The 144,179-nt window shown below is 41.2% G+C and overlaps 1 protein-coding gene across 5 annotated transcripts; it reads right to left on the reverse strand.

The window, feature by feature from the left end:
• Positions 1–28,164: 28,164 nt before the first annotated feature.
• On the reverse strand, positions 28,165–93,475 carry DCUN1D4 (defective in cullin neddylation 1 domain containing 4). 5 transcript variants are annotated; one of them, XM_017678871.3, is made up of 11 exons: positions 93,318–93,475; positions 72,724–72,794; positions 72,508–72,547; positions 65,378–65,492; positions 62,427–62,518; positions 55,222–55,292; positions 51,231–51,322; positions 44,337–44,445; positions 33,765–33,869; positions 31,602–31,704; positions 28,165–31,483 (listed from the first exon to the last, which is right to left on the reverse strand). In XM_017678871.3, the coding sequence occupies exons 1-11, from the start codon at positions 93,340–93,342 to the stop codon at positions 31,428–31,430; spliced, it is 879 nt and encodes a 292-aa protein (XP_017534360.1). In that variant the 5' UTR covers positions 93,343–93,475; the 3' UTR covers positions 28,165–31,427. The 5 variants fall into 5 exon arrangements, with proteins under 5 accessions (XP_017534360.1, XP_017534362.1, XP_017534363.1 ...); XM_017678873.3 differs by lacking the exon at positions 93,318–93,475 and adding an exon at positions 92,916–93,041; XM_017678874.3 differs by lacking the exon at positions 93,318–93,475 and adding an exon at positions 92,942–93,030.
• Between the last annotated feature and the right edge of the window lie 50,704 nt (positions 93,476–144,179).

The raw sequence follows: 144,179 nt of genomic DNA on the forward strand, positions 1-144,179 counted from the left end.
CAGTGTTACCATAACCCTATCCTGCCTGGACACCTTACCTAACACCTAACTCTAACACTAGCCCTGGCCACGAGACCTGACCCTCATCGTCACCATCGACAACACCCACTCTTCACTGTAATGCTAAAGTTCTTACCCACACTCACCCTCACATCAGAACTGGTCCCTTAAACTAACTGTAACTCTGTCCTCCCCAAACACCTTCTGGATAACCTAACCCTAACCCTAGCCCTGGGCCTTGTACGTGACCCCTCACTGTCAACATCAACGTCATCTACAACTCACCATAAACCTGTAGCTGAATCTCGCCCTGACCCTCACATCAGAGCCAGATCCTCACTTTAATCATAAACCGTACCTGCCCATGCACATTACTGAACACTTAACCTTAACGTTAGCCCTGGCCCATGGAATGACCCCACACCATCACTTTCAATGTTATCCCCACCAAATTGTAAACCTGACACAGAAACTCATACTCAGCCTCACATCACAGCCATACCCTAACTATAACCGGAATCTTATCCACCCTCAACACCTTACCGAATGCTTAACCCTAACCCTAGACTTGCTCTTGCACCTTACACCTAATTGTCAGCATTGATGTCCACCATGCCTGCCATAATCCTGACCCTCAATCTTGAGCTCACCCTCACATTACAGCCGGATCCAAATTGTAACCATAAAACTATCCACACAGTACACCTTATCGAACTCCTAATCCTAACCCTAGCCCTGGACCTTGGACCTCATCCCTCATAGTCCCCATGGACATCACCAATTCCTCACAGTAACACTGAACCTCTATCTCGCCCAGGCCCTCAATTCAGAGCCGGAATCAAACTCTAACTGCAAACATGTCCTCCCATACACATTCCTGAAAACCTAACCCTTACACTTGCTCTGGCTGGTGGTCAAGACCCCTACTATCACCATCAACGTGACCCCTGCTTCACTGTAAGCATGAAGTTCAATCTCTCCCTCACCCTCACATCAGAGCCTGACCCTAAATGTAACTGAAACCCTTTCCTCCCAGTACACCTCAATGAAAATCTAACCCTAACCACAGCCCAGCCTTTCACCTGAACCCTCATGGTCATCTTAAATCTTCCATCATGCCTCCCCATAAACCTGAACCTCAATCTCACCCTCGAAAACACATCAGAACTGAATCCTAACTCTAACCGCAAACCTATCCACCCTGTACATGTTACCGAACTCCTAACCCTAACCCTAGACATGACCTCTGGACCTGACCTCTCTCCATCAATTTCAATGTCACCCATACCAAATTGTAAACCTGAAACAGAATCTCACACTCACCCTCACATCACAGCTGGACGCTAACTCTAACTGAAATTGTGTCCCCTGCCGTACACCTTCCTGAACTCCTAACCATAACCCTAGCCCTGGCCCATGGATGAGACCCCTACCATCACCATAGGTGTCATCCACGACTCACTGTAACACTGTAACTCAATATCACTGTCATGCTCACATCAGAGCCAGATCCTAAATGTAACCATAACCCAATCCTGCCTATACATCTTACAGAACACCTAACTCTAAACCTAGCCCTGGCCACAAGACCTGACCCCTCACCATCACCATCGACAACACGCATGAAGTAAATCTGTAACCCTGTTATCCTGAAGTACATATCTGCACTTGCCCTCACATCAGAGCCAGTCCCTAACTCTAACCATAATGCTATCCTCCCGTACACCTTCCAGAACACCTAACCGTAACCCTAGCCCTGCCTGGGACCTGACCCCTCATGGTCAACATCAATATCACCCACACCTCACTGTGAACCTGCAGCTCAATCTCACCATCGCCCTCATATCAGAACCTGATCCTCAGTGTAACTGTAAACCTATCCTGCCTGTACACATTACCAAAAACTAAACATAACCTCAGCCTAGGGCTCTTGAACTTGACACCTGACTGACACCATCGACGTCTCCCACACCTCCGCATAAACCTGAACCTCAGTGTCACCCTCGTCCTCACACCAGAGCCGGATCCTGACTCTAACCAAAAGCCTATCCAATCTGTACACCTGACTGAACACTTAACCACAACCTGAGCACAGCCCTTTCACGTTATCCCTAATGGTCAACATTGATGTCCACCATGCATCCCCATAATCCTGAACCTCAATCCTAGCTCTCACCCTCACATGAGAGCCGGTTCCTAACTGTAAACATGACACTATCCTGACCATACACCCTATCGAACCCCTAACCCTAACCCAAGCTCTGGACCTTGAACCTCATCACTCACGGTCACCATGGACATCACCAATGCCTGACAGCAACACTGAACCTCTATCTTGCCTTCGCCCTCACATCAGAGCTGAATCCCAACTGTAACCATAAACCTATCCTCCCTGTACACATTACGGAATGCTTAACCCTAACCCTAGCCCTGGCTCATGGTCCAGAATCCTACCATCACCATTGAAGTGGCCCATGCTTCACTGTAAGCCTGAAGTTCAATCTCTGACTTGTCCTCACATCAGAGCCTGACCCTAAATGTAATCAAAATGCTTTCCTCTCAGTACACCTTACCAAACACCTAACCCTTACCATGACCATCCTTTGTGCATGAACCCTCATGGTCACCTTCGACCTTCCATCATGCCTCCCATAAACCTGAACCTCAATCTTGCCGTTGACCTCACATCACAGCCGGAACCTAACTGTAACTATACACAGCCCTACCTGTACACCTTACCAAAATCCTAACCCTAAACTTAGTCCAGGACCCTTGACCTCAACCCTGAACATCAGTTTCAATGTCACCCATGTCAAAATGTAAACCTGAAATGTAAACTGGCACTCACCATCATATCACATCCAGACCCTAACTCTAATCAAAAACCTATTACACCTGTACACCTTCCAGAACACCTAACCCTAACCCTAGCCCTGGCTCTTGGACCAGACCCCTACCATCACCATCGACATCACCCATGCCTCACTGTAACACTGTAGCTCAGTCTTGCTGTCGCCCTCACATCAGAGCCATATCCTAAATGTAACCAGAACCCTATCCTGGCCATACAACTTAGCAAACACCTAACCCTAACCCTAGGTTTGGCCACTTGACGTGATGCCTCCCAGTCACCATCAACAACACACACGCTTCACTGTAACCCTGAAGTTCATACCTCATTCTCCCTCAAGTCAGAGCTTGGCCCTTATTCTAACCGCAACTCCCCAAACATCTTCTGGAACACCTAACCCAAAACCTAGACCTCCCCTTTCACAAGACCTCTCACGGTCAACATCGACATCACGCACAACTCACCATAAACCTGTACCTCAATCTCTCCCTCACCATCACATCACAGCCAGATCCTCACTGTAACTGTAACCTGATCCTGACCATACACATTACTGAACACTTAACCCTAACCCTAGCCCTGGCCCCTGGACCTGACCCCTCACTGTCAGTTTCAATGTCACCCCTGACAAATAGTAAACTTGAAACACAATCTTGCACTCACCCTCACATCACAGCTGGATCCTAATTCTAACTGAAACCCTATCCATCCCGTACACTTTCCGAACACCTTACCCTAACTCTAGCCCTGGCTCTTGGACCAGACACCTCCCATCAACATCGAAATCACCCATGCCTTACTGTAACACTGTAGTTCAGTCTCTCTGTTGCCCTCACACCACAGCCAGATCCTAAATGTAACCATAACCCTATCCTGCCCAGACACCTTACTTAACAGCTAACCCTAACCCTAGCCCAGGCCACTCGACCTGACTTCTCACTGTCACCATTGACAACACCCATGCTTCTCTGTAACCATTAATTTCATACCCCCACTCACCCTCACATCAGAGCCGTACCCTAACTCTAACCATAATGCTATCATCCCCATACACCTTCTGGAACACCTAACCCTAACCCTAGCCCTGCCCTTGGACATGACCACTCATGGTTAACATCAATAACACCCACACCTCACCATAAACCTGCAGCTCAATCTCACCATCGCCCTCATATCACAGCCATAACCTCAGAGTAACCATAACCCTATGCTGCCTGTACACATTAATGAACACTAAACCTAATCCTAGCCCAGGGTCCCTGGACGTGACACCTGACCAACACCATCAACATCCCCCATGCCACACCATAAACTTTAACCTCACCATCACCACCCACAACACCCATGCTTCACTGTAACCCTGAAGTTCATACCCACATACATGCTCACATGAGAGCCATACCCTTACTCTATCCTCCCCAAATACCTTCTGGAACACCTAACCCTAACGCTAGCCCTGGTCCTTGGTCCTGAGCACTCACAGTGAATATTGACATCAACCACAACTCACCGTAAACCTTTAGCTCAGTCTCGCCCTCACCCTCACATCATAGCCAGATCCTGACTGTAACTGTAACCCTATCCTGCCCATACACATTACTGAACACTTAACCCTAACCCTAGCCCTAGCCACTGGACCTGACAACTTACTGTCAGCTTCAATGTCAGCCCCACCAAATCGTAAACCTGAAACACAGTCTCAGTCTCACCCTCACATCACAGCCAGACCCTAACTCTAACCAAAACCCCATCCACCCTGTACAGCTTCCGAACACCTAACTCTATCCCTAGCCCTGGCTCTTAGACCAGACCCCTACCATCACCATTGACATGACCCATGCTTCACTAAGGGCTAGGTTTTCAGAAAGGTGTATAGAGTGGATAGGGCTGTGGTTAGAGTTATGATACAGCTGTGATGTGAGGACAAAGGAGGGACTGAGGTTCAGGTTTATGGTGAGGGGTTGGGGACATTGATGGTGTCGGTCACATGTCAAGTCCAGGGACCCTGGCCTAGAGTTAGGTTTAGTGTTTGGTAATGTGTACGGGCAGGACAGGGTTATGGTTGCACTGAGGATCTGGCTCTGATGTGAGGGCGACATAGGGATTGAGCTGCAGTTTTACAGTAAGGTGTGGGTGATGGTGAATTTAACCATGTGGGTAGAGGTCAAAGGGCAAGGGCTAGATTTATGGTTATGTGCTCCAGAAGGTGTACGGGGGTGATAGCATTATGGTTAGAGTTAGGGTCCGGCTCTAATGTGAGGGCGAATGCGGGTATGAACTTCAGTGTTACAGTGAAGCTTGGGTATTGTCAATGGTGATGGGGAGTGTCAGGTCAAGTGGCCAAGGCTAGGGTTAGGATTAGGTGTTCAGTAAGGTGTATGGGCAGGAAAGGGTTATGGTTAAATTTAGGATCTAGCTCAGATGTGAGGGCAACAGCAAGACTTAGTTAACTTGTTACACTGAGGCATGGGTGATGTCAATGGTGATGGTAGTGGTCTTGTCCAAGATCCAGGCCTAGGGCTAGCATTAGGTGTTCAGGAAGGCGTACAGGTTGATAGGTTTTTGTTTAGAGTTAGAGTCCAACTGTGATGTGAGGGTAAGTGTGAGATTGTGTTTCAGGTTTAAGTTTTGATGGGGGTGACATTGAAACTGTCGGTGGGTGGTCAGGTCAAAGGGTTAGGATTAGGGTTAGGAGTTTCTTAAGGTGTACAGGCAGGATTGTGTATGATTTCAGTTAGGAACTGGCTTTGACGTGAGGTTGAGGGCAAGACTGATTGATGTTCAGGTTTATGGAGAGGCATGATGGAAGGTCGAAGGTGACCGTGAGGGTTCAGGTGCAGATGGTGGGCTATGGATAGGGTTGGGTATTCGGTAAGGTGTGCTGAGAGAAAAAGGGCTTTGGATACAGTTAGGAACTGGCTCTGATGTGAGGTCAAGGGTGAGATTGACGTTCAGGTTTATGGGGTGGCAAGGTGAAGGTCGAAGGTTCAGGTGGAAAGGTTCAGGTGGAAAGGCTGGGCTACAGCAAGGGTTAGGTGTTCGGTAAGGTGTACTGGGAGGAAAGGGTTTGGGTTACATTTAGGGTCAGGCTCTGATGTGAGGGCAAGGGAGACATTGAGCTTTACAATGAAGTGTGGGTCACGTAGATGGTGACGTTAGTGTTCTGGACCAAGAGCCAGGGCTAGGGTTACGGTTAAATTATCAGAAAGGTGTATGGGGAGGATAGGATTACAGTTGCAGTTAGGATCCAGCTCTCATGTGATGGCGAGGGTGAGATAGAGGTACAGTGTTACTGTGAGGCATTGCTGATGTCCATGATGACCATGAGGTTTGAGGTCCAAGGTCCAGGGCTAGGATTAGTGTTAGGTGTTCCAAAAGGTGTATGGGGCAGATAGCATTATGGTTAGAGTTAGGGTCCAGCTCTGATGTGTGGGCTAGTGCAGGAATGAACTTCAGGGTTACAGTGAACTGTCGGTGTTGTTGATGGTGACGGTGAAGGTTCAGGTAGGGTGGCCAGGGCTAGGGTTATGGTTAGGCATTCGGTTAGGTGTATGGGCAGGATAGGGTTCTGGTTACACTTAGGATATGGCTCTGATGTGAGGGTGACAGCAAGATTGAGCTACAGTGTTACAGTGAGGCATGGGTGATGTCGATCGTGATGGGAGGGGTCTGGTTCAAGAGCCAGGACTAGGGTTATGGTTAGGTGTTCAGGAAGGTGTATGGGGAGGATATGGTTATGGTTAGAGTTAGGGTTCGGCTGCGATGTGAGTGTGAGTGCGAGATTCTATTTCAGGTTTACGATTTGTTGGGGGTGACACTGAAACTGATGGTGAGGGTTCAGGTCCAGGGTCCATGGCTAGGTTTGGGGTAAGTGTTCGGTAATGTTTATGGTCAGGATAGGGTATGGTTAGAGTGAGGATCTGGCTCTGATGTGAGGGTGAGGGCGAGATTGAGCTACAGGTTTACGCTGAGTTGTGGGTGATGTCTGTGTTGACCGTGATGGGTCAGGTACAATGGTCAGGGCTAGTCTTAGGGTTAGGTGTTCAGTAAGATGTACGGGCAGGATAGGATTATGGTTACATTTAGGATCCAGCTCTGATGGAGAGCGACAGCAAGATTGAGCTACAGTGTTACAGTGAGGCATGGGTGACGTCGATGTTGATGGTAGTGGTCTGGTCCAAGAGCTAGTACTAGGGTTATGATTAAGTGTTCGAGAAGGTGTACAGGGTGGATAGGTTTTTGGTTAGAGTTAGGGTCTGGCTGTGATGTGAGGGTGAGTGTGAGGTTGTGTTTCAGGTTTATGTTTTGACAGGGGTGACATTGAAACTGATGTTGAGGAGTCATGTCAAGGGTCCAGGGCTAGGTTTAGTGTTAGGAGTTCAGTAAGGTGTACGGGTAGGGTTGTGTTCTGTTATAGTTAGGCACCTGCTGTGATGTGAGGTCAAGGGCGATATTGAGGTTCAGGTTTATGGAGAGGCATGGTGGACGGTCGAGGATGACTATGAGGGTTCATGTGCAAGGGGTGGGCTACTGTAAGGGTTACGTGTTTGGTAAGGTGTACTGGGAAGAAAGCATTTCGGTTACATTTAGGGTCAGGCTCTGGTGTGAGGGCATGGGAGAGACTGAAATTTAGGCTTACAGTGAAGCATGGGTCACATCGATGGTGATGGTAGGGTTCTGGACCATGACTCAGGGCTAGGGTTTGGCTTAAGTGTTCAGTAATGTGTATGGGGAGGATAGGTTTACAGTTACAGTTAAGATCTAGCTCATGAAATCCAACTCTCAAAACCTATTAGGCTGACTTGATAATAGGGGGAGTCTAGTGACCATAATGTTGTTCAAGTAATTGTACATTAACGATACCAAAATAAAAAAAGTTTTTTAAACCTATTAGGCAGGAAAAAGGAATAAATGCACTTGCTTGGGGTAAGAAGAGAATGTATTTTTAAAAAAAACAAAAAGAACATATATTAATTCTATTATAGATGTAACAGAGACAGAATAACAGATCACACAGCTCAGAGACAATCCCACTAGCTCTAATCTAGGAGGGATTAGATTAAGGAATTAGGTTGCTAAAAGAGTAAATTTTAACTATTCTCACTGTTTCCTCTCCCCCAACCCTTTCCTCAAAGATCTCCCATTCACTTGATTAGTGCTTGCCTTTAAAACAGGTAGATATTACCCCATGAAAGATTACACATTCTAGAGCAGAGTCCTCATCTGAAATTACGACTGGCCAGAGGCTCAGGCTTCCTCTGCCTAGGGGGCAGAGCTCTGGTCCTACCAGAAGCTACAGTTAACACCCTGCCTCACCCAACCCATTTCCAGTGGGGCCTAGCTGTGAGTGGATGCAACAGAAACCGAATGATCTATTCAACTGGCCATATTTTATATTCTTTTTTTAATTCCAGTTTTATTGAGAAATACTTGACATACATCACTATAAGGTTTAAGGTATAGAGTTTTATTTTCTTCAAAGTAGTTTTCTCTAGATGAAATAATCTTGTTCATTTATTTATTAAATTTCTATTCTATCTACAAGAATGCTGGCCCTTTGAGACCAGAGGCTTTAAGTATCTTTAATATAGCTCACCACTCAATACCTAGTGCTTAGAATGGTGTCAGGAACATGGTAGGTGCTTGGTATATATTCAGTAACCAATGAATAAAGCATTAAATCAGTGGTTCTCAAAGTGTGGTCTGTGAACCCCTGAGGTTCCCCAAAAAGAGAGTCTGTGAAGTCAAAATTTTTTGCATAATAATACTGAGATGTTACTTTGCTTTTTGATGGTGGAAAAGCAATGGAAGGTAAAACTGGCCTCTTAGCACAAAGCAGGAGACTCCAGGCTATACTGTGTATTTGTCACTGCTACGCATAGCAGTAAAAGAAGTAAATATACCAGTTTCACTTAAGAATGACTTGACAAAACAGTAAAAATTATTAACTTTATTAAGTCTCTACACTTGAGTATACTTCTTTTAAATATTTTGACACCATGGGAAGAATTCTGCTATATGTCTAAGTACCGTGGTTGTCTTAAGGAAAAGCACTTGTGCAATTGTTTGAGTTGCAAGCTGAACTAGCTCCTTTTCTTCATGAATACCATTTCTCCTTGAAGAAAGGTTGAAAGACATACTATGGTTATGCAAATGTGGGTTCATTGCAGACATTTTCTTGAAAATGAAGGAGGTGAGTCTGTCGATTCAAGGGAAAAAACTGAAAATATGTGCTGCCAATGATAAACTTGGAGCTTTTGAGTGAAAATTAGACTTTTGGAAAATTTGTATCCACCTCTGTGAGTTTAGTAGCTTCCCAATAGTTACACACTTTCTAATAAAATTAGTGGTGACATTAATGAACATGATTTTTCATATTGTACAATTAAATGTGTCAACATTTGGAAGATCTGTATAACTCAGTGAACCAATATTTTCCAAGTGTTACAAAATTATATGTGGATAAAGGATGCATTCAAAGTGCAAGATAGACCACTGCATTTTTTGGTATCATTAATCTACAATTACATGAAGAACATTATGTTTACTAGGCTCCCCCCTTCAGCAAGTCCCCCCCCCCCCCACATACCCCTTCACAGTCACTCTCCATCTGCATAGTAAAATGCTATAAAATCACTACTGGTCTTCTCTGTGTTGCACAGTCCTCCCCGTGCCCCCCACACACTATACATGCTAATCGTAATGCCCTCTTTCTTTTCCCCCGCCCTTATCCCTCCCTTTCCTCCCATCCTCCCCAGTCCCTTTCCCTTTGGTAACTGTTAGTCCATTCTTGGGTTCTGTGATTCTGCTGCTGTTTTGTTCCTTCAGTTTTCCTTTGTTCTTATACTCCACATATGAGTGAAATCATTTGGTACTTCTCTTTCTTCACCTGGCTTATTTCACTGAGCATAATACCCTCTAGCTCCATCCACGCTGTTGCAAATGGTAGGATCTGTTTTTTTCTTATGGCTGAGTAATATTCCATTGTGTATATGTACCACCTCTTCTTTATCCATTCATCTACTGACAGACATTTACGTTGCTTCCATATCTTGGCTATTGTAAATAGTGCAGCAATAAACATAGGGGTGCATCTGTCTTTTTCAAAATGGAGTGCTGCATTCTTAGGGTAAATTCCTAGAAGTGGAATTCCTGGGTCAAATGGTATTTCTATTTTGAGCATTCTGAGGAACCTCCATACTGCTTTCCACAATGGTTGAACTAATTTACATTCCCACCAGCAGTGTAGGAGGGTTCCCCTTTCTCCAAAACCTCGCCAACATTTGTTGTTGTTTGTCTTTTCGAGGATGGTGGTTGTTACTGGTGTGAGGTGATATCTCATTGTGGTTTTAATTTGCATTTCTCTGATGATTAGTGATGTGGAGCATCTTTTCATGTGACTGTTGGCCATCTGGACTTCTTTAGAGAACTGTTTATTCAGCTCCTCTGCCCATTTTTTAATTGGATTATTTGCTTTTTGTTTGTTGAGGTGTGTGAGCTCTTTATATATTTTGGATGTCAATCCTTTATCGGATCTGTCATTTATGAATATATTCTCTCATACTGTAGGATACCTTTTTGTTCTATTGATGGTGTCTTTTGCAGTACAGAAGCTTTTTAGCATGATATAGTCCCACTTGATCATTTTTGCCTTTGTTTCCCTTGCGTGGGGAGATATGTTCATGAAAAAGTCGCTCATGTTTATGTCCATGAGATTTTTGCCTATGTTTTTTTCTAAGAGTTTTATGGTTTCATGACTTACATTCAGGTCTTTGATCCATTTGGAGTTTACTTTTGTGTATGGGGTTAGGCAGTGATCCAGTTTCATTCTCTTACATGTAGCTGTCCAGTTTTCCCAGCACCATCTGTTAAAGGGACTGTCATTTCCCCATTGTATGTCCATGGTCCTTTATCATATATTAATTGACCATATATGTTTGTGTTAATTTCTGGGGTCTCTATGCTGTTCCACTGGTCTGTGGCTCTGCTCTTGTGCCAGTACCAAATTGTCTTGATTACTGTGGCTTTGTAGTAGAGCTTGAAGTTGGGGAGTGAGATCCCCCCCCCACACACTTTATTCTTCCTTCTCAGGATTGCTTTGGCTATTCGTGGTCTTTGGCAGTTCCATATGAATTTTTGAACTATTTATTGCAGTTCATTGAAGAATGCTGTTGGTAAGTTGATAGGGATTGCATTGAATCTGTATACTGCTTTGGGCAGGATGGCCATTTTGACGATAATAATTCTTCCTAGCCAGGAGCATGGGATGAGTTGCCATTTGTCAGTGACCTCTTTAATTTCTCTTGAAGTCTTGTAGTTTTCAGGGTATAGGTCTTTCACTTCCAGGTTTATCCCGAGGTATTTTATTCTTTTTGATGCTATTGTGAATGGAATTGTTTTCCTGATTTCTCTTTCTATTAGTTCATTGTTAGTGTATAGGAAAGCCATAGATTTCTGTGTGTTAATTTTGTATCCTGCAACTTTGCTGAATTCCAGTATCAGTTCTAGTAGTTTTGGAGTGGAGTCTTTAGGGTTTTTTATATACAACATCATATCACCAGCAAATAGCGACAGTTTGACTTCTTCTTTAACAATATGGATTCCTTGTACTTTGTTGTTTTGTCTGATTGCCATGGCTAGGACCTTCAGTACTATGTTGAATAACAGTGGGGAGAGTGGGCATCACTGTCTTGTTCCCGATCTCAGAGGAAAAGCTTTCAGCCTCTCTCTGTTCGGTATGATGTTAGCTGTGGGTTTATCATATATGGCCTTTATTATGTTGAGGTACTTGCCCTCTATGCCCATTTTGTTGAGAGTTTTTATCATGAATGGATGTTGAATTTTGTCGAATGCTTTTTCAGCATCTATGGAGATGATCATGTGGTTTTTGTCCTTTTTGTTGATGTGGTGGATGATGTTGATGAATTTTCGAATGTTGTACCATCCTTGCATCCCTGGGATGAATCCCACTTGGTTATGGTGTATGACCCTCTTAATGTATTTTTTAATTCGGTTTGCTAATATTTTGTTGAGTATTTTTGCATCTCTGTTCATCAGGGATATTGGTCTGTAGTTTTCTTTTTTGGTGGGGTCTTTGCCTGGTTTGGGTATTAGGGTGATGTTGGCTTCATAGAATGAGTTTGGGAGTATTCTCTCCTCTTCTATTTTTTTGGAAAACTTTAAGGAGAATGGGTATTATGTCTTCTCTGTATGTCTGATAAAATTCTGAGGTAAATCCATCTGGCCCAGGGGTTTTGTTCTTGGGTAGTTTTTTGATTACTGATTCAATTTTGTTGCTGGTAATTGGTCTGTTTAGATTTTCTGTTTCTTTCTGGGTCAGTCTTGGAAGGTTGTATTTTTCTAGGAAGTTGTCCATTTCTCCTAGGTTTTCCAGCTTGTTAGCATATAGATTTTCATAGTATTGTCCAATAATTCTTTGTATTTCTGTGGGGTTCGTCATGATTTTTCCTTCTTCGTTTCTGATTCTGTTGATGTGTGTTGACTCTCTTGATAAGTCTGGCTAGAGGCTTATGTATTTTGTTTATTTTCTCAAAGAACCAGCTCTTGGTTTCATCGATTTTTTTCTATTGTTTTATTCTTCTCAATTTTATTTATTTCTTCTCTGATATTTATTATGTCCCTCCTTCTGCTGACCTTAAGCCTCATTTGTTCTTCTTTTTCCAATTTCGATAATTGTGACATTAGACCATTTATTTGGGATTGTTCTTCCTTTTTAAAATATGCCTGGATTGCTATATACTTTCCTGTTAAGACTGCTTTTGCTGTGTCCCACAGTAGTTGAGGCTTAGTGTTGTTGTTGTCATTTGTTTCCATATATTGCTGGATCTCTATTTTGATTTGGTCATTGATCCATTGATTATTTAGGAGCGTGTTGTTAAGCCTCCATGTGTTTGTGAGCCTTTTTGCTTTCTTTGTACTATTTATTTCTAGTTTTATGCCTTTGTGGTCTGAAAAGTTGGTTGGTAGGATTTCCATCTTTTTTAATTTACTGAGGCTCTTTTTGTGGCCTAGTATGTGGTCTATTCTGGAGAATGTTCCATGTGCACTTGAGAAGAATGTGTATCCTGTTGCTTTTGGATGTAGAGTTCTATAGATGTCTATTAGGTCCATCTGTTCCAGTGTGTTGTTCAGTGCCTCTGTGTCCTTACTTATTTTCTGTCTGGTGGCTCTGTCCTTTGGAGTGAGTGGTGTGTTGAGTCCCCTAAAATGAATGCATTGCATTCTATTTCCTCCTTTAATTCTGTTAGTATTTGTTTCACATATATTTGTGCTCCTGTATTGGGTGCATATATGTTTATAATGGTTATATCCTCTTGTTGGACTAAGCCCTTTATCATTATGTAATGTCCTTCTTTATTTCTTGTTACTTTCTTTATTTTGAAGTCTATTTTGTCTGATACTAGTATTGCAACACCTGCTTTTTTTTCTCTCTGTTGTTTGCATGAAATATCTTTTTCCATCCCTTGACTTTTAATCTGTGCATGTCTTTGGGTTTGAGGTGAGTCTCTTGTAAGCAGCATATAGATGGGTCTTGCTTTTATATCCATTCTATTACTCTGTGTCTTTTGATTGGTGCATTCAGTCCATTTACACTTAGGGTGATTATTGAAAGCTATGTACTTATTGCCATTGCAGGCTTTAGATTCGTGGTTACCAAAGGTTCAAGGTTAGCTTGTTTACTACCTTACTGCCTGATCTCACTCACTTATTGAGCTGTTATAAACACAGTCTGATGATTATTTCTTTCCCTTCTTTTTCCTCCTCCTCCATTCTTCATATGTTGGGTGTTTTGTTCTGTGCTTTTAGGAGTGCTCCCATCTAGAGAAATCCCTCTAAGATACCCTGTAGAGGTGGTTTGTGGGAGGCAAATTTCATCAACTTTTGCTTGTCTGGGTATTGTTTAATCCCTCCTTCATGTTTGAATGATAATCATGCTGGATACAGTATCCTTGGTTCAAGGCCCTTCTGTTTCATTGCACTAAATATATCATGCCATTCTCTTCTGGCCTGTAAGGTTTCTGTTGAGAAGTCTGATGATAGCCTGATGGGTTTTCCTTTGTTGGTGACCTTTGTTCTCTCTCTGGCTGCCTTTAATACTGTCCTTGTCCTTGATCTTTGCCATTTTAATTATTATGTGTCTTGGTGTTGTCCTCTTTGGGTCCCATCTCTCGGGAGTTCTGTGTGCCTCTGTAATCTGAGCAACTATTTCTTCCCCCAGTTTGTGGAAGTTCTCAGCAATTATTTCTTCATAGACACTTTCTATCTCTTTTTCTCTCTCTTATTCTTCTGGTACCCCTATAATGTGGATACTGTTCCTTTTGGATTGGTCACACAGTTCTCTTAATATTGTTTCATTGCTGGAGATCCTTTGATCTCTCTCTGCATTAGCTTCTATGCATTCCTGTTCTCTGGTTTCTATTCCATCAATGGCCTCTTGCATCTTATCCACTCTGCTTTTAAATCCTTCCAGAGTTTGTTTCACTTCTGTAATCTCCCTCCGGACATCTGTAATCTCCCTCCGGACTTCATCCCTTAGCTCTTGCATATTTCTCTGCAGCTCTGTCAGCATGTTTATGATTTTTATTTTGAATTCTTTTTCAGGAAGACTGGTTAGGTCTGTCTCTGCAGATCCTCTCTCAGGTGTTGTCTGAACTATCTTGGACTGGACTAAATTTTTTTGCCTTTTCATGGTGATAGCAGTGGTTGTAGGCAGGTTGTGGGTGTGTCAGCTGGGAGAAGAAAGTCCTTTCCTGCTTGCTGGATGCCTTGCCCTTCTCCGCTGCCTGTGTCAGTTACTTGCACTCCTGGAGCAGCCACAGGGTTAGTCCCCAAGCTGCTGTGGGCGGGGTCTCCATCAGAGCAGCGTGGAGCCCTTTGGGGAGTGGCAGGCATGCCAGGTGTGCTCCTCCTAGATAGCGGCACCCCTGCTGGGCAGCTGTGTGCCAGCAGCAGCCTTTGGGTCTGGCCCAGGCGGCTGTGCATTGGGCTGGGATTCCGATCAGCTGCTGGGAGCATGCCTGCTTCCTCTGGCTCTGCTGCAGGTGCACGTGGGGCTCTCCCATGTGGGCCTCTAACAGGCTCCTCTGGCTCCACTGCCACCGGTGCAGATGAGCCACACCCGGGCTATTCGGTTGCCACTGCTGCAGGCTCATACAAGCCTCTTCTGGTCTCCTCTGGTGCTGTTGGTGCACGCAATCTGCTCCTGGTCCCTTCCGGCGCCACCACCCCTGGCACGTGCTGTCATTCTCCCACTACTGGGCTGGTGTGTCGGGGTCTGGGCCAGTTGAAGGAACAACTGGCAGGCTGCTTAGTGCCATGAGGGGCTTCAGAGCTGCGCTGCCTCCCAGGAGTTTAGGGCGCCTAAGGTTCCCTGGGATTCCCTGCTGCTGGCTAAGTGTGCCAGGACGACTTTGTGCAGCTATGGGGTCCCTGTCTCTTTAAGACTTGCAGAGAGCACTCGCTTTTCTTTTGCCTCAGGGGCACTGGTTGCAGGGATCTGCCCACAGGTTTTGCTTTTCCGTTTCTCTAATATCCAGCACCCTGTGCACCTTGTGTCTGCGTTCTGGGTGCAGATTTCTAGAGCTGGTTGTTTAGCAGTCCTGGGCTTTCACTCCCTCCCCATTCTGACTCCTTTCTTCCCACCGGGTTCTGGGGTGGGGGAGCGTTTGGGTCCTGCCTGGCTGCAGCTTGTATCTTACCCCCTTCGTGTGATATTGAGTTCTCACAGATGTAGATGTATCCTGCCTGTTGTACTGCATCCACTGGTGTCTCTTTTAGGAATAGTTGTATTTATTGTATTTTCATAAATATATGTTTTGCGGAGGAGATTTCCTCTGAACGACTCACGCCGCCATCTTCCTGTGATCCCTATATTCTTCATTTCATATTCCTCTTTAGTGTTTTTTCCCATTTAAATAACTTACAGAAAATACACATAAAGAAAACTTTACGCAGCTAATAACTACCCTGGAATTTGTTTCAGATCACAGGAACTAAGGGAAAATTTCCCAGAACAAGTGCACAGAGCCACCACATACATAACAAAAAGTCTAGAAAAAATAATCCAACGCAGTGTTCAGCCCTTCAAGGTTTCACATTTTATTCCATTGTAGACCTAAAACCAATCAAGTTTCTGTATCTTGTTCATAATTCTTAGTACAAAAGAGAGCTCAAGAGAGAGAAAGTTGATTTCATATGGCAGAATTTACAAGGGATGATGAGACAGAATCACTTGGGATAGCCAGTCCAGGTAACATAAATGAAACGAAGCCTTATATTAGTGGGTTTTTTAACCAATAAGACCATGAAGAGATGAATTGGTGTGTCCTTTCAAGTCATTACCTTGAAGGCTCTAAACCTATTTTAATGATTTTTGGAACACATTCTTTTGAATGATTCCCTGAGCAGTAAATCGCCATGCATTTAGAATAGCTGTGATTTCTGGAAGTAACTAAAAGTGATTCAGAGCCACATCTGGTGAAGATGATTGGAATCATGCAGGGAAGTGCTAGTTTCATCAAAAAAGGAGATATGCCTACAGAACAATACAGCTGATTTGTAAATTTTCTGAAGGCAATTCCAAAAGAGGAATTTCAGAAGAGTTTTGAACAATGGAAGTATTGTTGCTAAAAAGTGTGTAGGTGCCCAGGTTGACTACTCTGAAGGAAGACCTATGAGTTTAAATTCTGCTGTGAATATTTGGGGTGAAAAATGAAAACAAAACATTGCTTTCCAAGGATACCTCATATATTGCTCTCTTAGAAGGCCAAACACAAGCTGGCAATCCACAGGCCATATAGTGGGGAAGTGTAAGCAGCATATAGATGGGTTTTCTTTGGCTAGCAGAGTATTTTTTAAATACTTTAAATATTTAAATCAGGAAATTAAAAAAAATTTTTTTAACATACTTTCTGTGTAGTCATGAAAAATCAGCTGAATTGTGCTGTCATTACTGGCATTCTCTGAAGCCAGACTGCCTGAGTATGAATCCCAGCTCTGTCACTTTCTCCTTGTTTGACCTTCAATTCACTTACCCTCTCAGAACTCAAAGTAACTCAACTTATTTTCCTCATCTGAAAAATAGGAATAGTAGTAATATCTACTGTGTAAGGTATTATGAGCTTCAAATGGCATGATCTGTCAGCCTCAATACATGTAAGCTATGATCTGGGAACACTGCACCCTATTTTCTGCAAGAGTCGAGCAGTGGCTAGCCTGTTTATGTGGAGCAAACATACTCCAGTTGGACAGAGTTTCTACGGAGCCCACTTCACCTACTTACATTACCTGTCTGGCGCTTGTGTGCATTTGAAGTCATAGAATCATGGGTCTGGCCCAAAAGCCACATTTCAAGAAAAGGAAAGAATTACCTCCCAGTTACAAAGCTGGTCAACAGCATTGGCCCACCTGCTGTCTTCCCATCTGGGGCCACTTCCACTGCCCCTACTACTGGTAATCTTGGGCCAAAGCAAAGGCTCCCATCTAGTGTTCCAGTGAATTATGGAAAGGCCACAGAATTATTCACAGGCACGCAGGCTTGCAGATCAAATGGAATTTCTTTCTTTCATCTATAACCTGGTGTTCTTCCTGGGACAGCTTCAACTTGTCAGTGAAAAATGTGCTTATCTCTTCCAATCCAAATTGCCTTCCTTCTGCTTAAAGTTTAAGTCTGTTAAAAAGCAATTGAACTCTCTATCAGGACTGGTGTCAGTAGTCTTGTTGGAAGGCCTTCCTCTCTCTGATATGGTCTCCTCTTCATTCTTTCGCTCTGGTTGATGACTGGGTATAGGAGGGCCACACTCTGTCTTTGAGGCTTTGGGGAGGAACGGTTCTCAAATTAGGCTTTGCGGGAGGGTTCCAGGGACTGCTCCTCTTTTTGTCATTCTCTGGCTGTCACTGGTCGTGGCTTGTCAAGGCCCATCTCTCCCTGGCCGGCCCCCATGCAAGCTCTTACAACCCTGAGGTCTAACTAACTCGCCTGCTCTTCCATCTCTGAAGCCCCACACTGCAGGCCACTCTGATGTCTCTGTAGTCTTCTTTGGCAAGGTGCCCAGGCAAACCCTTAACTAACCTCATGCATGCTGCCTGAGCCTAGAAAAAGACTGCAGTAAAACCCAAAACCCAGTGGATTACTGGCTGGGAGGGATGGGGGTGGAGGGCAATCCCAGGGAAGCAGGGAGAGAGGAAACTGATAACTACAGCCAGGGATAAGGGAACACAAATACAGGATGACACACAAGGACACACAGCTGGTTGCAGGCATGTGGCCTTGTCTGGAGAGGTGCACAGAATCGCTGGGTCTGGGAATAGTGGAGAGGGGGCAGGGAGTGGAATAGAGGGGAGAGGAGTGAGGGCAAGGAGTATATGTGTTAGCTCCTTCCCGCTGACTTCAAACTTCCCTTCAAACTTCACTCCACAAGTCAAAACCCTTTGGTACTGCTGAGATGGACTGCTGGCCCCTCCATACAGCACCCACAGAAGCCAAACCCTGTCAAGTGATGCTGCATCTGAACTGGAGAATGGTGGGGCTCCTGCATGCTTCAGTTGCAATGGCTACCATAGGGCCAACATCCCAGACAGTTAGAGGGTGAGGTCAGTAGCATGGCCTGGGGCCAGCAGCATGCTCAGACCACGCTGCTACAGGCTGAGCTGGCCAAGCTGCCAGTTACTGGCCCAGCTGCCTACAATGAGAAAAGGGGCAGAGGGTGGTGAGGGACCAGCATGCTGGAAGCAGCCCCGTGACTGAGCCCAGAAATGCATGGCCAAAGGACTCTGGGAGGCCCATAAATTACCCTCCTGGTTACCTGCGGGATTGCCTGGGTCTAAGCCACACCCCAGTGGCAACAGAGTAGCTCTGCAAAGCTAACTTCCAGTCTCTCTGCCGCCTCCTGAGCCACATGGCTGACTCCACTTGGCTGTGGTGGCCATGGTCAGTGCCTGTGTGTGTGTGTGTGTGGTTGTCCACCTCCCACAGTCTTAAGTGATGGCCTCAGCGTTTTCCTCGGCTCATCTCACCCTCTATATTGCTCCCCTCCTCCTCGTTCTCCTTCAAGCTGCTACAGAAAAGCAAATGCTACAAGAAAGACCCACCACCTTCACCTCCAAATTCTTCACTGGGTCTCAGCAGGTGCACAAGAAACTCTGGGGTGTCTTCCTCCACCTTCTTCTGCTTTTATCACTTCATACAATCCCTCAAGACCAAGAGGGGTGGGTGCAACCTTTCACTTCCACTATTTCATAGCCTCCTGCCCCCACCAGCAAGCCGGTGGCCTAGGCATGATGGGGAGAAAAGGGATCTTCCTTAGGCAATGGGAGAACTCTCTGGCCAGGTCCCCTGACACTGGCTCTTGACCTTGTTGGGTCAGGTGATCTGTCACATGGCCCCTGCAAGTTCTCACTGGGTGTGCCAGGAATGCAGGGCGTCACCCCGTCCCTGGTCAATCGTAGGGAGCAGCCTGAGGGATGAGGTGGCGTCTTCCCCAAAGAGCAGGCTTGCTACAAGAGAGGTGACTCCCTAAACTCAGGGCTACTTGGCCGTGACACAGACTGTTCTCCCCTTACCCCAGCGTTTCTTGTGCACCTGCTGAGGCCCAGTAAAGAACCTCCAAATGGCTGCAAATTGTGTAGCTCCAAGAGGTTCTGTGTTCTTCTTCTAGTCACACCCAGCCTTTAGCATTTGGCACCTTACATGCGCCCAGCCGCATCTGCTCTGGCCAACCAAGTGCTTGCAGCCCATCCTCCCTTGGCTTGCAAGTCGACTGGCCTACAAGTTCAGCTCCCAGAAAGGGTCCACAGAAGTTGTGAATCTGCTAATTTTTGGTAGACCATGACTTGTTGATTGAGTCCTAAAACGCTGAAGAGAAAGACCACAACAAACCAATTGAATGACATGATTCAGCCGTAAAGAGATAAATTGGAGAACAAATTGTGAAACAAGGAAATTATTTTGGTCATTGAAAACATGATCAGGAATGTGCAGAGCTGGAAATGAGTGGTACAGGTGACTGTTGGTTTTCACTAGAATCCTTTCTGAATTACACAATTCATAACCACGTTCATATATTACTTTGACAAAAAGATTTTTTTAATTATGTAGGGACACAAAATATTATCTGTCCCTAAGTCAGAGCAGTAAGCAGAGCATCCCAGTCACATGTTGTAGGCTGCTGCAGTTTGGCGACACAACATCAAAACAACAGAACCCAAATCCATTCCACTGAGGAATTTGAATCATCTCCTCTCCAAGAAGAGAAATTAGTTGTCTTTGAAGTGCTGGCTCATTGAAAACTTGGCATTTCTATGCCTCTTCTTTACCTATTTGATGACTAAAGAAATATGAGTTGCTTGGGGCACCAAGTCAGTATCTAAGAGGATCATTAAAATTAGTATTCATGTAATTAAATTGCAAGAGAAGAGCCATACATAACAGGTCTTATATGTTGAGATTGCTGTCCAGACAAGCAGAAACACTGTAGAAGCTAGAACAGTTCATGCCAGCAAACAAAGCCTTTGCCATCTGCTGACACCCCACAGTTACCTGGGTTGCAATCATGGAGTTCCCAGACAGCCTGGCACCTCTAAGCAGCATAAGCCATGTCAGGGTTCTACTTGTCTTCTCTTAAAGCACCAAGCATTTCCAGAAGCACATTTACACAAAGAAATGAATCATAATGATATGATGTGTAATATTTCAGGTGTTAGTGAATTCCTTGGACACTTTCCATTTAGTTGCTTAGAACTTAATCTGAAGAAGTAACTAGCTTTCACTTACTCTAGGATGAAGTGAGATCGAGCAGAAATTTGAAACTTTGGAAATGTAGAGTGTTCTTAACAGCTTAATGGAGGGAAAGTGCAAAAATCTGGATTGGTTTTTCCCACATTGGCCCCATTTTTCATTAGAGAAACAAAATCAAATTCATGTGGTTTCATGTATCTTCAAATAAAGAAAAACTAAGAAACTCTGACCAAAAAAAAACTGAATGGGGTCCTAATGAGAAAAGTACGATCTTACAAAATATATGTAGTCAATAATCTCCCTTCTTCCTAAGGAATTAGGGTTTTAACCAAACAGGGCGTTGCAGAGAGAGGGCCCCTACTGTTTCCAGAAACAGAGTCACTGTCATGGCCAAGCTTTCAATAGGTCAGAAGCTTCTGGTTGCTCGGCAGCCTCCCTTAATTCCAAGTCTTCTCCTTGACAAAGCAGGAAAGAGTTTTCTATTGCAAAGTTGCCAAAGCAAGGGCTTTTCACAGATGAGTTTTTAACCACAGCCAGTAAAGAAAAAAATTATTTTCTTTGCACAGGACTAACATTCTTCCAATACATAAAAAGTTGTACTTCTGGACCATTACTGAGTATGTACACAAGAACACTTTGCAAAGTTGCCAATTAGCCAGAGGAGCTATGTGGATAGAAATTAAAAGAGGATGAGCTCTGTAGCCAGACTGTCTTGGGCTCAAATCTTACTTCTTAATTTCTTATCTGTGTGACCTTGGGGAAATTGCTACACCAGTCTGTGCCTCTGATATTGTCATCTGTGTAATGAGAATAATAAGGTTGTAGTGAGGACTCCGTAAGTTATTGCCTGCAAAAAGCTTAGTACACGGCCTGGGCCAGGGCACCTCACAGACGTTACTATGATTATTTTGTTACAAACGTTTCCTGTCTCAATCACTTGTAATCCATGAGGCATCCTCTACCGGTCAGCAGAGGAAGAACATCTGAGAATTCTTGTAGAACTGTGTCAATTGAGCCTTCTTCAAAGTCCCTGTCCCATAAAGGGTTTTCCTACATCACCTTCTGATCTTTGAGGTCCCTGGCAGCTCCGTGGTTCCACTGTGAAAGCCCAAGGATTTACTTGGATGCTTCACTTACCACATCTGTAGCTCTGCAGTCCAACTGGCCTGATTCTTGGGCCACGTTAGGGTCTGTACACTAATAGATGAATTGTTACTGCCTTTCAGAGTAAGAAAACCGGACAGTATTTGCATGGCAATTCAAAGGTTTTAGAACTCCAGTAAAATGGACAGTTTCCTATGCTACCATGTGAATATAAATTCTTTTACTGAAGTAGAATACATATATCAAAGAAAGACACAAACATTAAGTATACAGCTCCACAAGTTGTCACTAAATGAAGAAACCATCATCCTAAGTCCCTACCTTAAAACTTCACCTTCTACCGATTCCCTCAAATGATGACTCCCTCATCATCAGAAGTAATGGCTGTCCTGACTTTTAACCATAAATTAGTCTAAGATTTGTCTCTTTTTTTTTTCTTACTAAGGTATCATTGATATACACTTTTATGAAGGTTTCACAAGAAAAACAATGTAGTTATTACATTCACCATAATTATCGAGTGCCCCCCCATACCCCATTGCTGTCACTGTCCATCAGTGTACTAAGATGCAAGAGTTCCTGTTTCTCTTCTCTGAGCTACACTGTCTTCCCTGTGACCCCACACACACCATGTGCACCAATCATGATACTCCACAATCCCCTTCTCCCTCCCTCCCCACCCACTCTCCCCCACTCCTCCCCTTTGGTAACCACTAGTCCCTTCTTGGAGTCTGTGAGTCTGCTATTTTGTTCCTTCAGTTTTGCTTCATTGTTATATTCCACAAATGAGGGAAATCATTTGGTATTCGTCTTTCTCTGCCTGACTTATTTCACTGAGCATAACACCCTCTAGCTCCATCCATGCTGTTGCAAATGGCAGGATTTGTTTCTTTCTTATGGCTGAATAGTACTCCATCCATTGTGTACATGTACCACATCTTTATCCATTCATCTACTGATGGACACTTAGGTTGCTTTCATGTAAGATTTGTCTCTTGTAGGCAGAATACAGTTAGGGTACATTGTTGTTCTGAAGATCTTTGTCTTTTAAGTGGAGTTTTTCATCCCTCTGCCATGAATCTGATAGATGACGTATTTGGGTTTACATGTACCATTTTGCTATTTGTAGTGTACTTGTATTATGTATTCAATGTTCATTTTATCTTTATTATCCTCATTTTGATTTTTATTACTCCATTGCTTTTATTAGTTTGTCCTACATTTTTTAACACTTAAATCTGGTAAGATGTCAATTCATCCTCAACAATTTCATTTCTTGTACAGCAGAACTGCTGGGAACATATTCTCTTGATTCTCTGTTATCTGAAATTGTCTTTATTTTGCTTTTATTCTTGAAGATTATTTTCCCTGGATGGTAGAAATTCTGGGTTAAGCAGCTTATTTTTAATTTTTAGCACATCGGAGGTATTAATCCAATGTCTTCTCAACTTGTTTGATAAGAAGTGGTGGTTACTGAAATAACTGTTCCCTGTATATACTGTATTGTTTTATATGCTGGCTGCTTTTGTGGTGTTCTCTTTAAATTTGGTTTTCAGCAGTTTGGCTATGATGTGTTGTTTTCTTCATATTTACTGTTTTGGTTTCCCCAAACTTTTTTTTTTATTCTTTCACATAAAAAAATGAACTAAGGCCCATTCCTTTACTTTTTGTTGTTGTTGTTGTTTTGATTTTTTATTTTGATATCATTAATGTACAATGACTTAAACATTATGGCTACTAGACTCCCCCTATTATCAAGTACCCCGCCAAATACCTACTCCATTACAGTCACTGTCCATCAGTGTGGTAAGAGGCTATAGAATCATTACTTCTCTGTATATACTACCTTTCCAGTGTCCTTCCTCCCCCCGCTACTTCCCAAACTTCTTAACTCTATTAATATATGCGTTTCACCAAATTTGGGGAAATTCTAGCCTTTGCTCTAAATTGCCTCATTCTCCATTATTTCTCAAAAGGCATGTGCAGAGGTGGGTGGTCTTAGCAGTCTGCAAAGAGTTTTCCATTTCAGAGGAGCCCAAAGCCCAAATCTGCTTCTACCCACTGAGGCTGGGGACTGGAGCCTGTCTGCCATGTCACCTAGACCTAATGCTGAAGTCCTGGACCCATAACTTCCCAGTACACAGTCTTGTCTTTTTACTTGCTGTTTCTCTCAGGGCAGTGAGAACTATTCCATAAACATCTTTTCTCTTTCTCAAGGCTCTTTCACACCTTCATCTCTCACCTTTGAACTGCCTACCTCTTCTCCTTTCTTCCTCTCAGTAGAAATCTGTGAACCAGTCCCTGAGAAAATCGTGAGGCCACCAGGTGAGAACTCTTAACTACCTCCCACCCATTACAAACACCTGCCATGTTCCCTTTGGGGAAAACTGGTCCCTTCTTCTGAGCCTCCCCTGTGCTTCGGAGTCCCTTCCCCAGCTTCCTTCTGTCTTTCCTTCATTACCATCTCCTTTCTCCCTTCATCTTGAGAATGAAAAATTCCTCTACTCAAAATTCACGGAAGGAGGAGGACAAAGCAGACTGTTCATTGGCCATGTAACATGTAACTACTACAGCTGGTTAAGCTGGTCTCTGTTGATCAGTGAGTTTTGTATCAGTACCCATGGGTGATACTGTGATTTACAGTAAGCTGCAAAGATTTTGACAATCTAACTGCACAGAAAAACCCATGCTGTACGAAAACTGGACCAATTCTGAAGAAGAGAGAGCACAGGGTGTCCGCCAGTCTGCACACTTCCGTGTAACTGAATGCTGGCCGTTGATACCTCTATGGCAGATTTGGTCCAGTCCGAACACCACATGAGCTTTGGGTCTCTGAAAATTTGTCAGCAGAACTTCCTGCTCTCCCAGTGCCATCTGTACCTCACCCAGTTCACCCCACATCTCGCTAGTCTTGCTGGGCCAGACTCCCTGAGCTTTCTCACCTCCCAGACCCCGGGCTTCCCACTCCCCTTCCAGAACCTTTGAGGTCCTCCTCCCCGAGGTGTTCTCCCCTCTACAGAAAGGTGTGATTGCTGGGCCTGGACAGGGATGCTCCTGGAAAGTCAACCTGGTGACCGGGACCTGAGGAGACGCGCCTGTGGGAGTGCACCAGGTGTCCTGCACCGGTTACTGGCCTCTTGTGAGCCTGCTGGCTTGGGCACAGTCTCTAGAGGACAGCAGGGCATTAAACCCCCTCTGAGAGGGCAAAGACAGCATCCCCAGCCTGGTAGAAGCTTTGCACTGCGTGGGAGTTTCTCATAGACCTGGGCACTGCCACAGTGAACGCTGGGGATGAGCAGCAGCCCCTCCGCCAGGGAACAGGCCGTATCCTCTCCTGCTTTATGGGGCTGCTTCAGTACATTCCATATCCCTTATCATTAAAGGTATTTTTCTTCTGCTGACATCTTTTCTGCTGGCAAATCTCCATCAGTTATCCGTATCTCTTGGTGACAACCAAAATTCTATCCTGGAAAGCCTAACCTCTCTGCTGCCTCCACAGCTGTGTGTCCTCACGGGCCCTCCCTGAGGAGAGTCCTGTGCCGAGCCTCCATCTACCCCCTACTATCCAAAGGGGACTCTCAGCTCCAGAGACGGTATTCTTCTGGGCTAACATTTATAAGTGGCTAATATCACTTACACCCAATGGGGCACAAGACCTCCCACCCAGAGGTCCATCCTAATTCTTCGATCTGTTGACATTCTATTCACCTTAGTCCCCTCTCTGCACGCTTGTAAATTTTAATGCTTGTGTTCCTAATTTCGCCATAGGAATTCTGCCCAACAAACAATTAAAGTCTGTTCATAGAATGAGTTTACTGTGAATCTGAAAATCAACCTTGATGTAAGAAGTGTTAGGACTTGAATGATTTAGGAGTATTTTGATACATGCAGAATAGGTTGCTAAAAGGCATCTATCTTTACTCAATGATGTGGGGAGTATCTGAACAGACTTATAACCCTCAGTCAAGTCCTACTCTCAAGGTGGAATATGTAGGAGCCACCACAGGTGATGAAGCCAAAATAAACAATAAGCAAGCAGAGACAAAATGCAATAGCTTTCAATACACTACAGAAAATTAGCCTGAAACTTTTTGTTGAGTTAGTTCACTGCTAGTGAACCCAGCTGCAGCTCTTTTTACCATCACACACTTGTCCTAAGATCTGTGGAGAACACTAGTTTGAATTTCAGATAGTTTAAGCAATTCTGAGATGACTCCGCTGGGAAGTGTCAGAGGGAAAAACAAACTCTCTTTCACTGCCGGGTTCTTCAGAATCCACATTCTTCAGAGAGTGATTGCAAAGAAATGTCTTTCAGAGGACTGAATACATTTCTTTAGGAGAACAGATTTACATTTTAAATGATGTTTTTAAAAATTACCATTTAATTACTGTAGTCAGTTTTTGTTTTTCAGTTTCCAATTATTCTTCTCAGTATAGCCTGCTTCCTTAACTCACAATTTCTAAGCAAGTACTTCTACACATGGGATGACTTTTTGTTAAGGCAATTGAAGATAAATGTTAGGAACAAATTCAGGGGAATAAAACCCAACTATTTTCTGCAGAATGTGCCAAAAGCGGTGAACGTGCCCTATTTGAGATTATCTTCTGCCCTACAAACTTAGATAAATAGGACCAGAAAACTTGACGTATTAGTTCATCATGTAGTAGGGGTTTTTTCCCACTTCTAGTTATAACAAAGCTCCAAAGGCAATTCTTTTCTGAAGGAGTCATAAAAGCTTTTCTGTAATCTTCTGCCTGAAAGTTATTCTTCATACCATGATTTGGGAAAAACATTCAAATGAGTCACTTCAGTATGAGGTAACATTAAGGTGCCAGGGAAAACAAGTCCTGCCTTCCTGTAGGTTCAAACTAACCACAGAAGGGGCTGTCCAGAAGTTGCTAATTTTCTTGCTCACTTCTGTCAGTCCAGGAACTGACCCGATGATTTTCCATTTTCTTCTGTGGGTAATGGTTCTCATTTTTCAGTTCTTTTTCCCATTGTTTGAAAAAGCTATCTTTGAAAAGGTCCTTCCTTTGGGGCAACCTCCCTGTAACCTTTTTCCTTCATAAAGTATATCTGCAATGGACCTCAGCTGGGTGTTTGGTCTAGTGCAGGCTTTAGTGATTTATTCTCTCCCTAGTCTATCTCTTTTCAGTTATACTGCTAGAGAAGTTTATTTCAATAACTCTTAATTTTTATGTGGACTACCAGTATTGCCTGTAAAATACATCTCATGTTCCCATTTTCTATTACTGGATAACGTGCCTCATGATTTTCTACTGCTTGCTGTAGCTCACGTTAAGAGTTCCTGTCCTAACATTTGTCATCTCCCACTCCCTTCTGTCAGTTTGGGATTCAGCTTTTTCCTTTATCCACCAACCGTCCATTCCCTCTCTTGGCTAGAAGAGTATTTTTTTAGTTCAATCCTCAGCTTTGGGCCCCAATTATAGTTGAAGGGATCATCTACATCACCAATTTAAACAGAATTCTGAATTCTGCTTTTTGGAGTCTCATTTTCTACCTCCTCTCTTGTTTTTACGCTTTCAAATACCTTACAGTCTGTGCCAGTCCTCCCTGGATTTTACATGAGGTTTCTTAGGTTCTGACAATTCTTTACCAAGTGAGAACTCCTTTCTCGCTTCCTTCCACATATATTTCCTGGTGACCCACTCACTGCCAGAAGCCCTGCCACAGGGAGCTGACATTCCAGCACAGGCCAACTGAGAGTGGTAACCAGGGCTGACACATGAACAAACTGGGCGGTAGTAGTAAAATGGTCATTTCCACCTGGCTTCTGGCATATAGTAAGCACTCAATTATTAGCTCAATGTTTAGAAACACACAACATATGGTAGTACAGTTTTTTAAATTGCTATTTGGCCGAGGAGTGTTCTCACTGTATCTGGAACTGTTGTAGATTAAAAGAATAAAGAGGCATGATAGCTAAACTCAGTGCTTATCCCTGGATTAAAACTAAAATAGATGTCGGGGCCATTATTGGCACAAATGGGTAGATGTTAACCTAGACTGTACATTAAGTAATAGTATGATATCAATGTTAAATTTCTTGAGTGTGATCACTGTATTGTGGTTATAACAATGTCCTTGTTTCAAAATACTAGGTATGAAGTGTCATAATGTAATTTATGCTCAGATAGTTTAGAAAAAAGTGTATCTATCTACAAACACTAGTATAACCTCCCCCCCCCACCCTACCCCCCCACACACAGAGTGGCACATAAAATGTGACAAAACACTAACAACTGGAAAAGCTAGGTGACAGGTACATGAATGACATTTACTATACTTTCTTGCATTTTTTTCTGTAGCTTTGAAATTCTTCAATATAAAAAGTTGGGAGGGGAAAAAAAAGAATAAAAAATAAAATACTTCAAAACTATCTTAGGTAGTTTTTGAAGAAAAAGCCAGAGAAGAGAAGAATTCACAAATCAGTTCTGAAACCCAACACAAATACCTTTTATTTATGGGAGATCATGTTACATAGAGTCCATTAAAACCTAAAACCAGTTTGCTGTACTCAAGTTAGGTGGCATAACAGTATTTTAGTTAAGCTGGGAGTCACAGGACTTGCACACGTTTATGAATGTAATGCAAATACTGACGACACGAAGCATTCACAGTTACAGGTTAGCTACTGTTCACAGGTTAGCTACTGTTCATTTAACAGTAACCCCCAAGAGAAAGTATTTTATGAAAAATGCAACCCACGTTTTGGTCTCATTTACAGACACCCAACATTTTAGTTGGTTAATGAATTCTATACATTTATTGTACATTTTGAAAGAATAAAAGATAAGGCTTACAGAGGTATTTTAGCAGTTTTAAGAATAAAAGCCAAGGGCACAAACTAACTTTTAAAGCTTTCTGTATAAACTTCAAAAGCACTGTTAAAATGGAGACTGAGAGGCAACCGAAATCTGTTGTTAAATGAGAATCTAGAGCTTTGTTTAGTCAGATTTATGAAACCTTAATTCAGAGTTCATGCTTCAAAAAAGCTGCACATATATACTGGGTGTTTATGGAAAATCAAATAATGAAATTTCTGACCTACTGAAATTTCAGAAGTAAACATTTAAAAGTTGTAATCCACTACAACAGAGTATTTGCATTGTAGCATTCAGAACACAATGGAAAGAGAGAAAGGGTGCAGACTTAGGTAATAAAGAAAAATCAGATGAAGGCACCCTTATTTATTTAACATTAGCCAGTAAATAAGTGTTTGATGATTGCTCAATTTTATGCAACTTAGGGATATTTTTAAGAAAAAGTATCTTACTACACTATCTGGTCCCTGTTCCTCCCCTTAAAAGTAACTGCATAATATCAAGAAAACCAAGGGCAAGCATCTGCAGTCACAGATGTTTATTTTTCAATGGAGTTTAAAGATTATTTGGCATTTTCTAAATACATAAGATTACCCTTTTGGAATACTTACTTACATATTATGAAATAGTTTCTTCTTGGGTTTTTCCCCTATTATCGAGATGTTCACTGTGGATGAAATGTAACATCTCTCCTATAACAATCCTTTTATTTTAGCATTAACTGTGCTTAGTGTTTAAAAAGTTCTCCAGTTCTGGGTTCTAACAATAACTTTCAGAATAACTGTATCTATTATTTATATTTGCTTAAACAAAACTATAGTAGATGAAATTAAAGAAGTGTTGCCTTTAAAATGTGACTGTTTTAATTTATGGGATGCTTTTTAAAATGAATCAAGTTCTCCACACATCTGAACCTGCCTATGGTCAATTGCCACTGGAGTAACAGGTACCTGTTGGAATAGAACCCCTTTTAACACATCAGTCTCAAGAGCTGTGCTGGCCGTCAACATCTTCTATGCTTTTCAGATATTAATTTGTGCAAACTGGTATGGATTTGTAAGGAAGAAATCAGTCTACAGTTCCTTAACAAGAAATGATTAAGTATGCTTCCTTACTGCAGTTTTTTCAAACTTCTGGTTTATTTCACAGCAAACTTTCTATCTGGTAGAAAAAGGAAGTAATTTCATTCTACCATGTCCTGATTTTGTATATGCATACACACTGTGTATAACATACAAAACGTCTGTCTTTGGTGGTTCAGTTAGGGAAAAATTAATATGCAAATCTGAACATAGTGAGATAGAGGTCAAGAGCAGCATTTACTCTGTACTTTCCTCATCTAATGCCATTTAAAGGCTCATGTTAACTCCAAAAGATTTTTGGCCAGATTTGAAATTATCCAGCTCTCTTCCAATCATCACATGTTCAAACATGGATCTTGCTCACTATAACATTCACTTGTTCAAATGCACCATTAGCTTTTACTTGGTTTAAGTCATTAGACTTTAGCATCTTCACAAAACTTTAGGGACTAAATTATTCATTCAATAGCACCAGATAGTTGAAGAGAAAAGAGGTTATCTACACATTTCCTCAAGAAGGGTAAGGCAGGAAAAAAAAAAAAGAGAAAGAAAAGGGACATAAAATACAAACCTAAAAATACCATCCTGTTCACATCTTGTTTCCTTATCCACATAAATAATGGCTATCACCTTTCTGTACAAATTACTCAGGTAATGACAAGTGGCCCCTCCAGGAAAGGTCCTACCGTGCAATAGAGTTAGCTCAATGCTGGTGGTTTCGTGTCCACTGCCTGCAATGGACATTCTGTCAGGAAATGCCTAGCACAAAAGAAACAAAAAAGGAAAACAAAACAAAACACAACACCTCTCACTTATAGGATAGTTTTTTTCCAAAAACTAGAAAACTAGACACCATGAAAGCTTAACGAAAAAGTCAAGCCACAACTAAAAAGTGCTCTGCAGTTATAAATTGCCAGCAAACCATTAGGTTTTCATAGAGGAGGCAGAATACATTTAACTTAGAATGGCAGAGAAAGCATCAGCAGACTAAACACTGACTAGAAGAATGCAAAAGAAAAACAAACAAACAAAAAACACTAAGAGAAGTTTACAAGAATTTAAAACCCATTAAAAAAAAAGGTGCAATTTTAATTTGTTCATATGTACCTATATTCAAACTACTACAACTTTAGCATTAGAAAATAAAGCCCTATACCTTGTATGGTGGAAATGATTTGTGGCATGGTATATGTCAGTATGTTCAAATAATCACTTTTATTATTTAAAAATGCTACTATTTAAGTAAACCAAATTATATATGGCATAGATCTCTGAAAAGTTATGACTTCTCCCTCCTTCCAAAAGTCGTCCTCTTAAACAATAAGGTTAACTCTGGCAATATTTGCTGTGGTAATGGTTGTTATGTCATATTTTCTGAAATGCTACATGAGACCAAATTAAGTATAATTGGTTCATTTGAAAAAAGGGTCTAGAAATATGCCACAAAAATTATTTTTACAGAATTATTTGCAGAAATAATCTCTAAGTGAAGCTTTTTCTTTTTATACACATATACAAAATTTAAACAGCAATATACACATCATCACAGTGAGGACGTTGGCAGATTCACCAATCGGTAGTGTAAATACAAACTGCAAAGCAGCCTCCCAAGAGAACAATGCTACACAGCAAGCAGAGCTGGCCCATTCAACAGCAAACACCAAAACACCCCTGCGAAAGGGAGACAGTGCAAGAAAAGCAGCATGCACTTTGATACGAACAGCAATTTATGGCTAATGGTGGACATAACTGTGGTAACAGTGACTCTCTCGCTGCTATGCATAAAGTCCTAGGACATCTGTTTGTCTTTATACCACTCCACAAACTCGTCCAACAAAACTGGCCCTGGAGAGAGAGAGAGAGAGGAAACACGTGGGCTATGAGGCTTTCCCCAGGAGGCAGTCAGTCATGCCAAAGCACAGTGACAGGGGGACAGCGAGCACACAGCCACACCGGTACTTACATGCTCCGTCTTCATCATAGTTACTGAGGTCGAGATTAATTGTTCTGCTAAACTCTAGCACATTGCACCACTGGTCTTTGTTAATAACTTTGTATTTTGATTGCTGATGAAGAGAAAAGGAATATGGATTACTGATACAATTTACAATGGGACAATTTCAGTTGCTGTATTTGAATCAACTTAAAGGTCATGAAGGTTAACTCTTCCCATTTGAGGTATGTTAAGCACTGATCTAGAAGAGTGAGAGAGGGCAAGGGGAGAACTTAAGACAACAATTTTCATTATGAAAATAGTATGGGGGCTCAACACAAAATAACACACACATCAAAGAAACACAATTTTATATCCCTGGATGATATTTCCAGACTGCAAAAGCCCTTTTATATAGAATAGAGATAATCAACCTACTTCATAGAGATGTTGCAAGGATTAAAAGAGAGAATTTATGTAAAGTATTTCATTCAGTGCTTGGCACAAAGTAAGTGCTGAATAGAGTGACTCCCATGGCTGATTAGAATGTGCATTGTCCAGTCATCAGCTTGGGTCTCGCACACACACCAGTGGGTAACTGGATAAGACCTTTCTAAGTGTGGCAAGCAGCCCCAGAATTAGGTGCTCTAGCCAGTGAAAGAAATTATTGCTTTAATAATTCAAAATTTGAATCTGATCATAAGAGAAATTGGAATAGCCATGAAGTAGTTTTCTATTCCTCTTAGACAAGAAACATGCCATATTATAAAGTACAGTATTCCTGTATGAAGATTTAAAAACAAAATTCAAATCCAACAATTTTTAAATCCTAACCCTTCAAATCAGGCATGCTAAAAAACAATGCAAGTATATGAGAAGCAAAGAGAGTTGAGCCAATGGTTTTCAGGATGCAAACTCAAGAATAGTTCAAATAAAAGGATTACTGTGTCCTTTTAAAAGAATGCAAGCTACTATGAGAGACAACGAAGCACAGACCACAAGTTTTAACTTTCTAAGCAACTAAAAGGAAAAACCAGGTGTTGAAACAGTGTCGATGTTCCTGGAATTGTGCAAAGTCAAACTGGCTTGCATCAAGGTCCTTTAGCTGAAGAAACCGTCACACCCGGGTTCGCCCTCTGTGAACTCCCTGAGTACAAGAACTTACTCCCACTTATTTTCCAAATAAAGCTAACATTTTCCAGGGTTGTTACTTAAATGAAATCAGATCATTTGTAGATATGGATTGTCACGTAAACAAATACTTCTATTAAAACTAGTTTTATACCTTTCTTGGGAGTCCCAGTTAGTAATGTTAAAAGCAATTTTTAAAAACAATCCTCAAAAAATCATATCAGTTTGAAGTATTTCTGGATCATTATATAAAGTAAGTTGTAAGAAAATATTTTTTTCAAGAGTGAAGCTGGAGTCAGGGTAAGGCCCAGGATTTTCTCAACACCCAACACGCTCATCCCTTCAAGCAAAGGACATTTTTAAGGAAGTCGGGGGCTTGAGGGCAAGAAGGGTGCCATACATGACTGCCCAAGTGACCCAAGGCTTCCATCTCAGGCACTTACAGATCTTTGGCACTACACTGCATCAGAACCAGCTCCCAAAACCAGCAGCTCAAATTCTTCAATTATTAATACTTAAGGCAAACAAACAACAGTGATGGAGTGAAGTATTATTTCTAATACAAAGAGGAAGAATAGTTAAACTGAAGGAGACAGTGTCAGTTTGCCTGCCCCTGGGATCAACGCAGGTCCCCAAGTTACTTGGGGACAAAAGTAGGTAAGAAAATTTAATTTAGTAAGGCAGATGGATGTTTTTTGGCCTTTGCTTAATAAAAATGAAAATTCATCTAAGCCACAAAAGAAAGTCAGTCTGTTTTACTATTGTTTTAAAGATCAGGAAATCTAAACAAAAGTAAAGCTTTTAAAATGGGGACAAGAAAGGAAAAGAGTGGAGCTGCAGCTGCATCTGAGGCACGTGTACCAGGGAGTGAGGCACTGAAGCGTTAAATGCACACACAGACACACTCAGGGGAAACAGGCAACTGTTCAGTGACAGTGATCGTATCAACGTAACTCCTACGGGCAGAAAAGCACAACAAACAGAACATTAAATGGTTAAATAAAGTACACTTGGTAGTTCTAAGCAAGCAAACATACATTCCATAAAATAACAATTTGGTACCTCTAAGAATTGGTGAAAAACTGGAAAAAGGGGCCAGATTTTTCCTAGTAACAGTCCCAACATGCACTTGGCAGTGTTTATGTCTAGGCTGCGCTGGTCCTTTTCCTGTTTAATAAACAAAAACAAGGATAAGCCAGGTGCCCACAAATAATAAATTCCAATAACCCAAATGTCTATTTCACTTCAACAAGAAATTAGTAAACAGCTCATTTATCATGTATCATAGAAGCCCTGAATCCAGACTAAGGTGGGAAGAGGGAAGGTAGTCAAACACAATAGAAGGCTTGTTTGGGTACCAGACAAATTTCCTTTGAGAAAGGTTCATCTCAGTTGAATGATCACCCTGATACAAAATCAATTAGTTATACAGTAACAATACCTATGATTATTTCATGGGATAAATAAAAATCGGTAACTCAAATCACTCACTGTTTGGCATTTATACTCATTATCAAAATCGTAATTGTTGACCCATAACTTAACTAAATGGCATTGAAAAGTTTTTATTTCCATGCTTAGGGATTAGGTCTCCCTTAATAAATATAAATTTTATCCAACAATTTTATCTCATTAGTAAATGTTTTTCTGGCACCTAAAAATGTTGGAATTAAATTCAGCTCTTAAATAATGTCAGGGCTCTGGAGATCCTCTCCAAGTAGAGGATGTATTCATCCACCTGCTCTGGGAAAGCAGGCTGTCCACCTGACACAATCCTTCTTACCTTGAATGTGTTAGATGTGCAATCTCTTAGCAGAATACCCCTAACTACAGCCTGGAGAAGGGCAGCATTTCACAAGAAAAACAAAAAAGAAATATTACATAAACCTAAATATGGGCAGATTAAGCTCATTTTACTTTATCTGCAACTAAGGATCCTAATTTCGCATTCTCATCTTTCTCACAGGTTTCCATTCTGGAACTACAAGTAGGCAGTTTCTCTGTAAGGCGACAGAGGACCTGGGACCATAAGTGGTGACCTTACAGATTCAAAGCTAGCCTCCTGTGGTATCTTAACTACAGTAGAAATTTGCAAAGGACTTTTCTACAAAGGGAGAAAGTGCCTGGCTGTCCCACTCATGGTAGAATCTCAGTGTTCTCCAAATGCAGGGACGCTACTGCGTCCACCATGGTCAGCCCCCTAGGCAGCCACACTAGCATCCCAATGAAGCACAGTTAACTCAGGGACTCTAAACAACAAAGTGCTCTTTAGTACACAGAGACTTTCTGGCCACGACACTTAAATTTAAAAGTGAAGGACTTGGGCAATGCAGCAAATATAAGGGCCTCACTGAACAACAGCACACAAAGTAGGGGAAGATACAAGAAGATGTGCGGTAGGTCTATCTTCTGGTCCTAGGCATAAAGCACAACAACTGTTTGCAAACGGACCAGGTGAGATGGCCCCGAGTTACCCTTCTCTATTACAGGCCACACCACTGACCCTGACTATGCTGAGGCATCCCCCTTCCACAGTTCAATGCAAACAGATGGGGCCTCTTCCCACAGTGCCCTCCACCAGCCCCTTGGCATGTGTCCTGCTTGGCGCTGCTGTGCTCACTCCATGGGGAGGACAGGAGGAAAGGTGCTCTACAGATTGCCCACTTTTGCCAGCCAAGCCTCACTGGTGGCATCTTGTGGGCTCATACGTCTGCAGTGCAAGCGAATGGAAAACTTGCATTCTCTGTCACACAGTGTGGCACACGGCAGGACGCGCCACACTAGTAGGAAGCAATCCACAAGACATGTGGCACCACAGGACTGGACCAGAGCTCCTTTGTTCAACCACCGCACATGCAGCACTGGGCTAATGGCTCTGGTGCTCTGGAAAAGCTTTCCCTTTGAGCAGTTCACAATCATGCACTAAGCCTAAAATCGCTACTCTTGCCTTGATACGTATTGTGCCGTCTTCCAACACCATCAATGCTTTTGTCCCCATCACACTGGACATACACTAAGGTGACAAAAAAAGATACAAAGGACCTAGACAGACTCTTTGCAACATTATAATCATCTGACAAACTGATGATCATGAAGGATTTCAATGCATGTGTTTGGCAGTGATGCCAAAACATGGAGGAGAGGCATCAGAGACTCACAGAACTGGAGAGCTGAACAGCACTCACTCACTCCTGCTCTGCAAGGGTGCCAGCCAGCAGCTCGCAATCACTAACATCATCTTCTGCCTACCGAATAAGAGAAAGATATTATGGATGCACTTGCGATCTGCAGAGTGGCAACTCACTGATAACCAACATTGCCTGTGTGCGGACTTGAGGCTAAGTGTAAATGACTGTAACTGGAAACACTCAAAATTCCTGGGAACAGCATAGTTGAGAGATTCCAATAGCAAATATCTACTAAACAGCAAAATGAAGACACACCCAGGGGGTTCTCTGGCAATGATGCTAATGGCATTCTCTGCAAAGGCATTCCCAATTAAAAGTGAAATGAATCTCCCAGGATAATATAAAGCAGCCATCAACATTATGGGCATTAAAAAAAAATCACCTTAACAGATTCAAGGAGCACGGCAAAGGCACCCAGAAGCTCCTTGCAGGAAACTAAAATAGTACATTTTTAACACCAATGCTATAACCCCCTGCATATAGAACACCAAAGATCAAGGGGCAGATTCCTGCATCTCAAGGGCAGAATCTAAGCAGAAAACACCTTGAGACCAATGGCCAAGAGTCAGTCAGCATGCTCAGAAGCTCATCAAGGTGAGACAGGAGATGAAACTGTTCTCCATATACCTCTGGACCCAAGATGTGTAGGTCATATTTCATAAGCTTTCATTTTCTAAGATAACAAATTAAAAAGTAATTTTATTTTCTGAATAATAATAGGAACTAAACAGATTCTGTTCACCAAAGATGTGCTAACCCAACAATATGCAACTAGATTCTGCCTTGTTGTCTTCCTTCAACACAGATTTTCAGGAACCAGTTACAGATGAGAGCGGGCCTCTTAGTGGTATAGCTGCTTTCCAGAGGCTCTGATGAGTTGGTTTGTACACGGGATGCCTTACACTTCAACTCATTTGTACACTACCCTATTAGGGTAGGCATTATTATAACCCCCAATTTATAAGTAAGGAAACTGAGGCACAGGGAGTTAAATGAGAGTCATTAAATAGGAAAGTTGGGACTCAAACCATGAAGTCTGATTCCAAGCCTGAGCTCTTCACTGTGTACCTACCATATTGCTTCCCTAAGAAGTAATGAGGGAAGAGAGCTTTAAATATTGAGACATATATTACAATGAACACAAATAAATACTGAGCAAATCCCTGCAATTTTATAATAACTGAAGTGTAATCTTAAACATTTTCAGGGTCTGGGACCTGGGATTAGATGACTACATATTCTTCCCACTTTTATTCTCACCCAAGTCCACCTTCTGCCTTCTTCATAATTCACAATGAAAATACGACAATAAGTCGAGAGGGGGTTGTGTGTTTGTGGTGCGGTGGGCAGTTGTGGGGAGGGGGAAACTAGACAAATACATAGGTTAAGAAGTGAGAAACTGACTCATAGTAGAAGAGGAAGTGAATCCAACGGTCACAACAGATTTAGGTTAGAGTCGGGCAGAATTCTCTGATGACAGGAGTTGGTGAACACAAGACCAGCAAAATTTTCCTGAGCAAATTCTCTGAGTAACATCTGTAACCACTTCTAATTCAAATGGAAAGGACTTAGTGTTGTTTTACTTGGAGGAAGATTTATTAGCTTTAATCTGTGTGATCTCCTTACATCTTCCTGAAACATGAGCCCCAGAGTCGGGAAGTCAAAGCACTGATACCTACACTGCTGGAAAAGTGCACACACATGGACCAGGCTGTGAGGACTAACCTGTGACAGACACACCTCACAGGATCAGCCCTCGGGGAGAGGCATCCCCGCTGGTGTCTTCTGCCTCCACAAAACCCAACGCTCCGTTACAATTTCCTAAAGCTTTACTTCTAGCAGCGAAAAAGCAAGGACGTTCTGTCCTAGAGAATCTCCCATTCACCTCTTGCTCACTGCCAGTCCTTCTCCCTCACCGTGAAGGCCATCCTTTTCTCTCCATCTAGCAGCTTCTCCTAACTTCCCTTCCTGCCTGATTCCCTCTGCATCTGCCTCAGTCCAGGAGGGCTGCTGTCCACTCCCTTCTGCCCTCCAAGCCCCAGACTTCTTACTCTCAATCCATCTCACTATTCTCTCCTTCCTGCAGCAAGCCTGGACAGCACTGCCAGAGAAATCCACATGCATCAGTGCACATTTGTGGCACCTGCTCTTGGCCAGGATAAGATGCTAATGCTATCAGAGCCTCACTCAGCCCGACATTAATCCTCCTCAAAATTTCAAGTGTCATTTCTCCAATTCTCTCAGTGACATCCAGCGCAGTACCTTCCTCTGCCACAGAGAATGAAGAAAACCCAAATTTAATTCATACTTAGTAACTATTAACAGGTCAACAAAAAATTACTATACTTAGTCTTTCATCTCACTCTTTGTCCAATCTTATTCTCATTAGTCCTTTAAAAAAAGAAATCAAGAAATGGCTGTTTTAATTAAAGGAATCCATATAACATTATTTATTTCTATAATAAATATAATTTACATTGAAGGGAAAACACTATGCATAAATGTACTCAGACAAAAGCCCACTTGTATGAAAGAACTGGCCAATTCAGCCCCTGAGTTTATCCCCACCTTCCTCCTCTGACAAGATACCACAGGATGGTGACAGTTTATGGACTCAGGGCAGGCAAAGGGGAGGACACAGGCCTGCACCTCAGTGGCAGAGCTTGAGCCCCTGTGTGTTGTCTCCTCTCCCCTGGCTCTCAGCATCATCTGCATGGTGACAAAGACTAGACCAAGTGACCTTGCATGGCTGCTTCCAGCCCTAAAGATTCCCAGTTGTATGACATCCATAAGACAATACATAAGTTCAAGCCAAAGTAAAATTAGAAGAAAAATAGTATATATAACTTTACAGCCAAGTACTATTTTTAATTGGCTACAAGGTTCAAAGATATGGGAAAAAAACATCCATACCCTTAGTGAAGAATTCACCATCTTGATGAAGAATGTTAAAGGGGCCATTTGGTCATTTTCTCATATTGTATGATATAGTTTCTTCCCTGGTACATTAAAGTATAATTCAAAATTGAATTATATGCCATTGTTATTTGCAACAGAGAATATTTAGGACATTATAACTATGAGAAGGCTCAATTTCTATTAAAAGTTTGATTTTAAAAGGCCTGCTCTTTTAATTATGTTATTACCTCTAGGAGTAATTTTTCTAGGAGGGGAAAAAAGTGGGGGTTTCAGTTCTGCTTCCCACCAAGATGACACTAAAGAAAACAGGTTGCCCTTTCACATCAAAACCAGAAAACTGGACAAAATATATGAAATGATGGCTGAGACACACTGGCCAACAGGCAACACAGGACCATGACCCCCAAAAGAAAAGGAAACAGAAGGTTAGCCCCACAGTGATGCCAGCTTACTGTGTAGAAGTGGTTTCCAGGCCACAGTACCAGAAAGGGAACCCAAACCAAACCCAGGGGTCTTGCTCAGTTGTAAAGATGGAATCTGGAGTTTGAGGAGGCAAAAGTAACTATAATTTATGAGGCAAAATATCAGCAAGGTGGGAGCTATGCAGGGAGAGATCTGGACACCTACAGAGTGTCTCCCCAGCTGGTGGCCAAGGACTTCTCTGTGTATATGTGGAGGAAGACACCTGAGTCTGGGGAAAGAACTACTGCAGAAGGGTGAGCAGAAATTCCCAGAGCTCACCCATGGCTTGGAACAGTTTATATTCCCACCAGCCAAAGTGGAAAGATCTCATAATGCACAGGGCTTTGGTTAGATCTTAAAAAGGTATTGTTTTACTAGTGGAGCTAAATCATCCCTAGACTAAAGGCTGCTCTAGACCAGTCCTTTCAAAGGGTCAATCTGATTCCATGTAACTTAGCTATATACCAAAAAAAAATTTTAATCTACCATTATTTAAAGAGATATAACAAAACCCAGAAACCAACAACATAAAATTCATAATATCCAACAGCCAGTTAAAAAAAAAAACTACTAGGCATAAAGAGAAGCTGTAAGATATGCCTCAAAACCAAGACAAAAATTAACCAATAGAAAAGAGACCCAGAAATGACTGATTATGGGATCAGAAGACAAAGTTGTTAAAACACCTGCTTTAAGCATGTTCTAGATGTTCAAGAGGGTAGAAGAGAATATAATCATCATGAGGAGAGAAATGGAAATAAAAAGATCCAAATGGAGCTTCTAGAGATGAAAAATACAGTATCTGAAATGAAAAATATAATGGCTAGGATTAACAGCAGAGTAGGCACTGCAGGAGGAAAAAAATTAATGTTAGAAGACATAGTAATAAATGTTATCCAAAAGGAAACAGAAAGAGAAAACAAAAACTAAAGAATTGAACATGGCACCAGTGGCTTGTGGGGCAGCATCAGGCATCTAACATAGGTATAACTGTAGTCCCAGAAGGAGGGCTGAGGGAGAAGAGAAAAAATATTTGGAGAAATAGCAGCTGAAAAATGTCCCAATTTAATATAAACTGTAAGTCCACAGATTCAAAAATCTCAACAAACCCTAACCAGATTAAGCATAAGGAAAATCAGTTATATCATAATCAACTTGCTGAAAGGCAGTGAAAAGAGAATAATAAAAGCAGTCAGAAAACACAAGACATTATGTTCAAAAGAATAATGATCAATACTAGATTTACAGTCAGAAACTAAACAAGCAGAAACAGGAGAGATATCTTTAAAGTACTGAAAGAATAATGGTCAATTGAGAAATTCTGATCTAGAGAAGTACCTCCTAAACTGAAGGCAAAAGCTTAGAAAATTCCTCACCAGAAAATCTGTACTGAGAAATGTTAAAGGAAATTTTTTAGGGAGAAGGCAAATGATACAGATAGAAATCTGGAATTATACAAAAGGAATAAAAGCAAAGAAATGGCATATATTTGGGTAAATATAAAAGATACTGTTCTGAACGTTTGTCTCCTGAAAGTTCCTATGTCAAAACCCTAACCCTGCATGAGGTGGGGCCTTTGGGAGGCAATGAGGTCGTGACAGCAGAGACCCCAGAGAGATCTCTCCTCCCATCCTCCATGTGAGATTACCTCGAAAAGATGGCCACCCACCATCTACTCTACTGGCACTTTGAACTTGGACTTCCCAGCCTCCAGAACCCTAAGAAATAAATTTCTGTTGCTTGTAAGCTACTTAGTCTCAGGTATTTTGTTAGAATAGCCTGAACAGACTAAGACACTATATTGTGAGATTTACAGCATATGATTAGGTAAAATGTATAGCAAACAGCAGAAAGTATGGGGAGGCAAAATGAAAGCACACTATTGTAAAGGTTCTTGCATTTGCATGAAATGCTATTTGAAGACGGGCTGTGAGAATTTAAAGATGCATACAGTAAACCACAAGAAGAATGTAATAGATACAGCTACCAAGGCAACAGCAGAATGGAATGAATAAAATGGAATCATTCTTAAAAAATCCAAAAGAAGTCATGAAAAGAAGAGAAAAGGAACAAAAACAGATGGGACAGATAGGGAAAAAATGACAATATACGAGTTGTAAACTTAACCAGATGAATAGTTACATTAAATGTAAATGGTTTAAGCATCTCAATTAAGACAGATACTGGCTGACCCAATTATATGCTATCTATAAGAAACCCATTTTAAATATAAAGACACAAACAGGTGTAAAGTAAAAAGATGGAAAAAGAAATATCACGCAGACTTTAATCAAAAGAAAGCAGGAATGGCTATATTTGTATCAAAGTAGGCCTCAGGGCAGAAATGAAGAAAGACATATCATAATGTGAAAGAGTCAATTCTTCAAGAGGACAAAACAGTATTAAGTGTATCTAAACCTAATATCTGAGCTTCAAAATACATGAAACAAAAAAATGACTGAAATGAAAGGAGAAGTAATTACAGTTGGAGAAGACAGCACTCCTCTCTATACCAGTGGAACTCAGTGAGGATCCAGAAAACCCAAGCAGCACGCTCAGCCAGTGGGGCCTGATGGACACTTACAGACACTGAAGACACTCCCCCAGACAGCAGCAGAACAGTCCCTCTTTGCAGGCACACATTAAACATTCATCACAGCAGACTGTATTCTGAACAATAAATCAAGGCTCCAAACATTTAAGTGGACTGAAATTACACAAAGCAAGTTCTCTGACCACAACATAATTAAACTAGGTACACAGTTAAAAGATTACTTGGAAATAACAAATAACACGCTCCTAAGTAACTACGGGTCAAAAAAGAAATTACAAGGAAACCGGAAAATATTTTTAACTAAATGCAAGTGAATATATTTAAAACTTGTGGGACACAGCTAAACAAAACAAAATTTAAGAAAAGGATTCAAGAACAAATTCATCCTAGAGCATATTTTAGCTTAACTGAATCTATCTGGTAATAATTAAATATGGGTGGTCATCATTCATTATTACAAAAAAAGGGCTTAATTCACTGCTATTTATCAATACTCTCCTTAAAAGCAAAGAACTCTGCTGGCCACGCAAAAAATGAAAACACAGTCCTTTACCTGTCATAAAACATTAAGGCCTGTATCTGAAATCCAGAGCCAAGCTAGAGGTGATACAGGGCTGTGTAAGTGCAGATACACAGTCCCCTCTGGGATGGGATGACCCGGGAGGCAGTGTAAAAGTGGAAGCATGTGGCTTGGGCCCAGAGGGCTGAAGCTGGAGAGAGCAGTGAGAGGGCAAATTGGGCTGTGAGCAGAGGGCCAGTGCAATGTGCAGGCGAGGACACTTGGGACTCGACTGCAAGAGCCTGGAGTGACCCTTGAACTGGAGAGCCAGAACCTGGGTTCAAGTCTTGGATCTGCTGTTGATTAACAGTGTGACCACAGTCCAATTGCTCCAACTCTTTGAGGCTCAGTTTGTCCTCTGTGAGGTATATTAAAATCCTCCCTACATGTCACTCAGAGCTGCTATGGGAGCAAGTGTCCCCTACATGCAGGAGAGCACTACATTAACTTCAAGGCAGTGCTGAGGTGGCAGGTGGCCAAGGGACCCTGTGGCTGGAGGAAGATGAATGACAGTCTAGGGATGTGAGCGCTGGATGGGAAGTGACAGGATGTAGGATCAGGCTACTGTATCAGTTCAGACAAGGCATAACAAGGGCCGAAACTGGCAAGGCTGTGATGGAGGCACGAGGGAGACGGGCAGCCAAGGAGCTCTGGGGAGATGGGCCTGGTGACTGACAGAATGGCATGGAAAGCAGGGAGGAGTAAGATGGGACCTGACCTAAAAACAGCTGACATGTGGGAAAATTTGACCCCAAACAGGGAAGTTAGAAAATAGGGCTTATTTTGGTGAGAAGGTATAATGCTTCTAAACAAACTTTCACCCATACAATAAGGAACAGTTGGCTTTGGGAGGAAAAATACCTCATGTAATAAAATATTTAATCCTGGAAACTATGCATCTATTCTAAAAATGTCCAGCAAATAACTTCTATATATAATTATACAAATGCCATTTAGTAAAACACTGTTACATGCACATATAATTTCTAACATGTGTAAATTTTCATGTGTTTTGTGATTTTATTTGAAGGCTGCAGTAATGCAGAAATTCATGAATGAGGACACCATGGAAGGCTACTAATGTGCTACTGTAAATGTACCAGAACTTACCATCAAATAAACCTTTGTGCTGAGCTAGCAGAGCCAAAGCAGGTAAAAAGTGAAAAAGACAACCAAGGTGGTAAGAAAAGAAGAATTGTCACTGAGTTCTCTGCTTTAAAAAAACATTTTAAAAAGTGCAACCAATCAAGAAAGCCTAGTTACCTGAGTTCACCAAACACAAAAACCTAACAGAAAACACAATTTGTGAACAAAGTATAATTGTATGGGTTGTGAATTGTGCATGGAATATGCTGCTGACTGGTGCCTCAGAATTCACTACCTATGGTGATCAGGCTGAAAAATAAGACTTCGTTTCACTCTAAGAGAATCAATGTCACATACTGGCTCATTATGTGACAGACAGTATGATCACTTCTCAAAATGATGACTAAAAATTACGTCTGAATAATACTCATTGAAATTAGCTTAGGTTTGAAATTCAAACGATTTCCAAATGCAGGATACCACCCAAAATGAAGATGGATTAGCTCTGATTAACTTATTCCAGTGAACTCCATGGGTGAAGGTTTGTTGTTTTATGAGAAGGAAAAGCTTTTCCAAGCTTATCTAATAGACATTTGGAACAGTATCTATTACCCACCCATTTATAAATTACTTCTACACCAGTTGCAAGAGCTGTTAAAGATCTGCCACTACAGATTTTTGTTAATATACATTTTTTCCCAGAATCAGTTTGTTTAGGAAGAGCACATGTAGAAAGAAATCCTAACCAGCATCCTGGGATAACTTGTTCAGCTTCTTTGCTGTAACATGTAAAAACAAACCGCAAAAGGCAGTAAAAAAAGGGAGGGAGGAGAAGGAAACATCTGGATAGGCTCCAGAGAACTCACCCGTGCAAAGTCAAACGCATATCTGTAAATAAGTTTAAAGTTTGTAGAATCATTTAATAATGATCTTAAGTAATCCAAAGTATTTCTGAGTTTTTCTGTTGTATCACATCTAGAAAAACAGAATAAAGGCAAATTATAATCTGCGATTTTCTTAGTTGGGGCAGTAATATAAAACACCATACCAGAAGACAGAATAAAAACCTGGGAGTCGGAACACATCCCTGCTGGCCTATTTTTTCCTACGCTTATTTAAAAAAAATTTTAATGTACAGAAAAGTTAAAAGAATAGTAAATAAACACCCATGTACCCATCCCCTTCCTTCATGATGAACTTGTCACATTTTTGTTATCTCTCACATACATGCACTTTTTTGCTGTACCATTTGAAAGTTGCCAGTAAATAAAGTAACTTTACTCCTAAACATTTCAATACTATCATCACTCTTAACAGTCTATCAGTGTTAACTTTCTCAGCTAATAAACAACCCACAATGCAAATTTCCCAACTGTTTCCTCAATTTTATGTATAGATGTTTTTTTTCTGATCCAGATTCCAATCAAGGTTCATACATTGCTTTTAGTTGTCATAGCTCCTTAGTCTCTAGAAGATTGCCATGGCTTTTTTGTCTTTTGGACAATGTCATTTTTGAACCAATCAGACTAGCTGTTTTGCAGAATCTCAATCTGTCAGATAATCTCCCTATGATTCTAAACACCAGCAGTAAGGACACTACACGTGATGTCCTCAGTGCACCCTGTGAGGAGGTTCAGAACCCCAGTCTATCCATTCGCTGGTGATTATTAAGGTGACTCACTTGATTATGGTAGTGTCCATCAGATTCTCCAGTGAAAGATACTTCTGCCTCCTCTGAAACAGTATGTAATTTGTGGGACCATATCTTGACACTGAACTTGGTTCCTCAACAACCTTTCACCCTGGGGCTTTAGCATCCATTGATGACTGCCTGCATTGCTTTTACATTTGGAGATGGAAAATTGTGATTTTTCCAGCTCTATCATGCTTTTATACTTACTAGCTAGAATTCTTCTATAAAGCACAGTTCCACTCACTACCTTATTTTCTGGACTTAAGGACCTTTGTTTTTTATTCAGTGTTATAATCTGTTACAGTCTTTCTTCTTTTTGATGCACAAATTGTCCTCATTTGGGCAGTGGCCTAGTAAGGCTGGCTCCAGTGTCCTTCTGACATGTCCCCATCATCTTTGAGCACATCCTTACTTCTGGGAGATATTCTAGCTCATCTTGTACTTTCTCTGTCCTAGACTTGAAATCAACTATTTCTCCAGGGAGCCTTGGTGATGATAACCTATTTTTACAGGTACAAGACACACTGTTTATTTTTCTTAAGCAAGTAATCTAATCTATTTTTGCAATCTGACTTTGTTTGTAATATCTAGCCCTTAAAAACAAGAACCAAGAGTCACCACTTTCACTGGTTATATTAAAGCTTTTCAATGGTGGATGTATTTCCTTATATTTCTTGTTAGATCTTTTACCTATTACTAAGTATAGATAACATGTATTATTAATGTAAATATATTACAAACTTTATAAACTAAAATATGGTTCATAACAGAATATTGATCTATTTTTAGCAATTTGTGAAAGCTTTTTTTGTAGCTAACTACAAAAAAAACAAATCCCTGTGATCTATTGAGATAAAATATCTGTAAGTCAAAAATTAGTAAATGTTTCATTTCTATGGGTCTATAACAACTCAGAATATCATTTTTCCTGATGTTTGAAAACTATAAAAGATTATAATTAGACTATTTTAGAAGTCATTTAGAAGTCCCTTAAGCTTCTTTAAGGGACTCACAGGTAAGATGAGAGCTAAGCAGAAACTAGATGTTTTTGGAGGTGAGGGCTTTCCAGATAAAAGGAACATGTGCAAAGGTGGCAGAAGGGAGCATGACAAGTCCAAAAAAAGAACACTGTGACTAAACTGGACAGAGTAAGAGGGGAAGTGGTATGAAAGAGGCTAGAAGGAAGGTGGGGCCAGGCCATAAAGGGTTTTTGTGAGTCACAGTGGGTTTTTTTTTAAACCCTAGAAAGAAAAGGAAGCCACCTACTCCCATGGGAGAGACCATGACCAGGGTTGCATCTTGAAATGTTCATTCTGGATCTCTGGGAGGAAGGACTGTGGAAGGGGAAAAAAAGAGACACTGATGCCTAGTTGGAGATCCAGGGCCAGAATCCAAATGACGGGTGATGGAGGCAAAACAACACAGAAGAAAGCAATAAATGAGAGTCTGTGCAGCAGGAGCAGAGCAGGGCTTGCTCTGAATTGTGCATTCTAGTGTCTGGCTTGATGTTTTTGCCATGTATATATATAGTAATATTTTATAAACAATAAAAGGGGTGCAGGTCAAAGAGGAGGGAAACCAGGTAACCCTAAAACAGACACAGCCAATGTCCCTGATCTTCAAGGTTAAAGATCAAAGACCCAAGAAACTGGCCAGTGGTTTAGTTTAGATCTGCCCAAGGAGAGGAAGAAGAGCAGCTGTTTGTTTGTTGGCAGATTCAAGGGTAGGAACCACTCATTTAGGCAACCACTATGCAGCTAAAAGAAAATGGAGAGCAGGGGTCTTTGGATAGAGCTCAAGGCGAAACGTGAGGGTTCAACAGCATGCTTAGGAGTGAGTCAGCCACCCTGGCAAAAGAAGTCCCTGTGTTTGAAAGACGCTCAAATATCTTGTCTGGAGTATAAAAAGCATAATATGCTCAAAGTAAAAATTTCACTTCGTGTACCTATTAAGGATGATGACATAGGTTAGAGCTTATATTGTCAATCAAGGGTTTGAACTCCTTGAAAAGGGTCCTTGTCCCACAGAGCCTCTGGACTAACCACCAGGCCACTGAGTCATCCTGTCTAAACCACAGGTTGCCATCTAGCGGTCACTCAGCAAGATCATCTGAGAGGGACTCCATTCCAACAGGGTCTGTGACAGAAACAGGCTTGGATATTTAAGCAACAAGTCTGGGACTTTTCAGAACGGAGCCACATCTTCAACCCTGATCCTTCTGTTTTTCTGTGCATAATACAGCATACAGAAGTCCTAGAGTGACAGCACCACACCATTAGAGAGCATCGGTTCCCAAAACAAAATATACACATACTGTGGGGCTGTTTCTTTTTTTTTTTTTTTTAATAAAGTTACTATTTTTTAAAGAATTTATTAAGGACATTCTTAAGTGAAATTGGTATTAAAAAAATGTTTAAGTGTGTAATGGTGAAAAGCTCCAGGATAGCCTGTTGCCACTACTATATGAGCAATTTTACCTCCCCTGAGCTTTCTGACCTAGTTTTCCTGTAGCAAATCACTATTTTGAAATTCTGAAATTTGTCTCTTGCATTCTTATAAAATGATATTGTTTACCCTGGAATTTCAAAACAATGGTTTTTTAAATTTTGGTATCATTAAAATACAATCACATGAGCAACACTGTGGTTACTAGATTCCCCCCATTATCAAGTCCCTACCACATACCCAATACAGTCACTGTCCATCAGCATAGTAAGATGCTATAGAGTCCCTACTTGTCTTCTCTGTGCTATACTGCCTTCCCTGTGCCCCCCTTCCCTCACATTATGTGTGCTAATCATAATGTGTGGGGCTGTTTCTTATCTGAGTTTTGCTCCTGTAGATTCAGAAGTAACAGAAATCAGGACAATAATACTCAAAAGTTATAAAATCAAAGGCAGTTCTCCCCCATTATCTGGGGAAAGGTCTTCACCTGTTCACTTGGCCCAGAGGTATTTTTCCAGCCCCTCATCAGTTCTATACCAAGTTAGGTATAACTTTACACATTTTTGTTTTGTTCAGTTTAAACATCCCTATAAGCTTAATTCATCAGAGGTAACCTTAAACCCATGTTTGAATATGGCAATACATAAAAAAAAATAATCAAAACAAGAGCTGTGCCTTCTCTGGCTGAGAATGATCTAAGGAGTTTGGGAATGGACATTTCCTACCAGCAATGGTCACTTCTTCAATACTCTCACAGAACACTGGCCCTGGAGAGGCCAGGCACTGCACAACAACTCTAGACAGCATCAGGAGCCTGATTACTGGGAGCCCGGGTGTAAGTTACATTTCATTTTGCCTTCCTGGGTTTAAAGAAGCTATCACAGACACATAAGCAATGACAGAATATTCAAAACTCTGATTCTGAAACCTGTGAACTTTCTATTGCTAGCACACTCCTACAGTACAGAAAGAATTTTTTTAAAATATCATTTTAGTCAAATACACTAATATATATGTATATAGTGTATGTGTATAAACACACACATATACACACACATACAAAGGTGTTGTCATATATACTTTAATTCCAGTTTGAGTTCAAAACATTTCACTGGACAGCTTTAATAAAACCAAAAAGGGGAAAGAAAGAAAAGGCAATACAAAAATAGAAGTCAAACATATAATTCAGAAGATAGGCTAATTTCCATCTTCAGAGCACATATAAATGGCTAGTCTCCGAGTTTTCTTATTTACTGGGTACACATACCCTACAAACACAGTATGTATTTAGTTAGTTCAAGTAACACGAAGGAAAGTGCCCTGACTACCTTTGGACCTTTGGCCTGAATATCATTTCCAGGCCCCTTCCCCAAATGGACTTGATTGTTCCTGGATTTTGTTTCCCCAGGACACAGAACACCGAGTGTGGCACATCACTGCCTTTCAAATACTGCTGAACAAATGATGAATCCAAGGAGGCTGGAGGGACAGGGGACAAAGGTTCTTAAATTTTGAAATAAGACTGTTTTAACTACAAAGAACCATAAAAGTTATTCTGAGTAGTTATCTCCACCTCACTGATGAGGAAATCAATCTCAGAGTTTCCTATCACAGAAAGAAAGCAATTTCATCAATGCCTTTCCTATGCATCGGGCTTGTCACTACCCTGAGATGCAAGGCCCACATGGTAGCATCTGCAGTAAGCCGCCTGCCACCACCCGTGTGTCCCCAACTGGCACGCAGAGTTCCTAACGAGGAACCCAAGGAGCCCCTGTCACTACCCCCGCTCATGAACACAAACACAGACCCCTTCCCTACAGGACACTGTGGATTTCACTTCCTAGGGGGTGTGGCCCTCCCAGCACGCGGACGAAGGTGTGGTATCATGTAATTCCTTTTGTACAGGCAAAAGTAAAAAAGAATCTAGAACTATACAAAAATGGATATTAAACCCTCTTAAGACAAATGAAAATGTGCATGAAAAAACATTAAATGGTGCCTCCCCTGAAGCCATGAAATAAAACGTTGATATGGCTGTGCTTTTACAAGAAAAAAAAGAGCAGTCATTACAAGCTCTGGATGGAATGCAACAGGGAAGGCAGCAAGGAAAACAGTGGAGTTAATATTAGTTGACTTTAAATCATAAGATGTTCTCCAACACGACAAACACAATTCTTAAAGAGATTCCAGAGGATTCAACCCTAGAATTCTAAAACATGTTAAGAAGAAAATGAATTTGTAAAGGGGTGACTTGGTTTTTACCTAAAACTCATTTGCCATCAGACACTAATTGTTAGAAGAATGTGACTTTAACAATCAGAAGTCTTAAGTTTTCTTCCCATTTCTGGCACTTACTTTTACAAATCACATCTAAGTGATTTGTAACATGCAAGTAAATGTAAATAAATCACACTTATCCCATCTGAGCCTCAGTTTCCTCATTTGTGAAATGTGCAGGATAAAGCCTGATCTGGCTTCCTCAGAAGGTAGCCACAAGGCTCAAACAGGAGAACAGTGAAAGGCTTAATGAACTACTAAAAGCACGATGTAAATAAAGTATTAATATCAACAACAAATGGGACAGTAATTATAAAAGCTGACAAATTCCGATTTTCACTCCCAATTTTGATCCAGTAAAAACTGAAGTCTATTATTCCTAGTTAAAGTGAAAAGAAAAACCAGTATCATTCCAAGTACTTGAAAGTTACTATGTTATGAGTCTGCACTTCATCTTCCAATACCATTTAAATGCTCAGTCATCCACCTCAGCTGAATCCTTCAATGCATTATACAGAATTACAATTTGTTTTTTTGAATGAAATTCTTAGCAAACAGACATAAACATACAAGTACAAAGTGAACAAGTAAAACCACTAATTTTCTTCTAAGTCTGGGCCAGGTACCACAAACAATATATTATTATTTTTCTGAATCATTAGAGTAATAAAGTTCCAATTTTGCCCAATGCTAAAGTCAGAATATACAAATAGAAAATATACAAATATTTTCACCTGTAAGTTATACTTCACTCAATTTTTTTTAGTTTGGTTTTTAAGATCTCAACCTGGGCTGTTATAAAACTGTAGCTACAAGACACATGGCTCTGATATTTGAAATTCATCTAGTGCAAATTGAGATGTGTCATAAATATAAAATATACACCATATTTGAAGATTTAATATAAAAAAAAGAATGTGAACTAGCTCATTGATTTAAAATATTGGCTACACATTAGAAAGATAATATTTTGGATATTTTGGGCTAAAAATACACATTAAAATTATTTTTACCTCTTTCTTTTCATGCTTTTTAATGTGGCTATTAGAAAATTCTAGATTACATATGTGGCTCACATATATGAAAAAAGGCTGGCCTATTTCTATTGGGCAGAGCTGCTCTTGTAGAATACTAAAATAAAAAAATGTACGTTACATAAAAACTTAAATAGCCCTCTTTGTCATATAAAAATGAGGTTTGGTCTTCACACACTGGGCAGCAGGTGAAAGTTTTGCCCGAATCACCTGGCTTTCCTCCAGTCACCCACCCCAGGCTCACTGAGATCCCAGGGAGGAGACAGCCAGCCGCCAGAGCTGGACACCCCCAGTACAGCCTCAAGACTTACTGTAGAGAAGTCATTCCTTTTAACCATTCCTGTAGAGTAAAATAACCCATGTTTTGTGCATCCAATTTCCAAGCTAGGACAAGCATAACTACCTGTTAAAAAAAAAAAAATCAAATCAGAACGACAGATCTCAGCAATTAAATACATTAACACCTTGCCAAATGCTTCTGCTCCTGGTAGTTTAGTCACTGAAATGTGAACAGGGTGGCTTCAAAAATTAGTTCTAACTTGGCAAACATCAAAGATTGATAATTCAGTCTGCTGACAAGATTTTGGAGAAACATGAATGGTTATGATGCATGATGGGGGAAGTATAAAGTGATGAACTTCTTTAAAGGGCAAGTTTGCAATATGTATCAAAATTAAAACCAGTTATTGACTCAGCAATTCCATCTATGGAAAGTTATAGTCATACCTGCATATGTACACAAATATGCATATTAAATATTTACTGCAATACTATTTGAGTAGCAGAAGATTGAAAACAACCAAACGTCATTAATAAGGGACTAGTTAAATACTTCTTTGCTGAATACATTCCATACAAAAGTATACTATGTCACCATTAAGATAAATGAAGTACAAACAGGGAACAATCTCCAAGATTTATTAAGTGAAAAAAGCAAGGTGCAGAATAGTGTTAAATAACAAAAAGGTGGGTGGTGGGTCATACAGAGTGGACTTGTATCATAAATATATTAATTTTTGTGAATTTAAGTATATACACTGGGGGGAAATAAAATTATTTTTAGTAGCCCAATATTCCACCTAAATAGCACTCTGCCTGGAATGAGCACAGGATGAGAGGCTTAGACCAATTGCTGCTCAGTGGGTGCCACTCTGACTTTTAGTGGATCTTCTGAAACTGCAGATTTCAGGAACTCTGACAATAGCTGCTTTAGAGAAGAGATGGCACAGAGATACTGAGGGGAAGTTCAAGAAATACCTGGAGATGTAAAAACAAAATTACATTTCAAAGGTGCATTTGCTTGAAGCTATCTGGGGTTCTGCCTAGGGACAGAGCTGAGGCCATCCATACCTGGGGGCAGAGGAGAAACCCTTTCCATCTCCTCTACCTCAAAGACCCGAGATAAAATGAGAAGTAACTAAAAAAAAGAAAAGCATACCAGTCCTAGAGAAGTAAAGAGGAGGACAGGCCCCTCCTAGGACCATCCAGCACAGTCAGCCACAGCTAAAGGGGACCCAAGTCATAAAGTGGTGATCACATATACACAGCTAAATGGCTGTATCTACATTTGCTGTAACAAAAAAACGCAATGGGAAGAAAATAGATCTTCTGTAAAAGTTGGCCAGGGACTAGCATATTCCACATGTGGCGGTTAATTTGCTTTCTTTACAAAAGACCTGAGGCTTCACTTCAACTACTAGAGGAATGGCTCCAGACCATTGTACCACCATCTGTGTACCCAAGTGGGTCAGATGGCGGTGGTGGTTAAAGGAACTGGGATGATACAACATGACAAAATGAGGCAAACAGTCACTTAGAAATCGCTTTAGATAATCTAGTCAGCCTGTGGGAGCCAACACTCACATTAGGAACTCCAGAACACCAGTATTCAGGAGGGTCAGAAAGTCTATTCTTTCATGTTTGTCAACGAGCTACTCAGTAAACTAAAAATCTCAACTTTGTCTAATTTATAACTGCAAGATTAATGAAAGGCTTTCTCTTGATGCTGACTTCATGGTTTTCAGCTTTGGATATGTGTATCAGTAAGAACCCACTAAATCTCTAGGACCTTTCATCAAACATAAATGAAACCACTACATATCAGTTTTGAAAAAGTCACTAGACATTTTAGATTTATAAAAGCTAGATAATGAGGTAGATTACTAAGACTGATTAATGATCTAATGTTTTTACATACTATGCACAAAATCACAAAATATTATTGTTAAATAGGTTAAAAAATGGTAACTTAAGAGACCAACGGGCTACTCAGAAGAATTTCCCAAAATAGAAGAGGCTACATGTTCTTCAAAATGTTCACACATTAGTGGATCTTCTCCCCATCTCTCAGCTTTTCTTGGAATTCTGACTCTTGTGTATCAACTTGCGTAGGTGAAATGACCCATATTTTCTAGTTCAAATTTGGTTATGTTCTCAAACAATAGCTCAACAATTTATTAGAAGGATTTAAAATTCTACATAAACACAAAGTTTAAAGAATGGTTAGGGTACAGAACACATAGACAAGCACGCATGAAACGAAGCTCACCAGCCAGCCGACATGCCCAATTGTTATTTCTTTACACGAAACAGACTTTCCTTATGGTGGCTCCTAAATTCTTTCCTGCCCCACATCTTCTCTCTTACACTAAAGTGAAAAATTATGCTCATACAAATGCCCTGGCTCATTAAGTATGCAGTTTAGTATTAGAGTTAAGCCACTAACTTAACAAATATGTCTTAGATCCTACATGAATTTATGATCTGGAAGAGATCTCAAGAGATCATTCCTTCATTTAGCCTGTTTGCGAGCTATCTGGAGCCCCCTGCCCGCACCAAAAAAAGGATAATAATGGCAGATCTCTTACTGAGTACTGGTATTTGGGGGTGAGGAACTTTGAAAAACTATACTGCCCCTTTTCTTAAGTCAGAATCAACCCCAGCACTCCCTCTCATGCCCCACAGGGGCCCTTCTGCCTCTGAGAGTGAGGCTGACCTGATTCCCCTCACACCTGCAGCCGGCCTCTGGCCTCCCAGTCTCCTCACTGGGTCCTGGTGCCCGCCCGCTCATCAAACGCTCATTGCTACCCTCAGGGTAACCTCTTGACCCCCTCTCAGGCCCAATTCACTCTCATCCCTCTTACTATTCCATCCAGGAAATAGCCTTCCAAGCTTGGCCCAGTTTCCACCAGAAAATATCCTTCTTGGAGTTAGTGAAATGTTTTTCCTGTGTCTACAGCTAATATATGGAAGTCAGGCAAAACATGACTGACCCAGTGGTCCCCAACTTTTACACCAAGCTGAATAATTTATCACAATACCTGAACTAGGTCACCTTAAAATAAAACACACAAACTCCCACATAATGAGCTAAAGACATTCCAAAGACTAAAGAAAATTTCAGTGTTATTGAAGGGAACTGGGGGAGGGCAGAGGCATAGAAATGGTAACAGCAAAAAAAATTTAGGAAAAAAACAATGTCTCAATTCTGAGTTTTCTTTAAAACCATGACATATGTGCATGGGCTCCAGATAGCTTAGTAATAGGAGGAATGAATGGATGATCTCGAGATCTCTTCCAGATCATAAATTCAAGTATGATCTAAGACATGTTTGTTAAGTTAGTGGCTAATGTAATACTAAGCTGCATACTTAATGACCAGGACATTTGTATGAGCATAATTTTTCATTTTAGTGTAAGAGATATGATGTGGAAGCAAGAAAAAATATTTAACAATAACATGATAAGAATTCAGCAAAAATAATTAAGCATCTAAAAAAATGTCTAGTTAAAAAAACTGTAAGGGAAATACTTTATGACCTTTGCTTTTTAATGTCCTGAGGTAAATTCAATAGGAAGGGAAAGAGCTGTGAAAAATTCTTGATAATTATAATCTACTTAAAAACCTTATAAATAATTACTTATTCTAAGTCCTGAACAAACTCTGCATTAGGCTGGAACGACTATGGAAGGGAACCAAAGGTATAGAATACACAGTCACTTGGTGCCCCAATTGCTGTCATTGTAGGTACACATGCCCATACCAATTTTTAAGCATCTTATTCCTTTATTGCTGTACCTTTCAGAAACAGGAAGTTAAACAAGAGAAGAAAATGACAGACTGTAGTTATGCCATACCAATTGCAACAGAAATTCTGCTTACAAATAAAATTAAAATTGGAACTTATCTCTCAGACTGCCTCATGAAAACTAACATACCACTACTTCTTTATTGTTGCTTTGTCAAGGCCAAACGATTTAAGAAAAATAATCAACTGATTCACCTAACTTAGTTCCACTTACATTTTCTGGCTCAACACCAATGTCTTCACAAAATTTCTCCATGCCTTCAGGACCCACAACATCATCAGTACCTGCAATGAAATGCAATCCTACATAACTTAAATCTAACCATGTGCACTATTACTACTGTAGGGGTAATATAGCATCAAAACAGTTATTGTTAAAGTAAACTAAAATTGAGCAACACTTAAGGGCCATACCTCTTTTCTGAAGAAAGAAATCAAGTATAAATAGAAAAATATTCTGGAATTTCAGTCGTATCTTTAAGGGATTCTCCTCTGCACAATCATTTAAGTCAATTTATCACCATATCCTTCAACTATGGATATATGGTACATACAATTTATGTCTAAAAATAAGGTCACCGAGTTCAATTACTGCTCTTTAAAGTAGCAATAAGGCTCTGTTCTTTTTTTGGTAATGATTTAATACATAATTTTTGGGAACATAGCAAAGAATCATATATCCTTTATAAAATTAATTGGGAAATCACACAGTTTCACCTACACAGAAAAAAAATAAAATAGTCTTTTTGGTTTGGGGAAAGCAGTAAAGCCTTTCTTACCACTCTAGGTTTAGCTCTGTTTCTTCCTGAAAGTGCTGTCCACATGTTCCATCTCTACTTTACTTCCCATTCATTCTTTAACCACTGTAATTTGGTTTCTGCTCCTACCTCTCCATGGAAACTCTCCTTGCTCAGGACACCAATACCCTAACTGCCAAATCTAATAGACACCGTGGATCTGTGTTTTATTTGACCCCTGTGATATGAGAAAACTTGAAGCAATTCTTTCATCACAAAACTTGTCTCCTCCCATGACTTCTGGAAGTACTCTCTTACCTGGTTTCCCTCCTACCTCTCTTTCCTCTTTTGGCTTCTAGATGTGTTCCTTTGCTTCTCCCAACTTGTTAAATTTGGTGTGCAGAATTCCATCCTTAGACACTCTCCCTAGAAATTTCAACCTTGCTCCAGGTTTCAGGTATTACCCCAATCTCCTTCTAACTGACCATTTCCCCTCACTTTTGGCCTATCTACCACATCATCTGGCTACCTCACCTCCTGTTTAACTTCCACAAGTAAACTCATTTTTATGGCCCAAACTTACCCCTCCTGCATTTCACATTTTCAACCACCATCTCACTGAACTGATCATCTCTCTGTGCCAACCCTGCTTTTCTTCCTATATTCTGCTCCACCAGAAATACAAACCTGGAAGTCATCCTGGATCCCTCCCTTCTCCTATGCACTCCCCATCCCCCAATCAATTATCAAGTGGACTGCCAGTTAATCCTTCCAAATATTTCTTAATTGCACCTGTGCTGACCTGCTTGGGCTTTATTCTCTCACTTGGATGACCAGAGCAGTCTCCTCAGCATCTCCCTAATCCAAGGGCCTTGTATCCTCTGACCAATCCTGCACATAGCCACCTCAAACACAAACCCCATGCTGCCTTAAAATCCTTCAATGGCTCCCTGCTTCCTAAAAGCCAAAGTCTTTGGCATATCAAACAAGGTTCCCTATGATCTAGTACCTCCTTTATCTTTAATCTCGTATTTTTCTACCTTTAAATCAAGTTTCTTAAAAATTAAGAATCAATAAATATTGCTGAATGAATAAAAACTGAGACCTGAAACCCTTACCTGTGGTTTGCTCTGCACACATCCTGACACACACCCAACACCATGCACTGTTTGTGGCCTCAGTCCATCTTTCTCTCCCCTCAACCCTCTTTCATGGCTAACTTGTTCAGTCTTTAACACTGAAACCAGGCAGGCAGTCCTCCCAACCTCCTACCCCACATTCAGAGGCAGGTTGGGCAGGCTGTGACCCCAACACAATGCTAGATGGTTCTCTCAGCACATCTGCCCAGAGTCCTGGCTCATTTACCCTTCCCTCTGAGTTCCTCCAGAGTAAGAACTATCTCTTTTTTTTCCCCTTTTTATCGCCTCACCCTACCACCTGGCATGAAGCAGTTATTCCATAAACTTTATTGGATGAATGAATGAATAAAAACACCAGAATATAAGAATCACTCTACAATCTTTCCAGTGCCTCTAGATTTAGTAAGTTACGAAGTCCAGCAGAATCCACCATCTTAATTTGTCTGTTTCATTCAGTTAACATTTACTGGACACATCCTAGAGCTATGCACTGTGGTAGATTCTGAAGATTAATAAAACATAGTGCCTGCCCTCCAGGAAAGGAGATACAGCATATGAGTAATTTCAATACAAAGTAATAATAAGCCACAATCAATGTATAAGGTGGTTGCTCTCAACAAAGGATGAACACCAACGTTACCTGGACTACTTGTTGGAAAGTCTTAGTCACTTTTCTGCTTCAAATTCTTGGTTCCCTCTTAAGTCCCAACTCAGGCCCTTCCTCATAACCTGGCCTGAGCAAAACCTTTTTCTGCATGCTGCTATTTTCCTTTCATCACAAATGTGCTATGTTGTTACAAAATGTTTTGTTTCACAAATTCAGATTGTTACCTTTCTCTGGGATTTTCTTTTTTCTTTTATTTTACATGTTTTTCTATGTATTCCTAAATTTCTTGTTAGGAGAGAAGTTATGCTTTCAAATGAAAGTTAAAATATTAAGTTTTTAATTTAATATTAAATATTCATACAATAATATAAAGTTATTATTCAAATAAACATTAAAATTTTTTAAGCTTAAGAATAGTTGAGGTACATTATTTTAGTTTCAGGTATACAACCCAGTGATTAGACAATTACACACATTACAAAAAAAAGTTTGATTTTTAATTTAACTATTTTTTACTATATCAACATAGAAACATGATATAAAATTTCACTTAAAAGTGAAAAATAAAAATATTTAGAAAGCAACTTTCCTTTCTAACCCCTCCCTATTCCCCAGCTACAACCATTTATTAAACAGTTCCTTAAATACCCTTTCCAAAATAAGTCATTTATAGAATCTACATGCATGGAATATATTCATATTTATTTGTTATTTTTAAGTTTGTCCAGATAATTCTCTTTGGCTTTCCAGGTACATAATAATTTAACCATTTCATCTCCAACAAATGACCATTTCTACCTTCTCCTTTCAAATATTTATGTCCCACCCATATCTTTCTTTTGTCTAACAGCACTGGTTAGTAACTTCCAAAACAATGGCAAGTAATAGTCAGAGAAGGCATCCTTATCTCATTCATAACTCATATGGAAATACATTTGGCATTTTATCATTTGGTATGTTGCTAGCTTTGGGTTTGAGAGTACAAAGACCCACATGCGTTCACTCTTGCATGTATTACAAAAATGAAATCATTCACATGGTAAAAAACTCAAATAGACAAAGTCAGAGTAAATTAGTGTATAAAGAGTTAGCCTCCTTTCTCCCTTTCCTTACCAGTTAGGTATATATTCTCTCTGACCTTTTTGGTATGGTATTTATGTATAAGCAAATAAATATACATGAAATGCAGTTTTAAATTTATCTACACACATGGATTCACGCTATACCTATAAATTCTACACTTTTTCACTAAATATGTCTGATAATCTTCCTGTGAGAGCACCTATATGTCTGCTCTGTACTTGCTAGCTGATACATTTTACATTACTCATTACTCCACTGTATGTGGTATCCTTCAGTTCTTTTCACCATTTCACTACTGTAAAGCACTTAGGCTGTGAGATTAAAGAATAATTATTTTCGTAAGGAAATATCCGTCTTTTTTCTTTTGCTAAAAGTTTTTGTTTTTAGGAACAGATGCCTTTTTGGTATCTACTGATATGACTCATTGGGAGGTGATTGCACAGAGGTAGGAAAAATATTACTTTATAATTCTTTTCAAATTCCTCTGTCTTTGGTTTCCATTCTTCTTGATTTAAAGAAGTTTTTTCACTGCACTTTATTCTTGAGCCTAGCAAGCTGCCTGTCTCCCCATGTCTGTGCACAGGGCCTGGGTGTCTACTCTCCCACTCTCGCACCCTCCAACCTGGCTACTGTCTCCTCTCTTTGTCAATGTTCATTACAGAGATGATGTTTTTCAATTTATTTGTCTGTTTGTCATACTATTAAATGAGCTCTGAGCACAGTGCTTCTGTGGACTGTGACCCAGAGCTTGGCACAGAGCAACTCCTCAAAGAAGGTTTATTAGCTGAAGTGTACTATCCAGTGGTACTGTTAGGTTAACCAGGCTGCTTTTCTTCTCTCCACATATTATGCAATACCACTGTCATACTGCTTGTATACACACGCATCTGTATGCTTTAAAAGAGCCAAGTTTTTAACAGTATGATTTGCAATGGTATGCCTCTGCCTAAAGTAGTATTATATCCTTGCCAATCAACATTATTTAAAAGCTACCCTTAATCTTGCTATCTAAAACAACTTATTCCTTTCTTATCATTACCCTTCCCAAGCACACATTCAGATCTAGTCATAATCGTTGCTCCTTGGGATTATGATTGTATTTACACTAAGTTTATCAGTCCACCTGTAGAACTGAGTGATCTTAATTCTAACAAAATGCCATTGGCCAACCCAAAGTGGGTCAGAAGCAGATTTTGGGGGAGATGGTTTAAAAATATTTTATTAATAAGCTATGGAATGTGCTGGTGCCAAGATACTGGGGGTACATTTGGAAGGCAGATACATGGACAATAATCTAGAAAAAAAATGGTCCTCTCACTCCCTTTGCCATTTTAAGCAGGGGCCCCTAACTAAATACTTTTAACCTTTTCATAATGACCCGAGACCCTGCTGCATCGCTGAGGTGAATGGTGCCACACTGCCCCTTTGCTAGTTTTTAACAACTCTTCCATTGCTGACAGTCCACCTGCTCACTGAGAAACTGCTCCTGGTCCCTACTCTCATTTTGGTAAGCCAAAAAACAATTCTGCTATGGAACTAGTCCAAAATAGAGATGAAGGGCCTACAGTTAAGGGCTTACAGAACTTTTATGACCTAGGTATGTGAGCTGTGTAGTGTAATTCTGAAATCAATGTTGGCACCTGTGTATTTGGATTAATTTTTCTTGAATAATACTGACCTACAGTTTTTATTCATGGGGTTGGGATATTAAAAGTGAAAGCAGATGCCAGTTGAGTTTTTAAATTATTTTATAATTAATTTTTTATATATTTTATAATTAATAGTTTGTAATAAATATTTTTGAATTATTAATCATTTTTAATAAATATCTTAAAATTAATAGTTTTAATTATTCCCAGTTTCAAGCCGTTTTCCCTACTGATAAGATTCAGGAAAAAGAAGCAAAAAAAGAAAAGAAGGGTTGTAAAAATAGGGATAGCCACAATCATAGAAACTTATTACAGGGATGAACTGCAAGGAACCACCTTGGCAGGGATTTCAAGGACCCTAAAGGATGTGGCTTAATCTTTATCCTACTTTTCACCTTTCTGAGCCAGAGAAAAACAAACAAGGAGGAAAATTATAGACTGCTCTCTTTTTAAAGAAAACAGAAGTATGGCTTATACTTATGGAAAAATTTATGTTTGCTTATAAAGACAAACACATACATCAAAATATCTGTGCTACTATGGAGGGATTATCTCTGTTTAAAATTACTTCTTATAAAACATTTTTTCATAATAATAAATGTGAACCAATAATAAATGTGAATAAATAAGAAAGCAAAAGATCTTCAAAATCAAAGTGATACAAACATGAGAAAACTCTTCATTCATTCAGTACCCATAGACTGAACAGCTGGTAAATGCCAACCACTTTTCCTAGTGAGACAAAATACCTTCAAAAGATTCATGCTCTCATGACAAACATGAAAACAGATAAACTATAGTACTATGTGTTTACACGAATGTTGTACCCTGCTAACCAAGTCCAGCTCAAACCAGTTCAAGTAATGAAGAACTCACGAGAAAGATACTGGGGTAGCTCACAAAAACCCAAAGAACTACAGGAATCAGGATCACATCCTTTCAAGCCATCCACCAGAAGATAAAGATGCTCTTCTCCCAGCTTCAGTCTGAAAATCCCAGGAAATTTACCTGACTGGCCCAGCCTGGGTTACCTGTCACCCAACTGGAACAATCTCTGTGGGCAAAGGGACAAAAGCAAGATCAAGCCACAGGAGGAATCCTCATGTTGATACCCAATAAAAGGCTATCAAAACCAGTTACGAAAAATGTCCCATGGAAATACAAAGAGAAGATGTACAGCATCAGCTGTAAGAAGGAAAGGAGGAGAGAAACACTCTAGGCAAAGGGATGGCAGAATCAGTTGTCTTGTACCCTACAGATAACAGGATTTTTAAACAGGGGGTGAGGGTGGAATGACTGTTAAGGAATGACATATATGATCTCTTAAGCTTTTGTTCTTGTTTTCTTGTTTTTTAAATAAGTCAACAGGAGGCACATAGGACCTGGTTGGGAACAGAGACTGATGACAAAAACGTTGGCTTGAGAGTTAATGAAATCATCAAGTTGATCAGTTATGAGAGAGCTGAAAATAAGGTGAAGAGGAAAGATAAAAGAGCCTTCAGCTCAAACTGGTCTGAAAATGTTTCCTTTTGATGCCATACACAGCTCCAATAACAAACCAACCCTAGATTTACGTATTACATTATCTTACCAATTATAGTAAGTTGCAAAAATCAGACTGAATTTAAGACACTTTAAGTGACAGAAGAAACATTGTCTGCCAAATGATCTTTCAAAACAGAGACACTTAGGATACTCCACTGTACTTCATAAAGGTTCACAGTACCAAGACTTATTTTAACTTTGATGTGTAAACCAAATAATCACCCATTGCCAGCATTCTAAATAGGTTTCCCAGCAATCCAAAGTATTTCCCCAAAGAGCATTTCATCTTTTCAGTTCTCTTCTAGTGTTCTGAATTCTTTGGCTTAGCTGCTGGCTATAAATAGATCATTTGGTGATTTGTTTAAACTACATTCCCTCCCTCAAACAGGGAGAAAAACACAAAGACAGACAGACACACACACACACACATTCCCTCCCTCAAACAGGGAGAAAAACACAAAGACAGACACACACACACACACATTCCCTCCCTCAAACAGGGAGAAAAACACAAAGACAGACAGACACACACACACACACACACACACCGCCCCCCACCCCAAATTTGAAAAGCGCACATTTTTTAAATTCTTTCATCTCCTCTAAGTTAAGCCTTATTCCATACGGATCAGTCTCAGATGACATAAATGATTACCTACCTGCATATTCATAGAACCACTCTAAGCATCTCTTACTTGAAAAGGATTCTTCTTCAGTCTTTATTCTAGTTGAATCATATTTTCTATACATGCTAGAAATTGAGAAAGGCATTTTAAGTTAAAGATATAGAGTTTCTTTTAAGTAGCAGATAGTTTTTATTCTTTTACCCAAACCAGACATCTATTCAACAATATTTCAAGTATATTTTAAACATTTTACTTCCTATATTTGGAAGCTTCCACTTTTACAAGTTTTATCCAATTACACCCAATATAGAATTAAGTGGTAAACAAATAATACAGGTTTTTCTCTGATTAACAAATAATCAGTAAGTACTGAATGGAACAGGTAGTTGGTATATTCCCTTCTACCTTACCAGGCAGAACTAAATACAGAATGATGGTAAAATATAGCAAAAAATGCCTAAGACATTCTCTTCAATCAATGACCCTAGAATCCACTTATGTCTCCGCATTGAATTCCCCTGACTTCTGTGTCTTGGGAGTCAGGGTGGGCACAGAGCACAGTCTAAGGAGGTCCTCTAAGGAGGACCTGTCATTAGTAGGCAACTCAAGGGAACATTAAGCAAATAAAAACATTAAATTATGTCCAAGGCTCCAGGAAAACACCCTAAAATAGTACTAGAGAGCAACCCTGGCTTCTGTATTCTCTCCTAACTGCCTCGTGCTGTGCAAACATCCAGCGTGAGCTGGAAAGCTGAACCAGGGAGCACAGGGGCCTCATCCCGCAGCACTGTGGCCTTTGGCAGGACTTCCTTACTTCATGACGACCTGGGGCCGAGAGCCAAGCTAGTCCCTACTTGGGGAGGAGACAGAAGGCAGCATCTTTAGTGATTCTGATACAAAAATTATGAGTATATACTTTTAAAAAAAATCTCTTACTTATATAGAAATCGTCTAGTTATATATAGAAACATTTAGGAATAAATGAATTCATAAATAAACATTTATGAATAAAACACTACAAATTTTAATTTACATGGTATATGATATAAAACACATATACAATTATTTTTTATTATTTATTCATGATCTAGACAATTACCAGAATATCTATATATACCTCTGAATAGAGATTCTGGGTTTTAATACCAAAAAAGAAACAAAACACATGGTTATTAGGTATTAAGATTAAAACTGCAAACCACCAGTTTTGTATTTCTTCTACAAAAGGTAGCCACACTACCTGGAAACAAAGGTAGATACTGGCCAAGGGTTCAAACAGATTTGCTCCAGTCCTGGGTCTGATCTGAACACTCCTATCTCAGCTCCAAGTCTGCAACTGATCAATAACCTGGAGACTTGTATATGATGCTATAATGTTTGCATTGCTTAAAAATACTTTACATTGAAAAGGACAACGAATACCACTCAGCAAATCTTCAAAAGAAACAAAATACTCATACACACTATTACACAGATGAACCTCAAAAACATATGCTAAGTGAAAGAAGAGAGATGCAAAAAGGTCATTTTGATGTTTCCACAAAACGTCCAAAAAGACAAATCTGTAGAGACAGGAAGTGGATTTGTGGTTGTGGGGACTGGACGTGGGAACAGGGAGTGACTGTGAATGGGCAACAGGACTCCAACTGGGGTGATGGAGAGGTTCTAAAAGTGATTTATAGTGGCAGCTGCACAATACTAACGACTTAGTAAAACCACTGAATTGTGCACTTAAAAATGGATGAATGTTATGGTTTGTAAGTAAAGTTATTTTCTAAAATAAACCAGGAATGAAGCTCTGATAATGCTATGGATCCCTATTCCCCAGATGTCCACTGAAGTGCTATCAATAAGAGTACCTTCCACAACTCAACTGCGAGTTTTTAAGCTGGCTTTCTCATACTAAATTCTATTCGACTGTGCTGAAAAACACAGCCTGTGATATATGCAGTCACAGAACACTACGTGATTATCAGAAGTTCACATCCCCTGACACCAACCATCACTACCACGAAAGGAGGATCAAGTAACCTGGCTTCATAGAGCTGAAAATCACTGGTCTGAACACTGCTTGGCAATCAGCTTCTAAAGTCACTGCTATCTCCTTTCAGGTAATATTTTCTACTCATTGGGATATGAACAGAGACAGTATTTTCACATTTTCAGAGTTCATCTCTCTATCCCTCCAACTGAGCTGTAGTATATTAACTAACACAGCAAGAAACAAAAAAATCTCATCTAATGCCTTGGATTCATAGACATGAACATTCAGGCCCATTAGTGAAGTGACCTACGGAGCTGGAACAGAGGAAGACTGAGAAAGCAAGGAGGAGTAAAGAAGAAAAAAGGGACTCGTGAAAATCAGGGTAAAACAGCAAAGATGCTTAAAATAAGTCTAACAAACCTTCTAAGTTACCAAAATTAAGTCACCAAAATTGTCTGAAAGAAAAGAGGTTTGAACAGTCTTATTTTTCATAGTTTCTAACAAATTCTCATTCTTCTGAGACTCAAACTCAACTTGGCCAATGTTGCAGGCAGGCTTAGAGCATTCAGTACAGGCAATGCTCTCCAGCCATGCAGCCCAGGTCCCTTGCAAAGGCAATTATGGGATTCCTGTGGTAGTAATTAGTGAGTGAGACCCTCTTAAAGAAGAAATACATACCAATCCTGGGGTCCTCAACAGGCACAGACAGCAAGCCCTTAAAAGGAAAGAAAGAAACTCTACACCAGTTTTGGTGGGTCAATGAACTAAGATAAAACTTTAATTTCTAAGAATTTAAATCACCCAATTTGTATTTGCTTTATAAACCCAAAATAATATAAGTACCATGAAGTAATTACAGTTTGAAAGTTTGCCTGGCAGAACCAAAACCATATTCCAGTTGGCATCTGTGTGCCCTTAGAAGACCCACACTGGATTAGGTAGAAATGTGCCTCTCCGACACAGATGTCATCAACTTTGATCTGCTGTCTCTGTGACGTACCTATCATGTCTGCTTTTCTTGGCAGATAAGTCATCTCCAGACGCAGGTCTTCTCTTTTTCCTTGGTGGCATCACTTTACTAAAGCAGTCTGAAGAACTGCAAGATCGCAGACTCCCTACGAAACAGAGGCAAGAGCGCCACATTAAATAGGCCCCATCACAACACTTTCAGACAATGTCACCACCAGATGAAAAACTAACATGGCTTGTGTTGTAAAAGGTTTAGATGTTATCTATAAATGCTATAAGGACAAAAAATAGTTTTCAGTTCCTCTTTGAGAAAGAGTCAAGAAAGAAACCTTGCAATGCCACAAAAATACTTTCCTCCCCAAACCATACCAGAAATGGAAGTTATCACAACTCCAATTACTCTCCAAAAATACTAATATAAATCATCCAAGCTTTCTGCTTTTTTTTATGTGTCAGTGCTCTTTGAAAAGGAATTATGCTGCTATGCAGTTCAACTAGCAACCTTGAATCTAAAACACATGTAAGTATATCAGTCCCAACTCTTAAGCTTCAATGAATATCTGATTTTTTTTTAAATTTGGATTTTTGGGGGCAAAAAGCCTAACATAACCTTGAATAAAATTTCCATATTAATTTTCAGTGTTTTTCTGCTACTGCTACTTTTAGTAAGGTTTTTCAGAAGCATAATTTTCAAGGGGTAGAAGAAATTAAAATGTAGTAACAATAGACAATAACAACATGGAATGCTTACTGAGACCTTATTGTTAAGCCCTGCTCTTAATGTATTAAGTAACTTAACTTTATAACAAGCTTAAGAAAAAGAACCATCATTATTGCCTACGCGGATGTGAAAATGGAAGCCAAGACAGGTTAGGTTAAGTGGCAAAACTGGAATTCAAACCCAGACAGTCTTGCTTCAGACTGTCTCAAACCATTATTTTTTTAAATGACAAAAATTATAGGTAATTAAAATATTCCATCTTGGCACAAGTGCTATCAGATACATCATGTCATTTGGTTCTCACAATAACTCTGAATGACAGGCAGGACAGAGGTAATTATCTCTACCTGACAGATGGGAAAAATTAAGGTTCAGCCATTCAAGTAACTTTCCAAGGTCTCAGAAGTGTCAAGTGGTGGATTCTGGACCTCTTGGAAAGCAGCCCTGGGCTCTCAGTGAATAACAGGGACAAAAGAGAACATGGGGAGCTGGGATTTGAATGATCTACATTCGGTGAATGAGTTCCAGCTTTTCACCTATGTAGCTTAGTCAACCACTATTCTGGCTCATCTTCTGAAGAATGAGGGCTGTTGATATGTACCGCTCAGGGGTTTTATGAGGGGAAAACATTCATGCAGTAAGTGCATGGACACCGAGCACCGTATGTGAACAGATGTGGGGGACATAAAGCATCACAATGGAGATGTGCAGACAGTGCTCTGGCTGGGCCTCAGCGCTCACTGAATCCTCAGAACCCTGTGATGCACATCTGTCAGCATCCCCGTTTTTACAAATGAAAAAGTTGATGCAGAGAGATTAAGTAACAGCTGGAAAGCAGAAGGTGAAGTCAGTGATGGAACCCAAGCATCCCAGAAGCAAAACCTGAGCTCAGGCACTATTACTGCCACCTCTCCTGGGCCCTAAAAGCAGAGACTGAGGGCAGAGCCCTGGGGAGTGTGGATCTTAAAGGAGCTGGGAAAAGAAGGTAAAAACTTGGGCAGGAAGAAAACCTAGTAGAGCTTGATGTCCTAGAGGCCAAAGGAGGAGGGAGTATTTCAAGCAGGGAGTGGTCAACTGTGCAAGAGGTCAGCTCAGGAAAGGAATGAAGGTATACACTGGGCTAAGCACTGAAATTCAGCAGCAAGGGGCTGGTGAGGGGGAGGCTGGATTGCAACAGGCTGGGCAGGGTGAGAGGTGAGGGAGTGAGTACAGTGAATGTGGACAGCTCTTTCTAGAAACATGCTCTGAAGGCACAGAGACCTGTCAGTAACTAACAGTCACAACCCTGGTAAAAGCAAGGATCAATGAACCTATATCCTACTTCCCGGTTAGGCTTCCACCATTGTGCTGGGTTACCAGGGCTCCATGCTTCAGGAACATGCCAGCCCAAGAACCTATTCTGTTATAAACCAGGACTAAAATCCGAAGAAGCTTGTGTCCAGATAGTGGACTCGCAGGAGATCGATGATCCGACTCGCTCCTTCAGCACAAAAGCAGACTTAAACAAGGATAAAAAGACCTTTCTCAGGGGCCCAAACAGACACTGTCCTTCCAAGGATGGGAGTAGAAGGTTCTTCAGAGACACAAGAGATAAGGCCTACCCATCTCGCACTCCACACAACCACAGCAAGAGCTGGAAGAGCAAGTACCAGAGGGAGTGCTGCTCCCCCACCCCCATTCCTATTCTTCCTCCCATGACACGGTGGTTTATGAACAACACTGGAGCATACAAAAAGTCCAAGGAGCTGGAGAGGGACCCAGTTTTTGCAGACTGCCAAAATACAAGAAAAAGATTCATTCTTGTCCATGAAAGCCTTGGAGTGGAGCACGCGGAATGAGAAAGTATGCCTGCCTAGCTGGAAAGCCTGCCACACTGCTCAGAAGTAATAGTCTGTCCACTCAAGGCATGCTTCTCCCTCCTTTGATGCATATATGGAAAGAAAAGATTTCTAATTTGGTACTGATCATAGATTGCTTCTAAGTATCTGGCTTGGCAGTGACCTCTCCCTTCCACCAGTGTTTGCAGAACCCAGAAGAAAATGCTGATCTCCTTAGCCCTAGAGCTGTTTGGCAGGTACATATAAAAGAAAAATAAAAGCCTATTTATGGTACTAATAAAGGAGGAGGCAAAGGAGGAAAATAATCTCAACCAGTAATCCCACACTGTAATCCATGCTCCTTAACATTATCTTGCTTGATACTATGGTGTTCAATCTACACACTTCTACATTTGATGAACAGTTGAATTTGAAATCAACCCTCCCAATAATCCCATCATTACAAGCTCTTTCTTGATGCTGGGGTGTTTATATGATCCTTAGGAAGGCAATAAAAATTGTTTTATTTTTTACCCAAAAGTTATGATTTTTTTTTGTGGTCAGAATTTTTTTTAAAGGTATCATTGATATACACTCTTACAAAGGTTTTAGAAGAAAAACAATGTAGTTATTACACTCACCATTATTATTGGGTGCCCCCCCATGCCCCATTGCAGTCACTGTCCATCAGTGTACTAAGATGCCACAGAGTTCCTGTTTCTCTTCTCTGAGCTACACCGTCTTCCCCATGACCCCCGACACACCATGTGCACCAATCATGATACCCCACAATCCCCTTCTCCCTCCCTCCCTACCAACCCTCTCCCCCACCTCCTCTTTGGTAACCACTAGTCCCATCTTGGAGTCTTGTGAGTCTGCTGCTATTTTGTTCCTTCAGTTTTGCTTCATTGTTATACTCCACAAATGAGGGAAATCATTTGGTATTTGTCTTTCTCTGCCTGACTTATTTCACTGAGCATAATACCCTCTAGCTCCACCCATGTTGTTGCAAATGGTAGGATTTGTTTCTTTCTTATGGCTGAATAGTATTCCATTGTGTATATGTACCACCTCTTCTTTATCCATTCATCTACTGATGGACACTTAGGTTGCTTCCATTTCTTGGCTAGTGTAAATAGTGCCGCAATAAACATAGGGGTGCATATGTCTTTTTGAATCTGAGAAGTTGTTTTCTTTGGATAAATTCCTAGGAGTGGAATTCCCGGGTCAAATGGTATTTCTATTTTGAGTTTTTTGAGGAACCTCCATATTGCTTTCCACAATGGCTGAACTAGTTTACATTCCCACCAGCAGTGTAGGAGGGTTCCCCTTTCTCTGCATCCTCACCAGCATTTGTTGTTCCTAGTCTTTTCTATGTTGGCCATCCTAACTGGTGTGAGGTGATATCTCATTGTGGTCTTAATTTGCATTTCTCTGATGACTAGCGATGTGGAGCATCTTTTCATGTGCCTGTTGGCCATTTGAATTTCTTCTTTGGAGAAGTGTCTGTTCCAAAGGTTATGATTTGAGTTCAGGTTCATTTCTTTTTGGTTCAGTGTTTAAAGAGAACAAATGGCATATTCTATTAACTGACTGTATTTTCAAATAACTCAGGTAGTCAATAAATACAGTCATTCTTTCTATATCAAACAATTAGAACCACTGCCATCATTTTCCAACATACTCATTCTAATATTTGGTCCCAGAAAATCCATTTTAAAGAGTTAACTTGAGTTCATCTAGATAAGACCACAGGCCTTTTAGTGTCTCTCCATATTGTTGTTTTGATGATAACTAAGCATGTTATTCTTAATGAGTGGTATGTAAGTATGTGCTTCACTGTTTGTTTTATAATCTTTTTCCTTGTGGGACTCAAGAAAAAGAAGTCCTGTTCAGGATTCACTTCCAGTAGGACACATTAGATTGTGTGCCCAGTTTCTAATCATCCCCAAACAGGAGAGCTATAGAGAATTTCTGACTTTTCTGAACTTAGTTTAAATGCATGTTCCAATACAAAAGAATCTCACTAATTTTTCATTTTACTGACTTTGTTGTACTATAACCTTGTTTTAACTTAGTAACATTTTACATGGTTCATCTGCCACTTCAACTTTTTATATAGCTGTTTCACCTCACTTTTCACTGAGCAATGTCACAAAGACACAGTAATTTAAGTTGATATATAGATTGCATTTTAAGACATCTTACCAGTACCTAGTATTTCATTTCATTTTCTTGAACAGATCATTGAACTACTTGCTTTCCTGAGCGAAACTGTTAGTGTCTAAATGCATCCTACTATGTTTAAGACCATAACAGTTTCCTTTCCTTTCTCTAAATAACACTGACTGACAACATCTATAATCTTCTTCTCCACTCAGTTGTTTTTATCCTCTCTGTTTGGTTTTTTTAATACTCACTCCATGTATTCTCTATTTTGGTCTACTTCTCCAATATTAACAATCTCTCTCTTTCTGTGTGTGTGAAAGGAAGACTGAGGCACCAAAACAACTATTAGAGGACCCAGAACAGGAAGATGCTGGCCTCTTCTGCACTCAGGTTTGGCCTTTCTGTACACAGTTTGTTAACAGACACAGCTCCCACTACTGTTGGGTCAAAGATTCCAAGAAGCACTATAGTGATTAACTTTCTCAGATTTCCAAATGTTACAGATTTTATGTTAATTTTTAAAGTATAATCTGTCAAGTCTGATAATCCCAAGTCATGCCACAACCAAACAGGCAATGCTAATGGAATGGACTGGACTGTTCTGAGAACATTAACGCAGCTGGCACTCACTGGCACCTTTCAGGCAGCGGGCCCTGCCCCAGCCTGTTACACACCCAGCGTCAGACAGACCCACTGTCCCCACGGGTAAAAGAGGAGGCACAAGGCCAAATACACTTTCCACTTTTGTTTTCCTTAATTACAGCTTAAGGTTATTAAACTGCCACATGCAGGATTAAATGTTTAGATGTGAAATTACTATAGTAATAATATTCATTTAAATCTCAAGTTCAAAGTTAACTGCATAAGGTACAATATTCAGAACTTAGAGCCTCAGCTAAGGGAGAGACAACCTAAAGGCTTTACAAACACAAAATTCAGTTTTAAAAATCAAAACTACACTAACTCTTAAGCTAAAAAATCCTAAAGCCCACCAAGACATTGGTCCAAAATAGGAGAATAATTAGCTTGCTTTCTTATTAAAATTGGCCCTGAAAATTTTATTTCAACATTACTGGTACTAGCTAAAATTTAATCACACCTAAATGTATGTCAGTAGGAGGCTGGACAATATATTATGACATATCCATGAACTAGAAAATTGTGTAGACATTTAATTAGAATATGTAAGTGCTTTATAGATGTCAGCAGCTCAGACCCTCGGCTATCCTAAGGGGAGGCTGGGGCACAGCGCCGGTGTCAGCCTGTGCTTACCTAGTTGTGGCAGGGACTGGGTGGAAGACTATCTAATTCAGGTGGAACACTGAAAAGCCTCTATATTCTGGCTACACATTTAAGCTGTGTTTTCCATCACAATTGTCACTTCAACCTCCATCTTGTTCCTAATTTTCAATTGATTCTGAACCAATTTGGAGAAAAGAATGGGGAGAGTTCTAAACACCAACAACCTCCAAGATACACCATTAAATGAAAAAAGAAAGATGCGGTATAGTATGTACCTACGTGTATGTACAGTATAGTATTATCTCATAGATGCTAAATAAAAAACCATACTATAAAAATATAGGCATGCCTAAATATGTGTGAGGGAACAAAGATTAAATGGCGTGCTGCGGGAAGGCCAGACTAGGAAACATGAAGGAGGACTGTCACTTTTTACTTCATTTACTTTTGTACTATTCAAAAATCTCCCAACAAGCATGTATTCATATATTACTGTGGTAATTTTCAAAAAAAGTAATACATACTTTAATAATTTTTGCTGCAAGTTTTAGTAACTATAGATGAAGTGCAAGTTTCTGTATTTTATGATTATCAATAGTTTAGAGAAGTGATTCTGAAAGTGTGGTCTCCAGAGCAGCTGCATCAACACCATAAGGGAGTTTATTAGAAATGCAAACCTCAAATCTTAGCATCAGAAACCCTGGGGGAGGAGCCTAGCAATCTGTTTTAACAAGCCCTCCCTGGGTGATTATAATACAAGCTAAAGTTTGAGAACCGCAATAATCAAGTTTCAATTTTCCCATTCATAAATCCCCAAGATCTATACAGTACACACACACTCACTTATCTACTTACTAAATTGTTTTTCATCTCAATTTAGCACACATTTATGAAATAACTTTCAAATTGCTTTACTATAGTAACTTTTAGTATGAACTAAAATACAGTATCTTGAAACCACTAGGGAGAATCCTCAGCCTCTTTCAAGAGACTGCAGTACTGTCATAAACCAAGGCCCAGGAACAGATTTCTTACTGGGAGAGAGCTGTAACATGGCTGCCTTCCTTCATACACCCTGAAAATACCCTCCTCCAAGTAACAACTTGTTAATGGAGTATATTACAACACAGAGCATTCTCAGCTAGTGTTCTCCTTCATAACTTTATATGAGGACCTTACTTAAAATTAAGTAGTGTAAGCATTTACAGATACCTGTCGGGTGATCGTCTTGGCCAACGTCTTCTGTTAGGTTCTGCAAGAAATATGTTCATTATTACGAAGAAATTACATACCATACAGCAAGTTTTAAAATTCAGTATTTTCATAAACACGGGGTATCTTAGTATCTGCAATCTAAATTTTTATCAGATACACTTAAAAGAACTACTTTAAACAGTTGGTAGGTTTGTCTTTAAAAGATTGACTTACTAGCTTATTAAGGGTGTGGTAGATCTTATGAATATTTGCCAGTGTTGATAGATGAGAGTTCAGCTGAAAGTCTTTAAAAGAAAAAGGGGAAAATTCAATGTCATTTATTTCCCACACTGTAAAAAGGAAAGCTCAGAAGGGAAGACAGAGAAATGTTCTCATACAACTGAATACTATCTCCATTAATTTGACACTTATTAAGTAAAATACAACATGAAACTACTGACCTATCTCCTAGAAATAAAGTCTGACAATAAATTACCAACCAAGTGTTAAAGTTCATGAAATTTTCTTTTGAATTGTAAGGTAAAACAAATACAGCTTACTTGTAAAATCCTACCAGCAATTAACCTGAACTTGAGAAAAATATCAATAATGTTAGTTAGTTAAACAAGTCACACAAATGTAAGACAGATCTCAAATGAAACATGTTTACTTTCTTCTCCAGAAGTACTAGTACAATATCAAGTTCCCAGCAAGAAAATCACAGAAAATCATCTCAACCATTTGGCATTTCTTACAAAATATTTATTTTGTTGGCTTTTATGCCATAGAAAGGGCAAAACCTGAACCTAAGCCCCTCCCCCTCCTTGTGTGTGTAAACCAGCACACACAAATCCAAGAACTGAGTTTCTAGCTCGGTGGCTCAGTGGCCGGGGCCCCAGGATGGGGTCCGTAGTTAACACACTGCCACAATGAACTGTGCCACACAGCCAGAAACACAGCAGCACAGTCATACTCAGAGACAGCATGTCCAAATCAAAGAATATACCCATGTATCATCTCTAATAATTTCAGAATTACACACTGAATCATACACACAAGAAAAATTAGTTGCTCCATCATAGAATCCTGCACAACATAAAGCTTTAAGTTACTAAACTGTAAGGCTGCTGAATGTCTAATTTCAAATTGTTTTATAAAATAAGTATACTTGCACACATATTAGGCTATGCAAATATCAGTTAAAAGTCTAGAATTATTTCATATTTGAATAAGCAGCGACAAAAGTATTCTCATAAAACAGCAAGATTTACATTAGTTCCTTTTCTTTATTATCATAAAGGTTAGGAAAGGCTAGTCTAAAAGTAACCTTGAAATGATACTATAATTCTACAAGTTAGGTATGCCATTCTGATAAAAAAAGAAAAAAGTCACCCATCACTGGCATATTTTATCTGGGACATTTATCAGATACAAAGAACAGACTAAAGGCTTACGATACAATGCACGCTGTCCGTGCTGGGGCTGGGCTCTGGGCTGCTACTCCAAATCTGGAAAGCAAGCTGACTTCCCTGCCAGTATTTAGAAAGCTCTACTTTCTTTTCTGAATCGTGCCAGGAATCCATCCAGTTCTGGCTGGCCTGCAGAGCAGAGAGGCCGGCAGACAGTAGAACCTCTGTCATTCACCTGCTTTGTCCAGAGCATCTAACCACACAGGTACATGTACATGTGTACTGCTCTGACCCACCTGATGGCAGCCAATGGACTTGACACCACAGTCACAGCCATCGAGACAGGTCCAAAGAACTGAAGTTTTTGGCTGAGGGACAACCAGAGCAGGGCCTCAGGCTCTAAATGAGCATCAACTATGGACAAATGTTGTTTGGAATCTCAATGGCTTAGCCATACCCTAAGGTAAATGATGACATGATGTGGCACAGAATCTTGCATCTTCATTAGTGCAACTGCACATAAAAGGTTTATAAAAGCATTTCACTTACTTACGTTCATATTTAATAAACATGGATGGAGGTCACCAAAGCAAAGTGACAGACCTCTCCTGATCCACAAGAGATTTTGAGGAACTCAAAATATAAGCCACCCACCCCACCCCCTCAAACCTACTACCAAGCCATAAGCCCCCCTTTTTGTATTCTCTCAGTTTAAAAAAAATGATACATTCCATTATCATCTTGAATCAAATCTTGAATTAAGCTTTTGGGCCCTCTCAAGAAACAAACAAAAAAAAAAACTGAAAAAATTTAACGTTTTTTTCACTGAGGCCACACAGGAGAGAAGAGAGAAAGGTGCTTTCCAAAGATCCTTCAAATAATGAGGTCTCCAGAAGCCCCATGAAATACTTTTTTCACCACCTTGATGTTAATTCAACTGTTAAAATTTGCATAGGAGAATTTAAAGGAATTTAAATTGCTAAATGCTTCTACACACACACACATACACACACCAAAATTCCTGCCAAAATACCACCAAGTTCCTGCCAAAATACCACTGTGCTTTATAACTTCTCTCTCGAGTCTCACAGCTCAGCATTAACAGTTATTTAACCTAAAATCTCAACGTCCTCATCTGCAAAATGAGATTACAATGCCTACATGTAGCACACATTTATTACAATGACTGGCCCACAATAAAAAACTCAATAAAAGATATCAATTATCACTATATTCTTGTACACCATTTCCTACAACACAGAGCCATCTAAAATGGTCTCTCGTTTCCATTGGTTCAAGTCAAGCCCTATGTCAAACACACCAGAATTGGAGCTCCCTGTGTGCCACATGCCTGATCTATCTCTACAGCATATGGTGGCACTGCTATAATCATACACTACCAACTCATGTTCATGATGGCTGGAGACACTCTGAACTTGGTAGGAAAAATATGCAGGAGCATTTAAGACCAGGTTCTATATAAGAAGTTTCACGTTATAGGCAAAGAGAACAAGAAGGCTTAGTTTACAAATCATATAACATATGTCAGCAATTCTCCATTTCTGTACCCAATGTTTACTACCATCACCACAGAACCATCACTTCACCAAAAAAGGAAAAAGAAAAGGAAACTAGCAACATGAATAATTTTTCTTTAGTTTCACCAAGGTAAGAAGTAGCTAAGGAGCAGGCACAAATTCAGGGAAAAAAGAAAAAAATAGCATTAAGAGACAAATCCACAAAGGTTAACACATATTCAATTTATGGTTCATCTGTTCAGTGCTCAGGGCAAGTAATAGACCTTGAAATCTAAAATAGATTTCATATCCTTAAGGAATAGATGTTAAGGGTAAAGATCAAATGCTTTACAGAAAACATATTTAGGAAAGCACTAACTGATTCATAAAATTCTCCTTCTGCTCATATTTCAATTTCAAAGGATAAACGCTAGGTTAAGTCAACTTTATTCCATGATCAAATGGCTCTCCACAGTAAAGCAGTGGCTGGGTTTGACATGCAAACCCTACATCTCGTATTAAAAGCAGCAAACACTTCTGCAAAAAGGCAGAGAGAGCCTGCTTGGTAAAATTATCTTCTAGGTATTCTTAAAACTAGCAACAAATATTGCCTGGGTATATGGATTTCTTTTGGGTGGTGGGAGGAATCACTATTTGCTATGACCTACAAAATATTAAAAAAAAAAATGCCATTGAGTAGATCTAAGTCCATTCCCCCAAACTACCCTAAGTATAGAGTCTCACAATACAGAGAGAGACTTAAGTATCAGGAATGAAAAATTATCAGTAAGTTCAGACAATGACCATCAGCCAAAAGAATCACATTTAAAAATTAACAGTCCTAATAGCAGTTTACATCCATAAGAGAGCCAAAAACAATTTAAATACATAAAAATCAATCCTTTCCTTTATACCATAATAGCTGGGAGACAATCTCAGTTATAATAGCAACAAAAAGAAATAATATATTGAGGAATAAACAAATGTGTAACATATTAGTGAAGAAACAATAAAAGTTTACTGGAACTCATAAATGTAGAGGTATTATATTCCCGGAATGAAAAGATCCAGTATTATAAAGTAATCACTTCTCCCTTTACTAAACTACAAATTAAATACAATCAAATTCTTATGGAAGTAGCCTAACTGTCCATCAGTAGAAGAATGGATAAAGAAGAGGTGGTACATATACACAATGGAATACTATTCAGCCATAAGAAAGAAACAAATCCTACCATTTGCAACAACATGGATGGAGCTAGAGGGTATTATGCTCAGTGAAATAAATCAGGCAGAAAAAGACAAATACCAAATGATTTCCCTCATTTGTAGAGTATAACAACGAAGCAAAACTGAAGGAACAAAATAGCAGCAGACTCACAGACTCCAAGAAGGGACTAGTGGTTACCAAAGGGGAGGGGTGGAAGAGGGTGGGTGGGGAGGGAGGGAGAAGGGGATTGAGGGGTATTATAATTGGCACACATGGTGTGGGGGGGATCATGGGGAAGACGGTGTAGCACAGAGAAGGCAAATAGTGACTCTGTGGCAACTTACTACACTGATGGACAGTGACTGCAATGGGGTATAGGGGGGACTCGATAATAATGGTGAATGTAATAACCACATTGTTTTTCTTGTGAAACCTTTAAAAGAGTGTATATCAATGATACCTTAATAATAAATAAATAAATGGATAGATAGATAAATACATACATACATATATATACAATCAAATTCCTATTCTCCCTGCCTCCCAGATCCCCACTCACAAAAAAATAAACAAGGTAGGGTAAAGGAAAGGAGTCAGGCCAATTAATTATAAAGTTCATTTGAAGGAACAAGCATGTTAGACTTACCAAGAAATTGTTTGAAGAAGAATGAGGAAGAACCTGCCCTACCAGATATCAATGCACAGTACAAAGCCAAGGTGGGTACACTCTCTGGAGGACCGGATTCTAACTATTTTAGGCTTTGTGGGCCATACATCTCTGTTGCAACTACTTTGCCATCATAGCTCAAAAGCAGCCATCAACAATATGTTAACAAATGAGTTTGGTGTGTTCCAATGAAACTTAATACAAACTAGGTAGTAGGCCAAATTTGGCCCTTGGGCTATAGTTTGCTGATGCCTGGTATAAAGGTACAATAATTAACACACAGTAACAGTAAGGTACATGTGCAAGAAGCAAACCAATGGAAGACAGTTGATAAATTTATATAAGCACACATATATAATTAATATATGATAAAATGGCATTTCAAATCAGTGGAGAAGAGTTAAGAGGGGCAATAAGCTAGCATGTGAAAAAAATTAAAATTAATCCCAACCTCACCCAAAAGTTACAGATGGAAGGGAAAAGTATTCAAGGCAAAAGAAAAGTTCATATGATGGGCCCAGGGCCCTGCACACTCTGCCTCTACTCATCTCTCCAATTTCATCTCCCATTCATTTTGTTTTTGTTTACTCTTAGCCACAGTGAGCTTCCTGCTATTCTGTGAACATTCCAACACACTCCTACCTCAGGGCCTTCACACATGCTATTCTCTTTGCCTTGAGCCCTCTTCCCTCTAATAATAACACAGCTTGCTCTCACACTTCATCAGGTTGCTACTTAAGTATTGCCTTCTTACAGAACCTTGCCAGACCAACAGAGCCCGTTCTTCACTCTTTATCACCTTATCATACTTTCCTTTTCTTTATATCTTATATTTGTTTGTCATCATCTTCTACCATTAGAATGTAAGCTTCAGGAAGGCCAGGACTTGGTCTTGCCCACTGCTATATAGTATTCTAGTACCTAGAGTAATACCAGGCACATAACAGGTGCTCAAAAATAATGAAATGAATGAATGAACACAGGTACAAAGGCACCATGTCTTAAATTCAATATATTCGAGGCATTTCATGTATAACCACACCATTAGATCTTCAAATGTGAGAAGCAGCATGGTTAAAGAGGAAACTCAAAAGTAAGGCAAAGGCCAGAAATGAATCTGTGAACCCTGCTTAAGACTAGATTTAATCTCTTAAGGACTTGTACTTATTAGGCCACCAGAGTGTATGCAAATGAAAACAGATAAACATGGCACATTCAAGCAGCATCCATAACGGCAATTCATCTATAACAGTTTTACATGAAAACAGAAACATGACTGTGACACAAGACTTTAAAAAAATTTCACCACACCAAGATATGCTCCTGGGATCCTGAGAATACTTAATTCACTGGACCTCTGCCAGGGCAGAGTGCTGGTGGAGAAGTTTGAGAATCACTGCTGGGAGCCTGAGTGCTGCCGCTGTATTCTTTAGAAAGAGGACTGCAAAAACATGTGGCCTGGGTTTACAGGGGCCTTTTGTGAAGACTTCTAGGGGTGAATGAGCTGGGAAAGGGCTTTAAGTGGTGGAAAGTGGAGAGGAGAAATCCAGAGTACAGTGGTATTGTAGAACAACTCAAGCAAAATTCAACTTTATTCACTTGGCAAAAAAAAAGGAAGGAGAAAGAGAGAAGGAAAGAAATTTCAACTGTTCTCTAACTTGCTTTTCTCTTCTACTTAATAACCAGGATGCAGGATACATGAATCTGATAATCATTTGGTTGGTCTCAGTTTCCACACGCCAATCATATTTTATACATCTTACAATATTGTATGAGTCTAGTACTAGTATTTAAAGATGTATTTTTCATAAAACATGGTCCCTAAATGCAAGCCAGCAGCTTCAAACTGGTGCTCAACTGAATCAGTGATGTGTTCCAAAGCTGGAGGAAAGAACTGGCTGTCCTGGGTTTATCAGACATAATGTCCAACAGGGCATCTTCTGAAACTCTTTGCAGTGATAGTTTTAATATGAGTGTTTTTCATCTTACATATGGACTTAGAACTAACCTCTATGTAAAATGTGACTGTACTCAGTAAGGAAAAACAGTAAGACTGCAGTTGAGAGCTAAGAGAGAGGAGCTTAATGTTTCACGTCCTTTTACCAATCCTCCCTATGTCACTAGCTCAAGCAGGGTCAGACAGCTGGGTGTGGCCAAGCTGGGAATACTTCACATCTTCTAACTCCCAATCCAAAGCCCTTTCCTCCATTCTAACTTATTTCTAATCAGAGCAAAAACTCATCTATCTTCATGCTTTAAGAAGAGAAAAAAGCAACAGCATTTCCCTCCCAAAGTTGTTAATAATCAAGCACACAAACTTGGAATAACGGGTTTTTTTAAGTTACTAAAACTGGCCAAATCTAAACAACCTACCAAATATTTTTTAAAAACACATGCAGAAAAGATACCACCAATAACACCAATGTTATTTCTCTTTCAAGTACACTTCCTTCTTCTGGTCTCTAAAAATCATGGAAGCACTTGATAGCTAAATTTCAGTTGACCAATTAGTGAGCAGTGCTCTCAGGTACAAAAGTCTGTAATGCAGCACGATGCCCAGATACATACAAAATAGATGCTTTTTGGTGATAATGAAAATGATTAACTAAACCAGCAAAAGCTCTGAGAGCACAGGCAGCCAGAATAGTGACCACTGTATTGACAAAAAAGTGAAACAAAACTGGACAAAATCAAAGGTTATCAAAATCAGCATGTATTCTAAATATTTCTGGGACAGAAGAACAAGATCTAGCAGAGTAGGACTAGGTTTTCAACAATTGCTTAGAGGTTCCCATAGCCACAGGTGAGATGGCCCATCCTCCTGAAACATCAATTTTACTCAGTGATATGGAGAAAGAAAAAAAAATTGTGGTGTACAGTGTAGGTGAGGTCCACCCTTAAGGATTTTGCCTTTTCTCCTTCCTTCTAGAACAGGAGCCCTTCAGGTAGACTGGGGATGAGAACATCAATGATGTCAAGTACAGACCCCTGACAACCTTTGAGGAACATGCAACAACCTTTGATTTCAGTCAAAGAGATTTTGGAATCGTTACTGCAGCGTAAAAGAAAAAAATCCAAGTCTTCAACACGTCCTTACAAGGCCCTACATGAGCTGACCTAAATCATCTCATTCCATTAGCCTTGCTCACTCCATTCCAGCCACACTCTTCCTTGAATACTCAAGTGAATTCCTACCTCAGGGCCTTTGCATTTAATGTCCTCTAAATGCATACATGACAGGGCCTGACAGTTGACATCACTAAAATATCTACTCAAATGTCACCTCATCAGAGAGGTTTCTCCTGGCTTCCTTACCCAAAGCAGCACCTCCTTTCCTGACGAGATTTGATTTTTGCAGAGCACTCGTCACTTTCTGACATACTGCTTAACAGCTGTAGAGCTATAATTCACATACCATTCAATGCACTCATTTAGAGTGTATAATTCAGTGATTTTCAGTAAAATCACAGTTGTGTGACCATTGCCACAATCTGATCTTAAAATATTTTTATCACCTCCATAAGCAGTCACTCCGCATATGTCCCCTCACCTGCCCAGTGCAGAGCCCTTTAGCACTAGGCAAGCACTAATTGACTGTCTGTGTCTAAAGCTTTGCCTATATTCTAGACATTTTATATCAATGGAATTATATAAATTTGAACCCTTTTACTACCCTGACAGTGTATTTTACATATATTTACATCTCCATCCTTTGTCAGCTCCAGGAAAATAGGGATCTTCTTTTGCTTTGTTCATCACTGAGCCCCAATACCTAGAATAGCACATGACTGGCATATGACAGGTACCAATAAATGCGGGAACAAATGCTTTAGAAGCAATTGATGCATTTAGCAACATACAGATTACTCAAGGACCTCAGCAGACTGCAATACCATAACGGGGGTCCGACTTAAGTGGGGCTAAGGATGGAGCCAGAGGGGAAGGAACAGACTACATCAAACATAACCAGGTTATTCCAGAAGTCTACCTGTGAAGTGGAGACAAGAAATGTGCATGGGACTGAGGGAGCGCTGAGGTTGGGTTTTATAATGGTGAAACCCGAGCACATTTAAAATGCTGATATTTGATCTGCTTAGTGTCCAGGGAGGTGACAGTACCCAATGTAAAGAGCAGATCAGATCACAAGTCAGAGCAGGCCTATATATGAATGCAAATATACACAACACTTGTGATTTTAAAAGAAAAATACAAAATGCAATTTTAAGTAAAAAATATCAGTAAAAATGAGTTCTCCATCAAAATAACTTGGAATATAAAAGTGAATGATTTCACCACAGAAAAAAAGTCTACCTTTTTTTGATACTATAAAAAGTACAGTTTTAAATGATCTACAATACCAATTTACTGCTTTGCATGCCAATTAATAGTCATTTAGCTATAGGAGATGGCACAGGTACATGTCCCATTTGTAAAAACAAATACATTCACATTTGAGACTAAATTATTAAAACATAAAGATTTTAAATTAGTTTTCCATACTGCAAAACTAGGAGAAGCCAAATGGTAGGTTTATGTGTCAGCTTCATGCTATGTGCCCTTTATTGCTACAAGCAGGAATTTCTTTATAAAATCATTAATAACAGTGCCTTCCTCGCTAGGGTACTGTAGGGATTGAGTTAATGCTGCAGTAGGCTTAGCACAGTGCCTGGCACATGATAAGCTCTTCCTGCGTGTTGACAGTGATGTCAGTGAACAGGAATGGATGGGGCCCACAGATCCATTTCACAGAACCATGCATCTTTTGAGCCTTCTCCCCACTAGCCCAAACCAAACCCAGCTAACTGATCATTACTTAAAACGAATCCAGTGGCTGCACATCAGAATCACCTGGAAAACTCAAAAAACCGCTACGGCCCCAATTCAGATCAACTGACCAAACCACAGTGAGATATCACCTCACACCTGTTAGATCAGCTATTATCAAAAAGACAATAACAGGCCATTGGTGAGGATGTAGAGAAAAGGGAGCTTTCATGCACTGTCAATGGAATGTAAACTAGTATAGTCACTATGGAAAACAGCATAGAGGTTCCTCAAAAAATTAAAAACAGAAATACTATATAATTCAGTAATTCCACTTCTAGGTGTTTAACCCCAATCCCTAAAAAACAGAAACACTAATTCTAAAAGATATATGTACCCTATGTTTACTGAAGCATTATTTACAATAATCAAGATATGAAAGCTATCTAAGTGTCCATTGGTGGATGAATGGAAAAGATGTGGTATATGTACACAAAGGAGTATTACCTAGCCATAAAAAAGAATTGAAATCTTGACATTTTCAACAACATGGATAGTTCTAGAGGGCATTATGCTAACTAAAATAAGTCAGAAAAAGACAAATACTATATGCTGCTTCTTATATGTGGAATCTAAAACAAAAAGAAACAAAAACAGAAACAGACTCATAAATACAGAGAACTGGTAGATGCTCGGAGGATGGGGTGGAGGGATAGGCAAAATAGGTGAAGGGGATTAAGAGGTACAAACTTCTAGTTATAGAACAAAGAAGTCACAGGGATGAAAAGTATAGCACAGGGAATATGTCAATATTATTAATATCTTTGTACGGTGACAGATAACTTATACTTATCATGGTGAGCATTTTGTAAGGTATATAAATGTCAAATACTATGTTGCATACTTGAAACTAATATATGTCTCCTATGCTATAATAAAAAAATTTTTAAATAAATAAAAATTAAAATAGGAATGGGGTCAAGGATGTTTCTCAAGCAGCCTAAAGGATTCCACGTGCAACCAGAGTAGGTAGTCTATGCCCACCCTCAAATCCCTCAGCACAGAAGGGCAGGAATCCAGCTTATTCTCTGGTACCCCACCAGTACCTAGGGAAAAAGAAATAAAGATCCATGGAATAGGTAACAAGGCTGACAAGCCAGGTAGAAATTAAAAGAAACAAAGTAGCAGTGAGAAAGGTGTTACCCTCCTTCTCCCCATCAATAAATATTTGCTATTTACAAGGCACAAAAGCCAAACAGGTGAGCCAGTGAAAGGAGAAAATTGATAAGGGGTGGGAAGCAGGTCATTGTAGGTGACTCAGCATTTTCACTGAACACAGGATCCTAAATTCAAGCCATCCAAGCATACCTATGCTGACTTTTTCCTACTAACTCTCCTAGGACCCATAAAAGAGGCCGGGAAAAGAACCCATTCACCTGAAAGAGGCAGCGTGCCACCTCACACTGTCATCCCCTGCACAGCCTGCCCTGCTAGTGCCATCTCAAAGGAACCGGCCACTTCAGGACACCCGGGCAGGCTGCACTCCAAATTTGACAAGATACAAAAGGCCCTAGATTCAGTCCCTTTTCCCCACCCCACCCCCTGAAAGAACACAGATCCACTCAGTAGTTCAGAGTAAAAATCACCCTTTAATCTCACTCATGTTACAAGAGCCCAGATTTAAGTTAAAGAGTACAACTGTGGTATCGGAAAGCACTGGGTTAGAATCCCAGCTCTGCAACATACTAGCTGAGCGCCATGCCTGTTACTAGTCTCACTGTGCCTCAGTGTCCTCACCTGTGCAGCCGGCATACAGGCCCCTCTCCACAGGCCGCGGTGAGGATTAAATGAGATGGTGCGTGCCAAGCACAGCACTGCCTCCTACTGTGCACCAACAAAGGTTCATTTTAATCCCTGTTATTGTACTGTAGAAAAGACTGTATGGCAGACGGAACCCAGAAGATTAAAAAGTAAAGACAGGGCAGAAGGGATGACAAGGTGATGGGTCTTTAAAACTAGAACTTCAATTGCTGGCTGCCTGGGCTTGAATGTACATTTATCCTTCTCAGCTTCCTGTTCAATTAAGAAAAAGTAATCTGTGGTCTAATTTTGGGAATGGCATCTGTAGGAAGAGATATCAAAAAGGAAAAAGACTTAAAACTTACCTTCAATTACAGAAAAAAAGGAAGTAATTTCAAAATGTTATACACAAACTTATGTTAGTGCTCTACTAAAAAGTAAGCTTCCTGTTTTCTAGCTTTTATTCAATGTTGTTAGAGATCTCCTGTATTTAAAAAAAAAATAAAGTGTGCTTAAAAAGAAGTTAATATATATGACTATTTAAAATAAAATCTAAACTGAAAATGACTATTTTATCAGTAGGTTAAAAATAATATATATGAAATACTTTCTTTGCTCCAACCAGTTCCCCAGTTAGGATTTGATATAAATGCCTACTGTCCTTGGGAGTAAACTAAAGGAGGTGAAGAAGAGGAGTGGGAACCAAGGAATTCACCCTAGATCCTGATCCTGTTAGGATCCATTCCAAGAAGAAAAGAACCAAAAGCAAAACAGAGAAATCTATCAACCGGCTCTGCTATCATCACTCACAGGCCAGTAACAAAATATGGAATTCTAACATACCAGCAGGGTTACTGCAAGGATTAAACGGAAAGTGCAAATAAAAAGCTGAGTAGTATTTCAATGGCAGTGGTGGGGCACCTAGACCCTGGAGTCAGAATGCCTGAGTTAGGATCTCAATTCACCACTTAAAGCTGTGTGACCTTGAGAAGGTTAGTTAACCTTTCTGGACTTCAGCTTCCTCATCTGCAGAATGGGGATAGTAACAGTACATAACCTACTTGAGAGGGCTGTTGTGGGGATTAAAGGAGTTAATGAGCAAAGCAGTTGGCACAGCCCCATATAATCACCCCAAAGGTGTTGGTCCCTCCCCATTCCCCTTTGTTCCCCTCTCCCTATGCTCCACTTCTCTGACTTCTCTCTTTCCTTCCCACTCATAAACCCTCCTGGGTACCACTCTTCAGCCCTTCCCCACCTCCCCCTCCACCGCCCCCAGCTACCCTTCTGCTGCCACAGTGCTCCCATTCTCAACCATGCAGCTTCCTTTGCTGGAAAAGCACCCTACCACACAACCTCAGGCACACGTCTCCCCTCAAAGCCTAATGAGGAGTCTGTCATTACACAATAATCATTAGCAACTAAAACAGAAAAGTGCCAAGCACTTCTCTAAACACTTTGTGTGTTGCATCTCATTTAATCCCTGGGATCCCTTCTGATCTTGCCTCCCACTTCTTTCTGCCACCCCCAGGCCACTCCAAGCACACCAGCCTCTTTCCTAGTCCTCAAAAACAGGCATGCTCCCAGCTCAGAGCCTCTGCATTTGTGTTCCCTCTGCCTGGAGTGCCTCCTCCCCTCTATCAGGTCTGAACTGAAAACCTCCTTAGTGAGGCCTTCCCTGGCATGCTACTTAAAATTACAATATCCTCCACTCCCTCTCCCCTCCCCACTCACACAACTGTGCTCTCCAGCTTCCCTGTTTTAACTTTCTCCACTGAACCTACCACTCACTACTTGACGTACTACATGATTTACCTGCTTTTGATCTGCCTCCTCCCCCTGAGAGGATGAAAACTTCATGGAAGATGAAGAACAGGGCTGGTATAGCAAGTGTTCAGTAAACACTGCTGGCAGAACAACTCCAGATCCTGCAGTGGGTATGTTCCATACACCAGGACTCTGAAATATGCATAGTCCCATGGACACAAAGCAAATAGATGGCAGAGCAAGGATTCGAATTAACTACAATGCTTTCCTGCTTCACAGCCCGACCCAGACAACAATTAAAAGACATCATTCCGTTCATGAAGCAAATCTTAGCATTATACATTTTTGAGCCACTCAGAAAAGCCATTCCCTGGAAAACCTTTTAAAAGAACAAGTCATCTGACTCTATACACAGTTACATGTGGTAACATATTATCAGATTTATAATTTATATGACACTGACAGTTCTTCCCATTTAATAGTTCAGTTTAAAAAAAGATTTATCACACCTTTTTATACTGTAATATCCGCACGAATAGGGAAATGACAAATCATTGACTAACATGGAGGCGGCCTAAAGTGATATATATTAAAAACCAAAAATTGTGGTGGGAGATGGAAGTGAGAAGTACAGACTGAAAGGGACACTTGTAGGTAACAAAAATGTTCTGTATCTTAATTTTAATAGTGGTTACACCAGTATAGATATTTATCAAAAGTCACCAAACTGTACACTTAAAATGTGTACAATTTTTTTTGTATCATTTAATCTATAATTACATGAAGAACATTGTTTACGAGGCTCCCCCCTTCACCAAGTGCCCCCCACAAACCCCATTACAGTCACTGTCCATCAGCATAGTAAGATGCTGCAGAATCCCTACTCATCTTCTCTGTGTTGTACAGCCCTCCCTGTGCCCCGCCCCCCACTACACATGCTAATCATAATGCCCCCTTTCTTTTTCCCACCCTTATCCCTCCCTTCACACCCATCCTCCCCAGTCCCTTTCCCTTTGGTAACTGTTAGTCCATTCTTGGGTTCTGTGATTGTGTTGCTGTTTTGTTCCTTCAGTTTTTCTTTGTTCTTATACTACACATATGAAAAATGTGTACAATTTTATAGTATGTAAATTACACTCAATAAAGTTGACTAGAAAGCAATTAGGAATATAGATATGAATTTTGACTAAGTACTGTACCAAAAAAACCACAAGCAATATTTCTGTGGCTAATATTCCCAAGTTAGGTCCAGAGAGATGCACTGGCTCCTGAACATCACATCTCTACAGCTGTTTTTTTAAGGACAAAGAGGTGATTAGAAGACAGCAGTAAAGAGCGCCAGATGACAAGACGCAGTGGGCTGGCTGATGTGCGCTCAGAGTCCTGGCTGGCCACCAGGAAAGGCGGCTCCCACGGCCCACAGAGAGCTGGCTCACTCCTTCAGGCCTTTGGGCCACCTCCGGCAGGACTCTTGGACTTTGAACAGAGTCCAACAAAGGCCTCCCCCACATACTGACCAGTGACAGATCTGGTTGTTGAATGTTTAGCTGTCAGAAACTAACTAGTTAATTTGAACAAACTGGTGATTTTTTTTAAAGGGCTATAAACTATTGGATAGTTCACAGAATCTCTATGAATTCCAGAAAACCAAGCTACACAACCAAAACAATGCCTAAGGGCACATAGCAGAGTATACCATCGACGCAGCCAGGGCCACAGTTGGCAGCTGCCACCACTGTCCATCCTCTCCAAATGGCCTCCAGGAACCCTGACTTCTTCCCATCACATCCTTCCAGCTTCAGATACACACTCTGGAGTGGGTGTGTCTGAGCAGTTCTGCCTGAGAAGGCAGGAAATTCCAGATCAAAGGAAGACTGACAATGCCCCCACAGACACAAATGGATAACACACCGTCTCCGAAAACACCATGATACAGGCCAGCGTGTAGTAAAAGGCTTTCAAAAAAATATTTACAAGAAAAAAATCCTCAAAGATGGAGCTAAAAGAATGATACCCAGAGGTGATGCTACTTGGTGGGGGAGGGATGTCTTTTTCATACCATTTGGTGTTTTACACAGTATACTAATTACTTTCAAAAAGTACAAGCCTACCTTCTTAGATTGAGAATAGCTCATTAACACCATTTCTAACTAAAAGAAAAGCAATTCAAATCTGAAGTAGCAAATACTTTGGCAGAATACCGGACACAACAGAAGAAAGATCTTAAGAGCTGAAACAGTCATGCAATGATTGCTAAAATACATGGTTCTATTTAAAATATATTTCAATACCTTCTTCTACTTATGGTATATTTTTAAACTGTATGTTCTAATTAAACAAATAATCTCAAGAGGTACTTGTAACCTGAATATCAGAATGAGAACAAAACAAAACAAGCTATGGAAAGCTATTAACATTAATTTAAACTGACCAACTACAAAAAGACACCAACATTAATGTCAGATTCTCAAAAAATTCACCTCCAACTAACAAAGTTTATTTTCTAAACGAAGAAAGCCTTCCTGCAGTCTCAATGTACTGTTAACATTAACAGAGAAACCTTTAGGACCAGACTCTGGTCATAAAACAAGAAGAGGGAAAAAAAGCAGGAAAATCCTAGGTCCGTGTAGGTCAGACCTGTTAAACCCTGCCTTAACCTTCTCCACACAGGGGTCTTATGCTCCAGATCTTTAATAGAAGTGTGCACATTTGCACATAGACTCCTGCTCCCTCAGCACATTGTCTACATTTTACTCTCTCCTTAAGAATTTCTCCATGCAGTAGACATTCTTAAAAATGACATCTGTCTGTTAAAGTGGTTTGCATATGGCTGACTTTATCAAAAAAGGCAGAGAATGAATAAGTGAAAGTTTGCATTCCCTGAAGAGAAAGCTAAAGACTCAAAAGCATGCTAAATAGCAGGAAGAAGAATTAAAATGCTTCCAATAATTCACTAACTATTCAACAGTTGGCCATTTAGGTGCAAGTCAATACATACTTTACCACCTAGGCAAAGCATCATTCTGGAAAATGAAGGGATACTAAGTAATAATCCCAGATCTGAAGGGGCTAATCATCTAATTGGGGAGGGGACAAATGAGTAAACAAGTAGCAATTATTATGTAAGATAAAAACTAAAAACAGAAGTAAACAGTACTTCGGAGATTCAATGGAGGGAAAAAGGAGTCGGTTAGAGAGACAACATGGAACATAGTTCAGAACAGTTTCACACAAGCAGTACTGAGGCCAGGGGACCAGGGGGCCAGGAGGCAGCAATCCAGGGGGAAGAGTCTGAGCTTAAACTACAGACTGGTTCAACCCCAGGTTCTTAGGAGTCTGTATTTATCTCAGTAAGCAACTGGGAGCCCTCAAGGTTTTTGAGTAGGGAAACCATACGGACAAAGAGGCCTTATCTGGTGATACAAAAAATAGGATCAGACTTTTGGTGACAGCGATAGGTATGGGAAAGGGAGAACAGGCATGAGAAGAGGTGCAGCCTCTCTTTCTCACTACCAACCAGGGCAAGAGCGTGAGAGCTTCCAGCCTGGGTTGGTAAATAAACTGCAATTTCATTTGCCAAATGACTAAAGTTAATTGGTCTTGTTTCCCTCTTTGTTTTGGCTACCAGGAAGCTCAGAGCCAAATATATGGCCTATTTCTAACATACGGCAAGCTTTTATGTGTAGCCTATAAATCTGTTAATCTCCTTCTTAACAGGACTTTATCTATATTTAGTAAGTCACCTTTAATTAATTATTTAAGAATAAGGCAGAAAATATATCAACATATAAAAAAGAATTGAGACCAAGCCAGAGACAGTTGGACAAAGTAGCTGGCTCAGGGATACAAGCTGTAGGCTGCCAACCCAGAGCATTCTCCTCACCCTTCTTCCACTCCAGAGGCCACATTCCACAACAGAAGCTGAAAAATGTCATACTTTTCAACCTCCCTCACACGTAACAGTGGCCTGAGATCAGTTCTGCTCCACAGAATTGAAGGGGAAGTCTCCAAGATGACCTCCTGGAAAAGACTCCACTCTAATAAGGAGGAGTTTCTTACATAAGCATGATATCTGGTAATACAGCAACCATGTTACAAACACTAGGTAATGAGCCTGAGGCTTTTGATAAGCTAAAATATTAAGAATAGAGGTGGAAAAAGATGCAAAGAGCCTAGAGTCTTAAAAGACATCAAGACACTGCACCACCCTTAGAACAGTCTCTCTCTACACTTCTTGCCACTGGACAATGAACTCTATTATTTAAGCCATTTTTAAGTTAAGTACTTTCACCTCACAATGCAGAGATCAAATCATGAGATCAGTTTCTGACAGGTTTGTTTTTATTTTGCTGAGCTAACGAGATTATTATTATTGAAATGAGAATAATGCGAACATGTACTAAGAATCAGAAAGCAATAAGCTATAAAAGTGACTGGGGGCAGCTAAAGATTAAAAACAAAAGGATGTAATAAGAAGTAACATTTGAAGAAATGTTATCAAGTGTTACTGAGGGCACTTCTTGAAGGCAGGAAGAAAGGAAGAAAAGAGTAAATGCACAGAGGTTCTCTAAGATGGAGAAAATGAGGGAGACTTTCTTTTCTGGCAAAGCTATAAGCAAGATAACCTAAAAATCCTTCCCAATATAAAACAGTCAAAAAATTCTGGGTAAAGTGTAAGAAACATCTCTTAATGCTAAGTTCACAAGGAAATAAAGGACCTCCCCCAAAGGCCAAAAAAAAATCAAAGAAGAACCTAAAAGCCAGAGTAGAAAGTATAAGCTGATTGTGTATGGGAACCTAGGGTTTAGTGAGCTTGGAAGGGGTGATTATATGTGTTGTAAAGGGCACCTGCCTTTCGGTATGTAATAGAAAAAAGAAAAAGGGAAATAACTACCCTAACATTTTCTTTAAAAACACCATCTTGAAGACAATTATAGTTCTTGTTTTCAACTTCATACATTTTTACCCCTTATGAATAAAGCAAATTCCGGAATTAAATGCATATTCTAAAAAATGTACATATTATATATTTACACATCACAAAGGGTTTCCTGGATATTTCACCACAAGACTAAGTAAACTATAAGCTAGATATAAATCTTTTCCCCCAAAACACACACTGCCCAATTTTTCAATCATTATTAAAAGAACCATCATTTAATCGAGTTTAAAAGTTCAGTATATCTTTAACCATACTATAAGGTTTCCAAATCCTAGTACTTCTTGGTATGACTTTCATCATTAGGGTTATTTTATTATTCTACTTACTATGCTACCAATAGTCTCATAATACCTTATACGTCACCTAAAAATAATGTCATCTCTAAGCCAATCTTATGACCCTCTATATGACAGATTTTGGAGTCACTGCAAATAAATGGTAATGGGAACTGGCAAAACATGTGGGGATTGGGGACTGTACTGACTGGGGGGACTGTCTCTAATATTAAGAGGCGGAAAGAAGGAATTACAGGTGCAGCTAAAAACAAAACAAAAAAACCCCACCAAAACCTCTTACAATCCTCCACTGAGTTTACCTTCCTCTAGTCTCACTTCCTGCCCACATTTCTTTGAATATTGAAGGCATAATATATTCCTTTTGCACATCCTCAAATTTTCATGCTGGCTTTACAAATGGGCCCATTTCCACTCTAAATTCCACTATGCCACCTCCATGATTCAATTTATTCCAAGGCCATCTTTTTTCGAAAAGTCCACTCATCTTTGGGCAATCCGAACATCCCAAGACATACAACAGATAATTTATATAATTTCACAAGGGTTACATTTGTCTCCAAAGCATTCCCAGACTTATGTAACATCGAGCCTTTTAACCTAGTGTTCACAAACATACTTGGATACAAGAAATACACCATCCTAAATGCTGTTTTAGATTGTGTTGCATCTTGAATGTTTTTCCACAACCTACGTGCTAGGTGGTTCTAGATTAAGCATTTATACTGCAAATAAGGCTACGAAATGCAGGTGGTAGAACTCGGAGATCAAGAACCCAAGTATGAAAAGACAGCTTGAATTGGTTCTTCCCCTCCCGCTGATACAGGGACAGGAGTTGTGAACCGCTGAGTCCCAGGAGACTGAAGCTCCACGGGTGAGCACGCTTAGGTCCACCGGGAATAAAGCGAGTTAGCAGAGCAGGGAGGCTCCAGCGGACGCGCTGCATTCTGGGACTGGTTTCCACAGTTACCCACGTGCACCCAACCCAACCCGGGCCCGGACTCCAAGATCCAGAATTCCGCGGGAGCGCCTTTCCCCTTCACACCGGCGACTGGAGCCAGACCCTAAAGGAAACCCCTAAAGCGCCCACCCCGCTTGCCAAGCAGAGTTCGCGCACCGCGGAGCCTCCGGCTCGGCTCTCCCTGCAGGGAAGCGGGTCCTGAGGCACCAACTTCGACACCTGACGACCAGAAATTAGATAACTGCGTCACAGACTGCCAAACCTGCGGACGGCCAGGGTCCCCAACACCTCCCCTGTGCAAAAACCCCACCTGGCCTCCAGGGCCCGACTCCTCCGACTACCGCGGCGGAAACCCCGCAGCCAGCGTCCCTGCCCCGCCTCCCAGTCCCGCAGCCGGAGCCCACGCCCGCGCTGACCTCGCTTCCCGCCGCTCTGGAGGAATCGCGGCCAGCGCCAACCTCGGGGCACCTCCCCGCCCCCTCCATCTCAGACCCACCCCCTCCTCTCCCCGCACCCTAGGCTCAGGGCTCCCCGCTCCAGGGACCCTGCCACGCTGGGAGTCACCTCCCCCAAACAAGAGTCTGGCATCTTCCCCCAGCCCCGCGCGGACAGATTCTGGACGTGACAGTGCCCCCCTTGCCCCAGACCTTCCCGATCTCCCTTTTCTCCAAACTATCTCTTCCCCCACACTGCACCCCCTCTACCCCTGCCCCCATTCTGTCACTCCAAACCGTCCCTTCCTTCCTTTCCTCTAATTACCCGATCTTCCCAACACCTGCTCCACCCTGTTACCCCAGCGTCCGCCCCCTCTCACACTCGGCTACCCCACAACCTTTCCTATGCCCCTCCCGCCTACCAGATTCCCCAAGTATCCCACCACACCCCAGTCCCTCCCACCGTCTCGCTCTCCCGTTACATCAGCCCTCATCTTGCCTGCCCTCCGGCCCCGCTCGGCCGTTGTCCCCATTCCCCCGCCGCATTGTTCCCCCCACCCCCGCCAGCCAGCCCTTCTTCCCATTGTCCCCGCCCCCGCGGTCCCCTCACACTCCGTCTTTCTCACCAAACCGCCCGCACCGCTCAGCCCCAAGGAAATCCTCACCCCTGCACGCTCACTCCCTCTCTCACCAGGCCGGTGCCACCGCCGGGCCCAGCCCGCTAGTGCCCGCCGCCGCCTCCACCTCCATTCACCCCGGACACTACGGTCCCGGCCCTTCATCGCACGTCCCGCCCCCCTTCCCCCAACACTGAAACGGAGCCAGTCCCCACCCCCCACACTCCCGCCTACCCAGCAGACCGGCCCCTTCCCCTAACGCCCGCCCCCGCCCCGCGCTGCCCGCAGCGTCACCACCCGCCCCGGCTCCGGCCCCGGGAGGGGAAGGGGTGGCTCCCGGGCAGGGGCTCCCGGCGCGTTTCGGGACAGGAGGCACGGGTCGGGGACTGCGGGAGCCGAGTGGCGATTGCTAGCAGCCGCCCGCCCTGGCCCGCTGGCTCTGTTACTCACTGACAGCAGCAGCATCCGAGTGCATTTTCGAGCAGCTCACTCCCTGCTCGCAAACCCAGGCTTCCGCGCTCGCCTCGCCGTCCCCCCACCGGCTCCCCGCACCTCGGCTCGGAGCAGAGGACCCGCCGCCAGGCACTCCCGACCCGCCCACCTCGCCTCCATCATTGGCTGAACCTTGGTTGAGGAACCGCCCGGCCGCAGCTCTCATTTGACAAAGGGAGTGCGGAGAGCACCGGTCTGAAGCTTTCAAGGAGGCCCCGCCCCCTGATGTCCAATGTGGTTGGTCCGAGCGCCTGGTCCGGTAACGCCCCTGGCGGAGACCACGCTCTGGAGCAGCAGGTTGGACCCAGCTGCCGTCACTCAGCCCCTGGGGTCCGAGAGCGCGTGGAGGGGCGAGGCTGGGGATTTGGTCCGCCTTGACCCTGAAGCCCCGCCCCGTCGCGGGCGGGATTGGTGGCGCTACAGACCAACGGAGAAGGATGGGTAGGCATCTGAAACAAAGCACGCGTGGTGTTCTCCTAAGAACCGAGACTGGGAAGTGCGGTTGGGGCGGCTTGCATCCCACTACATGGAGTGGCGGAGTCAGCCCACACCTCGCGCCTTGCGCGGCGCCTCCGGGTCTCCAACTTGTCTTGGACGCCTCAGAGCTGCTCTCTGCAGGAGCACGGTCCGCGCCGTACTTGGACTACCTCTCTTGCTGCTGTTTCCTATAGCTGGAAACTGGATAAAGAATCGCCGTGTCTTCGTTTCCAGCAAACCCTCTGCCGAGGAACAAATCCCCATTTCTTGGAAAACAATCCATCTTAACCCGTTTGTAAAAAGCACCTCTTTTCCAGAATCAACACGAAGGTACAGATATTGTCTGTCATACACACATCTGTACACCCCCGGTACGGCATCCAGGAAGTCCAGGGCCACGCTGTGAGCTTCGGGCTCAGTCTAGCAGGCAAGTCATGGAGCAGGTCACCGGACCTCGAAGGACATCTAGCTCAAGCTGAGAGAACCTAAGTCGTTGACACAGGGGTCATCATTTGGCTTTTACGTGAAAGAGGAAGGTGTTGATTTAAGGGAATTCTGACCACTTGAGTTTCCTAAGTCAAGAAGTCACACCATTTTCATGAGTTGTGGCCAGTTTTTCAATGCTTTCAAACCAACTTATCACATTTACCATAATATAGTCGCAGAATAATATTCTAAGATACTAACAGAAGGTCGCCCCTCCTACCCCAACTATAGCACGCACATACCACTTCCCTGTATCCCAAAGCCCTGCCCCTTACGGTGGCCAGGGCATTCCAGGATCCTGACTCTGGGAGTGGATGACGCCACAAACAGCTAGTTGCAAAATAGCAATAGTTTTGGTTTTAGAATTCTATAGCCAAAGCGTGTGAGTTTCAACTGGGTTCTGAAATTTAGATTTCAATACAAAAACAAAATATTTGAAAGAACAGGATAAAACCAGTTCCTGTCTAAACCACTTCTCTTGTAAAATACTCCATCTTTCTTAATCCCTAATGTCTCATTAATAGATTACATCCTTATAATGTTATGTCTATCATATTTCTATCATTCAAACATTTATGAATCACTTCAGCTAATCAGGGAGTCTCAGAATTGACCTAAATTTGTCCACTTCAGGTTCCTTCTCAAGACAAGAATCTCCTCAGTATTGATGATCTTTTAACCTGACCTTTAATCTGTCGGGTCTAGCTTCAGAAATGTGTAAGTACCTCTGCATTCTAAGATGAGCCATTCCTTGTTGGGCAGATCTCATTGTAAGAATGTCCTCCTTACTCCTAGCAGAAAAGCTGCTCCTACATTCTTTAACCCTTGTATGTTTGCAACATCTTTTACATCTAGGAAATAAATTATATCTAATTTATATAAGCTCATAATACTTTGTATATATAATATTTGTATGGTTTTTTTACTGCTTATCATGGTGCTTAAAGGATTGAGACACAGTTGTTTTGCACAGAAATGGGCTTGCTTCTTGACCCCTCTAAATTAAAATGAGCCCACAATTAATTTATTTTAGGTAGCCATTTGCTATATTGATTAATTAGAAGCAAACTATAATTATGTATGTAATGCTAAGTTACATGAGGGACCTGCTATCTGCTTTGTCCCAGCACTCCACTGGAGCATGGTGTCCATAAAAATTTATATAATATACAACTGTGTTATTTCTCAGCATCACTTTCAGTTAGGTCAATATGATTATTTTCAAATAAAAAACACTTAGTAATTTACACAGCTGTTTATAGTGGGTCAGCTACAGCCTAGAGATTGAGAGGCAAAACTCAGGGCTAACCCTCACTGCTGTATGTATTTTATGAATAACAAAACAGATGTAATTAAGTGACTGTATACTATTCTGCAAATATTATCCTGTCATTTGTATAATCCACAGATTATACACCTTATATACCTTTGAGGGCAGGAAGCTTGCTATATTTATCTTAATGTCCCTGGCACCTAGTACAGTACTTTTAAATAGGCACAAGTTAACTGTTTCTTAAAGTGAACTGAGTGTTGACTGTAATATGAAATTTTAGACCTGGAAGGAACCTTGGAGATTATCGAATCCAACTTCCTCGTTTTAAGAATATGAGATTTGAGGTCCAAAGGAGTTAAAGGTCTAATCCAAGTCATTCAGCTAGTTAATAACATAGCAATAATCAAACTCAAATTTCCCAACTCCTAGAGCAGGTCTTTTCTCCTGTACCACACTGTCCAATAACAAAGCTTCATATTCCACTAGTCTCTTTTCCCATTTGAAAGTTATATCAGTCTAATACAAATTCTATACTTCAAAGCTGGATTGCCATCTCTCTTATGAAATTCAATTAGGAATTTTTTCAGTATATAATACAACATTTCATTTTTTTCCTCATTAATGTCATTCCCAAATAATTTGATCTCTGTGGGAATGTTTACTGAGATAATAATGTTACACTTCTGTGCATTTATATTCAAATCCTTGAAGAAAAAAAATAAATAATTGTCTTGGGACTGTTATGGTAGAGTAAAATTTTTTTCCAAGTTCTACAAATCCCACCATAGCATGCTTTTCCTGCATGTGTTGGGTTGAGAATACAGAATAGAGAATGGCACAATTCTAAAGACTGAAGTAAATCTGGGCCTGCTTATAGACAAATAGGTAAATGTACAGCTGGTAAGATGTGAAGAGAAAACAGCAGGGAGGAATTAATTTGGCCTCAGATTGCAATGAGAGAGGATGTAGATCCCTACTCCTAATAAAAAGTCAAGATTCATGGGTTTACAGCAGTGAACAGGAAAAAGTCAAATGTATCTGTAGAGGTCAGGATAGTTTATTTCTCCAAACTCATAACTAACTGACAATTTGCTGACCCCAGTGATAATATTTTTAATGCTTTCCAATGTGATAAGTAGGCACTACTCTTACAGTGCTTTGCTTGTAAGTTGCTACACCTAACCTCACAACGCCATAGTAGGGTGCTAATATCCCCTGTTTACAGATAAGTTAACTGAGGCTTAGGGAGCTCCATTAATTACCCATTCAGCTATAAGTAGTGGTGTCCTTAAATAGTCAAATTCCCTGTGCTGTTATGTCCCCTTATTGGGCTTCAGTTTCTTCTCTTTTTAATCAGGTTAATACATGCTCTACTTACCTGAGAGATTTATTTACAAGGATACAATAATGTGGATGTGAAAGTGCTTTTAAAACATAGTGAATCCTGGCCTCTTTCTAGAGTTGAATATTAGCCAGTTGGGCTGCTTTTGTGGATAAATATTATGAAAAATATGACTCAGAAGGATTCTTTCCAGGTAACTACATCCTTCTTATCTATTTTATCCTTTTGACCTTATTTCAACAGCACCATGTAATTCATGGTATATTATTAGTGAGATTACTTATCAGAATATCTCATAAGGCTCTGCTGAATGTCATAAAGTCACTACTTTGATACATAGGTGAGAGGAGCAGCCTCCTCAGGCTACTGGAATTAACCTCTTAACCATTGAAGCCTGTGTTGTTTGGAACCAGTTTCCACTCTTAAACCTTCAATTTCATAAGAACATCACTGTAACATATGTTGCTTTTCATATGTATACATAAACAGTTTTGCAAGTAGCTACATGGCAGATTCTACTAGGGTAATAAAAATGTTGATTTTGTTTTTCAGTACCTGCATAGAGTCACATCCCACTTACCAGGTTAATAGAAAAAGTGTATAAGTAGACATTTTCCTCATTGTCACCAGCAAGGACAGTCTCTCCTCAAAAGTGATAACAATTGACAAGATGAAAAGATGGCACTGCTGGCCATCTATCTTGCTTTTATTTATTACACTTTTTCTTTCATCAGCTACCTTTTCCCCTGCCTGTCTTATGCTGGAAGTCAGAACACTGCCTATTAAACACAACCAAGTGCCCTCTTTATAATCACTACTGGTTACTTCATAGAATTGATACCCTGTCATGTGGGGTTATAATGCACATTCAAAGAACTTGCATTTTTTTCATCAGCCTCTGTTGGGGCTATAATGTAACCTCCCAAAAAAATCCTTAACACACGGAACTTTCTGGACCCAACTCTACCCTGGGCATTTTTAGCCTTGGGAGCACTTTTGCCATTTTTTTCTGAAGCAGAACATTGGCTTTTTGGAGCCAGAGAGCCTGGATTAAAATCCCATTGGTGGAAAGCATATGGAGGTTCCTCAAAAAAGTAAAAATAGAAATAACATATGGCCCAGTAATTCCACTTCTAGGAATTTATCTGAAGAAAACAAAATGTCTGATTTGAAAAGATAAATGCACCCCTATGTTTATTGCCGCATTATTTACAATAGCCAAGATATGGAAGCAACCCAAGTGTCTATTAGTAGATGAATGGATAAAGTAGATGAAGTGGTATATATACACAATGGAATATTATTCAGCCATAAAAAAGAAAGAAATTATTCCATTTGTGACAACATGGATGGACCTAGAGGGTATTATGCTAAGTGAAATAAGCCAGGCAGAGACAGACAAATACCATATGATTTCACTTATATGTGGAATCCAAAAACAAAACAAAACAAAATGAACAAAACAGCAATAGACTCATAGACACTGAGAAGTGATTGGTGGTTACCACAGGGGAGGGGTTGGGGTGGGTGAGTGGGGTGGGTGTGGGAGATAAAGAGGCACAAAATCTCAATCATAATATACATTAGTCACAGGGATGAAAGTACCACATAAAGACAGTACTTCTGTAGCATCTTTCTATGTTGACAGAGAGTAACTACACTAGTTGGAGTGAACATTTAATAATATAGATTACTATGCTATGTACTTGAAACCAATACAATACTGAATATCAACTACACTTCAATTATATATATATATACACACACACACACACACACACACACACACACACACACACACACATACATAAAATCCCGTTGGCTCCACCAGGTAAGAAGACAGATTACTTCGTATCACTGTATATTTTGGTTCCCTCATCTGCAAAATGATGACAGTAACAGGAACTACCTCATAGGTATGTTGTGAGGATGAAATGAATGAATAAATACAATTTAAGCACATAAAAGTATGTGGCTCAATGAATGTTAGCTGGAGTACTGTTCACATTCTTAAATAAAGCATCTGGCTTGTCAGCCCAAATATTTCTTTTCCTCTAAGCTAGTCCCTAACTTTACAGTTGCTCTGTTTTATTAACTTGACTTACTTCCTCCTTTCTAGAGTTGACAGTGAACACTGAATTAGGACAGAAATGTGTCCTTCAGCAAGACATGCCATCAATGTTAAATTAGCCTAATTTGATACTGAAATGTAAGACTACACAGAAAAGAAAAAACTTGAGTACACAATATCCATGCAAAGTCATTCACACCCTTTGAAAACTTACCGAAAACTGGTTGTTACTGGAAGTTCAAATGGATGTAGGAAATTCCTGCGGATATAGAAAGATGGTACTCTAAACAAGTAAACAGGTTGTGATAAATTACAGGGGATTCTGCATGAATACAGACATGTATTAGGTTTCTATAGTGAATAATTTCTCTTCCTTGTAGTTTGAAGTAATATTACTCTTCCCTGTGAGCCACATTTACTAGTATAAAAGATTTTTAATCTGCTATCCCAGAGGCAAAGGCAAAATGTCTTTAATTATTACCCTTGGGTGGCCTGAATTAAAACACAGACCCTACCACTTACAAGCCCTTGAATAGGCATTAAATTTGCCTGGGCCTCAGTTCCTTCATCTACAAAAAGGGGAGTAATACCTTCAAGGGACAAAGAAGGGCTAAATAAGATAAAATATGTAAAAGCATTTGTAAGAGTGGGAGAGGGAAGCAGGAATGAATGCATGAGCACCAATTAAGCGATGCTTTCACATATTTCCTTGTGAACCTCATGCAGTCTTATGAGGTGCAGTTGGCTACTTTCTATCTTTAGGACTATTTCAACTAAAAACGAACCTGTAGTTTAAAATGTCTAGAAAAATTGTTTTTTTATGAAGCAGCCATCTTAGGGATCTCTCAGAAAAGCTAAGAGTTTTCCAATTATATCAAGATTTGACATCAGTATTTCAATTTCAATTTCATTTAGCAGTGAATTTTTTTTGCCTTTCCTAGATATAGAGAAAATTGTATTTATTTTAGAAACTATTTCTAACTTCCAGGATTTTTTGATACACTACTATTAGGATCACATGAATAAGCCTGTTTTTGCTAATCTTTTTCTCTAGCACAATTATAAGATGCCTAAACCGACACTTTTCTTTTTTACCCAGGGCCTTTTATTTTATGGAAATCACACCTGCCTAGGGATTTAACAGAGAATTTGAATTAAAATGTATTCATTACCACATGTTCTTCCCTGAATTGGGTATTTTCACCTTATTTGCAATAAGCTAATCAAGTCCTAATAATGTTGCATTAAATTCAATCTCAGAAGGTATAATTTTCCAGTTGAATCTAAACAATGCATGACCTTTATAGCGACTTTCAAATATTTATCATTGCTTCAGTTACTCCAGCTAGCAGGGGATAGACAGAAAGAACAACCATTTTACTTGGACAATAGCTTCTGTGTGTTGTCAGCCTCTTCATTTCTCCTCGCCTTCTCTAGCCTGCTTCCATGAATACGATGTCTTTTTAACATCCCTCTCAGGGCAATACAGGAGGCCCCATCCATCTCCAGACGTCGGTGGCTGCACAGCAGCTGAGCATCTTATTACGGCAAAGTGAAGCATTCTGGGAGAGTGGATGACACTGCAGACAGAAATAGGAAATGGGGGAGGGGGGGAGGAGGACCGGAGCTGAGGAAAATATATGCTCACTTCCTTGGTAATGATATGCTCACTTCCTTGGTGGCTCACTTCTTATTTCCTCTCACTTCTTATTTCTTCTCTGGAAATAAGAACTTCCTGTTTTACAAAAGAAGAGGATGTAAGATATCAAAAACCCATGCCTAAGCAGATTCTGGCCCCAACAACCTTGTTACCCCTGCCTTCACTACCCCAAGCCTCCCAATACTCACACCTGAATCCCCCAGTTGAAGCTACCTGAGAAGCCATGTTGGTTGGAGGGAAGCAATAAATCGAAGCATTTAAGAGGAAAAATCTATGGTTCCAAAACAGAGAAAAAAGGAAAAGAACTTGGAGACACACACAGATATATACAGGCACACACACACACACACACACAATTTACCCAAATGAAAAATACTTTCTTCCAACTAACCTGAATGCTTACATTTTCCTTTGTTGCACTGCCTTAGCCAAAACAGGTTACAGCAAATGTCCTTAGCATTTTCAGAGTCACAGACACCTTTTGGAATCATCGAAAGCGATGACTCTCTGTCAAAGGTCTGAAACCCACCTATGCCCACCCATCATCCCCTAAATTAAGAATTCCTAGATTAGATATTTACTTAAATTTATAAGTATTCCCTTTTTAAAATCCAAGCACTTTAGAGACTAGTCAGTGGCTATCAGTAATTTCATGAGAGATGAGTTCCACTGTGTTAGCTCTCTTCCTGAGTCTGGCTGACATCGGAGCCTGTGCTCAAAGAATAGAATTTTGTTAGGGAACTGGTGGGTGAGGTGAACAGTTTCAGGCTGTACAGCAGAGAGAGGGGAAGGCTTGGTTCTGGGGGGCAGCATTTTCAAGTACGGAGGTATTGGCAGAGAGCAAGAGAGAAGCAGTGCTTTTTGGAGAGGAAATGTAAAAAATAAACATCTGTTTCCAAATTTTACTTACCTTCATCCCAAACTGGGTTGCAGTCAAAACTGCTTCTCCTGCAGCCACCCACACCCAGACTCTGGGTCCTACCCTGCCCACAGTCACCCTTAGACCCTGACCCTGGCCCTGACCAGCTTTCTCTGTGCTCTAGGCCTCCCAGCTGCCCTGCCCCATCCCCTGGGCCTGGTCAGTTTACTCCCGAGCTTGAGCCCCTATATCTGCTTCCATTTCATTCTTCATCCCTCCATCTCTTGGTGACTTTTTCTGGCTTAAAATTTCTATCACCAGAGAAGACAAGTAGTGATTCTATAGCATCTTACTATGCTGATGGACAGTGACTGTAATGGGGTATGTGGGGGGGACTTGATAATGGGGGGAATCTAGTAACCACAATGTTGCTCATGTAAGTGTATATTAATGATACCAAAAGTAAAAAAAATAGTTCTATCGCCACAACCTTAAGTCTGTTCTAAGCCTCCATTCACATTTTATATAACTTTAGCTTTGAGAAGCACTTCAAATTCACAGTCAGTCATTGGGGATATAAATATTAGCAAACATTTAAGTAAACCTTCCTTGGCACCAGGTCCTGTCCCAGGGCTCATAATAACTCATGTAATCCTCCCAACAATACTAAGAGGTAGGGCTTGTTAAACTGACTTTACAGGTCTGGAGGCTGAGGCACAAGAGGTGAAGTGACTTGTCCAAAGCCAGGCGGCTAGTAAGTAGCACTAGGGGGCCGGGGCAAGTGTCCTGTGTTCTCTACCCATCATCAGTGGCAACATGAAACAGTTTTTCCAGTTCCACGATATGGAACTTCATTCTTTTCCTTGTTAAACAGGTTCAAGGATCTGGCAAATCTGGCAATAGGACTGCGTGCTGTGGGATGTAAGAGTAGACCCAGAATAGCAGAGTGCCATGCAGACCATTTGGCTTTAAAGGATTGCAGTGGCATGTGGGTCAGAACAGTGCCACTTGCCCCCTCTTCCCACTTCCCCCTGGTGAGCCTTCTCTCCCTTTTCCAGCAACCGTTCCAAGTACCCTTGGTGCCCTGGTGACAGCCCTCCTGGGCACTGCTCCCAGGTTCAGGATGAGGCCCATCCTTAGTAAGTGAAGGCAAACCTCACTGTTCCCAGTAAGAGTAAGATTGAAGATTGAAATGATGTTTAACATCAACCTCAAGGTGACCATCAGAGGGGTCACCTGAAGAATCAGAAGAGGAATAAGCAGGTGCTGAGAGGTTATTGTACTTCATCATGGGAAGGGTTAGGGCCAATTATGTATGTGAGAACTTCATGCCATTTTAGCATCATGAGACGGAGCCATTTCTTCCTTCCCTGACTCCCTGAGTTGATCTCCCGCTGTTAAAACAAAACTACTCCTCCCTACACACGCACACACCGCCAAAAGCACACGTGCAGAGCACAGACCCCAAGGCAGTCAGCTTCACCCTCTAGGGATGCTTTATGCAGGACCTATTAGGATTATCCAAACTTACCTGTCCGATGTTTCAGTCCCTCGATCCTTGTGGATGACTGCCTTGTTGTTCTCCAATAAACTAATTTAAGGGAAAATATAGATGAGTTAGCATAGTACCCTTTATTAAGATACATACATTTAAAAAAAAGACTCCTAGCGAACAAGTGGCTCAACACCAGTACCTCCAGACTTCCCCCAGGCAGCCTCCCACCATTAAAATTCTCCCTTCCTTTTCTCTCCATTGCAAGTCCCCCTCAGCCTTTCCGGCTCAGCTGAAAACTCACCTCCATGAAGCCTTCCTGGACTGAGGCTGCCCATGGTCATGTCTTTTTCCACTTAACACCTGTGGCACTAGAACTGAACTTGACAGGAGGAAACAGAACCAGAACAAAAGGAAATGGAACGTTGGGCTGGATGACCTCAGAGATGAGCTCAGCACATTCCCTCACTTCCCAGGTGAGGAAGTGGAGACATGGAGTGACCGACCCACAGCAAGTCAGTCAGTGGCTGTGTGGGGGCCACGTGGAGTTGTTCCTGCCTGGCCCTCCCCTCTTGCCCTAGGAGGAGCCCTCTCTTCCCTGGGAGAACTGCTCACTCCACAGGGTTGTAATTGGGTTGCCAATCAGGGTGCCTCCCACTCTCTGTGAACACATGATCTCAGCTGGGCCAATTAGCATCATTCCTTGGAATTTTAAAAATCGGATTTAAGGAGAGGTGGCCTTCTCTCTGGGCTCATAAGCTGCCAGAAACCATGGCTCCCACTGGACAGAAAAAGCCAGTCTAAGAGAAATAGAGACAAACCACTCATTTGCTGCTCATTCATTTATTCATGAAACAACCATTATTTATCAAGGGCCAGACATTGCTGAACCCAATGAACAAGGTGTTAAACAAAAACAGACCCATTTGCTGCCCTCATGGGGCCTACGAGCTTGCACGGGAAGACATTCCATAAGTAATAGTGCAAGCAAAGTAAAACTTCTCTTTTGACAAGTAGTAGGGAGAAAAGATGCACAATTTTCTGAGATCATGCAATAGGGGATGTGGCTCAGCTACTTTCTACTGTTACACAGTTTGTGCACTGCACAAAGAATACAGCCAAGTACGCTGCACTTACAGACTTTCATCGTTTGCTCACCAAGCCATGGGGCCTAGTGTGAACCATGTGTGCCGAGAGGAAGGGGTGCCTTGTTCTTCACACACTGGCACTTTCTACCCAAATAGGTCGCCTTTTTTTTAACTCGCCTCCAAAGTCTCAAATAAACCAGCCAGGACTTGGTGTGATCCATCAGGCAACTGAGTGGGAGGAGAGGGAGGCTCCCCTGAGGAAGTGACTGGAGACACATGAAAAATAATAAGTAAACTAAGTGGGAGGGAAGAACTTTCTAGGCACAGGAACAGCCCTTGTCTTGATGGCTATCTAGTCCCCTGGGAGGTCTAGCTGATCCCCTACCCTCCCAGAAGATTGGTCTCATGATGGTACATTCCCTCTTTCTAGTTCAAGTTAGGTTTCTGTCATTTGCAGCCAGGAGAGTCCTGGCTCGTAGAGCAGAGCTGGTCCAGCTCTCCTTCCTCCCAAGTCCAGGAGGCTTCCTCACTTGCCAGGCCCCATCCTATTATGTTAGAAATCTCTACTTTGTATGGCCGCCTCACCTTCAGAGCACAAACTCTGTCTTTGATGATCTACCATTGTTCCCAACACATAACAGAAACTCAGTAAACATTGTATGAATGAAGACTTGATTAATTCTCTACTGGTGGTCATTTTGTCCACCGTGACTGGATTAAGTGGTGAAGTAGTAGAGAACAGAGTGGCTTTTCTGCCCTTCTCTCATCTCCCACCAAGTTCATTCCTGGATTCTACTTGCCCTGGGCATAGACAGCTTATACTTACATTAGTAGATGTCTCTGATTTGCCTGGATTGGCTGTGGGAATCTAGTTAGATGGATTTCATAAGGAAGAGTTAGTGGCTTCTATTCTGTCTCTGTATCTTGAGTGCCAGTGGGCACCTTTAAGATGAAGATCTGAAAATCTAAAGGTGAATATTCAAGACAGTTTTCACCCTGTGCTAAATATCTATTAAAGCCCTGTTGAGGGGTGCAGGCAACTTGAAATCCTCTGTGGTTTTGTCAGCTGAGAATGGCTGGCTTTTCCATTGGTCTTTGTATTATTCCTAAATTAAGGGCAATCACTCTTCTGGGTATTTCCTTCCCCTCCAACTCCAAGGCTTGAAGAATTTCATGTTACATCTCATGCTGCTTGCTGCTGCTGTTAATTTTGTTAAAGAAGCCAGTATTTCAAGCTTTGTGAGAGTCATATCCCCTTTTAATAAGCCAAAGTCTTGGACTGAGATGCAGCCTGTCCTGTGGAGGCTGCTGAATAAGCCAACATTTAGGAATAAGAATCATAGAATTAAGTGCTTTTCACTATATCTCAAGATCCAAGGCTTTCAAGAGACTTTGCCATTCTTTTCTCAATTCACCAGGTAAGAAGGGAAACACACAGATGATGCATCCATCAGATCCTATCCATTCTTTCTTTACCAAGACTCCAAAATCAGCAAGTCTATTGAAGCCAAGTGGGAGGGTTGCAAAAAGCTAATACACACCCAGATTATGGAATGCAGCAGCTGAGCTTTGAACATTGGCTTATCCACTCAACATAGGACATGTCATTGACTCTGCGAGATTTCCTTATCTTCTGAAATGAGCACAATAGCACCACCTACCTCACAGGACCCTTATGAGGACTAAAACTGGTGATAAACGTGTGGTAGACAGAATAAGGGCCTCTCAAAGATGTCCATGTCCTAATCCATGGAACCTGTGAATACGTTACCTTACATGGGAGAAGGGACTTTGTAGATATGATTAAGCTAAAAATCTTGAGATGGGGAGATTATCCTGGGTTCTCCAGGTGGGCCCCATGTAATCACAAGGATCCTTGTAAGTGAAAGGGAAGCAGGAGGGTCAGCGTCAGACAAGGAGATGTGATGAGGTCAGAGAGAAGCAGCTCCTGGGAGGAGCTGTGAGTCAAGGAATGCAGGCAGCTTCTAGAAACTGAAAATGGCAGGGAAATGAATCCACCCCTAGAGCCTACAAAAGGAACACAACCCGGACAGTACCTTGGCTTTACAGCCCCATGAGACCCATTCTGGACTTCTGATTCAAGCACTATGGTAAATACGTATGTCTTAAGTCACTACCTTTGTGGCATTTTGTTACAACAGCCATAGGAAACTAATACAGTATGTAAAGTACTTACCTCACTACCTGGTAAAATTCCATAAATTGTTGTGGCTGTTACAATTATTTTTCTTTCCTTTAGTCAGATTTCTTTTATTGTAAATGACAGAAATTCAACCAATGTAGCTTAGGTCCAAAAGGTGGTTGGGGGTGGTGGTGAGGATTAAGAGAGGGGATTTTTTAGGGTAGGGGCAAAGTAAATGTAGTAATAGAAGCAAATATGTTTTTTGAGTGCTGGCACTGAAAGGAGATCCTGGTGGCTGACCTATGGCCACATAAGAAAAGCAGATGTTCCTGTCCAAGACTTTCCATCTTAAGAGAACAGCACAGAGGTGCACGGATGAATTAGCCTCCTGACTGCCACAAGGCTGACATGACAGTGCAGGGGCACAGTTCAGGAGTAGCAGCGTGAAGCACAAGCCGCAAGAACCCAGGGGCCGTGGCAGCATCCCAGCACACCGGTGCCGTGGCAGGATGCAGATCAGGTGGTGCCCTGTGCAGCTCCTGCTCGAGCTAGATTTTTTTTTTTTGATGGTTATATTTTATTAGCTAATCATCTCCCTCTCTGTCATACACATTTAATATTTAAAAAAGTAGTTTTCAATGTGACAGAACCATCCATAGAAGTACTGATTTTTAGACCTTCATGGAGGTTGTTTTTTTTATTTTTTTTATTTTTATTTTTTTTTAGATAATTATTTTTTATTGAAGGGTAGTTGACATACAGTATTACATTAGTTTCAGGAGTACAACACATTGATTGAACATTTATATACATGATAATTCTAGGTACCAGCTATCACCATTCCAAGTTGTCACAATATTTTGACTATATTCCTTATGCTGTACATTACATGCCGGTTACTTAATTATTTTACAATTGGAAGTGTGTACTTTATTTTATTTATTTCATTTTTTTAAATTTATTTATTTATTTACTTATTCATTCATTCATTTATTTATTTATTTATTTATTTATTTTTGTGAGGGCATGTCTCCTATTTTTTTTTTTATCAAATGGTTGTTAACAACAATAAAATTCTGTATAGGGGACTCAATGCTCAATGTATAACCATTAATCCACCCCAAGCCTAATTTTCATCAGTCTCCAATCTTCTGAAGCATAACGAACAAGTTCTTACATAGTGAATAAGTTACATAGTGAATAGTACAAGGGCAGTCATCACAGAAACTTTCGGTTTTGATCATGCATTATGAACTATAAACAGTCAGTTCAAATATGAATATTCGTTTGATTTTTATACTTGATTTATATGTGGATACCACATTTCTCTCTTTATTATTATTATTTTTAATAAAATGCTGAAGTGGTAGGTAGATACAAGATAAAGGTAGAAAACATAGTTTAGTGTTGTAAGAGAGCAAATGTAGATGATCAGGTGTGTGCCTGTAGACGATGTGTTAATCCAAGCTAGACAAGGGCAATAAAACATCCACGGATGCAGCAGATTTCTCTCAGAATGGGGGGGGGGAGGTTCTAAGCCTCACCTCTGTTGATCCCCAATTCCTCACCTGATGGCCCCCCTGCGACTGTGCCTGTCTTAGGTTGTTCCTCCCTTGAGGAATCTTACCCGTCTCTGGCTAACCAGTCATCTTCCGGGGCCATACAGGGAAATGTAAAGTTGGTAAGTGAGAGAGAAGCCTTATTGTTTGAAAAGGTTAGTTTTTTACTTCTTTGCATATTTATGCCCTGTGGCTTCTATGCCCAGCATTTGTCTTGAGGTATCTTTACCACTTGGAAGAACTGTGATACACGGTAAATTCGATATGAGGCATGAATTCTATTTATGGGTTGTAATTAGGAAGGAAGAAGAAAAGCTATAGAAGTAGCAGGTGGAAGAAAACATGACAGAAATTCAACCAATGTAGCTTAGGTCCACAAGGTGGTCGGGGGTGGTGGTGGGGATTAAGAGAGGGGATTTTTTGGGGTAGGGGCAAACTAAATGTAGGAATAGAAGCAAATATGTGAGGAATTAATTATTTCTTTGACATATCTTCTTGTATAGTAACTTCAGCATGTATAGGTTTTAAACTACTAATTAAATTGTGCACACACATTAACATAATAGGAATACAGTTACATAACCAAAGCATACTTATAATTACCAGCCATCTCCAGTGAAACCAAGAAAACCACTTAGGCACCTTAGGCATTTGTGAAAACTTATCTATGATATGGTGGATATTGTCCAACTGAACTTGAATAGCCTGAGAGAAATCAGACAAATTAAAACAACCCATTCCTGTGGACTGTTCACATCCCATATGTTCTTTTAACAGTAAATAGTCTGTAGTTGTAAGATTTTGGAGCGCTACAATTTGCACTTCTCCTAATTCTTGGTTGAGTTTCAACAGTGTAGATCCAGTCAAATTTGTTGTTTTACTGTATGCACAGGCCAGTTTAGATGTCTCCTTCTTCATTCCCATGGCAAGTCCAGGAACTGGTGGGATGAGTGCATCTACACCTGTAGCAGTGCGTGGATCTTTGTTGGGGTTTTGTGATGATCATCTTCTGGCATGAGTCTTCCAGAGAGTGCTGATGTTGGAAGTTCTTTTTTGTATCGCATCTTAGTTCATTTTCAGGGTAGCCAAATTAGGCTTTGATCCTCTGTATAAGCACAAACAAACCCTTTGCCTACACTTTTATATGCCCTTTATACCATTGTGTAGAACTCATTGGAGGACACCACATAGGAACTGCTTTTTTTTTGTTATCCTTAATCTACACTTATATGATGAATATTATGTTTACTAGGCTCTCCCCTATACCAGGTCCCCCCTATAAACCCCTTTACAGTCACTGTCCATCAGCATAGCAAAGTGTTGTAGAGTCACTACTTGTCTTCTCTGTGTTATACAGCCCTCCCCTTTCTCCCACCCCCAATGCATGCTAATCAATACTCCCCTTCTACTTCTCACCCTTATCCCTCCCTACCCACCCATCCTCCCCAGTCCCTTTCCCTTTGGTACCTGTTAGTCCATTCTTGAATTCTGTGATTCTGCTGCTGTTTTGTTCCTTCAGTTTTTCCTTTGTTCTTATACTCCACAGATGAGTAAAATCATTTGGTATTTCTCTTTCTCCACTTGGCTTATTTCGCTGAGCATAATACCCTCCAGCTCCATCCATGCTGCTGCAAATGGTAGGATTTGCCCTTTTCTTATGGCTGAGTAGTATTCCATTGTGTTTATGTACCACATCTTCTTTATCCATTCATCTATCAATGGACATTTAAGTTGCTTCCAATTCTTGGCTATTGTAAATAGTGCTGCGATAAACATAGGGGTGCATCTGTCTTTCTCAAACTTGATTGCTACATTCTTAGGGTAAATTCCTAGGACTGGAATTCCTGGGTCAAATGGTAAGTCTGTTTTGAGCATTTTGATGTACCTCCATACTGCTTTCCACAATGGTTGAAGTAATTTACATTCCCACCAGCAGTGTAGGAGGGTTCCCCTTTCTCCACAGCCTCACCAACATTTGTTGTTGTTTGTCTTTTGGATGGCAGCCATCCTTACTGGTGTGAGGTGATATCTCATTGTAGTTTTAATTTGCATTTCTCTGATAATTAGCGATGTGGAGCATCTTTTCATGTGTCTCTTGGCCATCTGTATTTCTTTTTTAGAGAACTGTCTGTTCAGTTCCTCTGCCCATTTTTTAATTGGGTTATTTGTTTTTTGTTTGTTGAGATGTGTGAGCTCTTTATATATTCTGGACGTCAAGCCATTATCGGATCTGTCATTTTCAAATATATTCTCCCATACTGTAGGGTTCCTTTTTTGTTCTATTGATGGTGTCTTTTGCTGTACAGAAGCTTTTCAGCTTAATATAGGCCCACTTGCTCATTTTTGCTGTTGTTTTCCTTGCCCGGGGAGATATGTTCAAGAAGAGGTCACTCATGTTTATGTCTAAGAGGTTTTTACCTATGTTTTTTTCCACGAGTTTAATGGTTTCATGACTTACATTCAGGTCTTTGATCTATTTTGAGTTTACCTTTGTATACGGGGTTAGGCAATGGGTCCAGTTTCATTCTCCTACATGTAGCTGTCCAGTTTTGCCAGCACCATCTGTTGAAGAGACTGTCATTTCGCCATTGTATGTCCACGGCTCTTTTATCAAATATTAATTGACCATATATGTCCGGGTTAATGTCTGGATTCTCTAGTCTGTTCCATTGGTCTGTGGCTCTGTTCTTGTTCCAGTACCAAATTGTCTTGATTACTATGGCTTTATAGTAGAGCTTGAAGTTGGGGAGTGAGATCCCCCCTACTTTATTCTTCTTTTTCAGGATTGCTTTGGCTAATCGGGATCTTTGGTGTTTCCATGTGAATCTTTGAATTATTTGTTCCAGTTCATTGAAGAATGTTGCTGGTAGTTTCATAGGGATTGCATCAAATCTGTATATTGCTTTGGGCAGGATGGCCATTTTGACGATATCATTTCTTCCTAGCCATGAGCATGGGATGAGTTTCCATCTGTTAGTGTCCCCTTTAATTTCTCTTAAGAGTGACTTGTAGTTTTCAGAGTATAAGTCTTTCACTTCTTTGGTCAGGTTTATTCCTAGGTATTTTATTTTTTTTGATGCAGTTGTGAATGGAGTTGTTTTCCTGATTTCTCTTTCTGTTAGTTCATTGTTAGTGTATAGGAAAGCCACAGATTTCTGTGTGTTGATTTTGTATCCTGAAACTTTGCTGTATTCCGATATCAGTTCTGGTAGTTTTGGGGTGGAGTCTTTAGGGTTTTTTATGTATAGTATCATGTCATCTGCAAATAGTGACAGTTTAACTTCTTCTTTACCAATCTGGATTCCTTGTATTTCTTTGTTTTGTCTGATTGCCATGGCTAGGACCTCCAGTACTATGTCAAATAACAGTGGGGAGAGTGGGCATCCCTGTCTAGTTCCCAATCTCAGAGGAAAAGCTTTCAGCTTCTAGCTGTTCAATATAATGTTGGCTGTGGGTTTATCACAGATGGCCTTTATTACGTTGAGGTACTTGCCCTCTATTCCCATTTTGCTGAGAGTTTTTATCATGAATCGATGTTGAATTTTGTCAAACGCATTTTTAGCATCTATGGAGATGATCATGTGATTTTTGTCTTTCTTTTTATTGATGTGGTGGATGATGTTGATGGACTTTCGAATGTTGTACCATCCTTGCATCCCTGAGATGAATCCCACTTGGTCATGGTGTACGATCCTTTTGATGTATTTTTGAATTCGGTTTGCTAATATTTTGTTGAGTATTTTTGCATCTACATTCATCAGGGATATTGGTCTGTAGTTTTCTTTTTTGGTGGGGTCTTTGCCTAGTTTTGGTATTAGGGTGATGTTAGCTTCATAGAATGAGTTTGGGAGTATCCCCTCCTCTTCTATTTTTTGGAAAACTTTAAGGAGAATGGGTATTATGTCTTCCCTGTATGTCTGATAAAATTCTGAGGTGAATCCATCTGGCCCGGGGGTTTTGTTCTTTGGTAGTTTTTTGATTACCACTTCAATTTCATTGCTGGTAATTGGTCTGTTTACATTTTCTTTTTCTTTCTGGGTCAGTCTTGGAAGGTTGTATTTTTCTAGGAAGTTGTCCATTTCTCCTAGGTTTCCAAGCTTGTTAGCATATAGGTTTTCATAGTACTCACTAATAATTCTTTGTATTTCTGTGGGGTCCGTCGTGATTTTTCCTTTCTCATTTCTGATACTGTTGACTCTCTTTTCCTCTTAATAAGTCTGGCTAGAGGCTTATCTATTTTGTTTATTTTCTCGAAGAACCAGCTCTTGGTTTCATTGATTGTTGCTTTTGTTTTATTCTTCTCAATTTTATTTATTTCTTCTCTGATCTTTATTATGTCCCTCCTTCTGCTGACCTTAGGCCTCATTTGTTCTTCTTTTTCCAATTTTGATAATTGTGACATTAGACCATTTATTTGGGATTGTTCTTCCTTTATTAAATATGCCTGGATTGGTATATACTTTCCTGTTAAGACTGCTTTTGCTGTGTCCCACAATAGTTGGGGCTTAGTGTTGTTGTTGTCATTTGTTTCCATATATTGCTGGATCTCCAATTTGATTTGGTCATTTATCCATTGATTATTTAGGAGTGTGTTGCTAAGCCTCCATGTGTTTGTGAGCCTTTTTGCTTTCTTTGTACTATTTATTTCTAGTTTTATGCCTTTGTGGTCTGAAAAGTTGGTTGGTAGGATTTCCATCTTTTTTAATTTACTGAGGCTCTTTTTGTGGCCTAGTATGTGGTCTATTCTGGAGAATGTTCCATGTGCACTTGAGAAGAATGTGTATCCTGTTGCTTTTAGATGTAGAGTTCTGTAGATGTCTATTAGGTCCATCTGTTCTAGTGTATTGTTCAGTGCCTCTGTCTCCTTACTTATTTTCTGCCCAGTGGATCTATCCTTTGGGGTGAGTGGTGTGTTGAAGTCTCCTAAAATGAATGCATTGCAGTCTATTTCCCTCTTTAGTTCTGTTAGTATTTGTTTCACATATGCTGGTGCTCCTGTGTTGGGTGCATATATATTTAGAATGGTTATATCCTCTTGTCGGACTGAGCCCTTTATCATTATGTAGTGTCCTTCTTTATCTCTTGTTACTTTCTTTGTTTTGAAGTCTATTTTGTCTGATATTAGTACTGCAACCCCTGCTTTCTTCTCACTGTTGTTTGCCTGAAATATGTTTTTCCATCCCTTGACTTTTAGTCTGTGCATATCTTTGGGTTTGAGGTGAGTTTCTTGTAAGCAGCATATATATGGGTCTTGCTTTTTTATCCATTCTATTACTCTGTGTCCTTTGATTGGTGCATTAAGTCCATTTACATTTAGGGTGACTATTGAGAGATATGTACTTATTGCCATTGCAGGCTTTAGATTCGTGGTTACCAAAAGTTCAAGGTTAGCTTCTTTAGTATCTTACTGCCTAACTTAGCTCGTTTATTGAGCTGTTATATACACTGTCTGTAGATTCTTTTCTTCTCTCCCTTCTTATTCCTCCTCCCCCATTCTTCATATGTTGTGTGTTTTGTTCTGTGCTCTTTTTAGGAGTGCTCCCATCTTTTTAGGAGAGCAGTCCCTGTAAGATGCCCTGTAGAGGTGGTTTGTGGGAAGCAAATTCCCTCAGCTTTTGCTTGTCTGGGAATTGTTTAATCCCACCATCATATTTAAATGATAGTCATGCTGGATACAGTATCCTTGGTTCAAGGCCCTTCTGTTTCATTGCATTAAATATATCATGCCATTCTCTTCTGGCCTGTAGGGTTTCTGTCGAGAAGTCTGATGTTAGGCTAATGGGTTTTCCTTTATAGGTGACCTTTTTCTCTCTAGCTGCCTTTAAAACTCTTTCCTTGTCCTTGATCCTTGCCATTTTAATTATTATGTGTCTTGCTGTTGTCCTCCTTGGATCCTTTCTGTTGGGGGTTCTGTGTATTTCCGTGGTCTGTTCGATTATTTCGTCCCCCAGTTTGGGAATTTTTTCAGCAATTATTTCTTCAAAGAGACTTTCTATCCCTTTTCCTCTCTCTTCTTCTTCTGGTAACCCTATAATACGGATATTATTCCTTTTGGATTGGTCACATAATTCTCTTAGTATTGTTTCATTCCTGGAGATCCTTTTATCTCTCTCTCTATGTCAACTTCTATACATTCCTGTTCTCTGGTTTCTATTCCTTCAATGGCCTCTTGCATCTTATCCATTCTGCTTATAAATCCTTCCACGGTTTGTTTGACATCTGTGATCTCCTTCCTGACATCTGTGATCTCCCTCCGGACTTCATCCCATTGCTCTTGCATTTTTCTCTGCATCTCCATCAGCATGTTCATGATTTTTGTTTTGAATTCTTTTTCAGGAAGACTGGTTAGGTCTGTCTCCTTCTCAGGTGTTGTCTCTGTGATCTTTGTCTGCCTGTAGTTTTGCCTTTTCATGGTGGTAGAGATAGTTTGCAGAGCTGGTACGAGTGACAGCTGGAAGAGCTTTCGTTCTTGTTGGTTTGTGGCCTTCCTCTCCTGGGAGAATAGCGACCTCTAGTGTCTTGTGCTGGGCAGCTGTGTGCAGACAGGGCTTCTGCTTTCTGCCCGGTTGCTATGGAGTTTATCTCCGCTGTTGCTGTGAGCGTGGCCTGGCTCGGGCTGCTCCTCCAAAATGGTGGAGCCCCATTGGAGGGGGAGCGGCCGGGAGGCTATTTATCTCTGTAAGGGGCCTCTGTGCTCCCTACTGCCCATGGGGTTAGAGTGCCCAGAGATCCCCAGATTCCCTGCCTCTGGGCTATGTGTCCTGTCCTGCCCCTTTAAGACTTCCAAAAAGCACTCTCCAAACCAACACAACAACAGCAAGAATGAAAGAAAAAAAAGAGAAAAAAAAAATAAATAAATAAATAATTTTTTAAAAAAGGAAAAGGAAAGGAAAAACGCGCGATTTTGTTTGTCCTCAGGTGCCGGTCTCAGGTACCCGCTCACCAGTCTTGCTGCCTTGTTTCCCTAGTATTGGGGTCCCTGTCCCTTTAAGGCTTCCAAAAAGCATTTGCAAAAAAAAAAAAGCCGCTCCCGTTTCTTTGTTCTCCAGCGTCGGCCTCAGGCACCTGCTCACCGGTCCTGCCGCCCTGTTTCCCTAGTATCCAGGACCCCGCGCATGCACTGTGTCTGCGCTCTGGTCCGGAATCCTGGGGCTGGGTGTTCAGCAGTCCTGGGCTCCCTAGCCCTCCTTGCTGACTCCTCTCCACCCGCCGGGAGCCGGGGGGAGGGGCGCTCGGGTCCCGCTGGGCTGGGGCTTGTATCTTACCCACTTCGCGAGGCACTGGGTTCTCGCAGGTGTGGATGTGGTCTGGATGTTGTCCTGTGTCCTCTGGTCTCTATTTTAGGAAGAGTTGTCTTTGTTATATTTTCATAGATAAATGTGGTTTTGGAAAGAGATTTCTGCTGCTCTACTCACACCACCATCTTATTTTTTCCTTCTTGAGCTAGGTTTATCAGACTCCCTGCACATTCTGTGAGCCTCCAGGGGCTCTCCCACTGAAATCCTCATCTGCATAGCTAGCCAGAGTAGGTCTGTTGCGTGCAACTGAGAATCCTGCCAAGCTCATCAGAGATAGGTCACTGGATTACTAGGGACCACTGGATCCCATAACTAGACTCCACAGGACTCTCTCACCAACTCTCTATGTCTTGTTGCCACTTGCATTTGTTTGACTTCTTTTTGTTGTGGTGGTAATTTTGTTTGTTTATGTTGCACACTTCTCAATTTGTCAGGGACATAATTTCTTACAGTTTGGGGTCATTCTTTACAAAACATGTGATCCAGGACAGAGCTCTGATGGGCAGGGCCTGACTCACACACTCAAACTAAAGCCTAAGTGTGGCAGGGGATGGAACAGACTTGGACAGACCTGAATCACACACTCTCCTCTGGAGCCAGCGAATTGAGTGCTGTGGTGTAAAGCCCTGAAAGAATAAGAGGAAGTTAGTAAAGGGCAGTTTCTCAAAGATAGTGTGAGTTCAGTTTCTAGAATAGAGGGAAAGAATGCTAAGCAGGACGTTTTTTAAAAAGAATTCTACTTCATAAAATTATTTTTGTTATTTTATGAGAATTTATTCATTTCTTAAAACAATACTTATTTAGCATTTACTATTGCAATTCCTACTCATCCAACACTAAATGAAATGGTGTATTTTTTTCCTACATATATGTATAACAGTAACAATATTACAAACAGCAGTAATAGTAGTATAACTTCATTTAGGTACCCAGACCTGATTCCAGTGTGTGTCAATAGGTGGGAGAGGCTCTTCCCACACATACTTATACCAAACCATTCTCAAACACCAGCAGGGTTAAGGCCTCTGTCCTATAGGACTGCCCTCCACCCTCCACTCTAGACACTGGTTGCAAGCCCCAGGCGGTTACCTGTGTTTCTGACCTATGGCTACAGATTGGAGATCCCCACCACCTTCACCTTAGGTTCGATTAATTTGCTAGAGCAGCTCACAGAACTCAGGAAAACACTTAATGCTTACCAGGTTAATCAAGGATACCATAAAGGATACAAGTTAATAGCCAGATGAAGAGACATGGGGCAAGGTCCCAAATAAAGGAGCTTCTATAGTTGTGGACCTTGGGGCCTGACTAGGTGGCACGTGGAGGCATTCTGGTTCTCCAAGCACAGAAGCTCTGTCCAACCAAGTAGCAGGATCTAACCAAACAGAGCACGCGAAGCAGTGCTGAGAGAGCAGAGAGAGAGAGAGAGAAAGAGGGGTCTTCTCATGGGTTTTTTTGAGGGGTTCATTGCAGTCATGATTGACTAAATCATTGCTGGTTCAGCCTCCAGCCCTGACCTTGGGTGGGGGTCCAAAAGTCTCTCATTAACATGACAAAACACCTGTTTCACCTTTAAGGCTCTGCAGTGTTTTCAGGAACTGTGAATGAAGACCAAATATACCTGGGAAATATATATTTTGTCATATGAATGACCAAATACATATTTCTTATAACTCACTATATCACAACTATGTGCTAAGCACTGAGCTAGACTCTGGGGATGCAGCTGTAAGATAACCTTTAGCTGAAATAAGCAGGCGAAGAGAGGGAACAAAGGGCCAGGTAGTTTATTTGAACACCCAGGGCAAGGTTCCCTAGTCTACGGAAATGGAGGCTGGGGAAGTCACACTCAGCTGGGCAGGCAGCGAGTTTTTAAAGAAGGTAGGGGGAGGCAGAGCTTAGATTTACAGTGACATGAGGATTGGCTAGCCTAAGGCACATTTTTCAGGTTGGGAGGGAGCAGCAGCCAGGGACTTGGGCACGTCATCAGTGTCTGATCTGCTCCCCCCTCCCCCCAGTGACTTCAACCTTACAGCAGCCATCAGTAAAACAAAAAAATTCATGTATGGAAATTCAAGGAACCCCAAGTAACCAAAACAATCTTGAAAAATAATAAAGTTGGGAGACTCATACCTCCCAAATTCAAAACTTACTAAAAGCTACAGTAATCAGGACAATGGGGTACTGGCATAATGATAGATAAATACATCAATGGAAGAGAATTTGGAGCACAGAAATTCGAAATTTGAACATTTATATCCAAGCGATTTTTCCATTAGGGTCCCAAGATCATTCAATGAAAGGACAGCCTTTTCAACGGGTGATGCTAGGACAACCAGATATCCACAAGCAAAAGGATAAACTTGGAGCAATACTGATGCCAGGGTTCTTGTTCATGAAGCCGAAGAATAAGCTTCACAAACACTCAAGGTAGGAGAGCAACGTACAGGATTTTATTTAGAAATAAAGTGAGAGAAAAGAGCTCCTGGCTCACGCCAGAAGGGGACAAGAGAGCCCATAGTGCTGCGTTGTCTAGGGGGTTTTATAGGCAGTTGAGGATTTTTTGAGAACATGAGAAAAACTTAGGGGTGTGGACTTGCATCACTTGCCCTGTGCTCAAGGTGCGCTGGATCATAGCCTGATTGTTAGGGCTGACAGTGGAGTCAGGGGTTATGCTGATACCCTTGCCGAACACTCAAACATTCCAGGCCAAGGTGCTCCTGGCCTTTTGACCTTTAACTGATCTCACTGAAGATGTCTATATCTTTACCCTAGAGAATTAGTGTGACCTTGACTTTGCATAATGCTTAGCACAGACTTTCAATAGGGACTTCTTTGCCCCTTGTTACATTGCTCTGACTGTAAATATTCCACCCTGCTTTTCCTGGAGGCCCTCACCATATTCTGACTACACCTATGGTCCCTGTCTCAATACCTCACACCATGTACAATAATTAACTCAAAGCAGATCATGGGCTTAAATGTAAGAGATAAAATTATAGAACTCTTGTAAGAAAAATATAGGAATAAATTTTGTGAACTTGGATTAGGCAATGGTTTCTTAGATATGACACTGATGCCGGGGTTCTTGTTCACAAAGCTGAAGAATGAGCTTCACAAACACTCAAGGTAGGAGAGCAAGGTATAGGCTTTTATTTAGAAATAAAGTGGGAGAATAGAGCTCCTGGCTCACGCCAGGAGGGGACAAGAGAGCCCAGGATGGTGCGTTGTCTAGGGGTTTTACAGGCAGTTGAGAATTTCTCGAGAACATCAAAAAAAAAAAAGGCTTCGGGGTGTGGACTTGTTTCACCTGCCTTGCCCTCAAGGTGGGCTGGGTTATTGTCTGTCTCCTAGGGCTCTTTACAGGGAAGTCATGGGTTATGCTGAGATACCCTTGCGGGACACTCAAACATTCCAGGTCAAGTTGCTCCTGGCCTTTTGACCTTTAAGTGATCTCACTGAAGATGTCTATATTCTTAGTCTGGTATCTTTCCCTAGAGAATTAGTGTGACCTTGACTTTGCATAATGCTTAACACAGAGTTTCAGTGGGGACTTCTTTGCCCCTTGTTACATTGCTCTGACTGTAAATATGCCACCCTGCTTTTCCCGGAGGCCCTCACTCTACTCTGACTACACCCACGGTCCCTGTCTCAATACCAAAAGCACAAGCAACAATAGGAAAAGACAGGCAAATTGGAGTTTATCAAAATTTTAAAATTTTGCATTTCCAAGGACACCGTCATGAAAATAAAGACAACCCACAGAATGGGAAAAAATATCTAGTAAGAGACATACCTAAACTACATAAAGAACTCTCACACCTCAATTTTAAAGACAAATAAAGCAGTTAAAACCTGGGCAAAGAGCCGAATAAACATTTCTCCAAAAAAGATATACGAATGTCCAAATAGCACATGAAAAGGTGTTCAACATCTTAGCTATTTTGGAAATGCAGTTCAAAACCTCAAAGTTACATCATTTCACATAATTTAATGACTATAATTTTAAAAAGGCAGATTAATAACAAGTCTCAGCAAAAATATTGGAGAATAACAAGTGTTAGTGAAATTTGAACCCTTGAGAATGTAAAACTCTATAGCTTTTTGAAAAAATGGTTTAAAATTCTTCAAAAGCTTAAACATAGGAGTACCATTTGATCCAGTAATTCCCTTCCTAACTAAATATCCAAGAGATATAAAAACATGCACACACACAAAAATTTGTATAGGAGTTTTCATAGCAGCATTATTAATAACCAGTAACTGATAAATGGATAAATAAAATTTGATATACCCTTACAATGGAATATTACTTAGCAATAATAAAGAATGAAGTACTGATAAATTTTACAAAATAGATCTTGAAAACAGGCAGAGCATAAGAAGCCAGTCACAAAACAACATGTATTGTATAATTCTAATTTTATGAAATGTCCAAAATAGGCAAATCCATAAAGACAGAAAGTAGATTAGCTGTTGTCTACAGTGATGGAGAGGAGAGTGACTGCTAATAGGAATACATTTTGGGGGAGAATGGAATGAAAACACTCTAAAAGTGACTGTGATGATTGTTATACAAATGAGTGATTATATTAAAATCCAGTGAATTCTTTACTTTAAGGAGGTAAATAGTGTGCTGTGTGAATTTTATCTCAATAAATCTGTTTTAAGGAAAAAAAGGTATGTGCCCTCATGGAGCTTACATTCTAATAGGAAATACGGAAAACAAACAAATATATAAATAGATATACAATATTTCCAATGTTGCTAAAGTAAATTATAAAGCAGAATGGGGAATAGGGAGTTCCAGAGAGGGGTGGAACTGCAATGGTAAGTGGAACATTTGGGAAGTCTTCACTAAGAAGGTCACAAATGAGTAGAGACTTACAGGAGGTGAGGTTATGAGCCATGTACATCTATGGGGAGGGCTCTAGGCAGAGGAAACAGCAAGTGCAAAGGCCCTGGGCAAGAGTATCTCAATCATGTTGAGGAATAGCCAGGTCAGTGTGGCTGACAAGTCTTCCTGTATACGTCAGGTTAGTGGGTATCCTTCCTGCTATTATTTCATATTTCTGTACCAGTTTTTAGTATACAGGAATCAAGAATATGTTATCCTATTCTTGATAACACTTGGCTTAGAAAAAGATTTCTCAATCTTTTTTCTGCCATAATTCACCAGAGAAATATGTTCGCTGGAGCAACTTGTCCCTACAAACCTTATGATTGGGAGTGAGGTAATATATACCCTGGGTCTGCCTGTATGTGCATGGCTCTAACCAAGTCCTCCATTAAAGAAGGCATATCAGAATGCAAGAGAGTGAAACTGATGTTAGTATAAAGAGAATTTTTAATCGATTAAATTTATTTTTATAAAAAAACATAATACAACCTAAGGAATGGGAGAAAATATTCTCAAATTATCTATCTGGTATGGGCCTAGAATCTAGAATATTTAAGGAACTCTTAAAACTCAACAAGAAGAAGACAAACAACCACATTTTAAAATTGGCAAAGGAGGGGGGCGGAGCCAGGATGGCGGCGTGAGTAGAGCAGTGGAAATCTCCTCCCAAAAACACATAGAGCTATGAAAATATAACAAAGAAAAATCTTCCTAAAATAGAGACCACAGGACACAGGACAACATCCAGACCACATCCACACCTGCAAGAAACCAGCGCCTTGCGAAGGGGGTAAGATACAAGCCCCGGCCCGGCGGGACCCGAGCGCCCCTCCCCCCGGCTCCCGGAGGGTAGAAAGAAACCAGAGCGGTTTTTTTTTGGTGAGTGCTTTTTGGAAGCCTTAAAGGGACGGGCCCCCGTTGCTAGGGAGGCAGGGTGGCGGGACCGGTGAGCAGGTGCCTGGGACCGGCGCCTGAGGACAAAGAATATCCCGCATTTCTCCCTGCGGAACCGGTGGGCGGGTGCCTGAGACCGGCGCCTGAGGACGGAGGAAATCACGCGTTTTTCCCCTTTTTTTTCCTCTTTTTTGCGAGTGCTTTTTGGAAGCCTAAAAGGGACAGGGACCCCGGTGCTAGGGATGCAGGGAGGCGGGACTGGTGAGCGGGTGCCTGGGACCAGCGTCTGAGGACAAAGAATATCGAGCGTTCCTTCCCTGTGGGACCGGTGGGTGGGTGCTTTTTGGAAGCCTTGAAAGGACAGGGACACTGGTGCTAGGGAGACAGGGCAGCAGGACCAGTGAGCGGGTGCCTGGGACTGGCACCTGAGGGCAAAAAAAAAAAAAAATCGCGTGTTTTTTCCTTTTTTTTTCTTTCTGTTCCCTCTCTCATTGTTGCTGTTGTTGTTTTGGTTTGGAGAGTGCTTTTTGGAAGTCTTACGGGGGCAGGACAGGTCACTTAGACCAGAGGCAGGGAATCTGGGGATCTCTGGGCACTCTAACCCCCTGGGCAACAGGGAGCACAGAGGCCCCTTACGGAGATAAATAGCCCCCCAGCCGCTCCCCCTCCAACGGGGCTCCACCATTTTGGAGGAACAGCCCCAGCCAGGCCAAGCCCACAGCAACAGCGGAGATAAACCCCAAAGCAACTGGGCAGGAAGCAGAAGCCCTGTCTGTGCACAGCTGCCCAGCACAAGCCACTAGAGGTCGATATTCTCCCATGAAAAGGCCACAAACCAACAAGAAGGGAAGCTCTTCCAGCGGTCACTTGTACCAGCTCTGCAAACTATCTCTATCACCATGAAAAGGCAAAACTACAGGCAGACAAAGATCACAGAGACAACACCTGAGAGGGAGACAGACCTAACTAGTCCTCCTGAAAAAGAATTCAAAATAAAAATCATGAACATGCTCACAGAGATGCAGAGAAAAATGCAAGAGCAATGGGATGAGATGCAGAGAAAAATGCAAGAGCAGTGGGATGAGATGCAGAGAAAAATGCAAGAGCAGTGGGATGAAGTCCGGAAGGAGATCACAGATGTCAGGAAGGAGATCACAGAAGTGAAACAATCCTTGGAAGGATTTATAAGCAGAATGGATAAGATGCAAGAGGCCACTGAAGGAATAGAAGCCAGAGAACAGGAACGTATAGAAGCTGACATAGAGAGAGACAAAAGGATCTCCAGGAATGAAATAACACTAAGAGAAATATGTGACCAATACAAAAGGAATAATATTCGTATTATAGGGATACCAGAAGAAGAAGAAAGAGGAAAAGGGTTAGAAAGTCTCTTTGAAGAAATAATTGCTGAAAACTTCCCCAAACTGGGGGAGGAAATAATCGAACAGACCATGGAATTACACAGAACTCCCAACAGAAAGGATCCAAGGAGGACAACACCAAGACACATAGTAATTAAAATGGCAAGGGTCAAGGACAAGGAAAGAGTTTTAAAGGCAGCTAGAGAGAAAAAGGTCACCTATAAAGGAAAACCCATCAGGCTAACATCAGACTCCTCGACAGAAACCCTACAGGCCAGAAGAGAATGGCATGATATACTTAATGCAATGAAACAGAAGGGCCTTGAACCAAGGATACTGTATCCAGCACGACTATCATTTAAATATGATGGCGGGATTAAACAATTCCCAGACAAGCAAAAGCTGAGGGAATTTGCTTCCCACAAACCACCTCTACAGGGCATCCTACAGGGACTGCTCTAGATGGGAGCACCCCTAAAAAGAGCACAGAACAAAACACACAACATATGAAGAATGGAGGAGGAGGAATAAGAAGGGAGAGAAGAAAAGAATCTCCAGACAGTGTATATAACAGCTCAATAAGCGAGCTAAGTTAGGCAGTAAGATACTAAAGAAGCTAACCTTGAACCTTTGGTAACCACGAATCTAAAGCCTGCAATGGCAATAAGTACATATCTCTCAATAGTCACCCTAAATGTAAATGGACTTAATTCACCAATCAAAAGACATAGAGTAATAGAATGGATAAAAAAGCAAGACCCATCTATATGCTGCTTACAAGAAACTCACCTTAAACCCAAAGATAAGCATAGACTAAAAGTCAAGAGATGGAAAAACATATTTCAGGCAAACAACAGTGAGAAGAAAGCAGGGGTTGCAGTACTAATATCAGACAAAATAGACTTCAAAACAAAGAAAGTAACAAGAGATAAAGAAGGCCACTAAATAATGATAAAGGGCTCAGTCCAACAAGAGGATATAACCATTCTAAATATATATGCACCCAATACAGGAGCACCAGCATATGTGAAGCAAATACTAACAGAACTAAAGAGGGAAATAGACTGCAATGCATTCATTGTAGGAGACTTTAACACACCACTCACCCCAAAGGATAGATCCACCGGGCAGAAAATAAGTAAAGACACACAGGCACTGAACAACACACTAGAACAGATGGACCTAATAGACATCTATAGAACTCTACATCCAAAAGCAACAGGATATATACATTCTTCTCAAGTGCACATGGAACATTCTCCAGAATAGACCACATACTAGCTCACAAAAAGAGCCTCAGTAAATTCCAAAATATTGAAATTCTACAAACCAATTTTTCAGACCACAAAGGTATGAAAGTAGAAATAAATTCTACAAAGAAAAGAAAAAGGCTCACAAACACATGGAGGCTTAACAACATGCTACTAAATAATCAATGGATCAATGAACAAATCAAAATAGAGATCAAGGAATGTATAGAAACAAATGACAACAACAACACTAAGCCCCAACTTCTGTGGGATGCAGCGAAAGCAGTCTTAAGAGGAAAGTATATAGCAATCCAGGCACACTTGAAGAAGGAAGAACAATCCCAAATGAATAGTCTAACATCACAATTATTAAAACTGGAAAAAGAAGAACAAATGAGGCCTAAAGTCAGCAGAAGGAGGGACATAATAAAGATCAGAGAAGAAATAAACAAAATTGAGAAGAATAAAACAATAGCAAAAATCAACGAAACCAAGAGCTGGTTCTTTGAGAAAATAAACAAAATAGATAAGCCTCTAGCCCAACTTATTAAGAGAAAAAGAGAGTCAACACAAATCAACATAATCAGAAATGAGAATGGAAAAATCACGACAGACTCCACAGAAATACAAAGAATTATTAAAGACTGCTATGAAGACCTATATGCCAACAAGCTGGAAAACCTAGAAGAAATGGACAACTTCCTAGAAAAATACAACCTCCCAAGACTGACCAAGGAAGAAACACAAAAGTTAAACAAACCAATTACAAGCAAAGAAATTGAAACAGTAATCAAAAAACTACCCAAGAACAAAACCCCGGGGCCGGAGGGATTTACCTCGGAATTTTATCAGACACACAGAGAAGACATAATACCCATTCTCCTTAAAGTGTTCCACAAAATAGAAGAAGAGGGAATACTCCCAAACTCATTCTATGAGGCCAACATCACCCTAATACCAAAACCAGGCAAAGACCCCACCAAAAAAGAAAATTACAGACCAATATCCCTGATGAATGTAGATGCAAAAATACTCAATAAAATATTAGCAAACAGAATTCAACAGTATATCAAAAGGATCATACACCATGACCAAGTGGGGTTCATCCCAGGGATGCAAGGATGGTACAACATTCGAAAATCCATCAACATCATCCACCACATCAACAAAAAGAAAGACAAAAACCACATGATCATCTCCATAGATGCTGAAAAAGCATTTGACAAAATTCAACATCCATTCATGATAAAAACTCTCAGCAAAATGGGAATAGAGGGCAAGTACCTCAACATAATAAAGGCCATATATCATAAACCCACAGCCAGCATTATACTGAACAGCGAGAAGCTGAAAGTATTTCCTCTGAGATCGGGAACCAGACAGGGATTCCCACTCTCCCCACTGTTATTTAACATAGTACTGGAGGTCCTAGCCATAGCAATCAGACAAAACAAAGAAATACAAGGAATCCAGATTGGTAAAGAAGAAGTAAACTGTCACTATTTGCAGATGATATGATACTGTACATAAAAAACCCTAAAGACTCCACTCCAAAACTACTAGAACTGATATCAGAATACAGCAAAGTTGCAGGATACAAAATTAACACACAGAAATCTGTAGCTTTCCTATACACTAACAACGAATCAATAGAAAGAGAAATCAGGAAAACAATTCCATTCACCATTGCATCAAAAAGAATAAAATACCTAGGAATAAACCTAACCAAAGAAGTGAAAGACTTATACTCTGAAAACTACAAGTCACTCTTAAGAGAAATTAAAGGGGACACTAATAAATGGAAACTCATCCCATGCTCATTGCTAGGAAGAATTAATATCGTCAAAATGGCCATCCTGCCCAAAGCAATATACAGATTTGATGCAATCCCTCTCAAATTACCAGCAACATTCTTCAATGAATTGGAACAAATAATTCAAAAATTCATATGGAAACACCAAAGACCCCGAATAGCCAAAGCAATCCTGAAAAAGAAGAATAAAGTAGGGGGTATCTCACTCCCCAACTTCAAGCTCTACTACAAAGCCATAGTAATCAAGACAATTTGGTACTGGCACAAGAACAGAGCCACAGACCAGTGGAACAGATTAGAGACCCCAGACATTAACCCAAACATATATGGTCAATTAATATTTGATAAAGGAGCCATGGACATACAATAGCAAAATGACAGTCTCTTCAACAGATGGTGCTGGCAAAACTGGACAGCTACATGTAGGAGAATGAAACTGGACCCATTGCCTAACCCCGTATACAAAGGTAAACTCAAAATAGATCAAAGACCTGAATGTAAGTCATGAAACCATTAAACTCGTGGAAAAAAACATAGGTAAAAACCTCTTAGACATAAACATGAGTGATCTCTTCTTGAACATATCTCCCCGGGCAAGGAAAACAACAGCAAAAATGAGCAAGTGGGACTACATTAAGCTGAAAAGCTTCTGTACAGCGAAAGACACCATCAATAGAACAAAAAGGAACCCTATAGTATGGGAGAATATATTTGAAAATGACAGATCTGATAAAGGCTTGATGTCCAGAATATATAAAGAGCTCACATGCCTCAATAAACAAAAAACAAATAACCCAATTAAAAAATGGGCAGAGGAACTGAACAGACAGTTCTCCAAAAAAGAAATACAGATGGCCAAGAGACACATGAAAAGATGCTCCACATCACTAATTATCAGAGAAATGCAAATTAAAACTACAATGAGATATCACCTCACACCAGTAAGGATGGCTGCCATCCAAAAGACAAACAACAACAAATGTTGGTGAGGCTGTGGAGAAAGGGGAACCCTCCTACACTGCTGGTGGGAATGTAAATTAGTTCAACCATTGTGGAAAGCAGTATGGAGGTGCATCAAAATGCTCAAAACAGACCTACCATTTGACCCAGGAATTCCACTCTTAGGAATTTACCCTAAGAACGCAGCAACCAAGTTTGAGAAAGACAGATGCACTCCTATGTTTATCGCAGCACTATTTACAATAGCCAAGAATTGGAAGCAACCTAAATGTCCATCGGTAGATGAATGGATAAAGAAGATGTGGTACATATACACAATGGAATACTACTCAGCCATAGGAAGTGGAAAAATTCAACCATTTGCAGCAACATGGATGGAGCTGGAGAGTATTATGCTCAGTGAAATAAGCCAAGTGGAGAAAGAGAAATACCAAATGATTTCACTTATCTGAGGAGTATAGGAACAAAGGAAAAACTGAAGGAACAAAACAGCAGCGGAATTACAGAACCCAAAAATGGACTAACAGGTACCAAAGGGAAAGGAACTGGGGAGGATGGGTGGGCAGGGAGGGATAGCGTGGGGAAGAAGAAGAGGGGTATTAAGATTAGCATGCATGGGGGGAGGGAGAAAGGGGAGGGTGGGCTGCACAACACAGAGAGGACAAGTAATGACTCTACAACATTTTGCTAAGCTGATGGACAGTAACCGTAATGTGGTTGTTAGGGGGGACCTGATATAGGGGAGAGCCTAGTAAACATAGTATTCTTCATGTAAGTGTAGATTAAAAAATAAAAATAAATAAATAAATAAAAAGAAAGAAAGAAAGAAAAGGGGGATTACTCCTTGACAGGATAAAACTATTTGTAAATCAAAGATCAACGCATGCTTTAAATATCCTTAATGTTGATCACTTAAAGGGTGTCAGATGATCAGCTATGGAGGTACTCTTTTCTGATAATATTCCTTTCTCTTAATTAAAAAAAAAAAAAGCAGTTACTGTGTGCTGACCTCCAATGAGTTCTGCACAGTGGTATAGAGGGCATGTCAAAGTGTGGGCAAAGGGTCTGTTTGTTTCTATGCAGAAGATCAAGGCCTAGCTTGGATACCCAGAAAATGAACTAAGATACGATATGAGGAGGAGCTTCCGGCATCAGCACTGTCTGGAGGACTTGTGCCGGGGATGATCATCAAAAAGCCTCCACAGGGATCTGGTCGATGCTGCGGTTGTGGCTGAATCCAGCCCAACGTCTCCTGGACTTGCCATAGGAATGAGGAGGGAGATGTCTAGACTGGCATGTGCATACAGTGAGACAACGAATTTGACCGGATCTGTACTGTTGGAACTCAACCAGGAGTTGGGAGGGGTGCAAGTTGTAGCACTCCAAAATCTCATGACTATAGACTATCTATAGTTAAAAGAACATATGGGATGTGAACAGATCCCAGAAATGGGCTGCTTTAATTTGTCTGATGGTTCAAGTACAGTTGGACAATATCTATCATATCATAGATAAATTTTCACAAATGCCTAGGGTGCCTAAATGGTTTTCTTGGCTTCACTGGAGATGGATGGTAATTATAGATTTGCTTTGTTTATGTCACCGTATTCCTATTATGTTAATATGTGTGTGCAAATTAGTTAGTAGTTTAAAACCTATACATACTTAAGGTACTATACAAGAAGATATGTCAAAGAAATAATCAATCCTCCCATGTTTCCTTCATATGCTACATCTATAGCTTTTCTTCTTCCTTCCTAATTACAACCCTTAAATAGAATTTGTGCCTCATATCGAATTTACCGAGTATCATAATTCCTCCAGGTGGTAAAGATACCTCGAGACAAGTGCTGGGCATAGAAGCCACAGGGCATAAATCTGCAAAGAAGTAAAAAGCTAACCTTTGCAAACAATATGGCTTCTCTCTCACTTACCAACTTTACATTTCCCTGTATGGCCCCGGAAGATGACTGGTTAGCCAGAGACGGGTAAGATTCCTCAAGGGAGGAACAACCTAAGACAGGCACAGTCGCAGGGGGACCATCAGGTGAGAATTTGGGGATCAACAGAGGTGAGGCTCAGAACCTCATCCCCCCTGCTTTGAGAGAAATCTTCTGCATCCGTGGATGTCTTGCTGCCCTTGTCTAGCCTGGATTAATACTTAGTCCATAGGCACACACCTGATCATCTGATCATCTACATTTGCCTTCTCACAGCACTAAGCTATGTTTTCTACCTTTATCTTGCATCTACCTACCACTTCAGCATTTTATTAAAAATAATAATAATAATAATAATAATAGGAGAAATGTGGGATCAACATATAAATCAAGTACAAAAATCAAACGAATATTCATATTTGACCTGATTGTTTATAGGTCATAATGCGTGATCAAAACCGAAAGTTTCTGTGATGAATGCCCTTGTACTGTTCACCATGTAAGAATTTATTCACTATGTAAGAATTCGTTCACCATGTAAGAACTTGTTCGTTATGCTTCAGAAGATTGTAGACTGACGAGAATTAGGCTTGAGATGGATTAATGATTGTACATTGAGCGTTGACCCCCCTATACTGAATTTTATTGTTGTTAACAACCATTTGATCAATAAATATGAGAGATGCCCTCTCAAAAAAAAAAAAAATTGGCAAAGGACTTGAATAGACATTTCTCCAAAGAAGACATACAAATGACCAACGGGTAAATGAAAAAATGATCATTTCTATATCATTAGTCATCAGGGAAATGCAAATTAAAACCATGACGAGATACCATTTTACACCCACCGGGATGGTTATAATAAAAAAATGTTTTTTTAAATGAAATAGTGTTAGCAAGGATGTGGAGAAATTGAAGTCCTTGTTCTTTTCTGATGGGGATGTAAAATGTTTCAACCATTGTGGACAACACTTTGGCAGTTCTCAAAAATGAAACATAGAATTACCACAAGACCCAGCAATTCCACTCCTAGGTATATACCAAAAAAGTCAAAAACAGCTACTCAAACAAATACTTGTGTATGAACAGTGGCACTACATATAACAGCCAAACTGTAGAAACAACCCAAATGTCTATGGATGGATGGATGGATAACAAATCATGGTATATGCATGCAATAGAACACTATTAGCCATAAAGAGGAGTGAAATGCTCATACATGCTACAGTATGGATTAACCTTGGAAATGTTTTGCTACATGAAAGAAGCCAGACACCAAAGATCACATACTGTATGATTCCATGTTATGTGAGACATCCAGAATAGGTAAATCTAATAGAGACAGAGTAGACTGTCAGTTGCCAGGAACTGGAGGGAGAAGAGAAGGGGGAGTAATTGCTTAATGCATACAGAGTTTTATTGTGGGGTGAGGAAAATGTTCTCGAATTAGATACAGGTGGTGGCTGCACAGCACGGTGAATGTACTAAATGCCACTGAACTGCTCACTCTAAAATGGCTAATTTGGCATTATGTTAATTTACCTCAATAAAAAAAACATGATAAATATTCAAATTTTAGGCATTTCATTATTAATAAGAAATAACCTATTAACATATCTCAAACTGTTAGGACACTATAACCTAAAATGCTCTTCCATAACAATATTGCTTCTATTTCTCTTTCCTGTAAATTTCCATTTAAGTGCTGGTCACTGTGTATCAAATACAGATGCCTGGATTGTTAACGTGTGTTATTAGAGATATATAAATTCACTCTGCTTCCTTTTCTTTCAGCTGGCTTATTTTGAAGGGACATAACTCTTGATTGCCTTAGTTCAGTTATAAATCTTATTTTACTAAGTCTCAAAGATACCTATAAGGCCTCATTTCCTTCCACCTGTTAACATTTCAAGCCCATTTTAGTTATCACCATGCCACGAGGCTAAGGTTTCTCAAAAGTGAAAGCTGTGGGCCACTTGTATCAGAACCACCTAGTCCCAAATCCAGACCTACTGAATCAAACTCTCCAGCATGACCCCAGGAATCTGAATTTTTTTAAAGCACCACTGCCATGTGCTTTAGTATGTAGACATTTGGGGACCATTAGCTTTTTCTTGATTCCCTTTTAATAATTAATTTGCTAATTCATTCAACCATTTATTGAGTGCCCATCCAGGCACTATGCTAGATACTACAGCAAGAAAATAAATGGAAACCACAATGTACAAATAAAACATCAAACAACTGTATTGTGATTTGCAAAATAGATTAACTGTACCAAACCATAATATGCAACACAGACTATCTAAACTCAAATTATTTTAATACCAGCTCATTCAGGCACATATATTCCAAGATATGACCAGAGAAACAGTTACTTCACATGGGTTTATGTGTTTCAAAGACCATGGACAGTTATGGCAAAGTGCCAGATTTACAAATTCTGTCAATCCTGACCTAAACTACCCTATGACTAATGCCAGCCTTCAAACTCTGTAAGTACCCTTCCCTAACTTTCCCCCTTTGGAGACTCTGCTGAGACTCTGTCAAGGTAATGTTTTTCCTTGCTGAGCAATTTCAGTAAACTCAGCTTGTATAAACAGCAGAGTTCCCTGTTGTGCTTTCTGTGGGGACTTCAACAGTAGAGACAGATATAATATAGTTATTTTCTTCTATGAATTACGTTTATCTCTCTTACTGTTATTTTACATTCTGTTATATGTGATGCTCTTCCTAGAATCTAACTTTTAATGTTTTTGGGCATTTTCCTCTTAAGGCACATGGATCAAGACACATTGATTGGCTCCTTGTTCTACACCTTGAGAACAGAGTATAGGAGAGTTATTTCAGGAGTTAAGGTACTGAAGTAACAGCAATCTCAAAGTCCTAAGCAAACTGGAATCTCTCTGATTCTGTGGCAATAAAGGCTATGATTTCTGAAATGTTGCCAAGGTGTCTCTTAATGTGGATTTAGTTTCGTTCATCCTATTCAAGATGTGGAGGATGTGTTCAGTCAGATGATTCCTCTTTTTTCAACCCTGGAAGTTTTTCTTCTGTTATTTCTTTGATTATTTATTCCCCTCCATTCTCTTGATCATTTACTTCAATGCAAATGCATAAACTTCTGGGTCAGTGCCCCATGTGTTTTAGCTTTTTCTTTTCTCATTGTTCTCTTTAAGCATTTCCACTGAATTCTGAGCAAACCTCTTAGATTGATTTTCCAGCTCATTAGTTCAGTCATCAGTTGTGTACTATTTAATAACCCATTAGGAAGAGTTTCCTCCCCTTGTTTTATGGACATAATATCTTTTCAAATGTCCCTGAGTTAGGTTCTAGCCTGGGGAGTTGTTATGTCCCCCTCAAATTCATATGTTGAAGCCCCAACCTCCAATGTTATGGTTTTAGATGAGGAATTTAGATGAGGTCATGAGCTGGAGATCAGTGTCTTTATAGAAGAGAAAGAGACACCAGAGCTTCTTTTCTCTAGCATGTGAGGACACAGTGAGAAGGCAGCCATCTGCAAGCCAGGAAATGATCTGACCACACTTTGATCTTGGATTTCCCAGACTCCAGAACTTTAAGAAATAAATGTCTATTTCCTACGCCATCCAGTCCCTAGTATTTTGGTATGGCAGCCTGAGCAGACTGACACAGGAGGTAAAGACTCCTCAGCACATTCCATCCTGATTCAGCCTCAATGCATAATTTTGTACCTACACCTGGACCCAGCTTGTCCTTCAGCATCACACTCTAGGGTAGCTCTTAAGGCTCAGGCCTGGATTTCTTACCATTGCAAACAACAGATGTAGAGAACTCACCTTCCTTTCTCCACCTTGCAGCTTGCAGCTCTAACCTCTGCCTAACCCAGCCTTGTCATATGTACTCCAGGACTTGTCACCTTGCCCATATTTTTATTCTACCACTCTGCAGCCTGGTGGCCAAGGAGGCTTCAACCTCAAAGAGCCAGTACAGTATATGTTTCTCCCTATGGTGGACTCTTGGAATGCCCATGCCAGCTCCTGCCCCATTCTACTCCTGTCACCTATGGCTCCCGCCTGCTCCTGTGGCTCAGATGTTGTCCTCACCTGTCTAGGGCAGCATGGGGATGGGTAGAGTTGCACCTGGTAGAACGAAAGCCAATTCCAGGATTACTGAAAACTGAGCAATATAGGGCCCAAATGACTGAGTCTGTTATTCCTCTTTTCATTTCCTTTTCCTTCTTTATCTTGCCCTTCGTGACATATTGGCTTTGCTTTTGTTCTGCTCTGTTTCTCTCTCCCCAGCCCCAGCACCCATGCTAGGTGCTCACCTCAGAGATACTCACTTTGGTTAGAAAGTAGTTTGGGGGACTTTGGTGTTGAGAAAAGTCACTACCATGAGAAGTTAAACATAAGGGGGAATCTAAATTGATCAATCTTTTCTGAAGAGTACTTTAATTAATGACCTGATAAATTCCCAAGGCCTCCTTTTGATCTTCATATCTCTTGATTCAGAGCTTGCAGTATAGCTTACCTCTTTAGTAACTTTCTCCTGTGTGTTTCAGACTGTGGTTTTCTCTGCCCTTGATTCTCCATTGGCATACTGTAAGTTCCCATGAAAGCAGAGCCTGGCACAAGGACTTGGGGACAGGTAGTTTATTCAGAAGGCAGTGCCAGGAAGCAGGAGAGAGAGAGAGAAAGCAGGGGAAAATGAAACAAGCAGAGAGGAAAGGCCAGTAAAGGGTTCAATATCAAGGCTGCTGTGAGCAACAGGGGCTCAGCTCTGCTGGGACCAAAAGACATGAGGCTGGGGCACTTATCCACCAACTCCTGCCTCAGTGGAAAAAGGATCTGCAAGAATGTTACTGTTCCTACACCTCCAGAACTGATCAAGCTCCACTGCTTCTGAGAAAGTGGTACAGAAAGTGGAAAGACAGGCAGTGCATGCAGGAGTGGCACTGAAATCAGAGATGGAAGAGGGGATGTGGGTGCAGATAGCCAACCGCTATACACATCAACACAATCCTACCTATTTTCTGCCTTTTGTGAATTTCTCAGTAATATTCCCCAAAATACTCAAAATCTCTGTTATTCTAAAAGTGCCATTTCTCCTCTTCCCACACTGTTACAGATTTGCTCTTTTAAAAAATGTTTCTCTGACTTTTGGTGAGACTTTGGATAGAAGACAGGTAGGCACATGTGTTTAGTTTGTCATCCTAATTCAGCAGCAGAGCTATAATCTCAATTCTAGGCATGGCTTCTAACAGTGACCTTGAGAAAGCCAGGGGTGGTAAAAGGGCATTGATTGAGAAGCCGAGACCTAAATTCTACTCCCCGGCCTGTGCCTCACTAGCTATGTGATTTCAGTCAAGCCATTTACCTCCCCAGGTCTCTGAGTCTTCACTAAAAACTGAGAGAGTTGGCTAGATTACTGTCAACCTTGGGGTTGCAACATGTGACCAAAAGCCAAAAATAACCATGGCTTCAGTAAAATAAAAATGTCATTCTCTCCCATATAAGCATAGACAGCCCAAGGCTACCATGACACGCCAGCAACGTCAGGGACCCAACCTCCTTCTCCTTGGTTCTTCTTTTCGCCACCCTTTCCCCATCACAGTCCAAGATGGATGCTTTTGCTTTCACCTCCTCACTCCAGCCACTTCAAGAAAAGGCATGGCTGTGCCTTTAAGGACACTGTCTGAAGACTCACACACTACTTCCTCCTGTTGTTAGGAATTTGGTCCCATGATCACTCCTAGCTGCAAGAGCGACTGGGAAATGTAGTCTTTTTTTCTGGGTGTCCATGTGCCCAGCTAAAATGTGTAGGTTCTTACACAGGACAAAGGAAAAGAAATATTGGGGGACAAATAGCAGGCTCTGTCACAACTGTGTCTTGATTGTGTGTCTCAGCCGTGATTTGTATCATGAGGAAATCTATTACTAATAAAGTACTCAAGAATACTAATGAACTACTTTAAAAATATGAGTGAATTCAACATCCTACAGTATGGGAGAATATATTCATAAATGACATATCCGATAAGGGGTTGACATCCAAATTATATAAAGAGCTCACACACCTCAAAAAACAAAAAGCAAATAAGCCAATTAAAAAATAGGCAGAGGAGCTGAACAGACATGTCTCCAAAGAAGAAATTCAAATGGCCAACAGGCACATGAAAAGATGCTCCACATCGCTAGTCATCAGAGAAATGCAAATTAAGACCACAATGAGATATCACCTCACACCAGTTAGGATGGCCGACATAGAAAAGACTAGGAACAACAAATGCTGGTGAGGATGTGGAGAAAGGGGAACCCTCCTACACTGCTGGTGGGAATGTAAACTAGTTCAGCCATTGTGGAAAGCAATATGGAGGTTCCTCAAAAAACTCAAAATAGAAATACCATTTGACCTGGGAATTCCACTCCTAGGAATTTATCCAAAGAAAACTTCTCAGATTCAAAAAGACATATGTACCCCTATGTTTATTGCAGCACTATTTACACTAGCCAAGAAATGGAAGCAACCTAAGTGTCCATCAGCAGATGAATGGATAAGAAGAGGTGGTACATATACACAATGGAATATTATTCAGCCATAAGAAGAAAACAAATCCTACCATTTGCAACAACATGGATGAAACTAGAGGGTATTATGCGCCATGAAATAAGCCTGGCGGAGAAAGACAAGTATCACATGATTTCACTCATCTGTGGAGTATAAGAACAAAGCAAAAACTGAAGGAACAAAACAGCAGCAGACTCACAGAACCCAAGAATGGACTAACAGTTACCAAAGGGAAAGGGACTGAGGAGGATGGATGGTAAGGGAGGGATAAGGGGGAAAAGGAAGCATTACGATTAGCATACATAATGCAAGGGGTGGGCACAGGGAAGGAAGTATAGCACAGAGAAGACAAGCATCTTATATGCTGATGGACAGTAACTGTAATGGGGTATGTGGTGCAGACTTGATAATAGGGGAGGAGTCTAGTAACCATCCATAATGTTGTTCATGTAATTGTACATTAATGATAGCAGAATAAAAATATATATATGAGTGAATTCAAGGTCATTCCTGTGTTCACACTTATTCTATCTTGTTTTGAAAAGTTTTCTTGAGAGGTAGTGTTAAATTCCACAGTAAGGATTGAGTAAAACACAGTATTAGTGATGCCTCGTCTGTGATAAATCACTGCTGCTAGTGGTTGTGGCATTTTTTAGTCCTCCTCAACATTTGTGGTTTTGTCAAATGTGAAGATATTAATGAGTAAGTGTCATGCATTTATCCTAATGACAATCGTCTTGGCTGTTATGAAGGGAAAAAGGTTAAGAAATCTTACAGCAGTGAGCTCTAAAGTATCTTGTCAGCTCAAAAATATCTGCAATTCAGGACATATAAGTTCTCTTCTGCATGAACCACTTGCAAAAGAATCACCTTGGGAAGCCTGTAAACAATACAGAGTCCTAGGCCCACTTCAAATCAACAGAATCAAAATCTCTTGGGGCAGGCCCAGAAACATGTGGGTTTCACAAGCTCTCCAGGGGATTCTTATGAACAAAGAAGGCATGGCCAACACTTTTCAGTGATGTACTTCATCCAGGAAGTAAAAGAAATTAAATGACCCCCCACCCCAATCCTGGGTTAATTCGAAAAATAGTAAAAAGAGGAAGGAGAGCATGTGGTCCTTGAGTCAGCAAGTTTCCCTCAGAGCAGCATCTTCAGACTTTTCTGTTTGAGCATCCCAACAGTAAAAATGTTTGAGTGCACCCCCCATATGTGTGTATTCGCTCATAAATACATAAATTCAAAAGCAGTTTGCTCTTCAAACTGTAGTGGGTGTCAGAATCAGCTGGAGAGCTTGGTCCAGCACACATCAGCAGGCGCCACCCTGGAGCACCAGACGCTCAGCCGATTTGAGACAGGGCCTAGGAATTGGCATGTCGAACACGTTTCCGGACGATGTCGGTCGACGCTGCCTGTGCTGGACCTCGCTTTCAACGGCATTGCTATAACATAATCCCAAAAGAGAGACTTACAAATTGAAAATGCTATGGAATAAAGCAGTAATTCCAGTTAATATTTTTTCTTTCTCCCCCGCCATATAATTGTCTTATGCAGCCACGGGTAAAAGACCCCACTTTGGAAACCTCTGCACCAAACTGAACCACACTGGCTTTCTCTTCCAGAGAGGCAAGCTAGATGGCACTTCATAAATCACAGAAATTTCCTGAACCTCAGACATTGCAAAGAAAGGAGATAATGAAGGGGCGCACCAGATGGGCACAGCTCAGGGTCGCACTGATCCTCTGTCACGCTCAGGCACTCTGCCTTTCATTTTCAGGTAACTCTACTCCTATCATCTTTCCTCTGCCTTAATTTTTTTCCCTTTGTGATAACAGCTACCATCACTTTTAGGTAATATAATCTAGCATTCCTGTTGTTCCTTTTATGGAAATTCTAGCTACTGCAAATACATGTGGTACTTGATATTCACAAAGCAAAAATGTTCTGAGTGAATGATGCTTTGACTGAACTTTAATTTTGCTGTTACTTTGAAGTCCTTGCTCTGTGTAAGTGATGTGCTGTTCAGCATGGTTACCTTCAGAAAGCTTGGAAGAGAATTTTTCCCTGCTCACATATGATGCAGATTTCCAAGGTGCTTTTGTAGATTTCTTGAGTACTTTTTCTGTTTTGTGAAAAATGAGGCAGGTTTATATGCAGTCAATAAAACAAATCCTAGCACTTTGAAGGAGGAGAGACAAGGTGTCTAGAAAGACTTGGCACATAAATTTAAGTCTAAGGATACTATAGCAATAAGCTAGATTAGCATAGTAATAGGCTATTACAGCAACATAATATAAATAAGATATTGTAAAATTAATAATATTAATATAAAATAATATTATAATATAGTAATAGGTTCCACTATACTGAAAAGAAAGGGAAGGGTTAGTATAGTCATTGGTTCACTGGATGAGAAAAGAAGCATCCTTTGAACTTTTGAGATAAAGGAACAGGGAAGCATAGCTTATTAGTAAAGACAAAGTGCCTTCTGCCAGGGAAAACCCCAGGATTTTCTGTGACCAAATCTGAGCAATAGAGCAAATGTCATACTGGGAGATGCTTTTCAAAAAGCCATTTGTACTGTACAGAAAAACTGCTGTGAAACATGCTCTGGCTTTTGTTGAATAATGTCTTGATTTGAAGCCAGATTCCCAAGGACTGACTTGTATTGGACAGTGAAATGGCTCATACTTATTTCTTTGCCCCACGGCTGTTTATTTCCTGACTAGTTTCCCACCCCACCTCCAAAATCTCAAATAAATGGTGCTTCCTCCATGGGGCAAACCACTTGCTTGCTCAGAACTGAAGACAATGTTAACCACACAACATGCACTAAGAGCAGCATCTGGCACTACAATTACCCAGTTCTTCCAGGAAGTCTTCCACCCTTTCCCTCTTGCCCCTTGCCTCTCTCCACCTCAGACAGATGGGTCAGATGGCAAAAGAGAGGCACTGAGGACGTTTATGGAAACACAAGCACAGAGAACACACCTGAGCCCCCAAGAGCCCTGGACTCATCCAGTAACTTTTAAAAGAGGAGGAGCAAAAAAGAAGCAGTGTTAGCATATTTCATTTTTCAGGAAATATTCGAAGTCCAACAAGGTGTCCAGCCATATAGTGTACTGGCTCTGGAAACAGTGGTCCCTGGAGCAGTGTCCCACCTTCCCCACTTACTAGATGAGCCATTCTGGGAAAGCAACTCAATTAGCATGAGTATTAATTTCCTTGTCTATAAAATGCAAATAATACCTCCTGAAGTCTAGCTGTGGTGGATTAAAGATGGCCATACACTTTTTGACACCTCTCCCATTCACGGGTGGGGTCCTGGTTCCCTATCCTTAAATTTAGCAACTACTTTGGTGAATAGGATACAGCAGAAATGACATTGTTCCAGTTCCAAACCTAGGCTTTAACTCTAATGGAAGCTTCTATTTTCTGTCTTCTGAAATACTTGCTTGGGGAGCCCTGAGCCACCATATATAAAGTCCAACCACCTGACAACATAGAGAAAACAGTTAAGGGCCTCAGCAGAGTCCAGCCTTCCAGGCATCTTCATCAAGACATAGTCATGTACATAAAGGCTGCTTGGACTCTCCAGTCCAGCCCAGCCACCAGCCACATGCTAGCAAGTGACCCCAGTCATTGCCACATAGAACAGGATTGCCCAGCCAATTTATAACCCAAAAAATCATGAGACATATCTTATTATACAATAATAGATCATCAGAACATGAGCTACAAAGAAGACTGAGAGGATCAAAAACAAACTATAGGTGGAAATGGTTTGTAGATTACAAAGCAACATGTTTTGTCAATGTTATTAAAACTCTAAATATAGTCTCTGAACACAGGAGTTTACAATTATTAATTTCTAGGACATTTGCCATTACTTTTTAGGGATGCAAAGTTAATTGCCATCAAATGACAGTGGTGGAGATTAACAGAAATACATTCAATTTGTAGTTCTTTATTTTGATATGGCCCAAAGCTTTGTGAGTAAGGGAAACAAATGCAAACTCCAGCTGAACAAAGGATATACCATCAGGCTTTATTTACTTCATTAAGGAATTTGGAACAATGATTTCTTTTCCTATAACTATTTTTACCTTATAGTATTTTGAAGTAATAATCTCACTTAACCTGATTATTCAGAAAACATAATACTTCAGTTATTTGAAAATTCCATCAATGTTTCTGGTTGAAAATCTTTCCAAAATGCTATAATAACTTTCTGGCCTTAGTAAGTCATTCAAGAAAATCCAAGCTTTTGAAAAGATAGCAAAAAATTAACATATTAAGAAGTTAATTTATAAGTTGAATGTTCGAAACTTAAAATGCATTTTCACATTGAAATAATGCTACAAATGCTAGTAAGATTCAAGACACAAAGCCAATAGAAATCCAAATGTGCTACAGTACTGCATAATTATTATTTTATGATATTTTAAATTCCCACAACCAATTACAAGCAGTGATTTTTTTTAAAGCTTCATAAAATATCAAACCCTTTTCAGTCAGATCTAGGGAGCCCCCAGAATGTCGGAGCCCAGTAGGACAACAGCTTTAAGAGGGCAGAGGCTGCATCTCTGCTCCCTGTGTCTTCCCAGGACTCAGCACAGGGAAGCATTCAACAAATGTTTGCTGTCAGTCCCTGAAGCAGCAGAGTACAGTGACTAGGCCAGGCTTCAAGTCAGACAGACCTTGCTTTGATTCTGCCTTTTGCTAGTGGCGACAGTGAGCAAAGCTCAGTGTGTCTAAGCCTTGGCTTCTTGAACAATATGATGAGAATCAATAAGGCTACCACATGGCACTCCTGCAACAGTTCATTGGATCGTTTCATGTAAAGGCCCCATGGTGGGCACACAGTAAGTGCTCAGGAAGCGGCAGGTGTTACTGCTGTTACTGAACCCAGGCACACCAAGTGTGGCTCCCAGAGCATCCACTGCCTAAGTGAGCAGTTCTGAGGGGGTAGCAGTGGGAGGCAGGAGCCTTGTCCCTCCCTTATGGAGGGAGTGACCTTGGAGGAGCGGAAGAGAGAGGAGAGTAAAAGAGTGAGATGAACTCTAATAGTCAACCAGCCAGCCAGGTAGCCTGCCAGTGACAAAGTTCACCAGCAAGTGGGCTTGGGTTCCCTCTGCTCAAGGGCCCGAACAGTGGCAGAGGCAGGATTTCCACAGAGCTGCTGACACTTGGACTGACAGAGTGAAGGGGAGAAAATAGGTCAGAGAGGTGGCTGGGAAAGGAATCTCTGGCAGGTGGGTGGTCTGCTTCTGAGCCAGGGGGGTAATGGGTCCCAGGCTGGGACACCGTCATCTGTATATTTGAGACACGTGTAAGACAGACAGATATAAATCAATCTGAAACATCAGTTTTTCTGGTGGAGAGGTTTGGACCACTTATCAGATCCTCATGATACACTCTGGAAATGTTTTCCCCACCAAATTCTCTCAGACACAGGATCATGTGGAAGGTGGAACACTAGACTGGGGAGTCAGGAACCATGTTCTTTCTCCAGTTTTTCTGTTATCTAGCTTCATCCTTGTGTCAGTCACCTAGTGCCTCTGGACTGCTTCTCTGTTTCCTCATCTGTTAGACAAAATTGCCAACTTATGTGATCTCCAGATTCCCTTGCAGCACTGTGGTTATGAATTCCAGGATTCCAAAATGGGGATATTCTCTTATGACTTGAGTCTTATGCCTAAAAATTGAGTACAGGGAAAAATTAAGGCTTATTAAGGTGTCTGATTATTTGTGTTATCAATGTTTGACTAAGTAGTCCCTATTTTAGAATCTTCTTCAACGTCTTTACTCTGAAATTATTTAATTATATTACCGTTCCTGTTTGCTGCTCACATAATGAAGGCAGCTCAAGGCATTAAATTTTCCAGAGCTCCTTAATACAGATTAAGGTAATTTAAGACAGAGAAAAAGAGAATGAAAGATTGTACTTGAAGGGTCCCCACCAGTAAGATGGCAAACTTCCGGCTTCTTTTTGGGGTCCTCGGTTCCCGCCGGCGCCACCTGAAGCCCAATCACCTCTCGCCCCCCTCCCAATCCCAGCACCTAGCCAACAGCCAACAGCCCCGTAGAAGTAACACCACAATCACCCTATGCCCCTTCCTATATAACCAAGCACCTTTCCCTAATAAAGCGGAACTCTCTGGTGAATTGCTGCTGTGTGTCGCTCCTTTCCTTTCATTGGTGCCGAAACCCGGGAGACGGGACACCCCAACTGGGCCCCGTCTTCCCCCCGACACCAGCAGCAGCTTGCCCTCGTCCTCTTTTTCCGGCACTGGCTCATCACACTCACCACTCCTCTCTGGCCTTTAGGTAAGTTTTCCCCCCGGAGTGGGCCACTCTTCCCCGAGCTATCGCAGTGCCATTGACCATGATCGTCCGGCAAGGCCCTGACGCTCGGGGACGAGGAGGGAACGCTCCCCGCCTCAGGCCTTCACGGCTGCAGCGGACCCTCAGGCCCCTCCTCCAAAAGCCATAAACCCCCGCCTAAGGCCTTAAACTTTTTAAGCAAAATTTCCCAGGAGTGGGCCACTCTTCTCCGAGCTATCGCAGTGCCATTGACCGTGATCGTCCGGCAAGGCCCTGATGCTCGGGGACGAGGAGGGAACTCTCCCCGCCTCAAGCCTTCACAGCTGCGGCGGACCCTCAGGCCCCTCCTCTGACAGCCATAAATCCCCGCCTCAGGCCTTCACAGCTGCAGCAGACTCTCAGGCCCCCCCCTCCAACAGCCATAAACGAGGTGACTCCTTTGCGGATGAGAACGCTCCCTTTCCCCCCACTTCCTCCTTCTGCTCCGTCCACCGAAATTTGTTCTGTCTGCCGAAAACTCCTAGCGCTAGGTACCTCAGGACTCCGGCACTCTGCCTTCTTAGGGAAGTCTGGGTGACGATCCACACTTCCTAAGAAATTCCGACTCGTATACGAGTTTCCGCAGACCACCAAGGATCATCGGGGACGCCCTTTGTCTCCTTGCGGTCTGCTTCCAGTCTGAGGATCTCCGTTCATCTTCCCCTGTTTGTCTCCTCTGTCCTTTAGCCATGGGAGCCTCCTCATCCCTCCCTGAAAGTTCACCTCTTGAATGCCTGCTTAAGCATCTGGCTACCCTCTCCCTGACGCCTGATATAAAACCAAAACTTCTCCATAAATATTGCTCCCAAGATTGGCCAACATACCCCCTAGACAATAACAACCAATGGCCCGCAGGGGGAACTCTTGATCCTAACATCACTCGCAATCTCTTTAACTACTGCCAGCACCTGAAAAAATGGAAGGAGATTCCCTATATCAAAGCTTTTCGCCTCCTAGCTCAAAATCCCAGCCTCTGCACCATCTGCTCCCCGCCCCAAGTTCTCCTAGCCTGCAAGCCGTCTCCCTCCCCTCCACACACTCCCAGTCCCTCTTCAATTACCTTTGACCCGGCCGACAAGCCTCCGCCATACAGACTTCCCCCTTCGGCCCCTCCCCCTCCTACAACCCCTCCACCCGCCGCCGCTGCCTCTTCCCCCCCCACACCCCCCCCCCCCGCGGAAGCCTCCCCTCCTCTCCCTTCCCCTTCTTCTCCTACAACAGCCCCTCCCCCTTCCTCTACCGCTGCCACCGCTGCCTCTTTCCCCAAGGCGGAAGCCTCCCATCCTCTCCCTTCCCCCTCCTCCACCATCTCCTCCTGCACCTCACCCCCTACTCCTCCGTCCCCCTCACCTACCCCCCTCCCGCAGATCGAGCCTGAGCCTTTCAGCCCCCCTCTAACTAAGTTTCAGGAGCCTCGTCCATCTTTGCCCCCTCAGATTCGGTCCCGAGGGCCTCCCAAAATTATCGCGGCTTTGCCCCCATCACCTGTTTCCCCCCCACAGACTGAGCCAGAACCCTTCAGTCCCCCTCAGACTCGGTCCCAAGGGCCTCCCAAAATTATCGCTCCCCTCCAGGAAGTAGCAGGATACAAAGGCATCATGCGCTTTCACGTCCCTTTCTCCTTAGGAGATTTAGCCCAACTAGAGAAACGCCTACGTTCCTTTTCCACTGATCCCACGACATACATCAGGGAGTTTCAATGGACCCTCCAGTCTTACAGCCTCAGGCATCATGACATTTTCATGCTCCTGGCCAATACTCTCCTCCCTGAAGAGCATAGACGAGCTTGGGACTTCGCCCAAATGCATGCTACCAAAACCCACAGGACTGACCCCACCTGTCCCCCTGGCCCCACTGCTGTCCCCGAACAAGACCCACACTGGGATTATAACACCGCTGTGGGTGTCCACTCTCGAGATATTTTTGCCTCCTGCTTAATAGCAGGTCTGAAAAAGGCAGCTCGTAAAGTAGTCAATTTTCAAAAGCTCTAAGACATAATTCAAAAGAGAGATGAAACCCCCTCTGAGTTCTTAGACAGACTCACTCAAGCCCTATTACAGTATACCAGCCTAGACCCAGAAACACCTGAAGGAAGACAGGTCCTTATGACATACTTCCTAGCTCAAAGCTACCCCGACATTAAAGCTAAACTCAAAAAGTTAGAACAGGGCCCTGCTACCCCACAGACTGAGATCCTAACAGTGGCCTTTAAAGTCTTCCATAACCAGGAGGAGGAGAAAGAACGCCATAAACAAAAGGCTGATCAGGCCAATTTCCAGATGTTGGCCCAGCTGATAAAACCACAACCTGGGCGCCCTTCTACAGACAAGCCCCCCCAAGGAGCTTGTTTCAAGTGCGGAAAAGAGGGATATTGGTCAAGGGCGTGCCCCTCCCCCAGATCTCCTACCACCCCATGCCCCAGATGCCACAAAAAGGGCCACTGGGGGTCTGACTGCCCAACCACCCGAAGGGGAGGCTGGAAGAACAACCCCCATCCTAAGCCTGCTGTAGTGGGGCTGGCAGAAGAAGATTGACGGGGCCCGGGGGCTTCTCGCCCAACCATTTCCATCACCAAACAGGAGCCCAGGGTTACTTTAACAGTAGACGGTCGCCCCATCTCCTTCCTCCTAGATACAGGAGCCACCTTCTCAGTCTTGCGAGAATACCGGGGCCCTACCACGCCAGCCATTACTCCTATAGTTGGGGTAGGAGGTAAACAGATTTTCCCATTAAACCACCCCCACTTTTATGCACAATCCTAGACAATCCCATACCTTTCTCCCACTCCTTCCTAGTTATGCCCCAGTGTCCCATCCCTTTACTAGGACGAGATATCCTTTCCCTCCTCCACATTTCCATAACTATATCCACTCCCACAGCCTCCAGTACTCCCTTTCTGATGGCCCTCATAGCTGACAACCCCCCTCTACCCAATGAAAGCTCCAGTTCCGCCCTCATACACCCTGTAAATCCCAAAGTTTGGGACATTACAAGCCCCTCCGTGGCCCTATGTCCCCCTGCCTCTATCAAATTACGTGA

This window comes from Manis javanica, chromosome 5 (genome assembly GCF_040802235.1).
Source record: "Manis javanica isolate MJ-LG chromosome 5, MJ_LKY, whole genome shotgun sequence".
Taxonomy (NCBI): Eukaryota; Metazoa; Chordata; class Mammalia; order Pholidota; family Manidae; genus Manis; species Manis javanica.

Bases quoted from the DNA above. Each gene is read 5' to 3' on its own strand.
- DCUN1D4 (XM_017678871.3), bottom strand. From the start codon at position 93,342: ATGCACTCGGATGCTGCTGCTGTCA. The intron at 72,548-72,723 runs GTAAGTCAATCT...TATTTCTTGCAG, and splicing joins ACCACACCCTTAATAAGCTA to AACCTAACAGAAGACGTTGG. The intron at 44,446-51,230 runs GTAAGTCTTGAG...CTGTTTTTCTAG, and splicing joins AAAGGAATGACTTCTCTACA to ATGTGATACAACAGAAAAAC.